General features: G+C 43.8%; 4 protein-coding genes across 4 annotated transcripts; 2 read left to right on the forward strand and 2 right to left on the reverse strand.

The window, feature by feature from the left end:
- Positions 1-337: 337 nt before the first annotated feature.
- Positions 338-19975, reverse strand: LOC130473495 (zinc finger protein RFP-like). The gene is made up of 8 exons (XM_056845030.1): positions 19562-19975; positions 17447-17542; positions 15258-15482; positions 13812-13834; positions 11934-12049; positions 9280-9306; positions 8211-8737; positions 338-466 (listed from the first exon to the last, which is right to left on the reverse strand). The coding sequence occupies exons 1-8, from the start codon at positions 19973-19975 to the stop codon at positions 338-340; spliced, it is 1557 nt and encodes a 518-aa protein (XP_056701008.1).
- A 32418-nt stretch (positions 19976-52393) lies between these two features.
- Positions 52394-64183, reverse strand: LOC130473506 (zinc finger protein RFP-like). Its single transcript, XM_056845042.1, has 7 exons — positions 63770-64183; positions 58780-58875; positions 57521-57751; positions 57335-57357; positions 56227-56342; positions 54229-54255; positions 52394-52929 (listed from the first exon to the last, which is right to left on the reverse strand). The coding sequence occupies exons 1-7, from the start codon at positions 64181-64183 to the stop codon at positions 52394-52396; spliced, it is 1443 nt and encodes a 480-aa protein (XP_056701020.1).
- A 4601-nt stretch (positions 64184-68784) lies between these two features.
- LOC130473514 (zinc finger protein RFP-like) lies at positions 68785-85127 on the forward strand. Its single transcript, XM_056845055.1, has 9 exons — positions 68785-69204; positions 70027-70122; positions 72595-72825; positions 74938-74960; positions 78903-79018; positions 80288-80304; positions 80654-80663; positions 81644-81676; positions 84592-85127. The coding sequence occupies exons 1-9, from the start codon at positions 68785-68787 to the stop codon at positions 85125-85127; spliced, it is 1482 nt and encodes a 493-aa protein (XP_056701033.1).
- A 6855-nt stretch (positions 85128-91982) lies between these two features.
- LOC130473525 (zinc finger protein RFP-like) lies at positions 91983-111682 on the forward strand. The gene is made up of 7 exons (XM_056845066.1): positions 91983-92429; positions 94510-94605; positions 98221-98451; positions 99935-99957; positions 103345-103460; positions 106413-106445; positions 111117-111682. The coding sequence occupies exons 1-7, from the start codon at positions 91983-91985 to the stop codon at positions 111680-111682; spliced, it is 1512 nt and encodes a 503-aa protein (XP_056701044.1).
- Positions 111683-143774: the final 32092 nt, after the last annotated feature.

Consider the following 143774-nt stretch of genomic DNA (forward strand, 5'->3'; position numbering starts at 1 on the left):
CTGTGGCATTTTGTACCAGCTGGAGCTTCCAGATCAGTCTCAAAGGCAGCCTTATGTAGAGCAAGTAACAGCAATGCAGTGCTCAGGTCTTGGGTTGGGGATTGTCCGTGGTTGCCAATTAACGGAAGAAAACCTTGTGCCAAAACTTGTGAAACGTGGGAGCGTGGTGTGATGCCCGTGTTTGACAACATTGACTGACCAAGCAGCTGTCAGTGTCCACTCAGTCCAAAGCACGCATTTAATGTGGAGATGGAGAGCTGACAAATTTGCGTCTTGTTTTGGTGGTGCCTGTAATGGCCAGACAAGACAACCTCTGCGCTCCGCTGTTACTGGTGATTTACTTGCAGAGGAAACCACCGATTCCCAGCTGGAGCAGATGGCCCGGGCCCAGTCTCCAGCCAGACGCTGGGCCAATACGAGAAACAGGAAGAGGCGTGTTGCGGTCCTGACTGATGTTGCCGGCCAGCTGTTGCGCCAAGGTGAAAGGGAGGAGGACAGCGCATCCAAACGCCACGCGGACATGATGATGGCTGACGAGCGCCGCTTCCTGGCGGAGGAGCGGCGTTTCCATGCAGAGGAGCGGCGCAGTGAGCGGTTTTTTGCCGAGGCCAGGGAGGATCGCATTGCATTCAGGGAAGCAATGGAGAGAAACACTGACGTTATGCTTGCAGCGGTGAATGCCATAAAATCTATTGGAGAAACCTTCATGAGGGAGCTGAGAATGGCGGATGTATTCGCACAACATCGGGTTCATTCCCAGCCTGCTGAGAATGTCAGGGTTCTTTCTGAGCCAGATGAGAATGTCCGGGTTCCTTGTAAGCCTAATGATGAGAGTAGGGTTCTTTCTCAGGCTAATGAGATTGTAACTGGGCGTGGCAAACGTTCATGCGTAGGTAAAAAAAAGCAGCGCATGGACATGTAGCAAAACAATGGAAAACGGGCAATTTCCATGACATGGAGATGTATTAATTCCATGTTTGCCTGCCCTCCATGCCAAAGATAGTAGGATTTGTGGCCAACCAGCAACGCCAGCATTGCCTGACATTTTTCTTATGCTGGACAACCAGTGGCAGGCAACCTTTAAGGGCAATCCCACGGCAGGCTGCAGCCTTTTTCACTAGCCAGGAAAAGTGTTGGTTTACACAGGCTGATGTCAGGGGCATGGGCATGCCCAATCTGTGGTTCCCCCACTTTTCACTTTTTTGAATTGTAACTATGTTGAAAACAGCGCCCATTCCAGTCTCCAAAGTGGTGATTGGCACTCCCCTAGGCATTCAAGAAAGGGCCACAAGAGCCAAACACTGGTACAAACCTTCCTGCCCTCCCGCTCATGATCTGCCTGAGGTCATAGAATCAGCATTGCTGACTGATGGCCATCTAGCCTTTGCTTAAAAACCTCCAAAGAAGGAGAGCCCACCACTCTTGAGGAAGCCTGGGGGAGTGGGGGAAGCCAACCCAGTTCTCCAGATTAGAGTCCACCACTCTTAACCCCTACATGACGCTGGCTCTTTCAGGGTTGTTCATCGAAATAAGCACGAGAAAGAATTAAATACCTGCTGATTAACAAAGAGGTGTCTTGTGGCATCAGAACTGATGCATAAAGTTTAAGTTTTGTTGGGCTTCACAATTGTGAAAGGATTAAAAGTGTTGGAATTTAGTTCTGACTTGCCTACAAAGAAGAGTAGAGAAGATCCGGCAGGAGGCAGCAAGCACTAGCTTGATAGAACTGTGGGTGGGGGAGAGTACCTTCTTTCTGAAGGGGCTGTTCCTTTTCCATATGCAGAATCCTATTATTCGCGTTTTCTTATAGAGGACTTGCTGTGTCTCAGCTGGTAAGGTGGGTAAGTCTATCTCTTCTCTTTCCTATCGAGTTTGTTAGTTACTTAAATAAAGTTTTTATTACTCTGAATCAGTTCAGTGTCCTGACTGCTGCATTGGGCACTCTGCTGGCAGAAAGGCCATGCAATTCAATGTGTGTGTGTGTGTGTGAAATGCCGTCAGGTCGCTTCCGACTCATGGTGACCCTATGAATCGAAGTCCTCAAAAATGTCCTGTCTTTGACAGCCTTGCTCAGATCTTGCAAACTGAGGGTCATGGCTTCCTTTATTGAGTCAGTCCGTAACAACTCTCCTCCAATGCCACATTTCAAAGGAGTCTGCTTTCTTCCTATCAGCTTTCTTCACTGTCCAGCTCTCACTCCCATACATAGTAACAGGGAATACGATGGCATGAATTAATCTAGTATTGGTGGCCAGTGGCACATCCTTACACTTAAAAATAAATAAATAAATAAAATGTTTCTGCCGACTGAATCCATTTTATGACGGCTTCTGTAGTTTAGGTTGACTGGCACCCCAGGCTCAAGTGAGGACAGCAGAGTCAGCACAGTTTGAATAAGTGCTATTTACATTTATTTACAGGTGCAATAAATACATACAGGCAAATTCTGGCATACCCTGACAAAGTGCTCCGCCAGACACTATTTGTAGCAGAGTGAATACATATATTCTGTGTACAGTTATATACAATTCTGCCTAGTCAAGCAATCAAATGGCAGCTGCTGAGTCATCATTCCCAACCTGTTCAGGCCTGTTCTGACTACATCCTTTTACAGTCATGTGACTACAGCTGTCAATAAACTGTCAAGTAGATTATTTCCATCTGCTCACTGTCTGCAATCTTTCAGTATATACTGTCATTTCATGAATCTGACAAGTTGGGCTTTAGTCTGCAAGAGCTTATGCTTCAATCAGTCTGTTGGCGGTGCCACATCTCCTTTTTTGCTTCAAAATGCATCAATGCAATAGCATAACTCCCCGCTGGCGTTGGATACCTGCTGAAGGAACTTTCGGTGTCCTGAAAGAGAGAAAGAAGTAGGTCCGAGTTGAACGGAGAAATCAACGTACTGGGCCTCTTCGTGTTCTAGAGATGAAAGATTTGCTCTTTCCCCTTTAGGGAAAAGCGATTGCCATTCCCAAGCAAATGTCTTCTTAATTTCAAGCTGTCTTTTTGTCAAGTCTCACCTGCAAGAATTCAGTTGGTGGTTGCTGTTGCCATCTACCTGTCATCAGGTGACTGGGAAGGGAAATCTCAGTGTGGTGACATTTTCTTCCTTCCTGTTCTCCATATTTCCTAGCTGGTCTTGCCTGAGATTCATTTCCCCCACTCCAAAAACCGTTCCCTCCTGAGGAAAACACATAGAAATGGGGGAAGGGTTAGGGTGAAAAATCGGAATTAGTTCTGTGGCACATCACTGCGTTTTGTGAAAAGAGGGCATTTTCCACAGGGCTCTTTGCCACAGTATTTGAGGCAATCAGAAAATTCTGTTGGTGATGCTTGAGATGTGTGAGGGATGTCAGTCTGTAATGGCCCATGCACATGTACAAATCATCAAGTGATCTTTCAGACATCAGCTGATGAAAGTGTAACCCAACTCAGAATAACACATACTGAGGTCAAACACCGGAGTAACACATACTGAGGTCTGTTGCCTTGCTGAACAAGGGCATGAGGAGTCAACATTCATCTCCAACATGTAAGCTCCAATAACAAACTTACAGCCCATTCCTGAGCTAACAGCAGGGAAGAGGCGCAGCGGCGCCTCCTAAGCCATTTCGCCTACGACAAACAAAAAACGTTTCGCGGCTTTTTTTGTTTAACTGGGGCTTTTCGCCCCATTGAAAATAGCAGGCGCAGCAACACTGTTCTGGCTGCCGGCGCAAGTGGCCAAAAGGGGATAGGGAGCCAACTAGCCACTGGCTCCTTCCCCTGGCCCACCCCCAGAACGCCCCCTGCGCCGGTGCAGCCTTACCACGCCGTTGCCGGCGCCACGGAGAGGCCATGCCAGCAGAGGGGGGAGGCGCAGTCCCGTGGCGCTTGGCTGCCAATGGGACTGGCCTCGCCCCCGACGTTAATGCGTGTAATCGTGTGATTACACACATTTACGCCTGCGGCGAGGTCACGCCACCTCCTATCAACTTTCAGCCACATTCTCAGGAATGGGCTGTTAGAGAACGTTCTTGGCTCCCAGCCAATGGGAATTTTTTTTAGAAAATGTGCTTATTAAGTAAAAACTATTGACAGCATTATGTTTCTCTTCAAAAACGTCTACTGGATGAGAGGAATCTTCCAATTAGTACTCCTTTCCAGTGGTATCCGGTAACACTCATGGACTTCACTAAAATCTTTGGAAGTTTTCCAGCTCATGACTTTGTAGTTTGTGAATTTCAACAGTTCCACCTTGTAGTAGGGCAACGATGGAGATGCCCACAGATGAGATGTGTGTATGGTGTGTGTGTGTGTTTACCGAGGGGATTTGTCAGGTACACAGAAAAAATATTTCTAACTTACAAGAAGAAAATTGGGCTCATGAGGACTAAACATGCTCATAAGAATGGGGAGATCGGTTGAGAATCAATTAAAATGAGAAAGGGGAAAAGGCAGAGGAAATTGGTCTTGCTTAATCCTTTAAGGGCAGGTAGTATCCTGGAAGGTTGTGGAAATTTCCTAAAGTCCTCAATCCATTGATTTACCAGAGATGGGCTTTTATCTTTACATTGTCTTTTAGCTATAGTAAGGGCACAGAGGGTCTATTTTCGTTGACCACTGGTTTGCCTCCAAGAGACAGGCAAATAGTTCAAAAGTACATAGACTGTTGGCAGTTCAGACTACTCATAGCAAGTAGATTGCTGTAATCTAAGTGACAGCCAGGTGATAGCTGGCATCACATGACTGCTCAATGACGGCAGTAAATCTGGGCCAAACTGGTCTGTGCAGGTTAACTGGCAACTGGGCAGCTTACTGGTGATTGGCTGCTGGACAGAGCCAGATGTGTATATATTCTGTACAATACTTGTATAGGTGTAGAGTTGTGAAATGGAGATGCTAGGCGGAGCACTTTGTCACTGTAAATAAAAGAGCACTGGTTTATACGTGCTGAGTCTGCTGTTTTCACTTGCTACAGGGCTGACTAGAACTTCTCACACACGCCAATATAGACATCCTCAAATATCAATTAATGTTCTAATACAAAATTGATGTAATAACTTCTTCCCAGAAAAAACGAATGTCTGGACACGCCCAGAGCATATGTTTAAGGGACACATTCGGTGAGTTACAACGTCAACAATTAGACACTTGTTCCTTTGCTAAAGAGTCACTGTGGTGTCTAGTATATCTTGAACATAATTTTTTGCTGAATAAGTCTCAACTTAAGATCCATGGAGAGAGCAGGTATCCCATTGCTTTGGCAAAATAGGGCAATCCAGCTCCTTATTCCATTCATTCCTCAGACTCTGCAAATCATGTTTACTAATCAACATAAAATATTCTTAAATAATGTAGGTTTTGTTTTCTAAAAGGTAAAGATAAAGGTCCCCTGTGCAAGCACCGGGTCATTCCTGACCCATGGGGTGACGTCACATCTTGACGTTTCCAAGGCAGACTTTGTTTGCGGGGTGGTTTGCCAGTGCCTTCCCCAGTCATCTTTCCTTTACCCCCAGCAAGCTGGGTCCTCATTTCACCGACCTCGGAAGGATGGAAGGCTGAGTCAACCTTGAGCCGGCTACCTGAAACCGACTTCTGTCGGGATCAAACTCAGGTCGTGAGCAGAGCTTTTTGTTTTCTACCTTGATTCAATTGGAGCAGCAAAAGGGATGCTGAGACACTTAAGCCATTTTTAAATACCAACATATGTTCCAACTGTCAGTATTCCCATTCCACATAAGGTGGCAAGTCACATCTAGACCTCAGCTCAGACCTCAGAAAGGCACAGGCACCATTCTGGGCAGATAGAGTTGGCGACCGAAGGTATTATCGCACCGTGTCTGGGAAACGGGAAAACACCTAAAGAGCGATCGTGCTCAATGCGAGTTGCTATTTTCATCCTGCACTTCTGTCCGTTCTAACGTCCAGAGACGTCTCTGAAACGCTTGCCTTCTGAGTGCACCTCCAATGAAAAGTGTGCTCCCAAGAGATAAGGGGGCGTGGAGGAGCGCCGCCTAATCGTGACGTCGCTTGGGCTGCCCTCCACCTCCCCCCTCGTCATTTCAGAACGCCTGCGTTGTATCGTCAGTGCATCCAGACGATAGGGCAGTGGGCTCACCCCCCTCCCTGTAGTTCTCGCACAAACCTTGGCGTTGGCCATTTATGCCATTTATGGCCATTTATGCACGGGAGGTTTTGCCTTGGATTTACCATTCTCTAGATGCACATTTTTTCCGATCCGAATTCTCAAAAGTCTGCCCGGGGGCTTATTGTTAAGTTCTGAGAAATCGGATGGGGAAAACGTGCATCTAGAGAGCGGCAAATCCAAGACAAAATCTCCCGTGCATAATGGCCCAAAGTTGGAGGATGGGAGGATGTGATTGGGGGTGGGGAAGGGGGGGAGGGTGCTGCTTACATTATTTGGAGGGTACGAAAGTTTATTTTCCCCTCCACTAAACATGAAATTCCAGTTGAGGCGAGGGAGGGAGAGAACAGAAAATTCACCATTGTGATCTGGAGGGTGCTCGGCAAAACAATCCACGCGTTCAAGCTTGAGTGATGGAACAGTCCAACCACAAACCAATGTTTGTGTGCACAGCTGAAATTGTCCCTACTGTGATCCCGCAGCCTGTGCTCTCCCACCCCTCCCCTCTCCCTTATGTCTCATCGCTACTGCGAAAAAGAAATGGAGGACGCAAGGAGAGGACTGACCAGGAAGGGACGAGTCAGAGGCAGCTGGGAGAAGTGGGCGTGAGCAGAGGGAAGGGTGCTCAAAACGTCTTGGCGTTATCGCACCCAAGGAGAAAACGTCATGGGAACGGGGTAAGTTTCTAAAGCGTCATTAAACTGTTTTGGGAAACAGCGGTCATTACATGGCTCCAAAGCGGCTTCATGACGAGAACGGGAAAATGTGGTGCGTGGGGGAAGGAATGCTCCGGGTTTTAAAGGGTTCAGAAACGTTCCCTGTTCATCACACCTCTTAATGATTTGCTGTTCAATAAAGTCTGGGGTGTTCTACAACAGTGTCCCTTTCTGTTTGTTTGGCTGGGTGGGATTAATTCCATGCTTCTCCCCTTCCCCCCCCCCACCTAGGGTTGCCAACCTCCAGGTAATTAGTACAAGAATATTCTGGGATATCTGCAAAAACAGTTTGTATTGGAGAACCAAACCAACAACAACAGCAAAGTGCTATATACAGAAGTGGCAATTCACATCAGTGAAGTGCTGTGTACATAAATTGCCATAAGCGTATACAGCAATCTAGGCATATATTTTTCGTATCCTAAATGCAGGTAGATGTTCAGTGGATGTTCATGTTACTGAAGAACAAGGTGGAATGCTGGGATACGATCGTTTCGGAGTCTTCTTCAGTCCCACATATTTCACCATAAATGTATGTATTCACTTCAATGAAAATTAACAAGTTCCTCATATGGATACATGGTCTTGCAGTATTCAAGTTTTATAAAATTCTGTAGTACAGTAGTCTCAAGAATTTTAAAGCAGACCAGATGCACAGCTTCTTACAAAAGGCAGTAACAGGTTCCTCAAGGGATGCAAAGTGTAGCAGCTTTGTTTTTGCGCTGCAAATTCCCTGACACTCTGCTCCCCTCCAGCTGAGCTACAGAAAAGCCAGCAGGGTTCGTTACCATATCTAAAGGCGGCTCTGCCCCACCTCCCCCAGTTGCCTCTGCATCTGTAAGGCGGGAGCCCTGAGGGGTGTGTTTTGTGAGCAAACACGATGTGGCTTCTACAGGCTTCTGCACCACAATTTTCCAATGTTGACACTGGGAAAAATTCAAAAAAGGTTAAATAAATCGCCTTTACACAGGATCGGGAAAACTCGAGGAAACCCAGGGGTGAAGCCGAGTGGAACCTCGAGAGACAGGGAAATAGTGTAGATGCAAAATAAAGATCCCCCTGATGAAGCTGAAATGGCGAAAAGCATAACTTTTTACTGATGGAATTTTTTTATGACTGTTTTAATGACTGATAGAATTGAATGCATGGGGAAGGATATTATAGTGAAGGTGGGGGCCCATTAGAAGTGTGTATAGGACTCAGATAAGTGATGTTTGGGCCCTGCCCCTCATTATCTGTGAGAAGGGAGATCTGGCCTCAGGAAGCAGAAGGGCTGCATGAAAACCAGTAAGACTATCAGAAGTGGGAAGGTTGGAAATTTGCCTCTAGTCTAAGCAATTCAAACTGACTCCAGGCCAGCCCACCCAGAAAAAGGGACGAATCATCTTCCCAGAGAATGAAACTGAAGGGAAAGCAAAGAGCAAGACATTTGTATCGGCATCAAAAAATGCCACTCGACCCTCTTCATAGTCCAGGGACACCCGGATCTTCCTAGGCTCCCGTTTCACAGTCACAGTGATAAACGAAGCAGAAGTAGAAGCCCAGAGTTGACAAGGAGGCCCTTGGCTGTGGTGTGGCTTCCCCAAAGCCCACACCCCCTCATCAACACTGCAATTAATATGCCCCTTCCTCCTAGCAGAGTTTCTTGCAACCCCCACATCCCACAATGTCCACTGCCTGGACCCTTCCACCTCCACCTTGGTCTTCACTTCTACCTCCCACCAGTGTCTTCCCGAAGTGAACCCCTCACAGCCCAATACACAGGGCACAGTATCAAATCTTCCAGGCATATCAGGCAGGTCCTGCCTTCTGTCTCCCAAGCTCACGCATTTCAGACCCTGAGACAGAATGAGCATGGGATGGGCCGTGTCTGGATCCAGAGTCACATACACTGCAGGACAGAGAATGACGGGGAAAAAGAAAGAAAAAGGATGAGCAGATGGTTTCAGGAAAAGTTTCCAAATTAACAACTGGAGGCTCCCACCAATTCACACATTATGGATGATATGGGTTGGATCTGGGGTCCTCTCCCCATGCAACAGTCAAATGTGACTTGCAGGTTCTTCTCAGTTCTTGCACATGCTGTGCTCAATTTGGATCACAACCATGGGGAGAAGGGGTTCCAGCCAGCGTGGTGTAGTGATTAAGAGTGGTGAAATCTAATCTGGAGAACCGGGTGTGATTCCCCATTCTTACACATGAAGCCAGTGTGTGACCTTGGGCTAGTCACAGTTCTCTGAACACTCTCAGCCTGCCCCACCTACCTCAAAAGAAGAAGACTTTCTCTACCACTTAAGAAAGAGTCAAACCAGCTTACAATCACCTTCCCTTCCCCTCCCCACAACAGACACCCTGTGAGGTAGGTGGGGCTGAGAGAGTGTAGCTCAGAACAGTCTACACAGAAAAAATTCCCCATTTGTTTTGGTTTCTTACCTTTGTTCATTGCCTTCTCAAGAGACTCTGTGATGAGGAGGAAAAGGGGACAGGGTTAGTCAGACCATCAAATATACAGCAATGCGTTTGATTCAGAAGCATTAAAGTCTCAACTGAGTTCAGCATTTTAATTAAGGCCATGTTCTGTGAATTAATGTTTTGTTAAAGTCTAAAAAAAGAGAACTAAATGGCAAGGGAATGTATCCAACCATGCAGTTTTCTGACAGAGCAGCATTAACGTTTTCGAAAGAAGGGGTGGTGATTTCCCACTGATTCCACCTTCCCACTACAGATCCTCACTTTGTTCCCTTTGTTCTTCATGAATGTCCACTGACCTCCAAGAACAGAATTTGGGGGGCTTCAGTGGGCTGCAGCAAGTGGGGGATGCAGGAAAGTCCCACTCTGTGAAGATCTTGGATGCTTGGATACACTTCCAAGTGATGGTAGGGAGAATTTGGGATCAAGAAGCAGAAGATTTTTCCATTTGGACTGGTGTACTTCAAGTCTTATTGGGGCTGGAATTATGTCTGATTGGGGGAGGTTGTTATGTGGATTAATTCATACTTCAGATTGTCAAAAATAAATTGTGCACATGGTCAATGTCTGAAAAACCACTCCAAAAGAGCTACCTGCAGAAAGAACTAGGAATGGGGTGTCCAGAAAGGATGGGAGGAAATACCAACTATGGTCCAGACAAGATATTTATGCACAATGTTTAGAAGGGTGCAGTGAAGATATGACAGCTGCCACCTTCTTGCTCCCCAGACAATCACAATTCTTACAGAAAATCCCTTTCTTCCCACTTTCATGAGTGCAAATCACATGACCAAAGAGCAGTCTGATAAACATTCCTCTTACAAATACAGCTAGGAGTGGTGAAGGTGGAAGAAATGTAAGGAAAGGAGATCTGCTTCCAGCACCAGGGGATTCTTGTCAATGGATGGATTATTTTATGAACAGAAATAGAAAGGGATCTTTTGGCACCTTACAAACTAGCTGTTTAATAGTGGCATTAGCTTTCCTGGATTAGAGTCCCCTTCAGCCTATGCTTGAAGTATGGGAGTTATATGGGCTTTGCATAGAGGTTTCATAGATGGTACTGATTGTGTTTCAGGACCTTTTCACCCCTCACCATTTCCAACTTTTCTCTGTAGCTATATATCAAATGCCCTCACCTGGACGGCCCAGGCTAGCCTGATCTTGTCAGATCTCAGAAGCTAAGCAGGGTCAGCCCTGGTTAGTATTTGGGTGGGAGACAGCCAAGGAATACCAGGGTTGTTGTGCAGAGGAAGGCACTGGCAAACCACCTCTGTTAGTCTCTTGCCATGAAACACCCCCCAAAAAGGGGTTGCCATAAGTCGGCTGCGACTTGACAGCACTTTACACACACACATCAAATAGCCAAGTGCACGCCTATTCCCTGGGTGAGGATTAAAAAATGTACACAGTAGGGCTATAAGGGGTTAGGGTAAGTTTTTGTTAGTTTCTGGGAAAACCAAAAGCTGTTGAAAAATACATTTTGTTAACAAATACATATTTTGGGGATTAACCTCCCAGTGCAGACACTGAAGGGAAAAAAAAGAAGGGTTTGGGATGGCATTTAAAGTTGCTGTAGCAACCCAAAAGATGCCTGACAAACAGCTGCCAGAAGGATATGGGAGGAAGCAGAATGGAGAGAACACAGAGAAAATGAGACACCATGGGAGGTAAAGAGGGGATGAAAGGAGGGTTGGCTGGTGTTGGAGGTAAAGTTACCAGACTATTGAGATCAGTTCCCCTGGAGAAACCAGCACCGTCAGAGGGTGAAATCTATGGCATCACATCTCTGCTGAGCCTCCCCTCACCCCAAACACTACTCTCCCCAACCACAGCTCGCAAATCTCCATAGATTTCCCAAGTTGAAGTTGGCAACCCTAGGTGAGGGAGAAGAAGTGGCAACCAGTGGGAGGACGGTAAGGGTGGGAGGAAGGAAGTGGAGCTGGATAGGAAGGAGAAAAAACACAGAGGCGGAGCCAGCAGGTAGGAGCAAAAGAAAGCAAAAGGAAAAAGGTAACGGAGAAGTGGAGGCTGTTGGGGGGGGGAGGGGGGAAAGAGTAAAAGCAAAAGATGGAAACGGTGGTGGGGAAAAGCGTGTGGGGTTGGGGGAAGCAGTGGCAAAGAAGAGGGTGGAATAAGCAGGAGACAGAAAGGGGGAAAGCAGAACCAGCACAGTGTGGAGGAAGAATGACATTTTCCCTCTCCTACAAGTCTTCATAGACCTTTTCTTCTTGTATATGTATTTTGACACAGGGAAAAAATTGTAACCAGTGAGTCACAAGGCCATGGAAATTCCAGAGGTCTTTTCTGTGACTGCTTTGGTTGGAGCACCCACATTTCTCTCTCTGTATGTGTGCTAAGTAAGACCCTTCCATGCATCTGATGAAGGAGCTCTAGTTTATGAAAGCTAAGATCAGTCTTGAAGGAGCCATAAGACTTCTTTTTGTTTGTTGTGCTTCTGTCCCTCTGAAATGGACAGAACTGGAAAAGAAGAGAGGAGAGATGCTGCCTCCATCTCTAACTTTTCCAGGATCTTCAGTGTTTGCCTGAAATCTGTCCTGAATAGAATAATCATCAGAGATGGCTGTTCAGCCCCCTCCTTGAGCAGTTCACAGTACCTTTACAACCCTTCATAGTCTTTTCTAGAGCAGATTTTTTCTGAGTGTAAATTTGGAGTTTGTCTTCCAAGCTAGGGAAGAGTTCTGCTGTATGCCTCGCTTGTTTCTTATCCAACCTAGAAGAGAAGATGATCAGGATTAAGGAACAGATAAAGATCATGGCTTATGCTTGAAGCATTAAATAAGAGGTTGGGCTCTTTATCAAAAGCAGTTTGCATCTTTTCAGGAAAGGCAGGTGATAGTTTCTGCTTCACTGCTCTCACACACACTCAATTTGGGTTAAATTCTGCAGGGCTGGTCCCTCATTCAAGGTATCCTCTGTCCCAAATACACACAACAGGTGAAACACAAAGGATATTAAGAAATATTGTCAAAGGCTTTCACGGTCAGAGTTCATTGGTTCTTGTAGGTTATCCGGGCTGTGTGACCATGGTCTAGGTATTTTCTTTCCTGACGTTTCGCCAGCAGGCGTCTTCAGAGGAGTAACACTGAAGGACAGTGTCTCTCAGTGTCAAGTGTGTTTGGAAGAGTAATATATATAGTCAAAAGGGGGTTGGGTTTGAGCTGAGTCATTGTCCTGTAAGTATCAAGATAATGTGCTAATGAGGGTGTGGTATGTTAATGTGGAAGCATTGTATCCTGATCTGTTAACATGTGAAACCCAAAGCTAATCTGCATGTGGACTATAGTCTTTGTTAGTCTGGAGTTTTTCAGGACAGGAAGCCAAGCCTTATTCATTCTTAAACTCTCTTCTTTTCTGTTAAAGTTGTGCTGATGTTTATGAATTTCAATGGCTTCTCTGTGCAATCTGACAAAATAGTTGGTAGAACTGTCCAGTATTTCAGTGTCTTGGAATAAGACCCTGTGTCCTGTTTGGGTCAGTCCATGTTCAGCCACTGCTGATTTCTCAGGTTGGCCAAGTCTGCAGAATCTTTCATGTTCTTTTATTCTTGTTTGTATGCTGCGTGTGTGGTCCCGATGTAAACTTGTCCACAACTGCAAGGTATACAATATACTCCTGCAGAGGTGAGGGGGTCTCTTTTGTCTTTTGCTGATCGTAGCATCTGTTGTATTTTCTTAGTGGGCACAGATGCTACAATCAGCAAAAGATGCCAAGGAATATAAAAAAAGACCATCACATTGAGCGAATATGCCAATATGGCGAGACTCACCGACCTTCTAAAAGACAAAACATACGAAAACCATCAAAAACATTGGGAACCCTTTTATACATTCCTGAAAGGTTGTGAACGTTGAAACGATAAACCCTTGATGTATAATATTACATAGAAACCAGAGAAGGTAAGGGAGAACAAGGGAATAAAAAAGAGTAAGAATAACTCATAAGTAACTGTGTGTGTGTTAAGTGGCGTCAAGTCGCTTCCGACTCATGGCGACCCTATGAATGAAAGTCCTCCAAAATGTCCTATTTTTGACAGCCTTGCTCAGATCTTGCAAACTGAAGGCTGTGGCTTCCTTTATTGAGTCAATCCATCTCTTGTTGGCTCTTCCTCTTTTCCTGCTGCCCTCAACTTTTCTAGGGCAGAGAAAAAGAAAGGAAGTTCTTGAACAACACAAAACTGGTTTAATGGGGAATAAATGTTAATCAAACCAATGTTTGATGGAGGTTAACCTTAAACTCAAGCAAATATGTATGTGTAAATGTATTTAGATTGACTATGACCAGAGAAAGGGAATATATCTGTAACTCAATTAGGATGTTAGAAAAAGTGGGGGTATTCCCTCCCCCTTCTCCGTTTTTATTTTTTATTTTTTTATTTTTTTTGTCTCCTTTTTTTTGTATTACCGTTTTTATGTAAAATTAATAAAACTTGTTAACAAAAAAAAAAAGAACCAACATTAAGAAAAGCCACATACCTGCTCATGGTATTTCTAATGTCCTGAAAGACAGACAGAAAGAGATGGATCTTAGAGAGAATACACACTAGTGAGGTTACTTTGTCATTTCTTACCTGGAAAAACCAATTACTATTACATAGATGATTGTGTCTTTATTCACTGGGATAAAAAACACATATTTGATTTAAGGTCTAGGAATAAGAAGGTTTGCCCTTTCTTTTCATGTATTATTTTATGGTATCACTCTGTGCTGCATTGAACTCTTCCAGCATTCCAGTTCAACAAGGAGAATTTGTCACATGAATTCTGGAAGCAGGGCAAGTTTTCCTTTAATCTCCCTTTAACCTTCAGTTAACCCCTTTGTGTTTGTTTCCTCTGTTGCTTTTGCACATGTGCAAAATCATTGGGCGGGGGGGAATTAAAGCCTGCTACAGTTGTACACACAATTGCATCAAGATTCTTTTTGTGTGGTGTTTTATTGATGCAAATATGTATTTTTATGCAATGGCAAAACATCCCTCAAAATATTCTTGACTAGGAATATGCAAATAAGTGTCACATTCAATTCCTTTGTTGTTTTTAGAAAACACACTTGGATTTTTGGCAGCTCCATCCTAAGACCCCAATATTGGTGGCACGCCGAGCCCCAGCATGGCACCAGCGTGGCTAGTTGGCTTCCTATAGCCATTCCACAGAGGGAGAATAAATGACAAATGCCACTCTGCAAGGCCCAGAATGCAAAGGGAATGCACCAGAGTCCTTAGAAACCCCATCATCATCCACCAATGAAATGTGGCATGCTAATGATGCCCTTCTGAGTGGCACTCCCAGGTGTAGCTAACTGCAGCCCACCCATGTGGACATGGCCCCCAATTTTGCACTGCCTTTGCCCCTAGATGGAACATCACAAGGCAGGAAGAAAAGAGCTGCCGGCCCTGCAACTCCCAAGAGAGCTGGTGGCATGAGAGGCAGCAGCTGTAGAGATAGGGCCCATTCTTGAAAATTGGGCCCAAAGCCCTTAGGAGGCCAACTACGGCCTCCGCCAGCGCAGGGGCCCACACAGCCGGCGCCTGGAAGGCGTTAGTGGCCCCAGTGCCGGCATGCAAGGCCGGGTGCCGCTCCCCGACCGCCGGCCTCCGGCACAGGCCACGGTGGCGAGCTGGGAGGCGTTCCCGGGGCGTAACGGCGCCCGCCACGTGGCCGACGTTAGTCTGCCTCCCCAGCACTTTTGGCTCAGGAACGTCTCTTGTTATTTTTGTGAAGATACGCCCGCTTTTAGCTGGCATATCTCCCGTGCAATGGGTTTTTGGTGCTGGGCAACGCCACCAATTTGCCTCCTAAGCCCGGTGCGGGCATTCCTTTCAGGAATGCGCTGTTAATATACTGCAGGGAGCTCCCCAAAGGTGGGTTCAGCTGAAACAGAAGAGCAGATAATTTTTACCAGGAGAATTTCCATAGTCGCACCTGCAGGAATTCAGCTGGTGGCTGCTGGCACTTCCCCTCCATTTCTGCGATCACTTCACTGAGGTGGGAAATCTTCTCAGAGAGTCTGTTGTCATTTCCTTCCTGTCTTTTGTTAATCTCTTGCTCCAGATCTCCCAGTTCTGACAGGATGAAGCGCTCTTTATCCTTCAGGAACCTGTACATTTGAGAAAAGGCTGCCTGGATCTTCAGCTTTTCCTCTTCGAACTCCACCTGAGGGGAACAGAAGCTATTCTTGAGGGGCAGAGGTGGAACACGAGCGTCCAGAAAATTAGCTACTGGACTGTGGACTAAAATAGGAATGGCTTCATTACTGAATGCTTGTGTGCTTCTCGGTATTAGTCAAAGGCTCATATATGCTTTGTAAATTTCAATCTACCTATATTTTACTGTTTTCCAAAAAGGTTTGAAAAATAATAGGTTACACGGAAGAATGTAAGATCAGAAAAGTGGCCTCTTTGGTCCATCATTCTAATTCACTCAGTGGAAAAGATGCAGAAGAGGGCAACCAAATTCATCAAAGGGATAAAGGGACTTCCTTACAATAAAAGGCTAAGAAGTTTGAGGCATTTAAGTTTAGAGAACATGTGGGGACCCACAAGAAAACTGTGGGAAGGCCGAATTCCCCTATCATTGCTTCCTTCCCTCTCCACCTTCTCTCTGTCTGCCTTCACCCTTTATCAATAACTCTTCCCTCAACCCTTTCTCCCCTCACTCCTTATATGTCAGTCTCCCCTCTCTTGCCCCAGCCATTCTCAGACAAAATCTCCCCTCTTTCCTCCAACCCTTCTCAATTTGCCCCTCTATTTCTCTCCCCCTGACAATCTCCCTCTCTCCTATCTTTTTCTCCCCCCCAGACAACTCACCCTGCTTTCTCTTCCCATTCTTTGTCTTTCCCCCCTTCCTCAGACAATCCTCCCTTCTTTCTCTTTCTCCCCTCCCTCAAACAATCTGCCCCCTCTTCTTTCTTCCCCACCTTGGGAGTTGTGGTGACTGTGGCTGTGGTATGGCTGTGTGTGTGTGGCCATTTATTCATGGAAGGTTTTGCATTGGATTTGCCACTCTTTAGATGCACTTTTTCCCTATCCATATTCTCAAAACTCAACAATAAGCCGCCATGCAGAGTTTTGAGAATTCAGATGGGGGAAATGTGCATCTATAGAGTGACAAATCCAATGCAAAACCTTCCATGAATAAATGGCCTGTGAGAGAGAAATCCCAGCTTTCCCCCCATTGCTGAGCCTGGCACGGCTCCAGGCCCCACCACCCACATTTGAGCCCAGTGGTGGCAGCAGCGCCTGGGAGCTGCTCCAAGTCTGGAGCCTCTCCTGATATCTGCTGCTGAGGCAGTCAGGCATGAAGAGGCTCCCAGCATCTGCCACCACTTCGGCAGGACGCAGAGTGGCTCTCAGAGTCTACCACAGCCAGGCCTGGAGTGGCTCCTGGTATCTGCCACCACCACTAGACCCAAAGTGGTTTCCAGCATTCACTGCTGTGCCCAGGCCCAGAGCAGCTCAGGGCATCCACTGTCACCAGCTGTGCGCAGACAATGCAATTGTCTTTGGGGGCATTTAAAACCCCTATATATTTTATTTTTGAATTCAGATTTTTCTGCAAACCCAAGTTTGCTGGAAAATCTGTTCAGCATCAGTGTGGCCCTGATCCGTGGTTTTAGGTCTCCACAGATGGGGGCCACACATTGCTATTAGACATACAGATAGAGAGGGTTGTAATATTATCCATGGCATGGAAAAGGAGGGCCAAGACAAATTTGTAATATTAAAATGTTTAAAAGCTAATATACATCGCCTCAGTCATTGAGGACCTAAACCAGTGGTTCCCAACCTTTTTTTGACCAGGGACCACTAGGACTTTTTTGTTCGGTGCAGGGACCCCAAGGTTCAAAATAAAAATTCCGAGAATTTGAAAATAAACTTTAATCATAAGTGTTAGTTAAACATTAAACTTAGAATAATATTTGAATATATATATTTATAATAGAGAACGTTTAATTGAAAATATTAATTTATTATGGGTTTATAACTTTGTTTCGCGGACCTTAATTTAGTTCTCGCGGACCCCTGGGGGTCCACGGACCCCTGGTTGGGAACCAGTGACGTAAACAGACATAGCATTTATCTGCAACATGTGAGCTGCATCAAAACACTTACCCGGCATCTCTTGCTTCTCTGTTCTTCAGCCAGCTTGTGACCAATGAGAATTTCTCTCTCTTTCTCCAGAGATTTCATCTGGGCCACAATTTTTTCCTGCAGAAAGAGAAATTACCTTTTGCTTGGGCAGGAATCCAGCCTATCTAATGTGTGTTGAAAATGTAGGCAATGGGATTATGGAGGGGCAGAGGATCCCAAATGAGGACTTTTAGGATTCAAAAGTCATGGAAACCGATCTGCACTGTCAAGCGGAGAGAAGATGCCGACAAATATGGATGCAATGGTCCATGGGAATCAAGGTGGTTTTTTAAAGAGAGGCTGCTTTCACACTAGTCATTTTTCCCCAGCATTTACAGCATTAATTCGTTCTTTCATTCATCCATCAGTGGTCCAGTCCGGCTCTCTGTGCTCCTGTCTTGACAGACAAGCTGGGTGGTGACTAAAGACAGGGTATTTTCTGTGGTGGCACCTCGTCTCCGGAACACTCTCCCCCTTGAGGCTTGCCTGGCATCTACTTTACTCTCTTCTAAGTGCCAGGCGAAAAGCCTTTTTACCCAGGCCTTTCATTAGGCCTGTAATTAGTCTTTTAATAGCCTACTTTTTATGAGAGTTTTTATGCTGTTCATGTCCAGTGCCTTGTTCTTTTTAATGAGTTGTTTTTAAGTGCTTATTTGGGGGGGGGGGTGTTTGTTCTGATGTTTTTTATTTGTAAGCTGCCTTGGACAGGACTCTGAAGAGGCAGCATAGAAATATGTCAATAAATATATTTGTTCTCAGCAGCTGCAGTTTGCCTGTTTCTTAAAATGTTCATTGATTTGTGAACTAAATGGAACCGGTAAAATAATAAAATAATATAAATCAGCAAGCAACTTTCAGACATTTTATGGGATTCTATAGCTGGCCCGGAAATCCCCTAAATAAATTTTCTATGCAGATGCCTCTAGGATAGAGCAAGTGTGGTGTAGTGGTTAGAGCAGGGGTGTCGAACTCAATTGTTACGAGGGCCGATATGTCATAAATGTCACTTGGTCGGGCCAGGGGGGGAGGTGGCTGCCTCGCGGGCCAAACAAAAACTCTCAAGGCGCCGGATTTGGCCCACTGGCCTTATGTTTGACACCCATGGGTTAGAGTGTTGGACTACTGGGAGACTCCAGTTCAAACCTCTACTTTGCCATGGAAGCTGGCTGAGCAACCTTGGGCCAGCCATACACTCTCAGCCGAAACTACCTCACAGGGTTCTTGTAAGGATAAAATGGAAGAAAGGAGAATGATGCCAGCCGCTTTGGGTCTCCACTGGGGAGTAGGGTCGCCAGGTCCCTGTTCACCATGGGCGGGAGGTTTTTGGGGCGAGCTTGAGGAGGACAGGGTTTGGGGAGGGACTTCAATGCCATAGAGTCCAATTGCCAAAGCGGCCATTTTCTCCAGGGGTACTGATCTCTATCGGCTGGAGATCAGTTGTAATAGCAGGACATCTCCAGCTAGTACCTGGAGGTTAAGCAATCAAAAATTAACACCTCTGTACTGATATCTCAGATTAGAAAGAAAGTACAGAAAACAGGCAATGCTATAACAATGTAACAAAAGCGTAATGAGTATGAAAGTCATACATATAACACACAGGTGTATAGGTAAATATACAGTAACATTCAATCCAAGGTAGATGTCTTCAAAGAAGAATAAATGGAAAAGGGATACGATCGTTTCAAGTCTTCCTCAGTCCAGTTTCTGTATATATATAAAAAAATTCCATTTTACATGATGACTAATAAATCTAATAGTTGTAAAACATGTTAACCACATTTACATAATATACTTACAGTACCTGGAGGTTGGCAACCCTACTGAGGAGAGAGGTGGGGCATAAATGAAGCAAGTAAATCATTAAATAGGAAGGCAGGGTGTGAAGGCAACAACAGCCCCATTTGGTCCAATTCAGGCTGAGGGGTGAGACACCCAAGGGCAAAAGCACACCGCTTTTTGAAACCCTTTAAAAAAGAAAGCAGGAAGCCTCTTTGAAAACATGGGTGGGGACATTCCTGTGGGTTGAACATCAGGGAGAGAATCTACAGGGAGCCTTTAAAAAATAACCCCAAAGATACCTCCATACCCCCCTACCTTGTACTCTTCTGCAGCCTCTTCTGCAAGGACCACACGGTGAGTTCTGTGCTCCTTGGCTTTCTCGCACACCAAGCAGATGGGGGCTTGGTCATCCTTGCAGAAGAGTTTCAGGGGCCCCTCGTGGAGCTTACACACTCCCATCCGCCCTTCTGCCCTTTCCCCCTTTGCAGCTTTCTTGATTATTTCTAGGAGGCTTGCCAGTTGCTGGTTTGGTCTGAAGTTCCTTTGCGGAGCTGCTTCTCTGCACTGAGGACAGGTAGCCTCTGTCTCCGACTCCCCCCAGCATCGGGTGATGCATTCTTGGCAGAAACTGTGCCCACAGTCTAGAACCACTGGATCAGTGAAGTATTCCAGGCAGATGGGGCAAGTGATTTCATCACACAGCCCTTTGAGGGGACTCCCAGCTGCCATGGCTGTTTTCCCCTCCCTGAAGTATAAGAATAACAGTTCTAGTTTCGGTTCTGTTTTCTCACAATAACTGGCTGTTTTCCTGGAAACAAGCTCAGAAGGGGGAGGATCCTTGCTTTTTTAAAAAAAAAAAAAATTTCCAAACAAAAAACCACCATCCAAACAAACAAACAAAAAAAAACCCTTTTACAAAAACAAATATAGAAACAATATAACAGAAAACAAACAAACAAACAAAAAACCCATAAAGCTGAATCAGATTATTGTAGGATTGCCAGGTTCGCCACCAGCAGGAGGTTTTTGGGGTGGAGCCTGAGGTGGGTGGGGTTGGGGGAGGGGAGGTACTTCAATGCCACAGAGTCCAATGGCCAAAGCGGCCCTTTTCTCCAGGTGAACTGATCTCTATCGGCTGGAGATCAGTTGTCATAGCAGATCTCCTGCTACTACCTGGAGTTTGGCAACCCTAGATCATTGACAGAGGGCTTAGTATTTCCAGTTTGTCTTAAAATTACGGATAAGACAAAATTTCATTAATGGTGGAGGGATTTTTAAAAAAAACATTTATATATTTTGGACTTAATTCGTTTTCCATAGTTTGAGGGAGAGCTTAAATAGATGTTAAGGATAGGATCCTTGCTAAGATGAACTCAAATACATGTCACATAATACTGCTAGGTCTCAGGCTTTGACTATGAGACTTGGGTTTTCTTTCTTTCTTTCTTTCTTTCTTTCTTTCTTTCTTTCTTTCTTTCTTTCTTTCTTTCTTTCTTTCTTTTTAATAATTTTTTTTATTTTTCAAAATCATTTTACATTCTATGACACATATCCATTGTTTAATTATAATTTAAACAGTTTTCCTTTTCTTATCAAAAAGTACATTTCTTTAACTTCCCCTCTCCCCTCCTCTGACCCTTCATTTAACATTGTTACTCTCTTTGTATTATATTATCTAATTTTATTATAACAAAACATCCATATCTACTATCAACTCTGAATCAGATCAAAATATATTTCTTAATTTCACAATTAAGTTCATTTCTACAATAGTTTGTCCATGCCTCCCATTCATTTGCAAATTCATTATCATCTTTTTGATTGATTGACGCTGTGAGTTTTGCCATTTCAACAAGTTCCATCATTTTTTCAATCCACTCCGATTTGTTTGGTGTATCGGTCATTTTCCATCTCCTAGCGTATACCATTCTGGCAGCAGAAGTGGCATACATCAAAAAAGATCTCTGGGTCACTATGGTATCTGGTATTATGCTCAGCAGCATCATTTCCGGTGTCTTGGGAATGTTTTGTTGTAATATCATCCTTAGTTCATTATAAATCATATCCCAATAATTCTTAGCCTTCTCACATAACCACCAAATATGATGAAAAGAACCCACTTCTTGTTGACATTTCCAGCAATTCGGTGACATATTTCCATACATTTTGGCTAATTTCTTTGGTGTTAAATACCATCTGTAAACCATTTTATATATATTCTCTCTCAAAGATTGTGAATAAATGTATTTCATATCCTTCGACCAAAGTCTTTCCCATTTGTACATATGTATATCATGTCCCAAAGTTTGTGCCCAGGTTATCATTGTTGGTTTAACCAGGTCTTGTTCAGTATACAAAGTCAGTAATATCTTATAAATTTTAGATATTAAATGTTCATTATTATCTAACAACATTCGTTGAAAAAGCGATTTGTCTTTTGTAAAACCTAACCTCATATCTTGCATAAATACAGATTGTAACTGATAATATTGAAGCCAGGTAATCTGTTCCTTCATTTCACTATATTCTTTTAAGGCCCATTTGTTGTCCTTCCATACCAATAAATCTTGGTAAGTAAGAAATTGTGCTGGTCTCAGTGGTCTCAGTGTCAACATCTCTTGCGTGGAAATCCATAATGGTGTTCTAGGTTCCAAAAGATGTTTATATTTTAGCCAAGTTTTTATTAATGAGGATTTAACAACATGATGCTGAAAGAGCTTATGTACTTTCAATTTATCATACCATAAGTAACCATGCCATCTATATCTGTTGTTAAAGCATTCCAAGTCCAACAGTCTATTGTTTTTCAGATGGAGATTTCAGGATCATTTTCAGAGCTCTGGGTTGCAAGTTGAATTCCCAGGGTAATTAGCCAGCTTCTTCTAGATGCTGCCAGCATCCAGAAAATGTGTGGGAAATGTGTGGAAAATGCACGGGGAGAGCAAAGCGACCTCTGAAGGCCAGAAAATGCAGGCATAATCAAAACAAAGCGAAGGAGGAGTGACCGTGAGGGGAACAGCCATGCATAAAAGGCCAATGGTAATTAGAGCTAAGTCTCATAAGAATATTTACTTATTATTTAAAAAGTATCTCACTGTGAGAACCAGTGTAGTACAGTGGTTTAATTAGGCCTTGGGAGACTCATGTTCAAATCCTCACTTACCACGAAAAACCACTGGGTATAGGGTTACCAACTTTACTATTTACTAAGGAAGCTCCTTTAGATGAAGGTGGGGTGAAAATTGGAGGGAGGAACATTAATCATTTGAGATATGCTGATGACACTACATTATTGGCAGAAACTAGTGAAGATTTGAAACGACTACTGCTGAAAGTTAAAAGAGAAAGTGCCAAAGCAGGACTACAGCTGAACATCAAGAAAACAAAAGTAATGACTACAGGAAAATTACACAACTTTAAGGCTGACAATGAGGAAATGGAAATTGTTCAACACTTTCTATTCCTAGGCTCCACCATCAACCGAAAGGGAGACTGCAGCCAAGAAATCAGAAGGAGATTGAGACTGGGAAGGGCAGCCATGAAGGAGCTAGAAAAGATTTTGAAATGTAAGGATGTGTCACTGGCCACCAAGACTAGATTAATTCATGCCATCGTAGTCCCTATTACTATGTATGGATGTGAAAGCTGGACAGTGAAGAAAGCTGATAGGAAGAAAATAGATTCCTTTGAAATGTGGTGTTGGAGGAAAGTGTTACGGATTCCGTGGACTAGGGCTGTTGAAAAAAAAATTCGGTATAGTTTGGATTCGGCCGAATTTGGCCCGTCTGGATTCGGGATATGCCCAAGTCCGAACTCCCCCGCTTCGGGTCCATGCAATTCGGCGGGAATTCAAAGTTCGGGGAAAAAATTTGGCCGAATAAAGCCATTAAAAACACAACCGCTCCTTTCTGCGGTTCCAGGGGGGCATTTTTGGGGTAGAGGTCCCAAATTTTCAGCGGAGCTTCAAAGGACCCTTCTTGCAAGACCCCCCAAGTTTTGTAAAGATTGGGTCAAGGGGGGGCTGAGATATGGGCCCCGAAAGGGGTCCCCCACCCTTAATGTGCATCTCTGAGCAGAGCTTGCCGCCCACGCACAAAGCTCCCAGCCCCGACAAACAGCTGAGAGCTGAGAGCAAGGGCGGGGCAGGTGCTAAGAAGTTTGCAAAGCAACACAACTGCAAAGCAACACTGCAAAGTAACACAACTGCAAAGCAACACCTTTGCAAACACCTGGGAGTTTGCAAACCGTGGAAAAGGACAGAGGCAGCTAGCAATGCGTAATGAGCAGGAGGGGGTGTAATTTCCCCTTTTGCATGGGACTCGGGACCAGGAAAATGCATTCTTTAAGTCACCATTTGAAAACCAGTTTTGAGCAAGCATCAAAATATACCTAACCCAACTTATGGATGAGGGAAAACCTGAGGACACACAACTGAAGCCCCCCATCTCAAACCAGGGAGAGAGAGACTCGAGGGGGCATACACACCCCAGGCAGAACAGGTGAAAGCCCCCTTTGGCTTCCCCCCCACCCACAGAAACTGCTCCCTCCCCCCCCCACACACAGACTCTGCTTCCCCCCCCCACACACAGGAGAAAAATTATAGAATAAAGCCCCCAAAGGGGTCTTACTGTGGCTGTCTTCTGTTCCATGAGGAGGGGCTGGGACGACTGGGTAATCCAATATGATTCTATTTAAGCACGGGAGGTTTGCCTTGCATTTGCCGCTCTGGAGATCCATACAGTATCTGTTGATCCATTCATCCCAATAGGGAAAAGGGGAAAGCCCATATCTCGGGATCCCCTGACCCAATGTTTACAAAACTTGGAGGGTCTCTTAAGAAGGCTTGTCTGAAGCTATCCTGAATGTTTGGGGGGCTGCACCCCCAAAAATGCACCCCCTGCAGCCACTGAAAGAGAAAAGGGGGGAGCCCATATTTCTGCCCCCACTGACCCCATCTTTACAAAACTTGGGGGGTCTCTTAAGAAGGCTTGTCTGAAGCTATCTTGAATGTTTGGGGGGCTGCACCCCCAAAAAGCACCCCTGCAGCCACAGAAATGGAAAAGGGGGGAGGGAAAAAGGGTGGAGCCCATATCTCGGGACCCCCTGACCCAATGTTTACAAAACTTAGGGGGGTCTCTTAGGAAGGCTCGTCTGAAGCTCCGCTGAAAGTTTGGGGTCTCTACCCCCAAAAATGTGCCCCCTGCAGCCACGGAAAGGAGCGAATGTGCACAAGCACCCCCCCACGAGGATTTCTCTCACTCTCTCTCTCTCTCCCCCCAGCCGAACCGAATCGACAGCCCTACCGTGGACTGCCAAAAAAACAAATCAGTGGGTTATAGATCAAATCAAGCCTGAACTGACCCTAGAAGCTAAAATGACTAAACTGAGGCTGTCTTATTTTGGTCACGTCATGAGATGACAAGAGTCACTGGAAAAGACAGTCATGCTAGGAAAAGGTGAGGGCAGCAGGAAAAGAGGAAGATCCAACAAGAGATGGATGGACTCAATAAAGGAAGTCACAGCCTTCAATTTGCTGGATCTGAGCAAGGCTGTCAAAGATAGGACATTTTGGAGGACTTTCATTCATAGGGTCGCCATGAGTCGGAAGCGACTTGACAGCACTTAACACACACAAGGAAGCTCCTGATCCGCAACTCCAGGAAGCTGGAGAAAGAATGCAATTTTGCCACAGGAGAAGGGAGGATGAGCCAAATACCAGGGTGGGCTTTCTTGTCAATGGATTTAGGGGAGGGGGAGAAAGCCTATAGATGAGCAGAACTGAGTCCCACCCACTCCTCTTTGTAACCAGTGGCAAGACATGCAGGACAGCAAGAAGAAGACAAAGGCCCACCTGTAGGATAAGTAGAGGGGTATTCAGTGCCCTGACCTGGATGTCCCAGGCTAGCCTGATCTCGTCAGATCTCAGAAGCTAAGCAGGGTCAGCCCTGGTTAGTATTTGGATGGGAGACCACCAAGGAAGTCCAGGGTTGCTATAGAGAGGAAGGCAGTGGCAAACCACCTCTGTTAGTCTCTTGCCTTGAAAACCCCAAAAGGGGTTGCCATAAGTCCCTTGCGACTTGACGGCACTTTACACACACACACACACACACAAACTCAATGCTCCCCTCCTCTCTTGGGGCGGGGGAAAATCTAAGCCCTCTTTCAACACCAGCAAAGTAAACTAACACTGAGTGATGTGGTGTCCATAAGGTTGCCAACAAGCAGGTGGTGCTAAAGAAAAGACAGCATGTAGCTCTATATGCAAAAGTATCAAAACAGTGTATTACAATAAAGTGAAGACAATAGTGAAGTGCAAACAGAAACTTAAACACACCTAAACATAAATTCTATATACACACAATATTGGTAACTCTTCTAAGTGAGTCCAAACAAAGACTTTAAAGGTTACACATAAGAAAGTCTTAGATAATGTCTGAAAAGACTGAGTTGAGTCTTGGCGCTTTCAAAGGAAAAAATCCCAGTTATTTTGATAAGATGTTTGATGTTGTAGATTAAATGTATAGATGAGAGGGAAACGTCTTCTGGAATTTGGAAACGTTTTTCGCAGGGTTCCGCTTCTTCAGCCTGACAATAAATGAATATAAGCTTCTATTTACAGAATGTTGTTTAACAATATTGATTACAAAATATAAGAGGTGCACCCTAAAGCGTCATAGTTAACTTGCAGGCATGTAATTGACATAGGCTATACAATGAAACCTGTAATGATGAAGTTCATAGGCGCCGGAAGTTGGGCTGCTTCTTTTCCTTCCAAGGTTTTCTCAGTATTTGTACTGAACCATGTATTAACAGTTACATAATGTGAGACACCTATATTTTGTCTGCTTCTGTACCTTGTACTTTGCTTTCTTAGTTTATTACCAATCACTGAATTTGAAATTCGGAGAGTTAGTTTGTGATGAATGAGATGTTGCCTGGCATTCCAAACGGCTGAAGCTGTTGAGTCAAAAAGTGTATGTTAGAGCTGGAACAGGTCCAGAAAATGATACCCCCAAACAATGAAGTGGTTCAAGCAATTTGTCTGCCTGAAAAGGTTAAACAGCTTGTGAGGCTATTAGAAAAGGAAAAGAGCTCTCACCCTGATCCTGTGCTTCTCAGGCACACACCCACACAACTCAACGGAGCTTACGCTCCCTGTTAAGAGTGCATAGGATTGCTTTGTGGATATGTGGGGGAGGGGCTGAAAGTTGAAGAACTGTCGAGCAAAAAATAGTGTTTTAAAAAGGTGTCGTCAATATTTTCCCAAAAGAGACATGGGGATTGACTTTCCAAAGATGAGTACTAGAAAACGGTCTGAATTCTGATCCAAGCATCTCTGTTGGTGCAAAGACCCCCCCTCCCCCAACAGCCAAATAATACATTTTACTGGATCAACAAAATGGCATAAAATGGCGCACAAACTCCAGAACTCTAGATCAGGCTGGTTATTTAAAGAAAAGAAAAACCTGTGCAAAGAGCTGTTCAAACCATGACAAAAGGTTTCTAGTTTGTGGTATGACACTATTGCCACCCACACTACTGCTTTTAATATAGAGACTGAGCAAGAGTTCTGGAGGGCTCGAATGTTCGCACGCTTCTTTGTGTTACTTTTTATCCAGACCAACGATAACATCACATCTCAATGTCAAAACCTTTATTGGCATAAGCAACATCCACCGAAAAAGTAATTGTACAGTTTTGCTCAACCATGTCCACCTGTTCCTGCTTACAATAGCATTCAAGAATTGTTATTGCTTGCTGCAAAAACTTGGCTACATGGTCAATTGTGGCTACATCTTGGGTAGACCTAAAAAAGGTTACCTTATGCTCATCCAGTCGTCACTACCTGCCAGCGATCAATGGATTGATAAACTTAAGGCGGACTATCTGATAAAGGGGACAGTGCAAAAGAACATGCACAACCGATTCTATATAGTTAGTTCCACAAGGGCATAACCTTGCTGTGAGTGGTATTTTTTGAAATCTCCCCTGTAATATTGGTGAAGGTAACACATTAAATCTTGCCCTCCTTTGTTTCGGATCCGTCAGGTGGAGAAAATAGATTGCCACTGATTGTTCATGAGGATAACGTTACATGCATCTGCCCCTAAGGTTGGTGGGGACTTGTGAAATCTGTCGTGCTGGGAAGGAATCAATCAATCATTTATTTTACAGTCATTTGACCAAAAAACAACAGATCTAATCAGAAGAAACAGAAATTTACAAAAAAACAGTATCAATCAGTCAAAGAATACACAAAGTAAAATATATCAATAAAATCCCATAACTAAAAAGACAAATACGCTAGTTTCTAAAATGTTTATCAATCAGATTTATCTATTTATAAATTGCATCCTTTCAGGTCTTACATATAGCAGTGCTGGGAAGGAAAGAACTACAATTTCCAGCAGATCTTGGGCCTCCTGAAGGCACAATCCTGAAATATCACATTTGATTGGTGTAGTAAAATGGATAGTAAAGAGTTAACTGGAACCTGATTATGGGTTGGAGGAAAAAGCTACCCCCTGGACTGTTCTCTTTTCTTGCTTTCAGTTTCTTGCATTCAGTTTCAGTTACTCTGAATGTAGTTGCAATAAAGAAGTTGCGCTACATTCCTCAACTCAGGTGAGCACAGAGATTAACCACAGTGAGATCACAAAAATTGGCTAAAACGGGATGCGGAGTGATTGTTGGATGTAGAGAAAGACGGTGAAAGGAGTGAAGCACTGCTGCTTCCGAACAGACAGGTAGGTAAATTAGTTTAGCCACAGGAGTTTCTTGGAGGTGTGTTTGAGCCCCGTTGTTGGCAAATATGGGGCGGAGGGAAATAAAGCAGGCTAAATGATTAGCTGTATGTGTTTCCCAGAATTTGAGGAGAAAATGGGTCAGAGATGTTTTGTTTCTCCGCTTTAGTTGTATTACTTTTATAGCAGGGGAGAGGAAATGACTTTACTTTGTATTTTGGGGGAGGAGAGCATCAACGAACACAAGTGGAGGAAGATAGAGTAATCTTGAGCTGTTAAAATGGTGGAGGCAGGAAAAAGGGTAAATGGTTTATAGAAATCCTACAGGACTCTTTTTAAAAAACAAACCAAACAAAGCCAGCTTTCTGCCTTTCATGTATATATTATTTTTTGTATGATGAAAATAATATTTAAAAAACCTATGGAAATGGCAATTTGATACAAAGCTTAAATTTTAAATTAAAAAACTGGCACCTTGTGAAGGGAGTAGGTGACATGGATGATTGTGATTCTCAAATCTGAGTAAACTTGTCTTTTCCCGGTTAAAGAGAATGTGCTCATAAATACACTGCAGTGCCATTCTATGTACGTTCACATACTTGTGTGGTCCTTGCTTTTGTCTCTTAGCCTCAGTGTTCCCCAGCTGTATAATAGGTCTTCATTCTTCAACATGCAGGCACAACTTGCAGTTCCTTGAAAACAACAATAAAAAATGTCTCTGCAGTAGATTCAGGGACTGGTCTTGAGCTAATCCTTTATCTCTTTCCATTGGTGTTTCTCACCAGTAAAATATGAAGTGGTTTTCTCTGATAAGGGTTATGTACAACTCTGTTCACTGTTTTTGTGGGTTTGCCTTTGTGTGTGCGTGCATGCATGCCAAACCCATATGTGTGTATACACACTCACATACATCTCATGTGTTTATGAGGGAGGTATGTATAGTACTGGCAAACCACCTCTGTTAGTCTCTTGCCATGAAAACCCCAAAAGGGGTCGCCATAAGTCGGCTGCAACTTGAAGGCACTTTACACACACATGTGTAGCAAATAGAGGGTTAAACCAGAATTCTGAGTTCGTATCCCTGCTCAGCCTAGTGACCTTAGACCGCTCACTGTCTCTGGGCATAATTTATCTTATGAGCTTGTTGCTTAAAATTAGTTATTAACTACAGCAGCATCTTGTTTTGTGTGTTCTCTCTCTGGCCGCTCATCTCTCATATCATGTTGGAAATTCCAAATGTCAGCCTGTGTGTGTGTTAAATGCCGTCAAGTCGCTTCCGACTCATGGCGACCCTATGAATGAAAGTCCTCCAAAATGTCCTATCTTTGACAGCCTTGTTCAGATCTTGCAAATTGAAGGCTGTGGCTTCCTTTATTGAGTCAATCCATCTCTTGTTGGGTCATCCTCTTTTCCTGCTGCCCTCAACTTTTCCTAGCATGACTGTCTTTTCCAGTGACTCTTGTCGTCTCATGACATGACCAAAATACGATAGCCTCAGTTTAGTCATTTTAGCTTCTAGGGTCAGTTCAGGCTTGATTTGATCTATAACCCACTGATTTGTTTTTTTGGCAGTCCACGGAATCCGTAACACTCTCCTCCAACACCACATTTCAAAGGAATCTATTTTCTTCCTATCAGCTTTCTTCACTGTCCAGCTTTCACACCCATACATAGTAATAGGGACTATGATGGCATGAATTAATCTAGTCTTGGTGGCCACTGACACATCCTTACACTTCAAAATATTTTTTAGCTCCTTCATGGCTGCCCTTCCCAGTCTCAATCTCCTTCTGATTTCTTGGCTGCAGTCTCCCTTTTGGTTGATGGTGGAGCCAAGGAATAGAAAGTCTTGAACAATTTCAATTTCCTCATTGTCAACCTTAAAGTTGTGTAATTCTCCTGTAGTCATTACTTTTGTTTTCTTGATGTTCAGCTGTAGTCCTGCTTTGGCACTTTCTCTTTTAACTTTCAGCAGTAGTCGTTTCAAATCTTCACTATTTTCTGCCAATAATGTAGTGTCATCAGCATATCTCAAATTATTAATGTTCCTCCCTCCAATTTTCACTCCACCTTCATCTAAATCTAATCCAGCTTTCCTAATTATATGTTCTGCATATAAATTGAAGAGATAGGGAGATAAAATACATCCTTGTCTGACACCTTTGCCAATTGGAAACCATTGTGTTTCTCCATATTCTGTTCTGTGGCCTCTTGTCCAGAGTACAGGTTGCGCATCAAAACGATCAGATGTAGTGGCACACCCATTTCCTTTAAAACCAGCCATAGCTTTTCATGATCCACACAGTCAAAAGCTTTGCTGTAATCTATGAAACACAAGCTGATTTTCTTCTGAAATTCTCTCGTATGCTCCAGTAACCAGCGAATATTTGCAATATGATCTCTAGTGCCTCTTCCTTTTCTGAAACCAGCTTGAACATCAGGCATTTCTCGTTCCATATATGGTAACAGCCTTTGCTGTATGATTTTGAGCATCACTTTCCTTGCGTGAGAAATTAATGCGATGGTCCGATAGTCGCTGCAATCTTTGATGTCTCCTTTCTTGGGAATTGAAGTGTAAATGGATCGTTTCCAGTCTGTGGGCCATTGTTTTGTTTTCCATATCTGTTGGCATATTCTTGTCAAGATTTTGATGGACTCAGTTTCTGTGGCTTGGAATAGCTCTATTGATATCCCATCTGCTTCTGGTGATTTGTTTCTCCTGATTGCTCTCAATGCAGCTTTCACTTCACTTTCTAAAATTGTAAGTTCTTCTTCAAAAGATTCTTCTTGGAAAGAATCTTTTATGCTTTCATCTCTTCTGTATAGTTCTTCAGTGTATTGTTCCCACCTTTTCTTTATTTTGTCCTGTTCAGTTAATGTATTTCCATGCTGATCTTTCAGCATGCCTAACCGTGCTTTAAATTTCCCTTTGATTTCTTGGATCTTGTGGAACAGATCTCTTGTTCTTCCTTTTTTGTTGTTCTCTTCTATTTCTTTACACTGGTTATTATAATAGGTCTCTTTGTCTCTACGTGCGAGTCGCTGGAACGTTGCACTTAGACTTTTGATTCTATTTCTGTCACCTTCTACTTTTGCTTCTCGTCTATCTCTGGCAATTTTAAGAGTCTCCTCAGACATCCAACAGGAATAGTATTTGCACATGGCTACAGGAATAGTCTTTGCACATTCTTCCTTGATAATATCTCTAGTTTCCACCCATAGTTCTTCAGGTTTACATTCACTTGAACTCAGTAATGCAAATCTGTTGCTTACATGGTCTTTAAACTCTTCCGGAATATTGCTTAGATTGTATTTTGGTGCTATGAACTTTTTGGTGTTTTTCTTAAGCTTTATCTTGATTTTCGATATTAGCAATTCATGATCTGTACCGCAGTCGGCTCCTGGTCTTGTTTTGGCTGAGAGAATAGAGCTTCTCCATCTTCTGCTTCCAATTATATGATCTATTTGATTTCTATACTGGCCGCCTGGTGATGTCCATGTGTACAATCGTCTATTTGGTTGCCTGAAACATGTGTTTGCAATGAACAGATTGTTGTCTTCACAGAATTCTACGAGGCGTTCTCCTGCTTCATTCCGTGCTCCTAGCCCAAATCTGCCAACATTTGATTCTGCCTTGTTTCCTACTTTTGCGTTCCAATCACCTATGATTATCAGCATATCTTGTTTAGGTGTATGATCAATTTCTTCCTGAACACTGGCATAAAAACTTTCAATTTCTTCCTCATCAGCATCTGCAGTTGGGGCATAAACCTGAATGATGCTTATGTTGATAGGCTTTCCCTGAAGTCTGATTGATATTATTCGGTCAGACTTTGCATTATAGCTCCTGACAGCCTTTGCTACATCTTGCCTCACTATTAAAGAAACTCCGTTTCTTCTTTTTGTCATTCCATGAATAAAACACTTTGTAACTTTCTGATTGAAAATGTCCTAATCCAGTACACTTTAATTCACTTACTCCCACGACTGAAATGTCCATACGTTCCATTTCTTGTTTAACAATTTCAAGCTTACCCTGATTCATGCTTCTCACATTCCATGTTCCTATTATATGAGTCGAACAGCTTTGGACTTTCCTTTTGCATCTATTCATGTCAACCACTGAACGTCCTTTCGGCTTTAGTCCAATCGCATCATTAAGAACAGCACTACTCGTACTTGTCCTCTGCTCTACCCCAGTAGCAGATTGAGTGCCATCCGACCTGGGGGTCCCATCTTCCAGCACTATATCTTTTTTCATTTTGGATTGTCTCATCGTAGGGTTTTCAAGGTAAAGTTTGGTCAGAAGTGGTTTACCAGTGCCTTCTTCTGCGCAGTACTAACCAGTTAGCCGTAGTGGCACTGCCGTTGTCTACGAAAGATCTTCCACCAGTGTCACCTTCCACTACTGCTGCTGCCCAGTAGCTAACCTTCAGGGATTCCTCTGCCCCCATCCCCATTGGAACTCCCTGTTCTCTTCTGCGGATGTGGCCATTGATCCCTTACAGCCTGTAGCAGTAAAATAAAACAAGCATCCCAACAACACCTTGAAAACTAACAACATTGATTTCAGGATCAGCATTCATAAGTCAGAGCTCACTTTGTCAGATATGTTGGCCAGTAAATCTATCAGGCATTACCCTCTGAAGGGTTGCCACCATCATTCCTGAGTCTAAAAGTAACTGACTGCACCCCTGTTTTTGGATCATCAATTAGTTTTCAAGGTGGCTTGGGGTTGGAACAGTTAGTGAAGCTTGCCTGTATCAAGTTTTCATGAGAGTCAGTGTGGTGCAGTGGTTAGAGCATCAGAGTTGAATCTGGAAGTCCCAGGTACAAATCCCTTACCTACCATGGAATTTTCTGGGTGACCTTGGGCCAGTCACATGCTCTCAGCCTAACCTACCTCGCAGGGATGTAAAATGAAGAGGGGGGAGGGAGTTGTAAGCCACTTTGAGTCCCATTGGGGAGAAAAGAAGTATAAATTGAAATAAGTAAACAAATATGTTTTTCAAAGTGAGCACTAACTACATACGTTTAAAAAATGTACATGTACATATATATCGTGGATCTGCTCCAGCTCATTCTGGCTTTTGGCATGCTCTTGATTTCAGCTTGTTGAGAATCCTCCAGCTCCCTTCTTTTGACTGAGGCAGTTCCAGAAAAGGAAACACCCAGTCAGTTTCTGAAGAAATAAAATAAAAAAAAAGGACGGTTGATTACATTTCAGGGAGGGTTAGACAGCAATGGCAACAGCAAGACTTCTTGGGGAGTTTTGTGAGGAAACAACTTGTCTCATCTGCCTGGAATATTTCAAAGAGCCAGTGATTCTAGACTGCGGGCACAACTTCTGCCAGGCCTGCCTCACCCAGTGCTGGGGGGAGTCGGACACAAACCCTTCCTGCCCTCAGTGCCGAGAAGCTTTCCAGCAAAAGAACTTCAGGCCAAACCGGCAGCTGGCCAACCTTGTGGAACTTGTCAAGAAACTTCAGGTGGGGAAAAGAGCAGAGCAAAAGTGGGGAGTGTGTGAGCAGCACGAGGAGGCCCTGAAACTTTTCTGTAAGGAGGATCAAACCCCCATCTGCTGGTTATGTGACAGATCCAAAGAGCACAAGGAGCATAACACAGTTCTGCTGGAGGAGGCTGCCCAAGAGTACAAGGTAAGAAAGCATCACGATGGAAGGGCTTCTTTTTGAAAGGCACTGGAAACTGTTGGCGCGCTGATTTTAGCACACTGAAAGCATTGTGCATGATGCGCTGTGCACATGGCCGTCTGTTGATCTGTTTCCATGGAATGTAGCTCTCTTCCACAGATATCGCGGGAGCACTTCAGTTTCATCATCACTCTCCATGGCATCACCTGTGCATTACTTGTTAGCATTAAGTACCCAAAAATCTAATAACACATATAGGTCCCTTCCATATATGCTCATGTAACACAGATATAAAATCAAACAATTTGACTCTGACCACATGTGTTTTGGCTATACAGCCTTCCTTAGTGGTCTAAACAATCAACAGTCCAGACTACAAAATGTGTACATAAATTGGTTCTTGTAGGTTATCCGGGCTGTGTGGCCGTGGTCTTGGTATTTTCTTTCCTGACGTTTCACCAGCAGCTGTGGCAGGCATCTTCAGAGGAATAACACTGAAGGACAGTCTCTCAAGTGTGTAAGAAGAGTAATATATAGTCAGAAAGGGGTTGGGTTAGAGCTGAATCATTGTTCTGCAAAAAGTATCAAAGGTAATGTGCTAATCATTGTCCTGTAAGTATCAAGATAATGTGCTAATGAGGGTGTGGTATGTTAATATGGAACCATTGTATCCTGAAATGATCTGTTAATGTGTGAAATCCAAAGCTAATCTGCATGGCTATTGTGGACTGTAGTCTTTGTTAGTCTGGAGGTTTTCAGAACAGGAAGCCAAGCCTTATTCATTCTTAAACTCTCCTCTTTTCTGTTAAAGTTGTGCTGATGTTTATGAATTTCAATGGCTTCTCTGTGCAATCTGACAAAATAGTTGGTAGAATTGTCCAGTCTTTCAGTGTCTTGGAATAAGACCGTGTGTCCTGTTTGTGTCAGTCCATGTTCAGCCACTGCTGATTTCTCAGGTTGGCCAAGTCTGCAGTATCTTTCATGTTCTTTTATTCTTGTTTGTATGCTGCATTTTGTGGTCCCGATGTAAACTTGTCCACAACTGCAAGGTATACGATATACTCCTGCAGAGGTGAGGGGGTCTCTTTTGTCTTTTGCTGATCGTAGCATCTGTTGTATAACCCCTTTCTGACTATATATTACTCTTCCTACACACTTGACACTGAGAGACACTGTCCTTCAGTGTTACTCCTCTGAAGATGCCTGCCACAGCTGCTGGCGAAATGTCAGGAAAGAAAATACCAAGACCACGGTCACACAGCCCGGATAACCTACAAGAACCAATGAACTCTGACCGTGAAAGCCTTCGACAATATGTTGTATACATAAATTTCTAAAGTTCTTTATGACTATATATGTGTTGTGTTTGCAGGATGACAAAGCAAAACGTCTTCCTCTGCTTTAGGCTCCCATACAGTTGGGAAACTAATCCCCATATGTGTTTCCCTCTTAAATGAGGGGATGTTATATTTCAGCCATAAATAAAGTTGTCAACATCTCATAGTCATGAAATAGTCTTAAAGTCTGGAATAGTTATCAAGTATTAAAATCTATGGTGTATTTAACACTTCCTCTAAATACAAAATAAGGGGTGGTGTTGTCTGGCTGATGCAATCTAATCAAGGGGGAGTCTGAAGTTAAAGGAAAAATGCTAAATCATTACTTGTTAGCTTCACATCACAAGAGCCCTTTTTGGTTTGACCAGCGCAGGCAGTCAGGCAAATCCATAATCTGATTTTTTTAATTGGATGCTTATAGGCAAATTGAGGTTTTATCTCCCCAGTGCTGGTTTACAAATCAATAAAACATACATGTTCTCTCTCACCCACAGTTCCTAGAGATAGTCACCTGAAAAACATTGTGACTGAATGTGGGGTGTCAGTTCCTCCCCCGTCCCAAAGGCTAGTATGGGAGACAGACAGTGTGGTGTAGTGGTTAGAGTGTTGGACTGGGTTCTGGGAGGTCCAGGCTTGAATCCCCACTCTGCCATGGAAACTTGCTGGGTCAGTCCCACACTGTCATCCTAACCTACCTCACAGGTTTACTGTGATAAAAATAGAGGAGATGGATGTAAGCCACTTTGGGTCTCCACTGGGGAGAAAGGTGTCATAGGATATACATGAAGTAAATAAATAAAAAATATAAGCAACTTTTAAAAAGGTATTATTTTTATGGGTCATGAACTTGTAGGATACTCAGGTTTAGCCCTTAAGAAGCTTTCCCCGTGTCTGTGCACTCCCACCGCATACATCCCATCACATGCATCAGATGTACTTGCTTCCTGCCAAAGCAAAGCTTTTTCTCTTCAAGCAGGAAAGAATCAAGGCTCGGCAGGGGTCTCTGGAGAAAGAGAGAGACAATCTTGTGGTCTGGAAACTGGCAGAAGAGCAGGGAAGCCAGAAATGTCTGGTAGGTGGTATGGTATGTCGGAATGAGAGTTGCTGTTGGTAGACACCTTATTTTCTGATTTCCTTTCTGTAAGGAACTCCAAACGAAAGGAGATTCAGATTGTGTATTCAGTTTCAGCTGTAGATTCAGATTGTGACCTGACAGGTTTGCAATGGCAATCGGGCACTACAAGTTTATATCAACCACATACTTGTAATGTGACAGATTTTGTGTGTGTGTCTAAGGTGCCGTCAAGTCACAGCCTACTTATAGTGACCCCTCATGGGGGCTTCAAGGCAAGACACATTCAGAGATGGTTCACCACTGCCTGCCACTCCGTAGTGACACTGGTAATCCTTGGTGGTCTCCAATCCAAATAGTAACCAGGGTCAACTCTGCTTAGTTTCTGAGATCTGATGAGATCTGGCTAGCCTGGGCCAGGGCAACAGATTTTATATCTCTTCAGGTAAAATGCAACAAGTTTTCATGTACGGACTAATTATGGTGGGAAATAAAGTGATGTATATGTATTGGTAAACCAACTCTAAACATGCATTCTGAAAGAAAAGTGTTATTTTGGTAATAATGCTTAACACCCAACAGCCAGTAGACCAAGTTTCAGAAAAACATAAAACTGCTTAATTGCTGTCAATGAAATTGAAAAAATTGCTGTCAATGAAATTAAAATCACATGTAAATTGTCAATGTTACCATGCTAGGGCCAGATTCAGGCACTCAGAGGGCAATCTAAGCAGGTCTACGCAGAAGCAAATCCTATTTTATTCAGCGCTACAGGTCCACCCTATATCTGGCTTCAGGAGTGGAAAGCACAGGGGCTACATCAGCGACCCCAGACACTAAACCAAAAATATGTAATTGTTTCTTAATAAAACTAATTATAATCCAAATGCTGCATGTTGCTAAATTCAAGTGTTTTAATTGATTTATATTACAGAAATTTTTTTCCCTCAAACAAATGTTGTGAAAATGCTTATCCTTATAGGAGAAAAATTGTGGCCACATGCTGCTTTTGGAGTTAGCCTGAGGAATATGCAGTGGTAGAGTGATATTGTGAAACCAGCAAGCTACGAGAATGGTGAGGGGAGTGAGAAGGAATGGGCACCTAGAGCATAGTACAATTTGTTTTTAAAAAAATCCATCAGTAAAACATAACAAGTCAGTAACACTAATCCCACAGAAATAAAAGCATTCTAATCTCTGTGTTTAAATCCAGCAGTATAATAACAGAAAGCAAAAAAGCAGGCCATAAAGATATCCTTTCCTTTTTTCCTTTCCTTTTATCCCTTAGAAGCTCCTTGATCAATTGATCTTGAGCAGCATATATCTAGTGTTGGAGGGATATAAGGACTGAAACAAATCTTGCCACTGACAATGTAGCCTTGGGGTCCCTATCACTTAGTAAAAATGGCATTATGTCAGTCACAGAGGCATTAGATTTGTATATTAAAAGGGGGGAAATATAGTGCGATTGAAGTTCCTCATAAAAGCGGCATTCCAAAAGGGCATGGGCTAATGAGCCAATAGAGCCAGCAGAGCAAGGGCAGATCCTGTCTGAGTATGGTATATTCAGAATTCTGCCCTGCATTACCATAGAAGGGTTAGCATTCAATCTAGCCAAGCAAAAAGCTCTACAGAGACGAGGTTAGATAATATGTATAGGCAGGCAGACCACGTGGAGGGGGTATTCCGAAGAACTGGGATGAACAGACGCGACGAGCACGAAAAGTAGTGCTGTTATAATCGAGCTCTTTAATGCGCTTTTTAATTTTGGCAAAAGCTTCAGTTTTCCCAAGATCTGATAACATATCCTGCGAGAAGCCCAACAACGCCAGTTTCTCATCTAAGATTTTTTGCCATGAGGATTTAAAAGGGTCATGCTTCAGAGAAGCTAGGAACCCCTCAGTGCTAAAGCACAGTTTAAGGTGTAGTTTAAAGGCAGCCAACCACGCCCTAGCTTCAAGTGACATTTGGCCAAACTCGGAACGAAGAGTAACACCAGCAACACATCGAGGGGCATTTAGGAGTTTTCGTAAGAACTGAAGCAGTGGACGATCTATAGATTCATTGATGACTGTAATCCAGATGGCAACACCATAAAGATATCATAATCAGGCAGGGGAAAGAGGCCTAGTTCAGTAAATCAGCTTAAAAAATGGAATAAATTTTCAGTAAAAGCCTTGGCGATCAAAAGTGTTGTTGCCTGACATCTTAATAATAACAGTGTAAGTTATTAATAATTTATTAATAATAACAGTGTATAATAACAGTATAATAACAGTGTAACAGTGTAAGTAACCCTCAAGAAGGAGGGTATTCCACAGCCAGGGTGCTACCCCTTAGAAGTCCCTGTCACTGGTCTCCAGCTGCCTCAGTTCTGTAAGCAGGGGCACAGAGAGCAGGGCAGGGGTTGTTAAATAGGATTATCTGTCAAGCACGTTTATTACTTCATCTCCGAAGGGAGCTTTGTCTCTTGAGAACTTATACGCTGGAAATCTCGTTGGCCATTAAGGTGCTACTGGACTTGAACATGGCTCATTTCTTACTGCACGCCTGCGTTTTCCCCAGACTCAGGTAAGAGTAATGATGCTGAAGACGACGCGCGCCTTTGAGCAAATGCACACGTTTCTGGAAGAAAAGGAATGCCTCAGGATGTCCCAGCTAAGGGGTCTGGGGAAAGAGATGAAGGCCAGGCATGAGGAAAATGTCGGGAGACTCTCGGAGGAAATTTCTCATCTTTGTAGTCTAATCACAGACATGGAGAGGAAGTGTCAGCAGCCAGCAGATGAATTCTTGCAGGTAAGACTGAGCTAAGGACCCTTTCTGGCTAGCTGGGGAGTGACGGCTTTCCCAGAGGAGGAAGTAGCAAATGAGTTTCCACTAGAACTAAGAGGCAGCCCAGTGTCTGAGATCCTCTTCCGTTTTTCTCTTTCAGGATATCAAACACACCTGGAGCAGGTATGTGGTTCTTTCTGAGCTCCCCCTTGTGTCTTTCGTTTGTTAAGGAAGAGGTTTTATCTCAGGTTAAAGCACCCACACGCACCCCTGCAAAACTGGGTCACAAAATCATTGGCAGAATCAAGCTTGATGAGAGTTTTCTTCTCGAAGCAACGTGACGGATCCTCAGATTGTATCTCTTGTGCAGTTTGAGAACTGCATCTTTGCTCCCAACAGCCTGACTGCCGCCTGACTGGCTCTTCAATAGAAATTGAGACACTTTTCTTGTACAGTGCACTTCTAGGAAGATGCTTGGTACTGACTCAGACCTTGGGTCTGTCTAGACTGCGCCAGAATCTTAGGCATTGGCCCTTCCAAGCATCTTTTTATAGGAAATTCCAGGGAGCAAACCTGGACATCTATATATGCAAAATATTGGCTTGGATCCAGAATAGCATTTTGTGGGCCCAAGCATTTCCACCTGCGAAGCATGACTTTATCACCCACACCAGGAGGGTGAGGTGAAAATGTCACTTCCCAGGCAAAAGTCATTGCACCCAGTTGGATGCCCACTATGCTCTGCTACTGGGCAGTGGTCCCTGCCTTGTATATGCACCCATACTCCTTGCATAATTTCTGTTTACCTTTCCTTGGCAGGACTAGCAAAAAAATTACTTCGGGACAAGGGAACTCACTTTTAAGTCTCCAGTTGGGCAGGGCAGCCTTTTGCTTTATTCCAAAGGCATGAATCCTTCTCAAGCACCAAGCTTCTGCTGTGGTTGGTTTCATTGAGGGGGGCATTGTAATGGAGACACACACCCGCAGTGTGAAATTGTGGCCCTGTGTGTACAGGGCTGCTGTCAGATCGTGGTCGGCTGAATCACCTAAGCAGCAAGTGCATATTTATTTTTTTATTAACAATATTTACAGACACTTTTTCCCAATGCGAAGTGGAGCTTGTACCTGAGTACAAGCCCAGCCTGCCAGTTATGGCAGCAGTTCTAGAGAAGGATCAGATCTTGACCTGCTCTTCAGACTTGCATGTCTTCTGTCCCAGGTGTGAGAAGAAACAAGGGAGGCATTCAACAAAGCTCTTTCCTCATTCAGAAATGAAGCTCCGAATTTGGTTTCAGAAAACTTCTGCTCTAGAAAAGGTTATGGAGGATTATAAAGGTATTGGGGCTTTTTATAATTCTTTCTTTTTTATGCAATATCCCCTTATCACCACCTTTGCAGCATCCCATAAGATATTAGTAGTGACCGACCCTCTGTTTTCCTCAAAATACAGCTTTATCTGCTCTTTCATATATTGTCTGTCTTCTTCCTTAGCCATTATTAGATTATTGTACCTCCAGTGACTTTATTTTTTGTTCTTGGTTTATCGTTATTTCAATACTTATTGGGGCATGGTCAGATTTCAAAATTGGGTGAGTTATAATTCCTTTTATGTTCATATTGCTGCTCTTTCCTAGGATTATGTAATCTATGCTTGATGCTGTTTTATGTAACCCTAAGAAAATAATCTCAGTACACTGCCACAACTTCTCCTTTTAAATATATTTCTTTTCTTTTCAAAGTTCCTTTCACCAAGTATATATCAATTTTAATTTTAACCTTTTAACTTGTCTTGACAACTTGTACAACAACAAGGTTATAAGTTCTGATACAGTTAAACTTCACTATACAAATACTTCACTATACATAACCCCTTATCAGAATCTTAAACATTAATGAGTACCCCTCGGGAAGAACCAAATGCCGGCAGTAATGTCCTTGCTCACAAGTAAGCAGTATAGTAGCAGTATTGTGGGGATCGCTGTGCCCCGCACCACTTCCGCGGTCAGGTGATGTAGACTGATCCAATCACAATGATGGAATCTCGTTCCTGCCAATATTTCTCATTTGGCTAAAAGCAGCTGTATATTTGAATGTGGATCCATCCAATATTCATATAAAGCGCACAAAGATGTAACAAGATCCCGGTTGCCTCTTGTTTCGCGTTGTGTACAATTAGCTTCTTCAGACCGTGCAATAATATTCTGACTGCACCATTGCAGTTCAAAAGAATGACTCCTAGTCATGCTATGTTACATATGATGCTGTTTTATGTCTACTAGATATGTGAGTGGGTTTGGGATGTAAGCCCATAAATTCATGCGCCTCTTTCAGATCCCATTTTCCCAAATTTATTGTTTTATCTTTTGTAATGTCGATATTAAGATCTCCTGCTATAATGATTTCCCCTTCTGAAAATTGTTTGGTTTTTTTAAAGATTCTACATAAAAACTTCTTTTGTCCTTTGTTCGGGGCATAAATATTTACTATTGTATACCGCTTACCTTCCAGTTTAAATTTAACTAATAAGTACCGTCTCTATCTACTATTTTTTCCACTTCCTCCACTTTATATTTCTTGTGAATCAAGACTGCTACTCCTTTTACCTTAGAATCACTTCTAGCTTCTGCTAATGTCACCCAGGCCATATCCTTTAAAAGTGGCTTCTTATCATTTTTTTTCTTATGTGTTTCTTGGAGGCATATTACATCGGTCTTTTGGTCTCTTGCGAATTTAGATATCCTAAATCTCTTAAGATCCGAAGTTAAACCATTGACATTCAGTACTCAAAATTTATTTGAGTGGTACTCAAAAAGACAACTCAAAATCCAGGAATTGGAAAGGCTACAGAGTAAACAAACAAACAGATATAACCCTAATGTACTGAGACAAATTACGAAACTTAAAAAACAGATAGGGGTTTAACGCACTGCCAATTTGTCTCGCCTTTGTGCCTTAAAAGTAGCAAATCCCCGTGGTCCACACGCACGACCGTCCAAGGGCTGCGCATTGGACCCACCTTAGTCGCGAATTAAGGCAAAAAAACCCAGGTTAAGCAATCCCTGGTTTCTAGCGATCTTTTCGGTGCTAAACTGCTACTTTTTTTTAATTTCGCCACATTACCGGAATGCTGACGTGCGTGTAATGACTCGACTAGCTCGCTACTAATGCCCCTTACCGGTCTCCTCCGTTCCGCCCCCTTTCCTGCGCGAGCAATTGCCGCTTCCGGTCTCCCGTCCCGCCCCCTTTCCTGCGCGAGCAATTGGTTGAGACGATGGTATACCAGAACGCTGGTGTTCCAAGAAAAAAAAGGGGGAGAATCGCCCTTTGATTGGATAACTCCTCAGCCAATCCTTGGGCGATGTCACTCCCCTGCTATCCCACATTGTGAACTATCCCACATTATATGGTTGGTTCAAACGCATGGGGAGCCTCCAGCAGCTACTTGTTTCAGACTTATAGTGGGATGGGCTGGCGTCATGTGTTTGATTATCTAGTCTTAAATATTGTGGGATTAAAATATTGTGAGATAACAGAGGAGTGAACCAGGAACATTCTGCCCATGCGTTAATCCCCGTAGAGGCTTTAGATTTGGCAGCAATATGGAAAAGGGATATTATGGCGAGGAATGAATTCCAAAGAAATAGCATAAACTCAGCAAAAAGACTGGCTAATTACCTGAAAAATAGAAAGGAAAAACAAAGGGTCAAAAGTATAAAAGTTAATAACCAAACATCACAAAACCCTAAAGTAATTACAGAGGCGTTTGAGTCCTTTTACAAAAATTTATATAAGAAGAGGGACACAGTAGGTTTTGAAGAAGACATTAACTTAATATTGAAGGAGACCGAGAAAGTTAAACTGGAAGAGGATATCAAATTGCAAGAGATAAGAGACGTAATTAAAGAACTAAAAAAAGGTAAATCACCAGGTCTAGATGGGTTTACAGGCAAATTCTACAAGGAAATGACAGAAATCTTAGCTCCAGAACTTCAGGCGGTGTTTAATGAAGTCTTGAAGGGCAAGAAAGCTCCAGACTCGTGGAGACAAACAGAAATAATAGTGATTTTAAAACCACAGAAAGACCCTGAAGAGGTAGGATCATATAGACCTATAAGCCTTCTCAACCAAGACTATAAGATATTCGCAAAAATATTAGCAAATAGACTAAAGAGGGTTATCCCAAATATAATAAAAGAGGACCAGTATGGATTTGTAAAAGACAGGAATATAGCACACCCTAGTAGAAATATAATTAATGTCCTGCAACATGGCCAAAAAAAAAAATTGGGACTCCTGAAACTGGATGTATTTAAAGCCTTTGACACTCTTTCCCAAGAATAGCTGTGGCAGGTTATGCGTAAATACAGAATAGGAAGTAATTATTTAAATGCAATTTAGGAGATATATAGGGATGGAACAGCAGTAGTGAAGGTTAACAATGATCACTCACAAGTTTTTCAGATTCAGAGAGGAGTTCATCAAGGCTGTCCGCTTTCGCCGCTCTTATTTATCATAGCGATGGAACAACGGGCAGAAAGGATAAGAAATAGCGCAAGGATAGAAGGCTATAAGATCAAGGAAGAAGAAATGAAAATTAATTTATTTGCTGATGACATTATGGTTATTATGATAAACCCTAAAGAAGGAATAAAAGAAAAAAAAAGATTACATTAGATGACTTTGAAAGGTGTTCAGGTTTAAGAGTCAATATGGCTAAATCAGAAATTATATATGTCAATGTGAACAGGGACGAAAAAAAGAGATAAATAAACTTACAAATATAGTATTGGGAGCTAAAAAGCTTAAATACTTAGGTATAGTATTACAAAAGAATATTAATAGAATATCAGAGGTCAATTATAATAACGTATGGAGAAAGATAGAGAAGGATATGAAAAGATGGAGAAATAAAACTTTAGGAATCTCACTAGAATCAGAAGTACTAAAATGTTCTGGGTGCCTAAGTTAACGTTTTTATTTCAGACGATACCACTAGGAATTAGTACAAAAAAATTAGAACACTGGAATAGCAGGATAAGAGGGTGGATATTCGATAGCAAAAAATGTAGAATTCAAAAAAGGTTGGTATATAGCCTTAGATCAGAATTGGGTTGGGGTGTCCCGGATTTGAATAGCTATTACGCCGCCTTTCAATTAAAGTCATTATTAGAGATATGGTCAGAGGAACCAATGGAAGAAATATATAAAGAAATGCAAAAATCAAAACAAGGATTGGCAGGAAAAATCTACAAGAAATGATATCAAATAAAGATAAGACAATATCATATTTACAAAAAACTTGGAGTAAGGAAAGTCAGATATCAGAAAACACAGCAGATAAAATTATGAAACGATTAGAGGAAATTAAAGTGATTAAATTTAATGAATTGGAACACAAATTTTTCACAAACTGGTGCAAAACACCAGCGCAATTAGCGAATATGTTTCCAGGACTAAGCCCCATGTGCTGGCACTGTAGACAATCTAAGGGATGGTTCTCCCACATGTGGTGGGAATGCCCAGAGGTTAGGGACGTTTGGACACAAATACTAAAAATCATAAGGAGAATATGTAAAGTACCCTTAACCGTAGATTTTAAGCTAATGTTAATGAGTACAACAGGGAACTCGGGGGTAAACAAGAGGGACCAGGCCACATTCAAGGCTATGTTATTAGCAAGCAAAGCAGTAATAGCTCTGGGTTGGAAGGATAAAAGTAAATGGACTATAGAAATCTGGCACAACTATCTGTTTGAATTTATACAGTTGGATATCGTCGAGATGATGCGTCAGAAGACTTCATGGGAAGATCAGAACAGGGAAATCATGAGTAGATGGAAGACCTATTTAGAGTGGATATCAATGGAAGGAAGAAAAGACATTCGGTGGAAGATTCAGACTTTGTGCCCGTGGCTGGGGTTAAGAGACTAAAAATTATAAGGAGAAGGAGTGGGGTTAGGGAGGGGGGTGGGTGGGATGGAAGGGAATAAGAAAAGAATACGTTATCAATGTATGTAGAAAAAGAAATATATATTTGAAACTTGTATAAAAAGAAATAATAATAAAAAACATAAAATAAAATAAAGGTATTGGGGCTACTTCCAGGAGGGGAATGGGGGGAGATCTCTGGATCACTTTGGTGTTGGTTTCAGGAAAAGGTACAAAGTTAAAGAACAACTGACCTTTTCCTCAAAAGAATTCCTACCAAGTCTGAAATGGCATTTATTTACTAGTGGTTCCCAAGCTGTGCTCCACGGAGCACTTGGTGCTCTGTGAAACATCTCCTAGTGCTCCATGAAGAGACTGGAAAAAATACTACTGTGATTTGGTTTAGTATATAAGTGCTAGGTGAAAATTAGTGCACAGTGATTAATTTCTCTCCCAAAAAGTGCTCCATGACTCAAAAAGTTTGGGAACCGCTGTACTAGAGGTATGCTTACTCTCTCCACTGGAGTAGCTAGTGAAAGTTACATTGAGCGCTCTGTCAGTGAGAGGTTCAGTTCAGCTCCAGAGTTTGGCACGGAGCCATTTTCTCCAGGAGAACTGATCTGAGAAGTATGGAGATCTGCTTAATACAGGGAAATCACCAGACTCTGTCTGGAGAATGGCAATCCTAGGCAGAGGTTCATTCAGTATTCAAACTACGGTTAAATATTGCAAGTGGAGAGAGTAAGCATGCCTCTAGTACAGCGGTTCCCAAACTTTTTGAGTCGCGGAGCACTTTTCAGGAGAGAAATTCGTCACGAATTTTCACCTAGCACCTATATACTAAACCAGATCACGTGCCAAACTCTGGACCTCTCACTGACTGAGCGCTCGAATGTAACACTTTCACTAGCCACTCCCAGGACTCCCTTTAGCAGCCAAACAGCTGCCTCTAAGGCAAGAACAGCTTCCTGGTTTCTATTGCCTTCTTCACACCCCTCTTTTACAAAACAAACCTTCAAAGACTTGCCAATTAAGAGGTCTTCTTGAGGATGATACTTAGTGGAATAATACTCCAGAGGAAACAGCTGTATTCAAAATACTTACTGCTGTAAGAGGAAAATTTGGCCAAACATGACTTTGGGGTTAGCCTGCCAAGCATGTGGGGGAACAGTCTCTATAATGGTATTTTGAGTGCAGCGAGTTATGGGGCTGGCAAGCAGGGCAGTGGGGCTAGTTCTAAATAACTGGAAATTCTGAATCTGAATTTTGGTGCTGGAGTTTTCCCCTCTATTTTATATAGCATATAAACAGTGTGGCTAAAAGGGTTTGAAATGTCTTCTCTCTGTTCCCAAGTCCTCCTACTCAGAAGTCCTATAGCCTCATCTCTGTTCACTTTGGACAGAGACTTCAGATTGCAACAAACAGACTTTAACATCATCTTTTATTTATTTATCTTGTTTGTGATTTTCTCTGCTGTATTTTGGATGGTGTAACTAAACATGCCCCTTTTTCTCCAAACACCAGCATCTCTGGAGCAAACAATGAAGGAAGGTAATTGTCTGGGAATGGAAAAGTGAAATTTTGATGGTAGATGCTATTTAAAACACAGGAGTGAAACTGTCAACCCTGGGAAACAGTTGATAATTAATTAGTTTAATTTAAATATTACATGCAATGAGGGAATTCGGTGTTAAGAGGGGTTTTACTGGCAAGTTGCCAAATGAATGATGCTCTGATTAAATTTGCTTCCCTTTTTCTCAACACAACAGAGTTCCTAGAGGAACAACAAAACAAAGGTAATTGTATGATACTGAACTGACAAGGGACATTTTGATGGGAGACGGTGTTTGAAAATAAATTTTAAAAATACATTTAAAACACTTTGGGGTTTTGGTGATCCCTAGAGTTACATGACATCACTTCCGGGTTTTCCTGGAAGTGCCATCATGCCGTTTGCGATGCCAGCACCCCCTCCCCCGCATGCCCCTGCCATCTTCTAGCAGTTTCCAGGCACAGTGTGGCACCCCTACTGCCAACTCTTGGAAATTATACCTGGAGAAAAATCATTTATTTAAAACATGTAACTGTCTGTAAGGATCCAAAAAAGATGGGCAAATTGTGAGGGGAGATAAAGGATCTATAGCAGCCTTCTGAGCAAAATATCTGTTCAGTATGTATTTGGCAGATGGTTCAACAAATCTGGCTACTGAAGTATTACAATAATTTCATTTTTATATTTATATATACGGCTCTGTGGTGAGGTATGCATGTTACATGCTGAAGGTACCAGGTTCAAAACCCAACCCTTCCAGTAAAAGGTAGCAGTTCCTAGGATAGACTGGAACTCTGGACTCTGCCTGAGACCCTGGAATGCTACTGCAACCACATACAGAAACCAAACATCTAACTTGGTATAAGACAACCTCATATGTTGATTTCAAGCTCTTGCAGTATTTTAAAGTGATATAAAATCTTGACATTGTTATGGCTCTGTCTGGGGTGGTGGTACGTATATATGTAGATTTTCCAACTTCTAGTTTTGTGGTTTGGTTCTTATTTCTTGGGAGTTTTAAGCAATCCCAAGAACTGGGCCTCAAGAGCTTCCATTAGCTGTTTCTTTCCGCCCTTGGTCTTCTGTCTTTTGCTTGATGGAGTGACCTTTTCTACTCTCTCTCTTTTTTTTTTTTTACTTCTGACCAGATCCAAGTGAAGAGAAGGCTTAGTATAAAGCTTTGATGAATAAGATGGAAAGACAAATACCAAGATCTTCTTTACAACCCCAAGAGCTTTGAATTCATGCAATGTGTGCTGGGCTGTGAGAAATTCACAGCAGGAAAACATTGGTGGGAAGTGGAGGTGAAGGAGGAGAAGGAAGAGAGAAGAATGTGGACAAATGTTGCAACAAGAGCATCAGGAGTAAGGAAAGATTCAACTTGAGTTCAAAATTTCTGTTTAATTTAAAAAAAGAAAGAAAACATTGTCCAGCAGCCAGCAAAGCTTAAAAATAAAAATACAATGATGACACAGTTGCTAACATCATAAGAAAACCAGTCACAATTGACTGGTGCTTCCATTTTAATAAAAATACATATTCTCTCAGCAACTACATACAATTACAATCAATGTAAATGGAAGTTACACAAGTTCATTAAGAGGATAATGTACCCTCTGGTTGGTGACAAGCTTTCAAAGTAACTAGGACTTGCCATAAGAAAAGAAGGGGTCTTCCATTTCATGTTACAAAAGAGCTAGCTTGCTGTACAATTTTGTAGTGCTAAGTTTTCAAAGTGACTTCGTCCTGTCACTATTTTGTCAAAGCCAAGTGAGACCGTTTTGACAGTTTTAGTACATGTCACTCAATGTATTTGGGGGGAAAGATATTTAAATATCTAAAGTGTGCTGGAAACAGGGTTTAAGGAAATGCACTTTTGTGAAATTTACAGAAAAAGACAATCACTTTAGGGCCTCATGGCTGCTGTTAAAGAAATTCTCTCTGTTATGAGTTCTCCTCAAAGCAACGGTACCAATATACCACACATTCCACCCTGGATCTCATGAAGGGTAGCGATCTTGTACAGGCTCTGTACCTTTTCCTCCATGAGCCTTATCAGCTTCCACTTTTTATTATCTGCTTCCCCTTTTTATAAGTGTCAAAAGTGTCATGATTCATTCACAATCCATAGAGGTCAACACAAGTTATTCTATAATTTAAAACAGTTGTTGAATATATGTGTAGATTATATATGTTATGCATATGCAATATGTTGATATATAAAGAAAAAAAATGCACATATAATATATGGGGGGCGACATTTTGTACTTCAAAACAAACGTCACTCCAGCCCTGTCAGTGCCCCTCCCCCGTACCTACCATATAGAGAATGTCTGTTCTGGCAGGTGAGAGCCACGCCCTATCCCACCCCCCAGGGCTGTCTGGAGCCATAACCCATTTCCTCCGGGGTCCCTGTGGGTCAGTAGGTGTTAGTTGCTGGGTGCACACACCCTGTTGCTGCACTACTGTTGGCTCTGTTTCCTCTCCAGGTGCGACCCCTCTGTTGATCTGTACATGTGCTGCCCTGAAGCTAACTGCCGGCAAAACCAGCACAGCCCCACTCCAACCCAGCCCCATGGTAGAATTCAGCCAAGGAGGTGGAGAAAGCCTGGGCTGTGGGAGCCACAGACCATATGCCACCACGGAGTCACAGCAGCATACAAGCATGTAGAAACAACAAACTTACTGGGAACATAAACCACAAGACACATCAACATTGAACAGCACACAGGCAGAACAAAAAGGGCAGGTGTGTGTGCAGTAAATATCCTGGGGAAACCATGTCTGTGGCTGCACAGTAGGGGCTGGTAGGGGCATGCTTGTTACTGGGCCCCACAGTGGCCCTTGGCCACCAGTGCCCCTGGAGGTCTAAGCCTGTCATGTTCTGGGTAAGCTGCTGCAAGAGCCCCTGGCTGGCCTGCAGGCGTATGGGTCATTCACCACACGGTAGGCCCGCAATGGCTGCCAATAGGCCACACAAGTGTCTCACTGGGGATGCCACATGCTGTCCACCTCCTCTCCAGTTGCTGCAGGATGGTCACAATCTGGGCCTTGGCTGGCCTTGATGTGACGCTGGCCTGCCAGAATGCCTGAGAGTGACTGCCCTGCCGGAGCGAAGGGGGTCATGGATGGGAGTTGGCCATGGGACTGGAGGGACATTCTTTTCTTTTTTTAATATATTTTTTATTGCATTGGAGGTCATTTTACATCTCCATACCTTTATAATTACAATTTACACTTTCCTTCTTCCAATACAAATTTCCCCCTCCCCCCCCTTTCCCTCCCCCCACGGACCAATCCATAATATCATATTTTCATATTTTCAGCCATGAGCATAGCCTTTTTAGTTTTACTAAAGTCTCTTCGTTGGCTTCTCCTCTTTTCACCCAATTAATGTATGGGTTCCGCTTACCGTATATACTCGGCCTTGGCTTATATACCGGCCTCGGCTTATACGCGGGTCAATACGGTAGGGGAGGGGAGGAGGGAGGAGGGAGGGGGCAACTTACTGCCGCCGCCATCGCCGCCGCCGCCATTGCCGCCGTGCCCGCGTGGCTTCCCCTGGCCAGGAGCGCCCTGGGAGGGCCTCCTGTGGCCGCTGGAAGGGCTTGCTGCCGCCCCCGCCGGGCGCAGCGAGGCTCCTGCTGGCCGGCACCGGCCTGGGAAGGCCTCCAGAGGCCTCTGGAGGCCCCGTCGCCGCCCCCGCCGGGCGCAGCGTGGATCCTGCCGGCCGGCGCCGGCCTGGGAGGGGCTCCTGCAGCCACTGGAAGGTTGCGCCGCCGCCCCTGCCGGGCGCACGCGGCTCCCCCCAGCCAGGAGCGCCCTGGGGGGGCCTCCTGCGGCTGAGGGGGTGGCCGCCGCTGCCTTTGCCGTGCCTGGAGCGGCCTAGGAGCGGTCTACGGGGCCTCCTGGGCCGCGGGGGGGGGCCCCCGCCGCCTGCCTGCGCACCTGGATTAAGGTAAACCTGCTGGGGGGGAGGGGTTATAAGCCGACCCTCGGCTTATACGCGGGTGCCTAATTTTTCCCCATTTTGGGGGAGAAATTAGGCACCTCGGCTTATACGCGGGTCGGCTTATACACGGGTATATACAGTAGTCTTCAATTCCATTTCTTCTGTTTCTCCCATCGTCTGTTGTTTTAAGTATCCCAATACATCTGTTTGCACATATTCGAACACATAATTATTCCACCTGTCCATAGTCCACTTTGTTTTATCTTTCCACCCAAAAGCTATAACGACTGGAGGGACATGCCCTATCACTAGGCTTGCCGTCCGCCTCGTGGGAATGGGCAAAAGCCTGCCAATCCACCGGGCTGCCCGCTGCCCCTCAGATAGTCGGCGGGTGGAAGAGGGCTAGAGTGTCCGCGTCGCTTCTGGGTGAGCCTGGAAGTGACGTGGGTGTTTAAGTGGCCGCCAGACACTCCCCCGCAAAGCTCCTGCTGGTGGTGAGGAGTGATCTGGCAACCCTATCACCCCAGCCAGGCTGTGGTGTGTGGCTACTCGACACTTGGCTGGGGGCACTCTGTGGTCTGCCCATTGGGTGAGTGGGGGGGGGGCTGGGGCAGGCTGCCTATGCCTATCTGGTGCTTGAGAAGGTGGATGTTCACCCTTGATGGAGCAGTGTGGGCCAGGGGGGCAATACCTCTGGGGCTACAATACCTTCCATGGACACTTACACTCTCAGATAAAGATCTAAATACTTATAGTGCGATTGTAAGCAAGGTTACTCAGTGAGGCTTTCAGGAAAGTCTTCTTAGATGTGAGGCAGCCAAACTGTCAGAGGCTGCCTGACAACAGATTCAGACTCTGACGGAGACCAGATCCAGGGACAGAGACCTCCTTCCCCACCCACACTGACAGAGAAAACAGCTGATGACGATGTATTGCCAAGACATACCTTAAAGTCATCGGCTACAGAGCAGCCTAAAGAAGACCAGACTCCGGCCGACCCAGGAACATCAAGGAAGCTGCCCAGGGAGCCGGGAGACCATGAGGAACAGATGTCTCCTGGGACTCGTCGAAGGAAAATGGGCCGGGTCCTGGCAGAACAACGCCGGCGTTCAGCCAGGTTGGAACAACAAAGAAGGAACCGGGACAGCCATGAAGATAGTGAGTGAGTCTTTACAGAAGCTGCCTCCCCCAGACAGCTGCAAGTATTTAGGAGGGCTGAGTCAGCAGAAGCTGTGGAAGCAACGCGTGGCGAACCTGCAGCACTCCACTCTGGCTGACGCTGTATCGACTTGGACTGCTTTCTTGACCCTGAATTCTTCTGGACTCCCTGCCTGACCTTGGACCGGACCGACCTTGACTCTGCCTTTTGCTCTGACGGATTGCCTTTCACCCTGACTGACCTTGGACTGTTACTGGACTGCGTTATTACTCCCATTCCCAATTAATACAGCTGCCAGCTGTAGAAGCCTCGGCTTCAGAAACCCCATTCTGTTGCCCTGCCTGCTGCAGGCCTCTTCAGAGCACCGTGCTGCTACAGGCGCACCCCGGCCTAGTGGGCCAGCACACAAACAAGAAAGAAGAAGGAGAGTTAGTTTTTATATGCCAACTTTCTCTACCACTTAAGGAAGAATTAAACCTGCTTACAATCACCTTCCCTTCCCCTCCCCACAACAGACACCCTGTGAGGTAGGTGGGGCTGAGAGAGCTGTGACTAGCCCAAGGTCACCCAGCTGGCTTCATGCGTAGGAGTGGAGAAACAAATCCAGTTCACTAGATTAGCCTCTGCCGCTCATGTGGAGGAGTGGGGAATCAAACCCAGTTCTCCAAATCAGAGTTCACTGCACCAAACCACCGCTCTTAACCACCACACCACGCTGGTATATGAAGGAAAATCAGTTAGTGTGTATATGTGTATAGAGACCCACCTTGACTAGATCTTCTAACTAATTCATCAAACTCCAAGTAGTGTTGTCGAATTAAAACAAATAAGAGCTTTTATTTGGTTGTATTTTTACGCTGTTCTTGTAGACATTATTTTTTGTGCATGAAAGGGTAGAAATGGACATAAACACTTAAATATTTGTGGTTAGAATGATAGAAAGTGATTGATAATGGGGATAGAGGGGATCCTACACAAGATTCAGCATTTCAGACTGATTCCAGACCCCAACCAGAAATAGGGACAGATCTTCTCCCGAAAGCCAGGGATCCAACGGAAAGTGAAGATAGAGTCACCTGTGTCAGCATCAAAAAATCCTACGTGACCGTTTTCAAAGTCGAGGGATACCAGGATCTTCCTGGGCTCCCGTTTCAGGGTCAAAGGAGTTGGCTCAGGGAAAGTAAAAGCGGAGAGTTGGAAAGGTAAGAATACGCCAACCCTTGACTTCCCCACAGCCCAGATATCCTCAATAGGGCTGAGGCTGGTCTTTCCTTTCCTTGTGGTGGATTCTTCTGCGACCCCCACTGCCCATCCTGCCGCTCTCTTCTCCTCTACCTCCACTTCCCAAAGCTGCCTTCCTGATTTGAATCTCTCGCGGCCCAGCACGCACGTCATTGTATCGAATCTTGTAGGATTGTCGGTCAGGTCCTGACGTCTGCTTTCACATTTGACACTTCTCAGGTCCGTAGACACAACGAGCCGGGGGTGTGCTGTGTCTACATCCAGGGTCACATTCACTATGAGAGAGCAAGAGAGAGTAAAGAAAGAAAGTGAATAGCAGATGATTTCAGGAAGAGCAGCCAAAAGCAGCTGACAAAACACTGTTAAAGCAAACCCAACACAGTGCTAGAGTCACAAAACAGCACGGAAATGTGCTGCAGAATATTGAAAGCATTTTCACAGAACAATGTCACTAACCCATCCTAAAGAATAAGCCTATGTTTATCCACATTTTGTTACTATGTATAATGAGTGAGATATATTTGATGAATTGGCAGTGAATTGGCAGTGTACTTTGTCATTAATATATAGGATTTAGTCTGAGGAAGACTACATCAAAACAGAGATAGAGATGGCAGCCTGTCGTTCATCCTAATGAAGGATTACAGATTTAATTGGTTACTGCCCAGTGGTTCTCCTTCACTGAAAGGATTATGAAGATTTACTTCATCTGATAAATCATTACTACAGAGCAGGACTTTTGAATTCTGGGGGACTAGTGGCAGAGCATCTGCTTGGCATGCAGAAGGTCCCAGGTTCAATCCCCGGCATCTCCAGTTAAAAGGGACCAGGCGAGTAAGTGATGCAAAAGACCTCAGCCTGAGACCCTGGAGAGCCGCTGCCGGTCAGAGTAGACAATACTGACTTTGATGGACCGAGGGTCTGATTCAGTATAAGGCAGCTTCATGTGTATGTGTTCATGGACATCTTTGACTGCTTACCATCTTCCAGATTGGTGCTTACATGTCTTAATAAAATGCTGAGATGATGTAAATAGTTCTTGATCTATTGGCCTGCAGCCACTGCACTCTGTACTTCGTAGTAGAAAAGAGCAAGAGTCCAGTAGCACCTTAAAGGCTGACAAAATTTCTGGCAGGGGATGAGCCTTTGCGAGTCACTGCTCACTTCTTCAGACAGCCATCAGTATCTGAAGAAGTGAGCTGTGACTCATGAAAGCTCATGCCCTGCCAGAAATTTTGTTAGTCTTTAAGGTGCTACTGGACTCTTGCTCTTTTCTACTGCTACAGACAGACAAACATGGCTACCCATCGTGATTTAGCTACTAGTATTATTGTTAGCCTTTGGAGCTTGAAAATGGTATGCATGGGGGGGGAGACAGGAGCCCCTCATCCCCATGTGCTGTGGTCTTTAGCAGGATTGGACCCCAACAGCATTTTCAAAAGGTAAAAATCAAGTTCTAAAATGTCACTTCATCCCTGTGGCAGATTTGGTGGCGTGATATAATCTAGTCTGGCCCTGCATCTCCATCCTGAATAAAAGTTTCCCACCTCCTTTTCCTCCTTGCAAATAATTACCTTGATCCAGTGCTCGCTTTAGAATCCCTATGATATGGAAGAAAGGGTGAAAAAAAAGTAAAGTTAGACCAAGAGTTGTCAGATCTAAGAAGCTAAGCCGGGTCAGCCCTGGTTAGTAGTTGGATGGGAGACCACGAAGGAAGTCCAGGGTTGCTATGCAGAGGAAGGCACCGGCAAACCATCTCTGTTAGTCTCTTGCCATGAAAACCCCAAAAAGGGGTCGCCATAAGTCGGCTGCGACTTGACGGCACTTTACACACACGCACAAGCATCTGATTACCAGAAAAGGGGGGAAGAAAAGGAAGACTGTACCATGGGACCCTTCTCCTCTGGTAAATCTCTGCATTAGGAAAATTGTTGCCTCAAAGAGCAGTTGCTCTCCTTTTTAGAAATGGACAAAGGGCAGGGATATGGAGAAAGAGAAATCCCCCCTCTCTTTCTTGTTTCATTCCGTTGTCATTCTTTTTAAAAACACACTCATTTTTTTAAAAAAAAATTTATTTGCAGCCACTGCAGCTGATTTTCAACTGTGAGGGAGTGCAGAGGGAGATGATTCCTGCACATTTTCTCCAACAGAAGTAAAAGCAGCTGGGAGGGGGGAGATTCAGTATACAACCAGACCCTCCCCATCAAAAAAGCAGCCCCAGTGGCATCATTTGGAAAAGGGGGGGGGACTAAATATATTGTATAGTTCTGCTTTGAGTTATTACCAAGCAGAGACAACCAGAGAACTGCATTTCAAGGGGAGAGTGCTCACACCATAGCCAGAACACATCTAGTTTAATCTAGGCATGGGCCCTTGAAAAAAAAAATCAGTATTTTTCAGATATGGATTTCAGGAAGGGTATTTCAAAAAGAGAAAGACCCGACAAGAGATGGATTGACTCTACAAAGGAAGCCACAGCCCTCCATTTGCAAGATCTGAGCAAGGCTGTTAAGGATAGGACACTTTGGAGGACATTGATTCATAGGGTCGCCATGAGTCGGAAGCGACTTGACGGCACTTAACATTCACTCACACACACACATAAATATTTGTATTCTGGACTATTTGAGTCTCTCAATACTGTTTTGGAATTCAGGATTAATTTTTTTTTTTTTTAGGAATACCGTACCGAAAATTTTCAGGTACCTATGTGGGGGAAGCTGGAGTGATTATTTTTCAAGCAAATCACAACAAAATTGCAGGGAACCTACTCCTGCCTGTCCACTAAGTACATGCCAAGTTTCAAGTGAATTGGATCAAGGGTTCTAATTCTTTGGGCCCCCAAATAAGGTGCCCCCAGCCATCCTATTTGTCTAAATTGTTTCCAGGGTGGAGCGGGGGGTGGTGGTGGGGGGCAATTCCATGCTTTGTCCAGGGCAAAGAACTCAATAGCTAAACACACAAGAGCAACCACTGGCCAAAAGCCGCCCAATGCAAATTGAACCAAGAAGCCTAACAGTATCCAATGTGAAACCAGAGAATCCCAGAGGAACCACAAGCCAGTGTGGGAAGCTCAACAGAACCCAGAAGCAATGTCAAACCAAATTAGAAGATAAACCAATTTAAGCAAGGAACAAGGAAGAGAGCAGAATTATGTACGTCACTTTGGATCCCCACTGGGGAGGAAAGCCGGGTTTAAATGAAGTTAAGTAAATAAATAAAATGCTCAAACTCCAAGGATCAGAAGCCTATCCTAATTTTGCCACCATTTAAGGTATATACAGAAATAGGGAAAGAGGATTTGCAATTATCACTTTTCGTTTTAATCCTTGTTCAGTTGCTGTGTATATAGACTATGTGTACACCTTTTAAGACTTCGTATTAAACTTCTTCATATTTTGAATTAGTTCTGACAGATCATAATTGCCTCACTCAATCATGTTTACCCTGAGAGAAATGGGCGTGGAGGCAAGCAATTAATCCCCTCAGCCGTCTATTGCACAGGGGGGCCGGAAGGGGTCCTTGTGAGGCCTGTTTCCTCAAAGTCCCTGCTCCTGAGCTGTCACAGTTACCTTCACACTTTACCATGGCTTTTTCAAGAAAAGGTCTTTTCAGAGTGTACTCCTTGATTTTGTCCTCCAGTCCTGGAGCAAGTTTCACTTCCTTCTTTACCACACTGCTTTCATACCTGGAGGCAAAATGATTCCATTTAAATAACAATTCAACATTTCCTTCCTTTCTACTATATGCTTCCTGAAGATTAGATTCACCGAATTCTAGTTTACTCCCTATCCTGCTGTTTCTGGGGTGGACTTCTAATGAGCAAGTAAATTCTATTTTAGGCAATGGAAGAACAGAAGAAAAAGAAAACCTATTCTCTATCCCCCCCCCCCGCCCTCAAGTATAAAATTGACCAGAGTATCTGTTTATTTCATGCCACTTTTCACAAACTGAAGGTGGCTTACAATTATAACTTCTAAAATCACACATACATCAAAATAAGAAGAAACACTATAGATTTGTCAACGGTTGTAGGTTTTCACAGCTTTGTAGATTTCTGTGTACTATGTATTCATGCTGTGCAGTTTTATATGCAATTTATATGGCATTTACACATATCATGTATATCATGTGTACATATAAAATATGTGTAATTTACAATGCTGATTTGTTGACAGACAAGTCATGTCACAAAAAGGAGGGACTGTTACTGAATTTTGACTACTCTGATACGGCCATAGGTATAATGGAATGGTTCAGAGGGCTGTCGGATAAGGGGAACAGGATTACTGTAGTCTATAGCACTGTTTATTTTATGTATTATCTTGCTCTTATTGCACTGTCTTCTGCTTTTGCAGTTCCATTTTCTGCATTGTTTTTATAGGGCACTTTCACACATGCCAAATAAAGCAACTTTCAAACCATTTCCAGTGCACTTTGCTGCTGGATTTTACTGTGTGAAAAGGCAAAATACACTTGCAAACAATAGTTAAAGTGCATTGGAAGTGGATCAAAAGTGCATTATTCAGCATGTGTAAAAGCACCCTTTTTTTTTTGCATGATTTTCTAATCTTTGTCCTCTTGCATTGTTTATTGGATGCCTTGTACTATCGGATTGCATTATTTTATATTGGATGATCCACATTCTTTAAATGTAAGTAAGTAAATGAATGAACATACCTGTTCATGGAATTTTTGATGTCCTGAAAAAGGAAAGAGAGAAATAACTCTTAGCTACACAGACAGGACATAACACTTCTTGCAGCGGGGATTTATTTGACCTTCTCTTTGTCTGAGAGAACCATCATTGGTTCCTAAGATCATCATCTTTAGTAGCAGAGGCCTGGTAGATATCATAATTCTTACCAAGAGGAATTCGTTTGTTGGCTGCAAGCACTTCTCCTCCATATCTGTGATCAGGTTCTGGAGCCGGGAAATCTCTTCAGCGAAGCTACCAATATTTTCTTCTTCCCTCTTTTTCATTTCTTTCTCCAAATCTTCCAGTGGGGCCATACGGAAACGAAGTTTCTCCTCAAGCTGCTTTTGCATTTGTTTGAAAGCAGACCTGAGCTCCTGCATCTCTGTCTCTAATTGTTTCTGGGGGAAAGGTAATTGATGAAAGGGGTAGTGGTGGAATATGACTTCCAAAATAAAAGGGTTTATCATATAATGCTTATTTATGCCCTAATTAATATTAAACTAAACACACAAATATAAACTGGGGAGAGAGAAAAAGACCCGCAACTTGTTTAAAAAGCATCCCATCAGTCTAAATCAGAGTGTATGTGTGACCATGTACTCAATATGACCAACTGAAATTTGAGCTGCTTCCACAACCAGGTTGATTTTCTAAGGTGAACTGGCCGCTGATACGATTCAATGTGTGAAATTGTCTTTGCAACGGAGAGGCTAAAGAGCCCAGGATAATCTGTTTTCTCTCCATGTTTAGCTGTAGTTTATCTTTCATACTGGATGTGCATTGAAGCCCCCCCGCCCATGTTCTCATATGACTAGAGTTGCCAACCACCAGGTAATAGCTGGAGATCTCCTGCTATTACAGCTGATCTCCAGCCAGTAGAGATCAGTTCCCGTAGAGAAAATGGCCGCTTGGGCAATTGGACTCTATGGCATTGGAGTCCCTCCCCGAACCCTGCCCTCCTCAGGCTCCGCTCCAGAAACCTCCCGCCAGTGGCGAAGAGGGACCTGGAACCCTACATATGACCCTTAGGATTCCCCCCCCCCATTTTAATGTATTTATTTAATCTATTTTTATTTTAAGAAATGTGGGTACTGCTGCGTAGAAATAATGCAACGCCTTTTAAAAGGTTTTTAAAACCCTCCATGTATTTGTAGCCACCTCTCCTTAAAAGGCAGGCTGAGCTGTGAGTGATTCTCTTCCGTTTTTAAAAAACCTCCCTGAGCATGAGGCCAGCGAATGAAGGAGGAAGCTGGGGTAAACAGGAGGGCAAAACAAGGGCAAGGAAACAGTGTGGGGAAGGGACCCATGGAGAGGGGGAATAGAATTTTCCTGTGAGTTCTCAGTGCAGCCCGCTCTGGTTTGGAATGGCTCCTTCTCAGGGACAAGTTGCCGCTAGACACAGCATTTCCACTTATTTTACACCTACCAGACACTTCTGGCTTCTTCGCTTTTCAGCCTTTTTCTGTTCTACAAGAATTCTTTTCCTTTTCTCCAGAGATAGCTGCATAATTTTGATTGTTACCTGCACAAATAGGAAAAAAAACCCCACATTTTTATCGAATAGGAAATCAGTCAAGGTTTGCAACTCCAGGTTGAGAAAAACCTGGAGATTTTGGGGGGTGGGGTCTGTGAAGGGCAGGGTTTGGAGAGAGGAGGGACCTCAGCATGGTATAATGCCATAGAGTCCACCTTCCAAAGAGCCATTTTCCCCAGGTTAACTGATCTCTGTCACCTGGAGAACAATTGTAATAGCAGGAGATCTCCAGCTACTACCTGGAGGTTGGCATCCCTATGCATCAGCAATGTCAAAACCACAAAATTCCACCCCTGTGTGGAATATAGAAGTATAAGCAGAGATTGAGCAAGAGGTTGGATCTGAGCAGAATGGGAGAGAGCTCTTGGCCCTGGGCTTGTGCCCTGTGGCCTTGGGGAACTGGCTCATTGTATGCTGGACTGGCCCAAACTTAGGGTTGCCAACCTCCAGGTAGTACGAGGGCTCAGACACAATAAGCAAAAATACTTGATATAAAGAAGTATTCAATGAGCGATAGTGAATAATATGCTGTATTGTAAAGCATTAACTTCATGCCATAAAAGGACTAACAAGAACACTATATACAAAGTCCAACAACAAATAATAAGGAAAACAGAATATACAAAGTCAATGAAGGCTTCCAAACTCTTACACCTAAAGGCTTGAATAACGAGTTTGATTTGGCATGCTTTATCTGATCTTGCGTGTTCTCTATTCTGACAGTTCCAGGCTTCACTGCCCCTGTCTCTTTAAAGCCCACTGAGGCTTTGCATGAAGGGGTTCCACCCCCTCCCTATTCTGATTGGCTGATTTTTCTATTTGAGACAGAATAGAACAGAACTCTACACTGCTTCTAGAGGATAAAATGCACGAGTTATCATTCATACCATTTCCCCGGGTAAGATTGATACCCTGAATCCACTAGGAATGTTACAGAAAAAATTGTGTTGTATAGAATGTATTTTTAAGTATGTTGTTTTTTACAGCGTGACGGTCTGTTGTCCGCTATTATGGATTCAATTCGTCTTCAGATGTTGCCCGTTCATAAATAAGCATAATGAGCTGAAGAAGCCTCTTTGAAACGTGAATGTATGACTAGCCACACGTTCGCAAGTTTTTAAGTTCTTTGGACTTCAGTTTTCGGGCTTCCATACCCACGGATTCCTTTTGCAACCCCATGGGGTACTGCTGTTTATTAAGGCAGTGTGCCTTTATTTTTGCGTTTGTGCTTTACTGCCGGCAGTGAGTCTTCATTGACTTTGAGTATGTATATTCTGTTTTCCTTATTATCTGTCGTTGGACTTTGTCTATAGTGTTCTTGTTAGTCCTTCTATGGCATGAAGTTAATGCTTTACAATACAGCATATTATTCACTATCGCTCATTGAATGCTTCTTTATATCACATTGTTTAAGTATTTTTTGCTTATTGTGTCGGAGCCCTCGTGCTGCCAATTCCTTTAAGTTACTTAACTCTGGCACAGGTGTGCTTTATATGTTGTAACCTCCAGGTAGTGGCTAGAGATCTCCCACTAGTACAACTGATCTCCAGTCGATAGAGATCAGTTCACCTGGAGAAAGTGGTCACTTTGACAACTGGACTCTATGGCATTGAAGTCCCTCCCCTCAACAAACCCCGCCCTCCTCAAGTCCACCCCCAAAATTTCCAGGTATTTCCCAACCCACAGCTGGCAACCCTACCCAAACTCCAAGATATAGATTGTTCTTCTTGTCTTCTTTGTATATGTAAATTGTATTTTTGTTTGTTGTGAGTTGCTTGGGTCCTGTTAGGGAGAAAAACAGCCAATAAATAGGGTTGTCAGGTCCCTCTTTGCCATAGGCGGGATATTTTGGGGGCAGAGTCTGAGGAGGGCGGGGTTTGGGAGGGGAGGGACTTAAATGCCATAGACTTAGGGTTACCAGGTCCCTCTTCGCCACCGGTGGGAGATTTTTGGGGCGGAGCCTGAGGGGGCGGGGTTTGGGGAGGGGAGGGACTTCAATGCCATAGTTCAATTCCCAAAGAGGCCATTTTTCTCCAGGTGATCTGATCTCCATCGGCTGGAGATCTGTTATATTAGCAGATCTCCTGCTACTACCTGGCAGTTGGCAACCCTACATAGACTCCAATTGGCAAAGTGGACATTTTCTCCAGGCGAACTGATCTCTATCGGCTGGAGATCAGTTGTAATAGCAGGAGATCTTCTGCTATTACCTGGAGGTTGGCAACCCTACGATAAATACACTAGCAAATTAAACATAATAGAGAGATTGCTGCTGTCAGAGCTACTGGGACCCTAAGGTTAAATCTAAGCTTGCTCAATTTCTCATTCCATATAACAGTGTGTGTGTGTGTGGGTTTAGTTCTGGTATTGGAGGGCTTCCATTAACAATTTCACGTTCAAAAAATACCAAACCTTCAATCCACATATGTCTCCTTTGTCAAACTTCAGTCATATTTTAGCAAAACTCTGTTGCCATAATTTTCTTTTTTATCTTACATGGTTCCAGTGTATATACTGATGTATACCTCGTTTATCTAGCCATACTAGCAATTTGTAATACCACCAGGATAATGTATGCATACCACGGTTGATGAAAAGGTACCACACAGTTTTCTAATACATTTTTGTTTGTTTGTTAAAAGGGATCTGAGGAGTTGAAGGGGGACTTTTTATACAGCACAGTAAAACCTAGCTGATGAATCAGTTTAATTAATTGATTAAAACCCTCTTGAACAATTACAAAAAGTGTTCCCTGTGGTTGGGTCAATAGATTTTTCTTAATTAAAAAAAATGCATACAAGTACTTAGCAAGGGAAATTTAAAGCACGGTTAGGCATGCTGAAAGATCAGCATGGAAATACATTAACTGAACAGGACAAAATAAAGAAAAGGTGGGAACAATACACTGAAGAACTATACAGAAGAGATGAAAGGATAAAAGATTTTTTCCAAGAAGAATCTTTTGAAGAAGAACCTACAGTTTTAGAAAGTGAAGTGAAAGCTGCATTGAGAGCAATCGGGAGAAACAAATCACCAGGAGCAGATGGGATATCAATAGAGCTATTCCAAGCCACAGAAATGGAGTCCATCAAAATCTTGACAAGAATATGCCAACAGATATGGAAAACAAAACAATGGCCCACAGACTGGAAACAATCCATTTACATTCCAATTCCCAAGAAAGGAGACATCAAAGATTGCAACAACTATCGGACCATTGCATTAATTTCTCATGCAAGTAAAGTGATGCTCAAAATCTTACAGCAAAGGCTGTTACCTTACATGGAACGAGAAATGCCTGATGTTCAAGCTGGTTTCAGAAAAGGAAGAGGCACTAGAGATCATATTGCAAATATACGCTGGTTACTGGAGCGTACAAGAGAATTTCAAAGAAAATCAGCTTGTGTTTCATAGATTACAGCAAAGCTTTTGACTGTGTGGATCATGAAAAGCTATGGCTGGTTTTAAAGGAAATGGGTGTGCCACTACATCTGATCGTTTTGATGCGCAACCTGTACTCTGGACAAGAGGCCTCAGTTAGAACAGAATATGGAGAAACGGAATGGTTGCCAATTGGCAAAGGTGTCAGACAAGGATGTATTTTATCTCCCTATCTCTTCAATCTATATGCAGAACATATAATTAGGAAAGCTGGATTAGATTTAGATGAAGGTGGAGTGAAAATTGGAGGGAGGAACATTAATAATTTGAGATATGCTGATGACACTACATTATTGGCAGAAAATAGTGAAGATTTGAAACAACTATTGCTGAAAGTTAAAAGAGAAAGTGCCAAAGCAGGACTACAGCTGAACATCAAGAAAACAAAAGTAATGACTACAGGAGAATTACACAACTTTAAGGTTGACAATGAGGAAATTGAAATTGTTCAAGACTTTCTATTCCTTGGCTCCACCATCAACCAAAAGGGAGACTGCAGCCAAGAAATTAGAAGGAGATTGAGAGTGGGAAGGGCAGCCATGAAGGAGCTAGAAAAGATTTTGAAGTGTAAGGATGTGACTCTGGCCACCAAGACTAGATTAATTCATGCCATCATATTCCCTATTACTATGTATGGGTGTGAAAGCTGGACAGTGAAGAAAGCTGATAGGAAGAAAATAGATTCCTTTGAAATGTGGTGTTGGAGGAGAGTGTTACGGATTCCGTGGATGGCCAAAAAAACAAATCAGTGGGTTATAGATCAAATCAAGCCTGAATTGACCCTAGAAGCTAAAATGACTCAACTGAGGCTGTCGTATTTTGGTCACGTCATGAGACGACAAGAGTCACTGGAAAAGACCGTCATGATAGGAAAAGTTGAGGGCAGCAGGAAAAGAGGAAGACCCAACAAGAGATGGATTGACTCAATAAAGGAAGCCACAGCCTTCAATTTGCAAGATCTGAGCAAGGCTGTCAAAGATCGGACATTTTGGAGGACTTTCATTCATAGGGTCGCCATGAGTCGGAAGCGACTTGACGGCACTTAACACACACACACTTAGCAATTTAATGGCGGGAGCAGCTGCCATCTTGAAAGAGGCTGTCCTGCTCCTTTCTTGTGTAGGCAATGCTTCTTGAAAGATGGAGTCTGCCGCACCATGCGCATGCATCATGTTTGTGCAAGACCAAACAATGATTCTGCCCACCCCCAGTGAGAACGATTGTTTTGTTCTTCCGCAAGACCACGACAACTAAACTGACTATTTGATCGATGTTAAAACTGGCACACTTTAACTGAGATGTCTTTTGAATCATGTGAAAAGTGGCAGAGCAATGCTGGAGGACAAGTTACTTTCTCTGCCGGCCTTTGGACATGACCTGAAATTCTTATAGGAATGGATCTACATAGAAACAAAACATCCATCAGTCAAAACTGTCCTACCTTGTACTCCTCGGCAGCTTCCTCCACAGGGACCGTGGTGTGGCCCTTGTGCTCCTTGGCTTTGTCACACAACAAGCAGATGGAGGCTTGATCTTCCTTACAGAAGATTTGCAGGGGCTCATTGTGAATCTCACACACTCCCCTCTTTCTTCCTGCTTGCCTTTTCTCTGCCAGCTTCCTGACATGTTCTGTAACGTTTGCCACTTGCCAGTTTGGCCTGAAGCTCCCTTGCCGAAAAGTTTGATCACACTGAGGGCAGGAAACAGCAGTAGCAGACTCTCCCCAGTAGTTGGTGATGCAGGCTTTGCAAAAATTGTGCCCACAGTCTAGGATCACTGGATTGTCAAAGTATTTTAGGCAGAGAGGGCAAGTACTTTGCTTTTCGAGCTCCTGGAGGGTAGCCCCAGTTGCCATTCTCTGTCTCTTTTTGTTGCTTAATAATGGCCTTGTTGTTTCTGACTTCAAGTCGTAACCGGGTGTTTCCTTCCCGGAGCTGTCTCAGGATGGGGGAGGATCCTTTCTGAACGGAAACCAAAAATATGTATTCATCTACCTAGACCTTCGTGCAACAGAGATGTTCACAAGGCAGCTTGAATGCAACAGAAAACAATCTTAACAAACCATAGCAGACACACCACAAACGTTAAACCGTTTAGTATAGAAGAATGTAATTGTTATGTGTGCAGCGGGAAGCTGGAAACATGTTGAGCTTGGAGCCTCTCCAGGCAGCTGCGCTTCTGTGTCCCGATTGGCTGTATGGGTTTGCAGCCGCCCAATCACGGACTTGGGGGGCGTGGTCCCAAGCAGCTGAGCGGGCATATGGGGCTATGGCTCAGTGGTAGAGCATCTGCTTGGCATGCACAAGGTCCCAACTTCAATCCCCGGCATCTCCAGTTAAAGGAATCAGGCAAGTAGGTGATGTGAAAGACCTCTGCCTGAGACCCTGGAGAGCCGCTGCCAGACTGAGTAGACAATACTGACTTTGATGGACCAAGGGTCTGGTTCAATATAAGGCAGCTTCATGTGCTCATATAAGCAGGGGTTTGTTGCACAGTTCTCTAGTTCTGTTCCTGTTCACCTAATAAAGCAGTTGCTGTTGGAACTCCATCTCCGGTCTTGCGTTGTGTTTCCTTCCTGGAGCTGCCTCAGGATGGGGGAGGATCCTCTGTGAACTGAAACCAACCACGTTTATTCATCTGCCTAGAACACCGTTCAACAGAGATGTGCACAAGGGAGTCTGAAATGCCATAAAAACAAACAATAATATACATACCATAGGGTTGCCAGGTCCCTCTTCGCCACCAGTGGGAGGTTTTAGGGGCGGAGCCTGAGGAGGGTGGGGTTTGGGGAGGGGAGGGACATCAATGCCATAGAGTCCAATTGCCAAAGCGACCATTTTCACCTGGGGAACTGTTCTGTATCAGCTGGAAATCAGTTGTAATAGCAGGAGATCTCCTGCTACCACCTGGAGGTTGGCAACCCTAACATACCATGAATGTAAAACTATTCAATATAAAACTGCAATTACCACTAAAATAAGCCATCAAGATTTTCTTCCAGCTGATCCACAAATTCCAAAACAGAACACAACCAAATCGATCAGGGGAGCAAATTTAGGGCTACTACCACAAAGGCCCTTCTCCTAATGGGAACCAGCGTCAAATTCCAAGAGGAGAGGTCCTGAAGCAGAGATTTATAGGAACATCTCAAAACCCAGTAGGAAGGTTCATATGAGAACAGGTCACTGTGGCATAATAAGGAGGGTACTTGGAAACCTATACTTCACTTTGACACCATCCCTTTCCTAGGATGGATAGCAGGATATAATAGGCTTTGTTCTGTGAACTGCCTAATCTTGCCTATGCATGCTTAATAGGATTGCCAACCTCCAGCTGGTGGCAGGCGATCTCCTGCTATTACAACTAATCTCCAGCCGATAGAGATCAGTTCCCCTAGAGAAAATGGCCACTTTGGCAATTGAACTCTATGGCATTGAAATCCCAAACCCTGCCATCCTCAAGCTCTGCCCCAAAAACCTCCCGCTGGCGGCAAACAGGGACCTGTCAACCCTAATGGTTAAGCCCACATGCACATGGATAAACTGGAGTCTAAATTGTGTTGATAAACTGGCTGTACTATTTTTAACTTGTGTACTGTTTTTATCCTGCTGGTTTCTATGCATTTGCGACTTCTTGTTGCTTTGCTTAGTGCCTTGGGTCCAAAGAGAAGGTAGTATGTCCACGGCACCTGCTTTGGATTGCAACTAGGATGTGCATGGATAAGTGGTTTCAGCCTCCCCCCACACCATTTCCCTGACTTGAAACAATCATGTGAGGGAGGATTGCCAGGTCCCTCTTCGCCACCGGAGGGAGGGCTTTGGGGTGGAGCCTAAAGAGGGACTTCAATGCCATAGAGTCCAATTGCCAAAGCGGTGATTTTCTCCTGGTGAACTGATCTCTATCGGCTGGTGATCAGTTGTAATAGCAGGACATCTCCAGCTAGTACCTGGATGTTGGCAACGCTATGTGAGGGTGCTATTTGGCCTGCTGAGAAAACCCAAAAGTGTACATGTGGATTTAGGGGGGTCAGATAGCACACTCCAGAAATCTTGGAGGTTGAGAAAGCAACACAGAAGGGAAAGCTGAAGCCAACGCACAAGAGTACATATCCCTCTGAATGAGAGAGGACTGGAGACTTCTGGTATCTTTGCATTATTTATCTCCGCTGGAGGATGCTGAGCATTGGAGACAGTTGTGCTGCTGTTGCACTAATGTGGAGCAAAACTGGAAGAGGGCAACGCTCTAGGATTTGCCCTGAATACTATGGTTAAACCCTTTTGAACAAATCCTAGAGTGTCATCCTGACACAATGACATCACTTCCAGTTTTGCACCAGAAGTGAAATCACATACGGGGGCGATGTGAGTGACCTCCCTATTTGTTTCTGACCATCCTGTGAAGCGGTGGCGGTGAATGGGGCCTGACCTCGAGAAGTCTCCTGCTACCTGGCCTGCTATATTTATTTGGTTTACAAAAATGCAAATTGAGCTTAAGTGAAGGAGGCAGTAATTCCTATGCGGCATCCCGTCCACAGAGTTCCTGTACCACAGGTAAGTGTGAGGAAGGGTAGCCGGTAGCATGGATGTGGGGGATGCCTGCCATTTTATGCTCTGCCTTGTCTAAATTGACCTGGTGGTGGGCCTGTAAACAAAAGGTGTGTGATGAGGAACAGACATGTTGAAAGCAAGCTGCATCCCAGTGGTAAGTAAGTAAGTTTATCTTCCACCTGCTCATACTGCTGCACAGAAGTGGCAACCATGTCACGAAGTGCCTCGTATCTTCTCTTTTTCACCTCTGGGCGACCTGCTTGTGCATTAAGGTAAAGGTCCCCTGTGCAAGCACCGGGTCATTCCTGACCCATGGGGTGACATCACATCCCGAAGTTTTCTAGGCAGACTTTGCTTACGGGGGTGGTTTGCCAGTGCCTTCCCCAGTCATCTTCCCTTTACCCCCAGCAAGCCAGGTACTCATTTGACCGACCTCGGAAGGATGGAAGGCTGAGTCCACCTTGAGCCGGCTACCTGAAATCAACTTCTGTTGGGATCGAACTCAGGTCGTGAGCAGAGCTTTTGACTGCAGTACTGCAGCTTACCACTCTGCTCCACGGGGCTCCTGCTTGTGCATTAGCCAATGTTAGTTTGTGGCAAGCCAGGTCCCTCTGCAGTCCATCAAATAGAAACCACACCCTGGGATGACTGCAGTGGAACAGGGAATTAAGAGTGTTGTGAAATCCTTCACAACAGTTAGTAGTTTTTGGTGACCATTCAAGGGCTGCATCATGATGATTCTACATTCTTTTAGGAAACTGAGGATCTCTATCTGCTGCACCCTCGATATATGTAGAAAAGAACTACGTGAGCATCTCATTATAGCGGTCTTCATCTGGAAATGTGGCGGCAAATAAGATGTTTGCTTCCAAACATATTGTGAATACGGAAATTTTTCTACTTTGAGTATTTTCCCCTGTGGGCTTCTTTCTGTGTGGGCTTTCTTCTATGTGGGCTTTTTTCCGTGTGGGCTTTCTTCTGTGTGGCCTTTTTTCTTGAGAGCATTTATGACTGTGGGTTTTTTTCTGTGAGCAATTTTCTTGTGGGCTTTTTTCTTGTACGTTTTTTTCATAGAACTGGTCAGCACACATGCCAGAGACTGAGCTAACTCCGAGCTTAGGGTTGCCAGGTCCCTCTTCGCCACTGGTGGGAGGTTTTTGAGGCGGAGTGGGGATGTACTAAACCAGCACTTCAGAGAGAACGTTGTATAGTTGTAGTACTTTTTCGGCATGTTAGCTTACTACATGCAAGGAAGTCTTTTTTTTTCCCATGGGGGGATTCAAAAATATGATTCCTCTTATCTTTACTCTGTGGGAAAGACCATAGCTGGGACAGCCTTGGATGGTAGTTTAGGAGAGGTTTTCCTGTTTTCTCCCAGCACTGTTTTATGTATTGTGTGTGTATGTGTGATTTTTAGTTGATAGGATTGTTGTAAAATAACACATTCAAAACTCTTTTGTTATTGGATGGTTATAATGACTAACCTGAAAGGTTCATTCAGGAGGTGGACATTGTACTTTTGAATGGCGTTTCCCCCGTGCTTGGCATGCGCCAGCTAGATTTGGGGTGTGCTATTGTGATTTTGGGAGCTAACTCACAGCCAAACATCAATGGCATTTAAATCAATTGGGAGGAGGCAGGAAAGGGTTAATCAAATTTGTTTAAATATTTTTTTCCCCTTTCTACATGGGACTTAGTTAAACCCCTTTTTTCTCTGTGTTGTTTGGGTAACCCCTTTTTTATTTGACAAAAGAAAAAAAGAAAGAAAACTGTTCCCGCTCCGAAGCTCATTGCAGTTTTAGCCATGCTGCTGCTGATGTGTCAGCAGAGATGAGGAAACGCCTGATCAAAGTCTGAAATCCGAGAAACGAAACTAAAGCTAGTCGTATTACACAAAGCGCTAGAAGCCATGGCAGATGAGAATCCAGTCCAGGGTCTCTGTGAGGAAACAACTTGTTCCATTTGCCTGGAATATTTCAAGGATCCAGTGATCATAGACTGTGGTCACATTTTTTGCCAAGCCTGTATCACTCGGTGCTGGGGGGAGTCTGAAGAAAACATTTCCTGCCCTCAGTGCAGAGAAACTTTCCAGCAAAGGAACTTCAAACCAGTCCGGCAACTGGCAAGTATTGTGGCAATAGCCAAGAAATTCAGCCTTCAGATAGCCAAAGGAGCAGAAGCGTTGGGGCAAGTCTGTGAGCGGCATCAGGAACCTCTCAAACTCTTCTGTAAAGATGATGAAACGCCCATCTGTGTGGTGTGCGACAAATCTAAGGAGCACTGCCAACACAAAGTCATTCCTAAAGAGGAGGCCTTTGAAGAGTATAAGGTAGGAAACTACAGCAGGAAAGAATGAGGGTTAATTTTGGTTTCTTCTTGAAGCACTGTTCATACAGTCATTGCTTTAAGTCATTCTGTGTATTACAAGATAAACGAGCAATGTTGGATTCATGTGTGTGTGTGTGTGTGTATGTGTTAAGTGCCGTCAAGTCGCTTCTGACTCATGGCGACCCTATGAATGAAAGTCCTCCAAAATGTCCTATCTTTGACAGCCTTGCTCAGATCTTGCAAATTGAAGGCTGTGGCTTCCTTTATTGAGTCAATCCGTCTCTTGTTGGGTCTTCCTCTTTTCCTGCTGCCCTCAACTTTTCCTAGCATGACTGTCTTTCCCAGTGGAAAATGCCTTCCGGAATTTTTAGAAACGTTTTTCACATATAATGCTTCTTCAGCCTGTATGATTGAAGTTTTAAGGCGCCAAACTAAGGGCTGCAGCTTTCCTTAGCAAAGTTCTTTTGGTCTCTAAGTTCCTTGAGGACTTTTCCATCTCTACCTACCTTCAACAAGGAATCAAGAAATCACTTAATCTTTAGAAAATTAAGCATCAAGATACGTACAAGTTCCAATGGACTATAAATGAGATTTTATATCTTTTAGAAGTCATTTACACTCAATTGATGAACTTTATGTTTTATGTTTATTTTGGTTTAGGTTGTTTATAAGCTTTTGTTTGCATTCCACTGCCATATTCACTGCATCATAATACACTTTTGATATTTTTGCATATAGGGTTGAGTACTGTTTCCTTTCCAACCGATTTGCCAAGATGTGGCTGGCAAGCCTAACAACTTTACTAACACGGCTGTCTTTACAGGGTCAAATTCAGACCAACTTAGAGTTTCTGAAGAACAAAAAAAGAGAAATGTTGTCTTCACAACAGAGTGGGGAAACTGAAAGCCAGACTCTTTTGGTAAGTACATGAATCAGCTCTGTAATATATATTGCCAGTGTGGTTCCAAGGAGGCAGCTATCAGTGAAAGGGCCACAGCCACGGGTGGTCTTAACAATGGAGTAGTCAGGGTCCTGCCCGGTGCCCTGTGATGGGGGTGTTGTGCCCTGACCACCACTATGACAGTCACTCTTGGCTCTCCCAGGGGGTTACCGCATTTTGTATTCCCAGTGATGTATTAAGAGTTTGAAAACGTCATAAAAAACATCGCTTTAAAAGGGTTTTTGGATACCACGGCTTATAAATGATTGGAAGACGTCTTCACAGCTAAAGGGGCCAAACAAAGTGCGAACAGTATTTTTTATAACGTTTTCAAACTCTTAATACATCGCTGGGAATACATAGAAAGTGCGGACAGTATTTTTTATAACGTTTTCAAACTCTTAATACATCGCTGGGAATACAAGTGCGGTAACCCCACCAGCCTACTTTTCCATCCCTGCCAATGATACCCCATAACTGGCAGAAAATAGCAAAGACTTGAAATGACTACTGGTGAAAGTTAAAACAGAAAGTGCCAAAGCAGGACTACAGCTTAATATCAAGAAGACAAAAGTAATGACAACTGAAGAATTACTCAACTTTGAGGCTGACGATGAGGAAATTGAAATTGTTCAAGACTTTCCATTCCTTGGCTCCGTCATGTAAGGATGTGTCATTGGGAACCAAGGTCAAGTTAATTCATGCCATAGCATGCCCTGTTACTATGTATGTGTGTTAAAGTTGGACAATGAAGGAAGCTGACAGGAAGAAAGTAGATTCCTTTGAAATGTGGTATTGGAGGAGAGCTTTACAGACACTGTTGACCTCCAGAAAGACAAATCAGTGGGTTCTAGATCAAATCAAGCCTGAACTGACCTTAGAAGCCAAAATGATTAAACTGAGGCTATTACACTTTGGTCACATTATGAGAAGACAAGACACACTGGAAAAGACAACAGTGCTAGGAAAAGTTGAAGGCAGCAAGAAAAGTGGAAGATAGATTCTATAAAGGAAGCCATGGCCCTCAGTTTGCAAGACCTGAGCAAGGCTGTTAACGATAGGACATTTGAAGGACCTTAATTCATAGGGTCGCCAATCAGTCGGAAGCGACTTGACGGCACTTAACACTTACATGGTATAGGTTGGACCTCAGGAGGCATAGTATTCTGCTCACCACCATGAATACGGTATCCAGGTCCCTCTTCACAACCCGCAGGAGGTTTTTGGGGCAGAGCCAGAGGAGGGAAGGGTTTGGGGAGGGGAGGGACTTCAATGCCATAGAGTCCAATTGCCAAAGCAGCCAAAGCAGCCATTTTCACCAGATTAACTGATCTCTGTCGGCTGGAGATCAGTTGTAATAGCAGATCTTCAGCTAGTACCTGGAAGTTGGCAACACTAACCATGAAAGACAACATTCACTATCAGATGGGTGTGCTGCTCTTCTGTTTGGAAAAGACTGGATAGATGTGTACTCCAGCGCATTTCAGGACACTGGCCTTTACAGAATAAAGCAGAACTTGTGGGAACTGAGACTGCTGGCAGAGCTAGGTTTGCACAGTGAACAGAATGGGAATGCTGCTTAGGAATAAGGAACTGCAACCTAGAGAGGAAAGAGTGGCGTTAGTATTCTATCTACCTAGAGTACCCTGGAGGGAGATTGTAGAGAGCACATTTTGCCCTCGTGGAGGTTACACAAAGGAGAAGGAAGAGACAGGAGGTTCAGCTGGAAGGAAAGGATGTGCCCTGAGGACAGCAATCTAGGGGCTTTGATGCATAGCTGTTTCACTCGCTGTCACCTCTCCGATGACCGGGTCTTTGTTTGGATTATGTTTGTTTGGATGTCTTTGGGTCTTTATTTGTTTGGATGACTACGGGTCTTTGTTTAGATTATGCATGCCACTTCCGACCCTCAGAGGTTGTCTTGCTCTCCCCCCCCTGCAATTCCCCCCCTTTTGCTCGTGTATTGAGGGACTGTTTTATCTCAAATTTGAAAACATGGGCAAAATGTGGGGAAATGCAGGGGGAGAGCAAGGTGACCTCTGAGGGTCGGAAACAGCATGCACAATCCAAACAAAGTCATTGGAGGGGTGACAGTGAGGGAAACAGCCATGCATAACAGACCGAGGTAAAGAAAGAGACAGCATCAGAGCAGACAACAGGAAGTATATACAGAATCTGGTCCTATCTATCTTTCTAGCTGTATTCCTCCCTCTGAAATACTGATGTGTTCCCTAATAGTAAGAGAAATTGCACAGTCCGTTCCCGCTAACAAAAACAAGGGACTTTTAAAAATGCATTTTTTTGGTACAAAATCTCACAGGTCATCCAGAGTGCTTTAGTAACTGGCTGTGTGAAACTGAATTTACCAAACATTGAAGCCAAAGTATCTTGTCACTGGCTGGGAAAAATATCACCCATTCCCCCCTTACCTCATACATTTTCTCATTGCAGGAGCAGACAGAGAGAGAGAGGCAGAAAATTGTGGCTGGATTTAAACAACTGCGCCAGTTTCTGGAAGAACAAGAGTGCCGCCTGCTGGCTGAACTCAAAGATCTGGACGATCTGATTAAAGGGAAGAGGAATGCCCATGTCGACAAACTTTTTGAGGAAATTTCCTCTGTAGACATCCTTATCAAGGAAATGGAGGCAAAACAGAAGCAGCCAACAAGTGAATTCCTGCAGGTTGGTGTTACTTGGAACAATCTGAGCTGTTCTCTAGGGAAGACTCCCCACAGCCACCCATATATTTTATTTGGCTACTGGATCCTTCAAGCCCTATACAAGTAGTAAGGATCATGATTGTCAAAGCTATAATTCTTAATACCCGGACAGGATGAACTTACACGATAATATTTTAGAAAAAAGGTCATTGGGAAGTGAAAAATCCCGGACATTTCCTTATGCACACTAGTGTGCCAGTGACTCTTGTCTTCTCATAATGTGATCAAAAAATGATAGCCTCAGTTTAGTCATTTTAGCTTCCAGGGTCAGTTCAGGCTTGATTTGATCTATAACCCATTGATTATTTTTTTTTTGCAGACCATGGTATCCGTAACACTCTTCTCCAACACCACAATTCAAAAGAATGTACTTTCTTCCTATCTCTTCTCTTTACACTGGTTATTATAATAATTCTCTTTGTCTCTGTGTGCGAGTCGCTGGAATGCTGCACTTAAACTTTTAATTCTGTTTCTGTCACCTTTTACTTTTGCTTCTCGTCTATCTTTAGCAATTTTAAGAGTTTCCTCAGTCATCCATCAAGGCTTTTCATTTCTTTTGGCTACAGGAATAGTCTTCGCACTCTCTTCCTTGATAATATCTCTAGTTTCCACCCATAGTTCTTCTGGTTTACATTTGCTTGAACTAAGTAATGCAAATCTGTTCTTTACATGGTCTTTAAACTCTTCAGGAATGTTGCTTAGATTGTATTTTGGCGCTATGAATGCTCTGGTATTTTTCTTCAGCTTTATCTTGATTATTGATATTAATAATTCATGATCTGTACCTCAGTCAGCTCCTGGTCTTGTTTTGGCTGAGAGAATAGAGCTTCTCCATCTTCTGCTTCCAATTATGTAATCTATTTGATTTCTATACTGGCCGTCTGGTGATGTCCATGTATACAATCTTCTGTTTGGTTGCCTGAAACATGTGTTTGCAATGACGAAATTGTTGTCTTCACAGAATTCTACGAGTCGTTCTCCTGCTTCATTCTGTGCTCCTAGCCCAAACCTGCCAACAACATTTGATTCTGCTTTGTTTCCTACTTTTGCATTCCAGTCACCTGTGATTAACAGCACATCTTGTTTAGGTGTGTGATCTATTTCTTCCTGAACACTTGCATAAGAACTTTCCGTTTCTTCCTCATCAGCATCTGTAGTTGGGGCATAAACCTGAATGATGCTTATGTTGATAGGCTTTCCCTGAAGTCTGACTGATATTATTCGGCCAGTCTTTGCATTATAGCTCCTGATTGCCTTTGCTACATCTTGCCTCACTATTAACGCAACTCCGTTTCTTCTGTTTTTGTCATTCCCTGAGTAAAACACTTTGTAATTTTCCGATTGAAAATGCCCTAATCCAATCCACTTTAGTTCACTTACTCCCAGGATTGAAATGTCCAAACGTTCCATTTCTAGTTTTACAATTCCAAGGATAAGTTTACAACTTCAAGGATAAGGATAAGCAGTGGCTATTAACCATGGTGACTAAAGGGAACCTCCACATTCAGAGACAGTCAACCTTGGAATCCTAGGGCCAGGAGCCAACATCAGGGGAAGGCCTCAGCCTCTATGCCCTGTTGTTGGACCTTCAGATGAACTGGTTGGCCATTGTGTGAGGCAGGATGCTGGACTAGATAAATTATTGGTCTGCTGGGATGTTGTTATGTTCTTATTTATTTAAGTGCATTTATATCTCAGTCTCAGTCACTAGGTTCCTGTAGCTGCTAATAAACAAATTCCAACCCTAAAATAACTATATCCCTCAAATATGTAGATATTAGCACCACAAAAGTCAAAACAGAAGACAGCAATAAATAAAACCAGTTCAGAGATATGAAATATGAAAAACAAAAGAAAGCATATATTCAATAAAAATGAAGGCAAGCTACCAGATATCTGAGCCATGTGAAATACTGGAGTTTCACTAAGATCAATGGAGCAATGCTAATCTACAATATTTAGAGAATGTAACCAGAGTATATTCTCACTAGGTATACCAACAGGGTACACGTGAGGGGATTGAGTAGACTGTGCAAAATTAATTCATTCTTCTTTTTCTCTCTCTTACCTCTAGGACATCAAAAACTTCTTGCAGAGGTATGTCACTTTGCTAACCTGGGAATGGAGGACCATATGTGAATGACTTGCTTCTCCATGGTCAGGCAGGAAACATTGGGATTAACCAATTGTTGCAGAAAATGTAGCCACATACACTATTTATTTATTTACAAAATGTATACTCTGCCTTTCTGCCCTCATCAGGGCAACCAAGGCGGCTCACAGACGAAAAATATACATAATAAAACATGATTTAAATACCATTAAACCAAACAAAAACACATCATTAAAACAATTAAAACCAACTTAAAATACACAGGCAAAACAATAAAATGTACATATATAAAACAACAATTAAGACATAGGGTATGAAGGAGGGATCACTGAGGGAATGCCAGATTTAAAAACACACATGTTGTCACTAGGGTTATGCAAAAAACAAACAAACAAACAAACAACCAAAAACAACAAAAACAAAAAACCTTTGGTAAATTTCGGGTTTGGGTTTATTAGGCCCTATTTTTTCCAGTTAACCCAAAATAAGCCGAATACCCATACTGGTAAATATGGGTATTCGGCTTTATTTCTGGGTTTCCCACCAAATTTCGGGTCCTTTATAGTCTATGGAATTTTTTTTGAAGCTCCTGTGGAGGCATTTTTGGAGGTAGAGTTCCCAACATTTCAGGGTAGCTTCAAGGGGCTCTCCTTGCATGAACTCAAAAGTTTGGTGAACATTGGGTCAGGGAGTCTTGAAGGGTTTCCCATGATACTTTGGAGAGGAAGCAGCCATTACAGAATATGAAAAGTAAGTACTTTTAAAATTCTCCTGGGAGCGATTTTTTGAGGTAGCGTCACCAGATTCGCAGTGTAGCTTCAAGGGACTCTCCTTGCATGAACCCCAAAGTTTGATGCTTCTCTATGGAGGAGGGGGCGATGCCTTTGGGCATTCAGCTGAAGCTGAAAAAAGCCAAATCCTATTCAGCTGATTCGGTGATTGGCTATCTGGCTTTGACTTTATTCCCAGTTTTAATATTTGGCCTTAATTAAACCCCAAAGAAGCCGAAAAGGCCTTTCTGGGTTTATTTTCGGTTCGGGTTAATCAATACGCACAACCCTAGTTGTCACCCACTACCTACTAAATCTTAGATTTCTGTAAGTTTTGATATTCTGCCAACCTACATAATTTAACATCAGGCATCAAATAGCTGCAGGAAGCCAGACTGGTGAAAAATGCACAGAAAGCAGGAGATCTCCCTCCCTCCCACCATGTTTCCCCTTGTCACTTCAGTGCGCACTGGGGAACATATTCCTCAAGATGCTGACATCAGGAGATATTAGCCTATTCTGCTTTCTGATTTTACCTTGGGTTCGATGCTCTATTGACTCACACTTTTCTAATCCGAGTTCCAAATTCAATATGCACTGGTGCTGGATGCCTGTCAGACTCAGGCGTCTATCCCTAGCATCCCAAAAAGCACACACACCAAGGCAGGTGATCCTAAGCAATGCTACTTTATTAGGAGCAAAAGACAGATTAAAGAAGCTGACTGCCTCACACGCAGGTGAGGATGCTAATGACTCTAGGTATGCAAGATACAACTTAAAAGCACTCTAGGCAGAGAAAGTAAAACAAAGTGAAGTAACCTCAAGATAATGGTTCCCAGGGAGGGAAGCCATAACATGGCACATCTGAGATAAGCAGGAGAAACAAAACTGTACACAGGATTTGCAAGCATGAGAACCAAACCTTGACAGGCAGCCAGACCCTGGCCTTGACAAGCAGACAGAACCTGGCCTACATAGGTTAAGGGCCCATACTCCAGTAGGTAGCCAGGGCCTGACAGTGCCTCTGTTTAACCACAAGTCTGCCATTCCATTTCCGTCCCAATGTAGATTTCCCCAGCAAAAAATGCGGAGAAGTGTGGGAGGGGTTTCAGCCACCCCTTCCTGAGTCTCTGCTGGTGCCCTCCTCCAGCTCATCCCCTTTACTCCCTATTGGCCGCCACTCTCCTAGTGACCTCTTGTGTACTGACCGCTGGTGCCCTCCCACAACTCATCCCCCCTTACTCGTGATTGGCTCTTGCCCTCCCACGTGTAAGATGTAAACTGCAAATGGATTATTTCATTTAATCGTATATTTAACACTCCTTTAATTTTTTTCTGGCATGTTAATTAAATTGATACAGCGATAAAAAGGGGATTAAAAAAGGTTTCTCCTAAATTCACAATTGCAAGCGAGGGCTGGAACATTCCCAAGTTTTCTTTTGGCTGGCAAAAATGTGCATACCAGTGTGAAGTGGGGGGGGGGGATTTTCTAACATCATTCCCAAGTTTACTTTTGACTGGCAAAAATATGCATCCTGGGATCAAAAACTGAAGCCGCTCGACAAAACCCACAGTGAACTTCTGCCAAAGCAATGTATCATCAAAATATCAATTAATCGATAATTCGATGTTTTGAATTTAAAAAAACTGCTTGGGGATGAGGGGGAAGCATGGGGGGAGGGTGAGAGGGGGGGAGGGAATGGAAGACGGAAATCGCCGCTATGGGCAGAAGCATTGCGCAGGGATTGCTGTGCTGGGAGGAGCTGGTATGGGGAGGAGAGAGTAGACGGGAGGTACTGGTGGGCGTGTTGGGGCGTGTTTTGTGAGAAAACGCGATGTGGCTTACACAAGGCTTCTACACACAATTTCCCAGTGTTGACACTAGACAAAATTCGGGAAGGTTAAATAAATCGTGTTAAGACAGGATCGGGGAAACGTGAGGAAACCCAGGAGTGCAGCCGAGTGGAGCTTTGAGGGACAGGGAAATAGTGCAGAAGCAAAATAAAGATCCGGGCAAGAACAGCGGTTAACTTGAGTTCAAGTGCCAATGCAGAAAAGGCCCTTGTGAGGACTATACTCCCCCAAAGCGCGTCAAGGCACAGCTCCTCAGACTCTGCCAAAAGAAGTAGGCTCCAGTGAACAACAGAGAGGAAGAGAAAAACATCACTTGACTCAGTGTCATTGCTCACTAGACAGAAGGTGGGACGGAGTGGAAAGAAGTTAAAAGAAAAGAACACAATAATGAATATGAATGGGTGCAAATGATGGATATAATGCAAGCGAGCCAAGCTTTTTAACTGAAAGGGAATAAAAATATTTTAACTTCTCTACTGGTATATGAACTGCTGAAACAGTAGGATCCCAAGTTCCAGGGATCTTGGGAAATGTTTTCTTGGAGCATCTGGGTAGTTTATACATCAGGTATCCAGTTCACCCCATGGCCCAAGACACTGAAGCCTGGGATGCTGTGGAGGAATAGAGGCCTTGTTGTAGCCACCACCATTACCAGTTAAGTTTGGGGAGGAAAGAAGGGGGACAGAGCTTAGAGGTTTGTGGAGACTGGGAGGCATGTAGTGGGGGTTGGTTATGGGGGATGTGTTTGGATCCCGTTACCCTCTCAATAGAGGGGCACATTTGGGAACATGGTCAAAAATTAGCTGTTTTTTTTTTTAAACCAAGTTGTATTAACATTTCCCTATGCAACAGTAGTTTACTCAACTCTGCAGACCTCCTGATTTTATTGGCCTGTACGTATTCCATGCATTCAGTGGAAGCCAGGCCAGGGATCCTGGAGGGTTTCCCCCACCCCCCCCCAATCTTCTGGGCATGGAGTAGGCGTCACTGGGGGTGTGGGGGGGGGGAGGTAGTTGTGAATTTCCTACATTGTGCAGGGGATTGGACTAGATGACCCTGGTGGTCCCTTCCAGCTTTATGATTCTGTGATTCTGTGAAGCTGTAGTCAGTAAATACATTTCATGTTGAATCAACAGTTTCATTTTGCATTTGATTTCTACTGCCATTTCATTCTCTTATCTAACCAACCTAGCCGAAGATGTAGGTTCTCTTCCATTTCAACCTTTTCCGTTTATAGCCTTTGTTCAGTTAATAGACTAACAGATGGACAGATAGCAAATACCTTTAGTTGCTTCTCCCTAGGTGTCAAAAGAAGAAATTTGTGAAGCTAGTAGCTTTTCCTCCCGGATTAAAGGAACAAATTAGGAAATTCTCCGAAATAAATCCTTTTCTGGATACCGTGATGAAGGAGTTCAAAGGTAACAAAAAGTCAATGTGGGATCTTTTTAAAGTGGTTTTTAATGTATTGCTAATCTAATCCAATCAACTCATTGCAGTTGAAATGTTCACTCACTCTTAGAGTAACCAAGGTCAGTTTACCTATAAATGCCCCCAATAAAAACAACAGTTGCAAAATGTATGGCTCCTCTCCTCCATCTTCCTCTTCTGATCTGCTGGCCTCTTCTATATTAAATCAAAAGAGTTTCCATCTAGACATTAGGAAGAATTTTCTAACACTTAGAGTGGTTCCTCAGTGGAACAGGCTTCCTCGGGAGGTGGTGAGCTCTCCTTTCTTGGAGGTTTTTAAGAAGAGGTGAGATGGCCATCTGTCAGCAATGCTGATTCTGTGACCTTAGGCAGATGATGAGAGGGAGGGCATCTCGGCCATCTTCTGGTCACTAGGGGTGTGGAGGGGGTAGGTAGTTGTGAATTTCCTGCATTGTGCAGGGGGTTGGACTTGATGGCCCTGGTGGTCCCTTCCAACTCTATGATTCTATGATTCTACCTATAGTAGATCAAACATAGGATCCTGTTTGCTTCTTGAACCTTTGTGTGTATGGTGGCGGTGGTGGGAATAAAAGTATCATGAATGGTATCAGGACAAAGTTTATTCCCTCACTGAAGTGGCCTGCATGGCATAAAAAAGGGTCTGTGCTTTTGTGTGGTTGCTCCCAGGATATGAATAGGTCCCCTGAGGAGTTGAAGTGGGCACTGTCCTTGGACAGCACTCCAGGGCTGTTTTATTCAGCAGAGCTTTTACTAGCTTGTTCTTATAGCTGGCACTTATCTCATTAGGTTTTGTTGCACTGGTGGGGGGATTAGGAGCCTTGTTGTTTGACATTTTAATGTTCTATTACAAGCAGCCTTGAACCAAAGGGAAGGAGGGATGTAAATATTTTAATACATAGATACATATATAGATATATATGGCTGAGAGGAGGTGATGACCAGAACTGAGAAATTCTCTGCAGTTGTCCTTCAATCCTGCTCTCCTCCCCAATGTTATGGTTGAATATTTACTAAGGCTACAAGCTCTGGATTGAGATGTTCCTGGAGATTTGGCAGTGAAACCTGGGGAAGGTGAGGGTTTTTTTGGGCGGGGGGCTCAGAAGGATGTAATCCCATAGAGTCCATTCTCCAAAGAAGTTAGTGTGGTGTAGTGGTTAAGAGCGGTGTACTCTAAACTGGAGAGCTGGGTTTGATTCCCCACTCCTCCGCATGAAGTCAGCTAGATGACCTTGGGTGAGTCACAGTTCTTTCCAAACTCAGACCCACCTACCTCACAGGGTGTCTGTTGTAGGGAGAGGAAGGGAAGGTGATTGTATGCCGATTTGAGACTCCTTAAATGGTAGAGAAAGTTGGCATGTAAAAACCTATTCCTCTTCTTCATCATCCAGGGGAACTGATTTCTGTAGTTGGGGATCATTTATAATTCTGGGGTATCTCCAGGTCCTACCTGGATGTTGGTAACTGTAGTAATGACCTTAAATAGCACTATAAAAAGGGCACTGTTTTAAACATTCCCAAATGCTTGAAGTTATCCTTAAAACCTGTAACTGTCAGTATGAACTTAATTCTGTTCTGTTTCAGATGCTGTGCTTGCTGGACCTCAGGCAAAGAAAGGTAAATGTCTAGACTTGGTTGGAATGATTCTGTCAGCAATGCTGATTCTATGACTTTAGGCAGATGATGAGGGAGGGCATCTTGGCCATCTTCTGGGCAAGGAGTAAGGGTCACTGGGGGTGTGGGGGGGGAGGTAGTTGTGAATTTCCTGTATTGTGCAGGGGGTTGGACTGGATGACCCTGGTGGTCCCTTCCAACTCTATGGTTCTATGATTTACAAGTAATATTGGCAGAGAGTAGTCCAATTGACTGTTGGGGGAACTCATTCTAAAAACCATTTCCTAAATTGTAAATCTTGTAATAACAGTACTTGGTATTTATGTGACTGATGCCAATTAAAAACAGCAACAACCAGACAGCATTATTCCCTAAGAAAAGTTGGACAAAACAAACATGTTATCCAGTGAGCTAGAGGAGCTTCACTCATGCCCACTGCAAAAATGTGCCAGGCCAGAACTTGTAGATGGTTACTTGAGGCTAACTTGAAAGGGACCTTACTGCCCTGTCCTCCCTTTGGACACTTTCATTTCAAGCCTGGCCAGCAAAAGATGCTGACATGGAAGTAGAGAAGCAGAATTGTTCACATACTCTACAAGAAAAGGTGTGGGGGGAAGGGGGGTTGAAAAGGGTTTATGTATAAAGAGGCTTTCTAAACTCAGACCCACCTACCTCACAGGGTGTCTGTTGTAGGGAGAGGAAGGGAAGGTGATTGTATGCCGATTTGAGACTCCTTAAATGGTAGAGAAAGTTGGCATGTAAAAACCTACTCCTCTTCTTCATCATCCAGGGGAACTGATTTCTGTAGTTGGAGATCATTTATAATTCTGGGGTATCTCCAGGTCCTACCTGGATGTTGGTAACTGTAGTAATGATCTTAAATAGCACTATAAAAAGGGTACTGTTTTAAACATTCCCAAATGCTTGAAGTTATCCTTAAAACCTGTAACTGTCAGTATGAACTTAATTCTGTTCTGTTTCAGATGCTGTGCTTGCTGGACCTCAGGCAAAGAAAGGTAAATGTCTAGACTTGGTTGGAATGATTCTGTCAGCAATGCTGATTCTATGACCTTAGGCAGATGATGAGGGAGGGCATCTTGGCCATCTTCTGGGCAAGGAGTAAGGGTCACTGGGGGTGTGGGGGGGAGGTAGTTGTGAATTTCCTGTATTGTGCAGGGAGTTGGACTGGATGACCCTGGTGGTCCCTTCCAACTCTATGGTTCTATGATTTACAAGTAATATTGGCAGAGAGTAGTCCAATTGACTGTTGGGGGAACTCATTCTAAAAACCATTTCCTAAATTGTAAATCTTGTAATAACAGTACTTGGTATTTATGTGACTGATGCCAATTAAAAACAGCAACAACCAGACAGCATTAACTCCCTAAGAAAAGTTGGACAAAACAAACATGTTACCCAGTGAGCTAGAGGAGCTTCACTCATGCCCACTGCAAAAATGTGCCAGGCCAGAACTTGTAGATGGTTACTTGAGGCTAACTTGAAAGGGACCTTACTGCCCTGTCCTCCCTTTGGACACTTCCATTTCAAGCCTGGCCAGCAAAAGATGCTGACATGGAAGTAGAGAAGCAGAATTGTTCACATACTCTACAAGAAAAAGTGTGTGTGTGGGGGGAAGGGGGGTTGAGAAGGGTTTATGTATAAAGAGGCTTGTTGCTGTTTTTTTGTAAATTTGACTATGTAGTGACCATCCATCAGACTCTTGGCACATTATTGAATTGAGGGGGGAAAGAAGCTAGAGGCCACTTTCTTCAGGTTGTTGGAATAACTTGTGTTATGAATTTGTTGGAATGTCGCTGCCTTGTCAGTGGCCCCAAATGCAGTACACCACTTTGTGATTTCTACCAACTCACTGTGATTTCTACTGTGACTGACTGGTAAAGGTGGGACTGGTGGGGTATGTGACAGAAATCATAACACCTTACTAAGGTCAAGAGCACCATCTAGAGGAGGGGTGTTGATCTCATAAAATAGAATCATAAAATCATAGAATTAGAGTTGGAAGGGACCACCAGGGTCATCTAGTCCAACCCCCTGCACAATGCAGGAAATTCACAACTACCTCCCCCCCCACACCCCCAGTGACCAGAAGATGGCCAAGAAGCCCTCCCTCTCATCACCTGCCTAAGGTCACAGAATCAGCATTGCTGACAGATGGCCATCTAACCTTTTCTTAAAAACCTCTAGGGAAGGAGAGCTTACCACCTCCCGAGGAAGCCTGTTCCATGGAGGAACTGTTTGGCAGATCGCACCCAAATAGTGCTTGTTAATGGTTCCTCATCCACTTTGAGAGAAGTGACTAGTGGAGCTCCTCAGGGATATGAATTGGACCCTGTGTTGTTCAATATCTTTATACATTATTTGGATGAAGGAATGGAAGGGATATTTATTAAATTTGCAGATGATACTAAATCGGGAGGGGTAGCAAATATGGTAGAAGACAGAGCCAAGATACAGGATGATCTTGACAGGCTGGATAATTGGGTTCAAACTAATAAAATGCACTTCAACAAAGATAAATGTAAAGTTCTGCATTTAGGTAGGAAAAATCAAATGCATAATTATAGGATGGGGAAGACTTGTTTGAGCAGTAGTGTGTGTGAAAAGGATCTTGGGGTCTTAGTAGACCAAACACTGAACATGAGTCAGCAGTGTGATGCGGTAGCTAAAAAGGCAAATGCAGTCTTGGGCTGCATCAACAGAAGTATAGTGTCCAGATCACGTGAAGTGATGGTATCACTTTACTCCGCTCTGGTTAGACTTCAACTAGAGTACTGTGTTCAGTTTTGGGCACCACAATTTAAGAAAGATAAGCTGTAGATAAGCTGGAACGTGTCCAGAGGAGGGCAACAATGTTGGTGAGGGGTCTGGAGACCAAGTCTTATGAGGAAAGGTTGAAGGAGCTGGGTATGTTTAGCCTGAAGAGGAGAAGACTGAGAGGGGATATCACAACCATGTTCAAGTACTTGAAGGGCTGTCATATAGAGGAGGGTGCCGAGTTGTTTTCTGTTGCCCAAGAAGGCCGGACCAGAAGCAACGGGTTGAAATTAAGTCAAAAGAGTTTCTGTCTAGACATTAGGAAGAATTTTCTAACAGTTAGAGCGGTTCCTCAGTGGAACACGCTTCCTCGGGAGGTGGTAAGCTCTCCTTCCCTGGAGGTTTTTAAGAAGAGGTTAGATGGCCATCTGTCAGCAATGCTGATTCTGTGACCTTAGGCAGATGATGAGAGGGAGGGCATCTTGGCCATCTTCTGGTCACTAGGGGTGTGTGTGGGGGGGAGGTAGTTGTGAATTGTGCAGGGGGTTGGACTTGATGGCCCTGGTGGTCCCTTCCAACTCTATGATTCTATGATCCCTCAGAGCAAGAGATATGATTAGGCTTGCCTTGTTGCTGGGGGGATATAAATGCTTTATGTATTCCAGTAACACCCTGTCTACATGACAGAATTTATCTTGATTATGGCAGAGCAAGTGTGCTTTTTTGCTACAGTCTGGCAATCTCCTCTGCACTTAGGCTTTCAAGCAGGTGCCTTTCAAAACAACTAAGAGGAGACTGGGGATCAGATTGAGGGGTCTTAGTGATGGGAGGGGACAGGGATATTTGGCAGTCTGCATTGTGCCATGTCAACCCTCTGAGGCAAGCCCTGGCCTTCCCTCGTTTTGATATACCTTAAGGGCATCCGTTTGGCTTGATTTGGTGTTATAATCTATATCTCCCTTCCAAGAGCTGTAGCAATAACCACTTGCCTAGCTTTAGGGCAGGGGAGAAGGCAGTTTTCCAATACTATATTGCATTCTCATGAATCCTCATGCATCTTCCAGAGCTGCATAAATCTTGGGAACAGTTTGAGGCAGGTCCTGCTGCTGGCGCTTGCAAAACTTTTAATATGTTGACCCTTTCTTCTCTTTTGCAGCAAATGTCACTGGCAGTGGAACCTGTACAATTCCCACACTAGTTCTATGGAGTTCAAGTGGCTTTGGCCAGCAGAGCTCATCATATAGGAATTCCTCGCACGATCCCAACAACTTGTCTTGTTGGTCCTATGTCATGGGATTTGAGAGAATAAATTCAGGAAACTATTCCTGGGTAATTAATATAAAGGATGAAAAGTTCTGGGCTGTGGGAGTAGCCCTTGAGGATTTTCGGGGGGACATTGTGAGTTGTTTGGCCCCTGAGGAAGGGATTTGGGCTGTGGGGAAGTCAACTGACAACTGCTTGTATGCATTCAATTCTTCTGGGTCACAAAATATAGTATGTCCCTGGTCCAATAATTGGAGGCGTGCACGGCGCATTGGCCCTTGTAACACTACAACGATCCACGTGGACCTGAACTATGAACAAGACTCAGTGACATTTTCTAATGCTGCCGACAACAGTGTCATCTATATTTTTTACAATGCCTCTTTCTTCGGGGAGCAAATCTCCTCCTTCTTCTCTGTGGGAAAGTGAAATGTGGTGGCCATTCAGGATGTATGTAAGATGTGACGGCAGCATGCCCCAAGTCAGTTTTTGCTCTTTTTCATTATTTCTTTCTCCTGAGAGTCAGCTTTGGGAACAGCTGCTGGCTGAGTCATTCCTGTGAGATGAGAAGGCCCTGCTTTAGCAGAGAGTTCGCTGTGGTAGCTCTCCGGTTCCCACAACGATTCCGAGAGCCAAAGAGTGCACCAAAGAACCTTTGATTCTGAAGTCATAAGGTGTGTGTGTGTGTGGGGGGGGGGGTTCTTTGGCCCAGGGAATGAACTCTGAAAGAGCCCCTGTTTTCAGATATTTTCACTGAAGCTCTATAGTGGTATTAAGGTCAGGAGTGGGAGAGTTTAAAAATTAAATCCTTACTATTAAAAGAGATACCATTGGCCACAGCCCATTTATGCATGGGAGGTTTTGCCTTGGATTTGCTGCCCAATAGATGCACATTTTCCCCATCTGAATTCTCAAAATTCAAAAACAAGCCCCCATGCAGAGTTTTGAGAATTTGGATGGGGAAAATGTGCATCTAGAGAGCGGCAAATCCAAGTCAAAACCTTCCATGCATAAATGGCCCACATTGGGCTTTTGAAGGAGGAGGTCATGACTTCACAAAACATGATTTCCTGTAAACCAGGGGGAGTAAACCTATGCAAGGGCCCCTTCCAGCACCTATTTTATCATTATTGGGAGGGATGACATAAGAATGTAAGAAAAGCCATGCTGGATCAGACCAAGGCCCATCAAGTCCAGCAGTCTGTTCACACAGTGGCCAACCAGGTGCCTCTAGAAAGCCCACAAAGAAGACGACTGCAGCAGCATCCTGCCTGTGTTCCGCAGCACCTAATATAATAGGCATGCTCCTCTGATCCTGGAGAGAATAGGTATGCATCATGACTAGCAGCCATGGATAGCCCTCTCCTCCATGAACATGTCCAAAGTGCTGCTTAAAGCTACTAAAATGCTTTCCAACTGCTGATTCCATGGTCGCTGTATTTGAAATGACAACACCAGTAAATAAAGGCCTAAATACTAGGACTATATTGAAGAAACCTTGATTAATAAATGTTATGAGTCTTTGTAGAATCTGCATATATTTGCGTAGGCTTAAAATCTATTCGGAAAATATTTCTTGATGAATTATGAGTTTAAACTAATAAAATCAGCATGTATTTGCAGACTAAAACTGTCGGAAATACAAGCATTCTATAATATTATGACAGGACAGCTGGTCAGAAAGAGCTGTCAGTACCTGTCAGATCAAGAGGATCTGGGCTGATGTAATAGGCTGTAATGGCCTGCAGCAGCAGTGTAAACTGGAAGGAACCAGATATGGCCGGAAAGGTGATGCAACGCTGTGGGTGTAACAGCAGGTGGCCTGATAAGTATCTGGTGGTAATATGTATATAAGTGTGTAGCCTCTAAGGCTCAGTGTTGGGGTGTTATGCTGAAGACAAAGCCTTGGCTATGCTGGAGTATATGCTGAATGGAAGTGTATGCTGGACATTTGATACACTGTAAATAAACTAAGCACTTTTAGTAGCTGACGTCTGGTGGAATGTTGGACCAACTGATTAAACTCGCTGAACTCCGTGATAAAAACAACCTTTCTGGGAAAGACTTTGACCATTTATGATTGGGAAGTTTGCGTTGGGTTTGCCACTCAGCAGATACAATTTTCTGATCCTTATTCTCAAAACTCTATGCATTGGGGCTTTTTGCCCTGAAGAAATTCCAGAAGTACCTTGCAATCAGTTATGCATCCCCAGCAAAAATGTGGAGCTTCCTAGTTTCTGCCTTGAAAACACTGTTTTGTAATTGGCTGTAGCGTATTGTTTTGAAATATGTTACCAGCCCCACAGTGGGATTCTTTCATTCTTTCATTCTGAGTGGCCCTGATGTCTGAAAACTACCACTATAAAATTGATCCAGAAGGGAGGGGATGTTTACTCCCAGGCATGTTTTCTCAGAAGGAAGTCCCACTAAATCCCACATGGCTTACTTCCAAGGAGCACTGTAAAGTTTAAGAAGGAGAAATGGTGATTATAAACCAACCTTCCTGCATCAGAAGCACACTTCATGTGTATTTTAAAAGTTCCATTTTGTGTTTTAGGGTTGCCAGCTGGTCAAGAGAAAAAGTGTCCTGTCCCCTTTATAAAAGCATAATTTGTGGAAATGGGAAGCTGAAGGTTTTCATGGCATGGAGGCATCTATTTGGTGCAGATCAAACTGATATTAATGGTATCAGCTAGAGCAGTGGTCGGCAAACTCATTAGTCAACAGAGCCAAATATCAACAGTACAACGATTGAGATTTCTTTTGAGAGCCAAATTTCTTAAACTTAAACTAAATAGGTAGGTACACTGTTTATTAACTTAAACTTTAATTAAAGTTTTAAGTCTTAATTAAACTATAGGTACACTGAATAAAACTTGATATCATACTTAATAATGATCTTATTTACTGATAAAAATTAAATTGTAAGTAAGGTATCCATAAAATTAAATAATGACAATGACTGACAAACACTTAATGTGAACAATGGCCTTGCATCTCCCCGACCCCCACTGATTTCTCGGCGGCCGCCCTGGCACATCCCAGCCGCCTCGGCCTCCCACGCTCACCTCTCGGCCTCCTCCTCCTCGCTACCGCCGCCTGGGCTCTTTCCTTCCTTCCCTCCCCGGTCGGCCTGCCGTCTGCCCCTCCTCAGCGCCTCGGCCTCCGAGGAGGAGGAGGAAGAAGAGGAGGAGGAAGGCGGAGGGGTGTCCTCCTCCCTCCCCTCTCTCTGGCGTTCTCCAACGGCGGAAGGGAAGGGCAGGCCATGAGGGCGACACCCTGGAGCTTGCAGGTGAGGAAGGCGGGGGAGGGTGTGTGTGTGCTGGATCGGGGCCTCCCTCCCTCTCCCCGGTGCTCGGACCAACATGTTGCAAAGATCTGCCCCCCCCCAGGCGTGGCGGCGGCGGCTCTGGGCTGGCGGAAAGGCAGAAAACTTTTGCGGGACTTCTTCGTGTGCGCAGAGCCCGGCCGGGGCAGGGAAGGGACGCCAGGCTCTCCTCCACCGCGATGTGCAGCCTCGATCCTCCGCCCAAAGAAGCCAGCCCCCTCCGCACCCGGGGAAGGTGGCTTCTCTCGGGTGGGTGGCCGCGATCCTGCAGCCCAGAGCCACACTCAAGGGGCCAAAGAGCCGCATGTGGCTGTCGAGCCGCAGTTTGCCTACCCCTGAGCTAGAGGGACCCATTTAAAAGCTGGCAACACTATACTTCACACCTATCCACCAATATAGCAGGGAAGGGACTGAAAAGCAATTTTACTGGCGTGAGAGATTTTAGTTTACTTGTCTCCTAAAACCAAAATCCAGCACATATTTTTAGAGCCATTTTACATACTGTGCAGGGTAAGGTAATAAATAGTGCTGGTGTTTGTGGAGTGGAGTTAACTGACCAAACAGGACGGAGGGACAGTGTGGCAACCTGATTGGTTCTTTGCTAACTGTACTTAGAGAGTACAAGCATTTTCAGGCCTTCCACAGAGTACCATGCCTAGTGTGTGTGTGTGTGTGTGGGGGGGCTAGTTAAAAGTTATTTTTAAAGCCTTCAGGGGAAGAAAGTTATCCTGAGAGGGCTGAGCTGGTGACTGGAGGCAGCACAGCCTTTCTGTGCTGCCTCCATAGGAGGTTTCTGCCCCCCCCCCACTAAGGCTCTTTCCCGCAAAAAAACATGCAGCTGCTCCATAGGGTTGCGCGGGGATACGGCACTGCAGCCCCTTCCTGGCCTCCAAAGGACTTTCGTCCTTTAGGCTCAGGAATGGGCTGTGAGCCTATCACAGAACTGCTACAGAAAAGTTCCAGAACTAAACAAAGCCGAGCTGAAATCACTTTGTCTTCTTTAGGGAATTGTAGCAAAGTTGCAAAAAGTGACGGAGCAGGAGAAACTGCTGACCAGGGAGCGACTGGCCATTTATGCAGGGGAAATTTGTGCTGGGTTTGCCGCTCAGCTTTCTGATCTGAATTTTAAAAATTGTTATTCATGGTATCTTTTGCCCCAAAGATCTTCCTGGAGTATCTTGTCCTCAATTATTCACCCCCAGAGAAACACGGAGCTTCTGGATCCCGCCTCCCCGACAATGCTGTTTGTAATTGGCTGTAGTGTGTTCTTTGAAATAGGTCACCAGCCCCTCAGAAGGATTCTCGTGTTTGTAATTAACCATGTGGTCATTTTACAGCCAGAGCAGAGATGGGTCTGGAAAAACACCTCCTCCCCAACCAATTTGTTTCAGGCTAGCTCAAAGCAGAGAATCACACCCAGGACACAAGCCTTTTTTTGTCTGCCATATTCATTTCACCAATAAAAATATGAATCCATAAATAGAAATGAAGACAAGAGCAGCCAAGGAGAAAACCCAGCCCCCACCTCCCAGCCAGGGAATTAAGCACCAAAATACCTGAACTGGGGAGGGGGAAGCTCTGGGTTTCCCCCTTGGCTGCTCTTGTCTTCATTTATATTTATAGATTCATCGTTTTATCGTAAAATGAATATGGCAGACAAAAAAACCCCAACAGGTTTGTGTCCTGGGTGTGGTTCTCTGCATTGTTTGTTAAAATGCCACAGGGCTCAGTTAAAAAAAAGAATCCCTGAGACTGGGAGTGAACCCAGTCGGGCAGATTCCCCCGCCCACACACACACACACATGTTCTCTTAAAGGCGTAAAACCTTTTTTTTCATTTGCAAGTAATTGCTAATGAAAAAACTCAGCGGGGTTGGGCAGATGTGGAATGGGGGGCATGGAGTGCCATTTTACAGCCAGAGCAGAGCAGGACCCCCTCCTCATCAATTTGTTCTGGCTATCTCAAATTAGGGGTCTAACACTGCAAACTTTAAGGAACTCTGGCTGCTGAAACTGACCAGAAAGGTTGCATGTAAAATGGAGGGGGGGGGGACACCCAGATCCCTTCCGTGATCTAAAAACACACTACCAAAAATCACCATTCAGGGGAGAGGGGGTTTGAAGGGGAAGGGACAAGCAGGAATGGTGTGAAGAAAGAAACCCAAAATTAGCACTATTCACAGGAATTGCCTCGATTCACTTCGCTTTGGGGTCAAGGCAAAATTTAAATCTGTGATAAAAGAGGTTTCTGAAGCTGTGGGACAAGTGCGGGGTGGCCACGAAGTGACCCCTGAAGGAGGCAAAATGCATGAACAACTCAAAAAAAGCCATGGATCAGGTCCGCTGGGATCACGTGGCTAATAACCAAGCATAAATGGCCAGAGAGCAGCCACGGAAGCCTGATAGTAGTCCAATCTCGAGGCAAAGCCTACGGTGGAAACTGCAGGATTGAAGAGCCAAGGAGGTGAGATTCCCCACCCCCCATCACAACTATTTCTGTTTGCAGAAACTCAAAGCCACAGTACAGTCTAAACTTAAACTTGTGTTGGAGAAGTACAAAGGCCATTTGTGTGTGTGTGTGTGTGTGTGCGTGTGTCTATTGCTCTGCAACAGTCCTCTTAACCTATTGTAACAACAATAAATTCTATGGTTTGCCTGGATCCAAAGATAGAGGAGTATGCATTTGTTATTTGGGAATGCAATTACCTATGATATAAGCACACTAACCAACACTCAAGGAACATTCTTAAAACATGATCTATCCAATTTTTAGTACGAAGTGGTACAATCTAGAGCTGGGACAGACTGGGGTTGGTGGTTAGTTTAGGGGAGGCTTTTTATTTTCCCCCAGTACTGTTTTGCGTAATTTGCATGTGTGGTTGTTAGTACTGGAGGGAGACTGTAAAAACAACACATTGAAGCCTCTTGTGAGCATTTTGTCATAACAGCTCACCCAGGAGGCAGAAAATCTAGTTTCAAATGGACTTTGACCTGCATATGGTATGTTACAACTAGATAATTTGTGCAATTGGGATTTTTGGACTTAACACACAACCAAATGTCACGGGCATTTAAATCAATTGCAGGGAGAGTAGGAAAAGGTATGGTTAATCTAAAGTGGTTGGATCCAGTTCTTTTCTTCTGAATAAGACTTTATCTTCACTCTGACTTTTTGTCTCTGTGTTTTCCAGTATCCCCCCCCTCACTCCCTTCAGAACTATTTGAGCCAGTATGGTGTAGTGGTTAGGAGTGGTGGTTTGGAGTGGTGGAGTCTGATCTGGAAAACCGGGTTCGATTCCCCACCCCTCCACGTGAGCGGCGGAGGCTAACCTGGTGAACTGGATTTGTTCCCCCCCACTCCTACACACGAAGCCAGCTGGGTGACCCTGGGCAAGTCACAGCTCTGTTAGAGCTCTCTGAGCCCCATCTACCTCACAGGGTGTCTGTTGTGGGGAGGGGAAGGGAAGGTGATTGTAAACCGGTTTGAGTCTCTCTTAAGTGGTAGAGAAAGTCGGCATATAAAAACCAACTCTTCTTCTTCTACTACTGTGTGTGTGTTAAGTGCAGTCAAGTCGCTTCCGACTCATGGCGGACCTATGAATGAAATTCCTCCAAAATGTCCTCTCTTTGACAGCCTTGCTCAGATCCTGCAAACTGAAGGCTGTGGCTTCCTTTATTGAGTCCGTCCATCTCTTGTTGGGTCTTCCTCTTTTCCTGCTGCCCTCAACCTTTCCTAGCATGACTGTCTTTTCCAGTGACTCTTGTCATCTCATGACGTGACCAAAATACGACAGCCTCAGTTTAGTCATTTTTAGCTTCTATCTTCTACTACTAGTATAGTTTTAAACTGAGCTGTGGATTACATATTAGCAGAGACTGGGAAACGCCCAGTCAGTGGTTGAGATTAGAGAAATGAAACTAACATGTTTATTACACTTCACACAAGAGGAAGGAGCCATGGCAGAAGAGAGTCCAGTCCAGGGTCTCTGTGAGGAAACAACTTGTTCCATTTGCCTGGAATATTTCAAAGATCCAGTGATCATAGACTGCGGGCACATTTATTGCCATGCCTGTCTCACCGAGTACTGTGGGAAGTTTGGGACAGATGCTTCCTGCCCTCAGTGCAGAGAAACCGTCCAGCAGAAGAGCTTCAGGCCGAACCGGCAACTGGCAAGCATTGTAGAACTAGCCAAGAAGTTCAGTCTTCAGCTCCCATCAGAAATTCAGTCTTCATCCCGCATCGGAGGGGCGGAAGCGCCGGGGCAAGTTTGTGCACGGCATCAGGAGCCTCTGAAACTCTTCTGTGAAGATGACCAAGCGCCCATCTGTGTGGTGTGCGACAAATCGAAAGAGCACAGAGGACATAAGGTGATTCCTAAGGAGGAGGCGTTCGAAGAGTATAAGGTAGGACGCTGCAATGAATAAGGGAGAGAAGATTAATTTTGGCTCCTTCTCGAAGAGTTCTTTGAAGCTTCATTGCTGTACTAAGATTCTTCGGTACGTTAAAAGATAAACCGAAAGGTTGGACCAATGAAGTTGTTCCATGCAATTTTATTATTTATCTGCTTTATTTATATCCTGCAAAGCAGCTTGCATCGTCCTCTCCTCCATTTAGGCGCCTTAGGTAAATTATATTATTTATATGATTTTTTTGGAATAATTTTTTATTGTTTTTCATTTAATATAGTAACATGTAAGTAAACAAGCAATACTAAGATTATTATAAAACAATTAAAAACATGTAACATTAATAATAATAATAAAAAGAAAAGAAAAAATTGACTTCCCCCTCACTCTCTTCTATCGTAAAATAAATTGTATATTCCTTTGCTAACAATACTAATCCTCTTATATTTTGATTAACAAATCTATATTATCTAATTTTACAATTTTCATTCAAAACCTTGTTCATCTCTTGTTAAAATATGTTTATAAGGGATTAATTCAATTATTTATATGATTTTATAGGGCTATTTTAAAATGTTTTAATGCTTTTACTGATTTAATGGGACATTTATATTTTGTAAGTTGCTCTGAGCACAGTTCTGGCCAGGGAGAGCAGGGTAATAAGTGGACATAATAAATGAATAAAGTTTATCTTCGCAACACCCCTGTGAGATTGGTTAAGCTGAGAGCGTGTGACTAGCTCAAGGTCACCCAGCGAGCTTCCATGGCAGAGTGCGGATTTGAACCTGGGTCTCCCAGATCCTACACTCTAACCACTACACCACAAGTTCTTTTCCTCTCCCCCACTCAATTAAATAAGGCTATCAGATTGTTGAAATTATTTAGGCTTTTTTACCTGGCTTCCCCCCCTCCCCACTGGTGTTTTAAAGGGGCATACAGTAAATGACGTCCTATCCACTATGCCAGCTCAGGTGAGGTCACATGTTTTAAGCCAAAGACTAGGCTTTTGTACCTGCAGCTGGAGGGAAATGGATCTTAAGGAGACAGTGGACACGTTTCTAGAATCGCTATCATTTGTTCTCAATTTTCTTGGGGGTGGGTGGGGGGTAGCTTTCTTTGTAGCTGGGTGTCTTCTGAATGCTTGCATGTGTAGCTGCCTGGCTTGGTGAAGAATGGCCTTCCCCCTTCCTCTCCGGCTGTTTTGGCTCTGAAAAATGGTGCGGGGGGGCAGGAGCCCTTTTTCTTCTGTACTGAGGTCCCGATTCTTTTACACCATGGTTCTTTTACACAGGAGTTGCCACAGTTCTGCAAGCTGCAGAAGGGTTGGCAATTTGTATAAACTGTGACATGTACTTTGGCCTGCAGTGCGGTGTTTTAGATTTCGAACTCTGGTTCATTCAGTCAGTTCAGTCTACTCAAATGCAGTTTAGCTAACGTCTTCAGCATCAGTAATCTTTAAAAAGTTACAAGTCCACATCCAATCTTTAAACAACATTCAGAGCTAGGGCTGCCAACCTCCAGGAACTAGCTGGAGATCTCCTGCTATTTAAACTGATCTCCAGCCGATATTGATCAGTTCACCTGGAGAAAATGACCGCTTTGGCAATTGGACTCTATGGCATTGAAGTCCCTCCCCTCCCCAAACCCCGCCCTTTCTCTTTTTAAAAATAAACCCTGTTCTCCTGATTCTTAACCGATGAAAAAGGCCACAGGGCATGTCTGTCCTAACTCGAAACAAAGCTGTCCTACTTCCTTTTCTCTTTCTCAAGTATGCATTGTCCAAAACCTCTTGAACAATATGACCGTAGGGCCAAGTATGATGCTGTGTTAACCAGATTGAGGTTTCCTGTATACTGAGACTGAAGTGGTTCAGACTGCAAAGGAGTGCAGTAGTACAGGAAAATGAAGAATAGTCATTGTGAGATTATAGTGGGAGGGAGTTTTACATAGAGAGTCAAAATGAATGAAACCCCCTGCTCCTAAGATCGCCTATGTTCTTGGAGCTTTAAGCAAGTATTGCCCTTCCCATTTTTTCTGTGTATCTATGCAGCCATTACTAACGTTGTTCTCTTTACAGGGTAAAGTTCAGGACTATTTAGATTTTCTGAAGGAAGAAAGAGAAGCAATTCGGTCTTCTCAGCAAAATGGGGAAGTGGAAGGCCAGATTCTTCTGGTAGGTACCTCTTCTACTACTACTTTTTAAGAGCTTTAGAAAAGAGCAAGAGTCCAGTAGCACCTTAAAGACTAACAACATTTCTGGCAGGGTATGAGCTTTAATGAGTCACAGCTCTCTTTTTCAGATAAAGCTAGAATGTGAGGCCATCTGTTCTTAAGAATAAATTTAGACACCCAATGGCAATAGCAGGTAAATGACAATAGCAGGTAAATGACAATAGCTGGCATGATTGGATTAGGTGTGATATGCAGAGGGTTAGTAGGTGTGGAGAAATCAGCATTGGTGATCAGACAAGAGTCTCTCTTCAATCTAGGAGAATGCATTATCTTGAGCTTCATTATTAGTTGCAATTCAGCAGTGTCTCTTTCTAATCTCCCTTTGAAATCCCTTCTTAAGAGAACTGCTACTCTTAATCAGCAACTGAATGTCCTGGAAGGTTAAAACTCACTTGTTTCTGAATGTTGTGGTTTCTGATGTCAGACTTATATCTATTTAATCTTTGTCGCAGGGACTGGTCTGTTTGTCCAATGTAGAGGGTGGAAGGGCATTGTTGGTATGTAATGGCATAAGTCACATTAACAGATGAGCAGGAGTATGAACCTGAGAGTATGACTGATGTTGCTGGGCCCAGTGATGGCGTTACTAGGATTTATATGAGAGCAAAGTTGGCACCTTGGTTTGTTGCAGGCCTTGGTACCAGAGTCCATGCTACTGTTAAGTAGTTTATCATTGCAGGTGAGAAGTTGTTTTAGGTTAGCATGCTATCTGTAAGCAAGGGTCAGCCCCCCAGCGCCTTAGCAAGGGAAGTGTCACAATCCAGCATTGGTTATAGGTCGTTAATAATACATTGGACTGACTTGGGTGACGGCGTCTGTAGTTTAGGTTTTGCTGGCACCCCAGGCTCAAGTGAGGACAGCAGAGTCAGCACAGTTTGAATCAGTGCTATCTACATTTATTTACAGGTGCAAAAATACATACCAGCAAGTTCTGGCTTTCTCCGACAAAGTGCTTTGCCAGACACTATATTTGTAGCAGAGCTAACACATACAGTCTTTGTACAGCTATATACAATTCTGCCCAGTCTTTTAACCAATCAACTGGCAGTTGCTGAGTCATCATTTAGTACCTGTCCAGGCCAGTTCTGACTACATCTTTCTTACAGTCATGTAACTGCAGCTGTCATTAAACTGTCAAGTAGATTATTTCCATCTCCTTACTGTCTGCAGTCTTTCTGTACATACTGACATTGGGTTGTGAGCTGTATGTGACCACCACAGGTGTTTTATTGTCATTTTCTTTGGGCTTGTCTTGTAGCAAGCTGTGCCTGGGTATCATTCTGGCCGTCCCAGTCCTTTCTTACCATATCAGCAGGATATAGTAGTTGCAAAAATGCTTGCTGTAGGTCCTTCAAGTGAGTATCTCTGTCTGAGAGCTCGTTTATATACCTGTGTTGGGTTGTAAGGCACACTGGAGGAAGGTGGATAAACATTTTATATTGATTTTTTAAAAATTGTAGGCTGCCTTGAGAAGGACTTTGAAGAGGCAGTATAGAATATCCGAAATATATTGCAAGTGTCGTACCAAGGAGACAGGCCACAAATCAGTTGCACAGCTCAATTTGTCTACGCAGTGAATTCAACCCTTGACATTCCCAGCTCAGGTGGCCAAGCTGGGAAAGACAATCTGGCAGCAACTCTCAAACATCCCAGGCAATCAGAGCAGATAATACTGAGCTAGACAGGACAGTTATTTGACTCAGATAAGGCAGGTTCATATGTTCTTCCTGGTTTTTGGAGACATCGCTGCCATGAAAGACTGACAGAGCATTCCTGAGAGGAATGCCTACCTGCCCCCAAAAAACCCCATGCAACCGATACGCCAGCAAAAAGCTGGTGTATCTCAACTACAAAAAAGGAGCATCCCTGAGCTGAAATGGCTCAGGAGGCCGCCTAACATCGGTCCCAGCCCCCGGCCGGCACCGGAATGCCTCCCGGCTTGCTGTTGCAGCCTGTGCTGGCGCCGGCATTGTTGGCCCCTGCGCTGACGGAGGCCTTTGTTTGCCTCCTAAGGGCTTTGGGTGTGCCCACCGGCGCACCTCAGGAATGGGCTGTGAATCCAATAATCATATAGGATGGGTCGGACACATGATATATAATTACATTCTGTTGCCCACTAAGAAAATCAGTATTCTGGGTTGGATCCTGTGACCCATCAGCAGAAGGCAGTGATGGTTGTAGATCGTTACCACGTGGTAAAGATGTCTCCCCCAACAATAGTCCCACCTGACCCATGGTCACAAGACTGCGGTAGGGAGCAGGAAGGGGGTGAAGCCACCCTTCTTGCCTCTTCTGTCAGCAAAGCTGTGCTGATGGGAGGAGAGGGTGGTGTCACTCCTCCCCATGGCCTCCTGGTCCATGCAAGGCCTGCAACCCCAGGTATCAACATTCCCCAGCATCTGATGAAGTTGCTTATGGGGAGGAGAAATGCAGGAGAGAGAGAGCCCCTCAGTCCTTGGACACTCAGATTACAGAATCCAACCAATTATGTGTACCACGTGACGGGCTTGGACCAATTTTTGAGGACTGATTGAAAGTCACTGTCTTTGATGGACCAAGGGCCTGATTCAGAATAAGGCAATGTCATGTGTTCAATGATAGCAACAGAAATAAAACAAATCAAAAACCAACATTAGCTTCATGCAGTGAAAAACAGAGGACAGAGTCTGTATCAGCTCATCCCTGATTTCATCCTCTACCGCTTGCATCTGATTGCAGTAATGTCTACGGAGGAGAGACTCAGGGAGGAGAGAGTTGCGCCAGAGGGATTATAAATTTGCGGATCTTTCTTTTTAAAGATGTGCACTCCAGTGTTTTTCAGGACATTTGGCTTTCAAAGATTAAGCAGGCGGTGTGGGAGATGAAGATAGGAGTTCTTTCTGGATGCTTTTTTGGGGGTGGGTACAAGATTTCACAGTTTGTCCGGAGCAATTTGTTGGGGAATAGATAGCGAGATTCGTTACATGTCAGACTGACAAGGGTTAAAATTGATTGTATTGATGCTGACCAGTTCAAGAAGGTGATGTAATCTCCAATATGTCAATTAGCTATTGGTCAGCGAAGATCAGTTGTAAACATGTTGTTGGTCACGTAACCAGAATCTGCATATTACTGCTTTCTTCCTTTGTCTAAGAGAGAAAGCAGTACTCAGTTAGTTTTTTTATCTCAACCAGAGAGGATGGGGCAACTCTGTTTTTTAGAGATGCCATGTGCTTAAGTTTAGATTTCTGCCAGTTCTTTTCTGGCACGTTTAGGAAACTAGAGATGTAGTGAGGATTTATTATTTTAAACTCAAGTTTACCCTACCCTATTTTATAGTGAGTAAAGTTTTGTTTTTGCTAAGACAAAGGACTTTGTCTATTCATTATGTGCGTGTGCCTTAGTTGACTTTCACCAGCCATGATCATACGATCCATAATCCTCTGATAAAAGAATTTTCCTAACACAATTAAGTGATCTGTTGAAAGGAAAGTGAATACACCAAATCCGAAGTATCTTCCTACTGGCTAGGGAAGTGTCTGCCCTTCTCTCCCATCCACACACTTTCTCATTGTAGGAGCTGACAGAGGGAGAAAGGCAGAAAATTACAGCTGAATTTAAACAACTGCACCAGTTTCTGGAAGACCAAGAGCACCACGTGCTGGCTAAACTAAAAGATCTGGAAGATCTCATTAAGGACAAGAGGAAAGCCCACATTGACAAACTATGTGAGGAAATTTCTGCTGTAGATCTCCTTATCAAGGAAATGGAGGAGAAACAGAAGCAGCCGGCAAGTGAATTCCTGCAGGTAGGTGTTGGCTGGATCAGTCCAGGCAGTGTTCTAGGGCAGCGTTGTTCTTCCTTGACCCACCAATGCATTCTGTGGGGCAACTAGATCCTTGGAGATCTATAGGAGGAACAAGGATCACAATTTTTAAAGGCTTTAATTTTAAAATTGAGAAAGTATAAACTTAGCAATCTTTTAGATATAAGGTCCCTGGGAAGTGAAGAATTCCTGACATTGCTTACGCAGAGGGGAGTGCCACAGATTACCTATAGGAATAAGATTAAGCTTATGGAACATATTAGTATAAATATATGGTTCCCATTTAAGGGTTTCTTGGCTTGGTTCGTAGATTTTGATTCCTTGGGTGGGAATGGACCACAGCCAGATTCTTAGATCCTTCACTTCATTTTGGCACCATCCTGCTTGCTCTCTGACCATCTGTCTTCTCAAATGATGTGTGGATGAGTTCCTATCCTCCTTAGAAACTGTCAGGCCTTCCCTTCCTCTTGTTTATATAAACACGGCAAAGCAGGTGAGGGTAACGGCTGAGTAGGGTTTAGGGGCGGGGACATGGGGGGTGCTGCAATGTTGCACGTGTCATTACATCACTTCCAGGGAAACCCTGGAATCAATAGAGGCACAGGTCACAGCTATTGCCAAGGTGGCTTTTCCCCATCTCCACCAGGCTAGGCAGTTGGTTCCCTATCTCTCCTGCCCTGACCTAGCCACAGTGATCCATGTAACAGTTGCCTCCAGGTTAGATTACTGTAACTCGGTCTGTGTAGGGCTGCCCTCAAGATTGATCCGGGAACTCCAGCTGGAGCAGAATGCCGCAGCAAGGGTCCTTTACTGGGACCTTGCTGAAGGCACACGTTCAGCCAGTGCTTCAACAACTGCACTGGCCCCAGGTGGAGTACCGAATCAGGTTCAAGCTGCTGGTTTTAACATTAAAGCCCTAAATGGTCTGGGACCATCATATCTGTGGGACCGTCTCTCCCAGTATGCCCCCCAGAGAACTTTACTCTCTGCTACTAATAACAACTTACTGGTGGTCCCTGGCCCTAAAAGCATCTGCCTGTCTTCAAGAAGGGCCAGGGCTTTTTCAGCCACTTTACAGCACTTTGGGGGAGAAAGGTGGGGTACAGTGTTTTTTATAAATCAAATTCTGGCTACAGTTTGCAAAAAAGGATGGTCATTCTTGCTGTTGCTGCTGCTTCTCTTTTGACAGGAGGAAGACTTGCTCTTTCAGTATTCAAACTATAGTTAAATATCACAAATGTAGAAAGCTGCGAGGTTGGCAAGTGGAGCGAGGGGGTATACCTGTAGTATGAAACAGGTATACCACCTCGCTCCACAAACCAGAATACATCATATACTCAATAAAAATGAACCAGATTTCCTGGTGATTTCAAATACTGGAGTTTCATTAAGATTAGCGATTCCTGTTGTTACGAGTGAGGGCATTGGTATATACATCAATTCTATTTCTCTCTTTTCCTTCTAGGACCTCAGAAATGTTTTGCAACGGTAAGTGGCCAGCATGGTGTAGTGGTTAAGAGCGGTGGTTTGGAGCGGTGGAGTCTGATCTGGAGAAGCGGGTTTGATTCCCCACTCCTCCACATGAGCGGCTGAGGTGAACTAGATTTCTTTCCCCACTCCTGCACACGAAGCCAGCTGGGTGACCTTGGGCTAGTCACAGCTCTCTCAGCCTCACTCACCTCACAGGGTGTCTGTTGTGGGGAGGGGAAGGTGATTGTAAGCTGGTTTGAGTCTCCCTTAAGTGGTAGAGAAAGTCGGGATATAAAAACCAACTCTTCTTCTTCTTCTTAACCTGGGAAGTATAGGCTATATGTGAATGATTTGGTTGACTAAGCCGGGCAGGGAAACTATATCATTAATTTAGAGAACACGAAAATTTAGCCCCGGTTTTTCTGGACTCAGTCTTGGAGTTAGCAGCAATGATTGCTCCAGCAGGTAATCAACCTGACAACGAGTAAACAGGTAGAGTTGTCAAGTCTGGATTGGGAAATTCCTGGAAATCTGGGGGCATTCTTGGGGAATGGGGGAACTGGGGGAGCTCAGCAGGGATGTGATGCTGTAGAGCCCACTCTCCGGTGCTGCCATTTCCTCCAGGGGAACTGATCTCTGTAGTGTGGAGTTCAGTTGTAATTCTGGGGGAGCTCCAAGCCCTATCTAGAGGTTGGCAACTCTACGCCCAGGAGTGCAGACGCCCTCTCTCCCCACACAACTTTTTCCCTGGCATCTCAGAGCACCCTGGGAAAGTAGGTCCTTACAATTCCTGGCATCTTCCTCTTCCTCAGGGCTGCATTGCCCAGGGGGCATCAAAGCCTGGTACCTCAGACACTAGCAAAAGAATTTCAGTGTCTCTGGAGATTGGATAGAGGCAGAGAGATCTTCTGCCTGGATTTTGGCTGGCTGTTCACTTTCCTGTTTCACCAGTATGGCTAGGTTGGAGTTAGAGTTGCCAGGTCCCTCTTCACCACTGGTGGGAGGTTTTTTGGGGCGGAGCCTGAGGAGGGCGGGGTTTGGGGAGGGGAGGGACTTGAGTGCCATAGAGTCCAGTTGCCAAAGCAGCCATTTTCTCCACGTGAACTGATCTCTATCGGCTGGAGATCAGACGTAATAGCAGGAGATCTCTAGCTAGTACCTGGAGGTTGGCAACCCTAGCTGGAGCTGCAGCAGATACAGCACAGTAATTGCTGGCTAGTCCTGAACTGGGTTGGGGGGGGATGGGAGAGGAAGAAAAATAAAATATTTAAAAAATCATAATAATGACACTGAAAGGCTGCAGCAATTAAATGAACAACACTGTTGAAATGAACAAAAATAAAAATAATTACTCTTCTCTACTGGTATTTGAAATGTTGAAATAGTACCCCCCAAAGTGCCAGGGATCCTGGGAAATGTTGTTTTCTAGGACATCTGAGTAGTTTGTGCAAACATTAGCTGCCCTGCAAACTAAATGGCCAGGGATGCTTTGGAGGATGCTTGTAGCAAGCCCTCCCCATAGTGGTCATCAAGAAAGATGGGGGGGAAATGGGGTTTATGGGGTCTGGAGCGTGTTGGGGAATTAAGGCAATTACGTTTAAGAGATTTTAGAAAACATGCAAGTTAAAGAAGTCATTTTCGCTGTCTCCCTTAAAAGTCAGATATTAGTTGTCATTAGCTATCAGCAAGCTTTTTGCCACACATAGGCCAACTTTTCACAGATGATTTTGATGCTCTCTTGCCATGGAGCAAAAAAAAAAAAGCGATTTAAATTTTTTTTTTCATGGCTGCGATTTATCCTTGTCAATCCAGATGCAGTTTTGGTTTTTCATGGGAACAAAGCACACTGTATTCGACAACGGTTTGGTCTGTCCCCTTTGCTGGAGGCCTCCCCTTCCAACAAACTCATTGTTTATGCCCGCCCCCAACTCCGCCCAGCAGATTACCTCGTGCAGTTCACCTATGTGGGCATGGCCCCAGCACAAAAAACAAGCACCAGTCCCTCTGGTCTCCTACATTTTTCTTCCACCTTCGCTCTGTTCTGCTTTTGGAACAGTCAGATTCCAAAGGAGGGGGGGCAAGGGAGCGCTCTCTTCAAAGCTTCCCTCTATTTTCTATAAGTGTGGAACCCATTGCCCTTTAATGACAGGCAGGATTTGGGTGGGGGTGGAGGAATTGCATCCATGTGCCCCAGAGAAGTGTTTAGCTGAAAGTGGGAACCTAGCAGCTCCAACCTGTGCTGATTCAAGGCTTACTTCTGAGTAGACCAGGTGGGGATGCAAAGGATGCATGGGGGGAGAGGAAAGAAGGCCCCTGGCTTGCGCGTCGGCCCCGATCCGGACCCAGTGCATTGTGAGAGAGGAGAGAGGGCTCCTGGCTGGCATGTTGGTCCTGATCCAGCCTGTGTGCATGGGGTAGGGAGTGGAAAGAAGGCTCCTTGGGGATGAAGCGTTTTCCCCCCTCAAATTCGAAGCAGTCATGAAAAATCAAAAATTAGCAGCGTGGCAAAACAAAAGTGAAACTGCGGCAAACCTCCGTGAAAAAATGACCATACAGTAGCCCTAAAACTGCTACAAGAGAAGACACAGCTTGCTGTCATATTTACACAATGGCTAATCAATATAAGGGTTACTGTGTATATTTGTCCTGTAAGTATCTTCAGTAAATAATTCAGTAACTAATTCAATAAATAATAAGTTTTGCTCATCCGTTTAAATATTGGAATCTACGTAGAATTTACAGAAAATGACAGAGAAGAACAGAGAATGATGATTTTTGCCAAATGTCATGTCAAATATGGTAACTTGGTGGGAAAGATGGCCATGTATGCTTTTTCTGTCTATATAAGTCTTACTAGGACTGGAATGATTTGATAACTCCGAAATTGACTTCTCTGTGTATAGATATATTAAAATCTACTTTTGTTTAGAGGTTTCTCTCTGCATCTTGTTTGGGTAGCTGAACCTGGAAGCTAAATTCTCCTTCAGATGCACACAGGGAGAGTTGGTTGCAGTGGGTGTGTTTGGGTCCCATGACTCTCACAACCCCGGGAGTGCAATGAGGTGCAAAATTGGGACTGGGAGTCACAAAATTTGGCAAAATAACTGGGAAAAATGAGTCCCATTCCAAACTGAGCAAAGAAGAGTTTGCTGAACAGCGGGGACCTGATCTCATTGGCCTATGTATATTAGAGGTAGTGTGAGTTGTAGCGGATAAATATGTCTCAGATTGAATCAAAAGTTTCAGTTCTGTTTTGATTTCTGCCTTAATTCTGTTTCGTTGTCTGCCTTGACTGGCCCAAACGTTAAGTCTCCTTCTGTTCCCTCCTTTCCCCTTCATGTTCTCTGCTGAATTAAGACTAATGGATGGACAGAAAGCAAATAACTTTCAGTTTCTTCTCCCTAGATGTAACAAGGGGAAATTTGTGAACCCAGTAGCTTTTTCTCCTGAATTAAAGCAAGAAATCGAGAACTTCTTTAAAATGCATCCATTTCTGGACACTACGATGAAGGAATTCAAAGGTAACAATGTCAAGTGTGTGAACTTAAAAAAATGGTTTAAAGAAAGCTAATCCAATCCAACTGATCTATTGTAATTCAAATGTTCACTCTGTCTTAGGTTTGCTAGTTTGACAGCCGATTCTTGAGCCTTTCGGCAGCTGGGGACATGTGGCCAAGGTGCCCTTTCGGCTCCTCCAAAGTGGTTTCCCGGCTGCCGAAAGGCTTTAAAAAACCCTTTTTAAAATGGGTTTTTGAAGAAAATGGGACATTTCCCCATAGAAAACAACAAGGCTGTGCCAGGAAAAATCTGGCGCAGCAACATTATTGCTGGAGGGGGCCTTCCCAGGCTGAAGGGGCTTTGGAAGCTGACTACCATCAGCTCCATCCCCAGGAATGTCCCCTCATGCTGGCGCCGCATTTCTCTTCCAGGATTTAGGTCCCGGAGAGACTGCGGCTTTGGAGGAGTGGTGTGCAGCTCCGTGGTGCCCGGGCGCTGACGAAAGTGCCCCTGCCACAGTGATAAGAGAGCACTTACATTGGCGACGGGGCCACACCGCCTCCAAAGCACTTAGACCCATTTCTTAGGAACTGGCTGTGAGTTTACTATAAATGCAATAAAAACATGAGTTGCAGAATGTATGGCTCCTTCATTCCTCTTCTGGTCCGCTTACCTTTTCTTCTCCCTCCTTTGCCTGCTTTGCCTCCTGCGAGCCAAGCTAGACATTACAGTGGCCATGGGAAAAATTCAGCTCCATAATTTTTGTTAAGCATTGTCTGTAGAAGAGCCAAATTATTCAGATGCTATTGTACTTAGCTTAAAAAGCTCTTTACACGGTTTACAATCTAGAGCTGCTTCTCTAGCCAGTCCTCAGCAGAGGAAAGGCTTGAAAAAGATCTTTGACGAAGACAAAACAGAATCCCAAATAGAAATACATAATTGCCTTTTAGAGTACCAAAACTACCCACCCCTATTTATAAGGTGGCATTGACAGCCACAGAGAGCCAGCGTGATGTAGTGGTTAAGGTATCGGACCAGGACCTGGGAAACTCAGGTTCAAATCCCTGTTCATGTCGTGGAAGCTTGCTGGGTGTCCTTGGGCCAGTCACACACTCTCAACCCTGACCCTGGCTAGTAGTTGGATGGGAGACCTCCAAGGAATACCAGGGCTGTGACGGGGAGGCAGGCAATGGCAAACCACCTCAGAACGTCTCTTGCCTTGAAAACCCTACTGTGTCTCCATAAGTCATCTGTAACTTGATGGCAAAAAAATAAAAACCGGCAGCCACAGGTCAGACCCATGACCACTGTGACATCTAGTTTGGCAGTCCCTATATGACAGAGGTAGGTGGGGAGGGAAGAGCATGGAGCTTGGCTCTGCCTACCCACACAAGGGACCAGCATGATTCTTTGCTTCCCTCTGCTCTTTGGGATGTGTGTATATGTGTGTGTGTTCGTTTGTTCAGTGGTGGTGGATCTGCAAAAACTGCATGGATTGCCTTTGCCATTTGCATTCTTTTGGAAAACACAGTTGTCATTTTGCAGAGCTGCCTTTCCTCCTCCCCCCTCCCCTCGATTATTCCTCTTGGATGTGAGGGCGATCTGGCTGTGAAATCTGTCACTCCCTTGATCACCAGGGGATTATTCCTCTTTTCCGCAAAGCACAATTTCTTTCTTCCCCTTCTGTTGGGATCTTTTTGCAGCCTATGTTCCATTTCCTGTAATGGCATTTCCTGTAATGGCAGATATTCTCTACAGTGCTATCCCAGGCATGTTTTGTTTAGATGTAATTTGCATTTTATTCAGTGGGGCTTTCTCCCAGATCAACCTGTGTAGAATTACAGCCTTACAGTTCAATTGGGTACACACTTACCTGGGAATAAGTCCCACTGAATATAGTAGGACTTACATCCAATTAAGACACGCATAGCATTAAGTTGCAAGCCACTTCCTGAGCCATGTTGGGGGTGACAAAATGGACTACCATGGAAAGGGGCCACTGTGATCCTTTTTTCCAGTCCACCCTTGTGTGAATTAGCTTTAGGGTGTGTGTGGGGCAGGCACTGCACTGATTCCCCCACCCATCCACCTCTTTCAGTGATTCTGGGGCCCCGTCCCTGATTTGTATCCAGGGCCCCAGAATCAGTAAACCACCCCTGCTTACCTCTCTTACTTACAATAGATCAAACATGGGATATGTTTTCTACTAGAATCTGATGAGGGACCAAATAAAAGTACCAGGACAGAAAAAGCAAGATAAAATGAGGGCCTTCTTTCTGGTGGTGCTTCAACCCTCGAATCCCCCCAAAATAGCATGGTTAATTTAAATATTGTGTGTGTGTGTTAAGCACCATCAAGTTGCTTCCGACTCATGGTGTGAGTCAATGTTCTCCAAAATCTCCTATCATTAACAGCCTCGCTCAGGTCTTGCAAACTTAGGGCTGTGGCTTCCTTACAGAATCAATCCATCCCATGTTGGGTCCACCTCTTTTCCTGCTATCTTCAATTTTTCCTAGCATTATTGTCTTTTCCAGTGACTCTAGTCTTCTCATAATGTGACCAAAGTACGATAGCCTCCGTTTAGTCATTTTAGCTTCTAGGGTCAGTTCAGGCTTGATTTCATCTAGAATCCACTTATTTGTCTTTTCATGGTCCACAGTATCCGTAACACTCTCCTCCAACACCACATTTCAAAGGAATCTACTTTCTTCCTGTCAGCTTTCTTCGCTGTCCAACTTTCACACCCATACATAGTAATAGGGAGTACTTTGGCATGAATTAACCTGATCTTGGTTGCCAGTGACACATCCTTACACTGAAGAATCTTTTCTAGCTCCTTCATGGCTGCCCTTCCCATTGTCAATTATCTTTTATATTACTATAAAACTGGCACAGTTCTAAACAGTCCAAAATGCCTGAAATGATCCTTAGAACCCCTAAGAATACTCATGTTTCTGTCTTATTTTCTTTTCTAGACACGGTAAATGCTGGACCTGAGGCCAAGAAAGGTAAATATTCGGGCGTGGTGGGAAAGATTTTACAAGTAAGATTGTCAGGAATAGCGCTGTTGAATTTTAAAAAATTCGGTATAGTTCGGATTCGGCTGAATTCGGCCCGTTTAGATTCGGGATATGCCGAAGTCCGAACTCCCCCACTTCGGATCTGTGTAATTCCACAGGAAAAATTCGGCCGAATAAAGCCATTAAAAACACAACCGCGCCTTTCCGCGGCTCTGGGGGGGCATTTTTGGGGGTAGAGGTCCCAAACTTTCAGAGGAGCTTCAAAGGACCCTTCTTGCCAGACCCCCCAAGTTTTGTAAAGATTGGGTCAGGGGGGGCTGAGATATGGGCCCCGAAAGGGGTCCCCCCACCCTTAATGTGTATCTCTGAGCAGAGCTTGCTGCCCACGCACAAAGCTCCCATCCCCGACAAACAGCTGATGAGAGCAAGGGCTGGGCAGGTGCTAAGAACTTTGCAAAGCAACACAACTGCAAAGCAACACCTTTTCAAACATGCAAAGGGCGGGGCAGGTGTGAAGAATTTTGCAAAACAATACAACTGTAAAGCAACACAAGCACGCAATGCAACACCTTTGCAACAGTGCAAAGCAACACCTGACACCTGGGAGTTTGCATACCATGGAAAGGGACAGAGGCAGCTAGCTATGCATAATGAGCAGGAGGGGGTGGAATTTCTCCTTTTGCATTGGACTTGGGACCAGGCAGATGCATTCTTTAAGTCACCATTTGAAAACCAGTTTTGAGCAACCATCAAAATAACCTAACTGATCTTATGAATGAGGAAAAACCTGAAGACATAAAAATGAAGCCCCCACTCAAACCAGGGAGAGAGAGACTGGAGGGGGAACACACACCCCAGGCAGAACCGGCAAAAGCCCCCTTTGGCTTCCCCCCCCACCCACAGAAACTGCTCCCTCCCCACACACACACAGACTCTGCTTCCCCCCCACACACACACAGAAAAGAAAAATTATAGATTAAAGCCCCCAAAGGGGTCTTACTGTGGCTGTCTTCTGTTCCATCAGGAGAGGCTGGGTAATCCAATATGATTCCATTTGTATCCAATATGAGATCCATATGTATGCATCTCTCGAGGGTGATCCATTCATCCCAATAGGGAAAAGGGGAAAGCCCATATCTCAGGGGCCCCTGACCCAATGTTTACAAAACTTGGGTGGTCTCTTAAGAAGCCTTGTCTGAAGCTCTGCTGAAAGTTTGGGGTCAGCACACCCAAAAATGCGCCCCCTACAGCCACGGAAAGAGAAAAGGGGGGGAGCCGATATTTCTGCCCCCACTGAACCCATCTTTACAAAACTTGGGTGGTCTCTTAAGAGGGATTGTCTGAAGCTATGATAAAAGTTTGGGGGCTGCACCCCCCAAAAAGCGCCCCCTGCAGCCACAGAAATGGAAAAGGGGGAGAGGAAAAAGGGGTGGAGCCCATATCTCGGGACCCCCTGACCCAATGTTTACAAAACTTGGGGGGTCTCTTAAGAAGCCTTGTCTGATGCTCCGCTGAAAGTTTGGGGTAGGCACACACCCAAAAATGCGCCCCCTGCAGCCATGGAGAGAAAAAGGGGGGAGCTCATATCTCGGGACCCCCTGACCCAATGTTTACAAAACTTGGGTGGTCTCTTAAGAAGGCTTGTCTGAATATCCCCTGAAAGTTTTGTGTCTGTACCCCAAAAAATGTGCCCCCTGCAGCCACGGAAAGGAGCGAATGTGCACAAGCACCCCCGCACACACATACACGAGGATTTCCCTCTCTCTCTCTTTCCCCGGCCGAGCCGCACATCAGCTGATTCCTCCAGTACTCAATCCTGACTGATTGGCCAGAAGAAGACCCAGCTTGGCCACCGATTGGCCGGGGGAGGAGAATGCTGCTTACTGAAGGTTATGCTGCTTACTGACGGCCCGAATTGGCCAGATTTATTCGTGAACTCCCGAACTCGCTGAATTCGGCTCCCCGGTTGCCCGCCAGTTTTGAGTTCGGTTCGTCCCGAACTAAAAACCGCCGAATCAAGGGAAATTTGGCTGATTTTCAGTTCGGGCCGAACCGAATCAACAGCCCTAGTCAGGAATATTCCAGTAGATTCATTCTAAATTCAAAATTCATTCTAAAAATTGTTTCCCCAAAAGTCTGGGTTGATGAAATTGATCCAAGTGTAAATTTTGTTTTAATGGAAAATACTTGGTTGACTGACTGCAATGAAAAATACCAGAAACAATTCTGTGAGAAAATTGGGGGGGGGGGGAGAGGAGAAATGAGCATGTTACAAAGGGAGCCAGAGGAGTTTGTTCGTTGGCATTTGCTTCCCTCATCTCCACTCCCAAGAATGTGCTGTCTGAAAGCTGCAGGGGGCGGTTTGAAGCTCGCTTGAGCTGTATTTCAGTACCTTGTTCTCTTTTGATTTGAAACTGAGCAGCTGAAAGATGCAGTCATGGGAAAATAGATTCTCCACAATTTCTGCAAGAAAGTTGGGGAGGTGATGGGTTATGTGGAAGTTGACTTACAACTGTGTGGTTTTACGTTTTGGGTGTCATCTGTTCCGCCATCAGAAATGATGATTTCAGATGGATTTGAGTGTTGTTGTTTTTTGCCTGTTCAGCATATTCTGTATTTAGCTTAGTTTTGGAATAATTTGGCACAAATCTGTCCTTGCCCTTGTGAGGATGGATTGTACCTCTGGACTTCAGCCTGTAACCAGTGCAGTTAGTACTTTCAATCCATTCAGTGAATTTAAGGATTAAATTATTAATCAGGGGAAGAAAAGGCCAATGGCAAATTCCTACAAGTGGGGCTATTTAATGACAATATATTACTTGGGAGAAGGTAGGAAACCTGTTACCCCTTGGAAATAGCAAGGACTCAAACTAGCTGAAGACCCAAATGGTGGTAATTAGTAGAATCCACCTGGAGCTACCCCCAAGGCCGGTGAAGAGCAAAACCATAGTGGGGAGGGCTTTCCAGATCCCAGGCTTTGATGTCTGCCCTCTCTTTCCCCAGCTTCAAGCACAGAGTCAGTAAAGGCCAGTGACAAAAAATAATAATTCCCCCACGTCGTTGGACTTGGCTGAAGCTGTGCTGCCTTTTATTAACAATCAAACACACACCACTAGGAGCAAACCAAACCAACAAACCCTTAAAAGCTACAAACCCTTAAAAAACACAAGTAAACCACCTCTTTCTTTCCAGTTGTCTCTCTCTCTCTCCCACTCACTCATACACTGCGGGGATAGGGTAAGGAAAACGGCAGAGGCGAGAGGAAAGGGAGGACATTCGAATGGGCGATACTGCCTGATTCAAGGGGGATAAGAAGCAGAGGTTTGTTGGGAGTCTGTGCAGCAGAAGTCCAAGGCAGCAGAGTGTTGAGGAGAGGGGGCTGTGAAGCATATGCAGGGGTATCCAGGCAGTGGGACACGCGTTCCACAGACTTGGAATGGTTTTTTAAAATGGGGAAGGGTCCCATATCTAGACATGAGACCCCACTTTCCCAGGGTTGGGATTGGTCCAAGATATGAAGTTTGCATTTGTCTGGGCAATTTGAAAGTAACTGCTGTCAAAATCTGACGGGAAGATTAGTAGAGCAATATCTGACATTCCTAGGTGGGCCAGTTGTTGGACAGTTTTAGCATACTGATAAAGGACCAGGCCTGAATAACGGGTTTTATGACTCATCCTGGATGGATAGATGTTAGGCTGTCTTTATCAACGGCTGGGTTGGATTGGCAATACTTAAGGGGGGAAAAAACAAATCAGTGGGTTATAGATCAAATCAAGCCTGAACTGACCCTAGAAGCTAAAATGACTAAACTGAGGCTATCATATTTTGGTCATGTCATGAGACGACAAGAGTCACTGGAAAAGACAGTCATGCTAGGAAAAGTTGAGGGCAGCAGTAAAAGAGGAAGACCCAACAAGAGATGGATTGACTCAATAAAGGAAGCCACAGCCTTCAATTTGCAAGGTCTGAGCAAGGCTGTCAAAGATAGGACATTTTGGAGGACTTTCATTCATAGGGTCACCATGAGTCGGAAGCGACTTGATGGCACTTAACACACACACAAGGGATGCCCAGCTGTTTATAGCTGGAAGTGGTTCATGTTGCCTTGATGAAGTATCCCTCAGAGCAAGAGTATGATTAGGCTTGCCTTGGAGCTGGGGGAATATAAATGCTTTATGTATTCCAGTGACACTCTATCTCCATGACAGAATTTATCTTGATTATGGCAGAGCAGGTGTGCTTTTTTGCCACAGTCTGGCAATCTCCTCTGCACAGGCTTTCAAGGGGGTGCCTTTCAAAACAACTAAGAGGAGGCTGGTGATCAGATTGAGAGGTCTTAGTAGGAGGAGGGGACAGGTATATATTTGGCAGTCTGCTTTGAGCCCTGGCCTTCCCTTGTTTTGATATGCCTTAGGGGCATCCTTTTGGCCTGATGTGGTGTTATAATCTGCATGTCCCTTCCAAGAGATGTAGCAAAATCCCCTTGCCTAGCTAGAGGGGAGGCGAGAGGGCAGTTTTCCAATACTATATTGTATTCTCACGAATCCTTCTCATGCATCCTCCAGAGCTGCATAAATCTTGGGAACAGTTTGAGGCAGGTCCTGCTGCTGGCACTTGCGAAACATTTTTACATGTTGACCCTTTCTTCTCTTTTGCAGCAAATGTCACTGACTGTGGAACCTGTACAATTCCTACACTAGTTCTGTCAGCGAATAACCTGTGGAGTTCAAGTGGCTACAGCCAGCAGCACTCGTCGTTTAGTAATTTCCACCAAAATCCCAACTTGTTGTCTTGTTGGTCCTACATTATGGGAGTTGAGAGAATAAATTCAGGAAAGTGTTCCTGGGTAATTAATACAAAGAATGAAAAGTTCTGGGCTGTGGGAGTAGCCCTTGAGTGTTTTCGGGGGAGAAATGTGACTTGTTTGTCTTCTTTGACCCCTGAGCAAGGGTTTTGGGCTGTGTGGAAGTCAACTGATAACTACTGGTATGTATTCAGTTCTTCCCAGTCACATCGTGATCGTATACTATGTCCCTGGTCCAGCAGCTGGGTGCCTGCACAGCGCATTGGCCCTTGTAACACTACAACCATCCATTTGTCCCTGAACTATGAACAAGGTTCAGTAACATTTGTTAATGCTGCCAACAACAGTGTCATCTACACTTTTCCCAAGGCCTCTTTTCAGGGGCAGCAAATCTCCTCCTTCTTTGTTGTGGGAAAGTGAAATGTGGTGGCCATTCAGAATGTATGTAAGATGTGACGGCAGCTTGACCCAAGTCAGTTTTTGCTCTTTTTCATTATTTCCTTCTCCCAAGAGTCAGCTTTGGGAACAGCTGCCGGCTGAGTCATTCCTGTGAGATGAGAAGGCCCTGCAGTAGCAGAGAGCTTGATGTGGTAGCTCTCTGGTCCCCACAACGATTCCGAAAGCCAAAGAATGCACCAAAGAAACTTTGATTTTGTATTCATAAGGTGTGTGTGATGGGGATTGTCTTTGGCCCAGGGAACGCACTCAGAAAGAACCCCTGTTTTCAGATATTTGAAACTCCATAGCGGTATAAATGCCAGGAGTGAGAGAGTTTAAAAATTAAATCCTTAATATTAAAAGAGATGCTAGATCGGCTAAATCGGGCTTTTGAAGGAGGAGGTCATGGCTTTACAAAATGTTATTTCCTGTAAACCTGGAGGAGTAAACCTATGAAAGGGGCCCTTCCAGCACCTATTTTACCACTATTGGGAAGGATGACATAAGATCGTAAGAAAAGCCAGATTGGATCAGACCGAGGCCCATCATGTCCAGGAGTCTGTTCACACAGTGGCCAACCAGGTGCCTCTAGGAAGCCCCCAAACAGGACAACTGCTGCAGCATTATCCTGCCTGTGTTCCAAAGCACCTAATATAATAGGCATGCTTCTCTGATACTGGAGAGAATAGGATTAGTACTCATTTCGACTAGTACCCATGGATAGCCCTATCCTCCATGAACATGTCCACCCCCTCTTAAAGCCTTCCAAGTTGGCAGCCATTACCCCATCCTGGGGCAGGGAGTTCCACTATTTAATTTTGACCATTATATAATTGTTTTCACACTGCCATAAGAAAATGACAAGACTACATTGCAGTACCAAGAAGTCTCTGCTGATGTGATTAATGGCTAGATTATACACAGTTTGCCAGGTTAAAGTTGGAACCCTCAAGATCTAACTTGCCTGCAAGACGGAGTTGACCTCACAGTGTGGATGGTGTATTTCCTCCAAGGTAAAGCACAAATTTGCAATTTGCAAGATCTGAGCAAGGCTGTCAAAGATAGGACATTTTGGAGGAATTTGATTCATAGGGTTGCCATGAGTCGGAAGCGACTTGATGGCACTTTACACACACACACACACACACACACACACACACACAAAGCACAAAAACGCCTTTGCAAACTGAGATGATAATCTACAGAACAAACTGAATCCAGCCTCCTTGTATTTCACATTGGTCCTCTTCTTTTTGCATTTGTATTCTACTTTGTAACCCTTTGCTGAATGTCATTTCTGCTTGGATGTGGCTACATTTCTTTTCCTTTCTCAATAGTGCTGCTTGAAGCTAGTAAAATGCTTTCCAACCACTGAGTCCATTGTTGCTGTGTCTGAAATGACAACACCTGTAAAAAAAAAAAAAAGGCCTCCAATACTAGGACTATATTGAGGAAACCTTGATTAATAAATGCGGTGAGTCTTTGTAGAATCTGCATATATTTGCATAGGCTTAAAATCTATTCTGAAAACATTCCTTGATTAATTTTGAGTTTAAACTGATAAAATCTGCATATATTTGCAGACTAAAACAACCCTTTTGGAAAAGACTTTGTTTTTAGATAATGCATGTATGTGTTGTGGTAGGCACCACTGCAGAAGAGGCATTCCTTCCTGTGCATGAGAGAAAGAAGAATGCCTCTTGGGGGACTCTTTTCACTTGCAGTTTCTATAAGTATTTTGTATTACAAATTTTCGTTTACAAATCTAAGTTATGGGGGCATTGATGAGTTCGATCCTGATGGAAGTCGGTTTCAGGTAGCCGGCTCAAGGTTAACACAGCCTTCTATCCTTCCGAGGTTGGTTAAATGAATACCCAGCTTGCTGGGGGTAAAGCTTAGACAAATGGGGAAGGCAATGGCAAACCACCCCAGTGTAAAACCTAGTCTGCCTAGTAGTCGTAGTAAAATTTATTGCAACGTTTCAGCAATAAAAGGTTAAAACAAACAATGCAAAGATATTTCAGAAGATAACTTAAAAACTGTATAGGTTATATCATAATAGTTTAAGAAGGAACATACATTTAAACTGTTTTGTAATAAAATAGAATACAATATCCATTTGCGCACTAATTGCAAGTTAGATTTAAATTTAAATTTACTCTTCAGTAATTTCTTTGGGAGTTCACTTAACAAGACTTTGACGAACTTTATAAATTGTAGCACAGAATTTGGCAACCTCACCAGTAAGGTATGGGTTCTCATCTGAAAGAAGCTTTCTGATCCGAAGTTAGTCAGAGTATCCTGAAATTTTATCTGCCAGGGGTTGAATTGGTTTAGAATCGGCGACCTTATAAAATACCCTGACCTGGATGGCTCAGGCTAGACTGATCTCGTCAGATCTCAGAAGCTAAGCAGGGTCAGCCCTGGTTAGTATTTGGATGGGAGACCACCACGGAAGTCCAGGGTTGCTATACAGAGGAAGGCACTGACAAACCACCTCTGTTAGTCTCTTGCCTTGAAAACACCATAAGGGGTCGCCATAAGTCGGCTGCGACTTGACGGCACTTTACACACACACACACCTTATAAAATGGGCATCGGAAAAACACATGTTGCAGTGTTTCGACTTCGCCAGAATTACATGGGCAAAATCTCTCTAAACTTGGAGTCTTATTAAATCGCCTCTGTAGAACTGCCGAGGGTAAGGCCAAACACCTGGCTAAGGTAAATGTCCTCCTATGGCTATAAACTTCTAAAGAAGCAAGATAGGCAGCTGGGGCAGGGATATATCTAGTCATAGGGGCAGACATAAATACAGGTGATTTTGACAGATCATACTGCCGTTCAATATCTTTGACTCTTTGAATTATGATTTTCTTTGCTTTGTCTCTGCCCATCTCTAGTAAGACCTGTGGGGAGAGACCAAGACTCTCCAACTTGCTTCCCACAGTCTTTTGCCACTTAGATTCAAAAGGTTGTCAGTTAATATCAGAGGAAGAAGGCCATGGGGATTGAACATCATCTTTAGCCATAAAAGGAAAGATGATATGCAAACTCCAGCTTCTACTCTCAACATACCCATTTCTAGATGTGCCAAAGAATTTGATACGCATCTGGGGACCTGAAGAGCCAGTCTAAGAAACTTGGACTGGACTCGTTCCAAAGGTGTGAAACAGGAAGAGGAGGGGCCAAGATGTGTTCCATAAAGCAATTGTGCCATTGTTTCGGCCTGGACCTCGTCTGCCTAGTAAACGTTGTGATTTGATGTCACTCCCTGGGACAGTAATGATCCAACCTTTACCTTTTAATTAAACAATCCAAATGTATTATTTAATTTAAATTATTAATATGCCCCCCTACTGTGTATTTCATGCTTATGGGTGAAAGGTCCAGCAGAATTTAGGTACAGAATGACACCTGACTGGCAACCTCTGTGCCCCTCTGAGCCAGGCCTTGTTCATTAGGTTTTCTCCACTGGGAGAAATGAAGAGGGATTCTTATGTTTGTATTTCACCCAGAAGACCTGCTGCAGCTCTACTAACCAGTTATATTTTCTACTGACCAGTTATATATAATAAAGTGAATGTTTTAAAAGTACTGTCAACAGTTGGTCAGATCTTGTTTTTTGGTCAAATGACAAACCTTAATCCCACCCCCACTCCCATCTCTTTCTCCTTGAGACAAGCAGTAAAACAAACAAAAAGTCACAGCGCTACATTGCCTTGATTTACATTCGAGCAAAGAGCCCTGTGGCGCAGAGTGTTAAGCTGCAGTACTGCAGTCAAAAGCTTTGCTCACGACCTGAGTTCGATCCCGACGGAAGTTGGTTTCAGGTAGCCGGCTCAAGGTTGACTCAGCCTTCCATCCTTCCGAGGTGAGTAAAATGAGTATCCAGCTTGCTGGGGGTAAAGGGAAGATGACTGGGGAAGGCACTGGCAAACCACCCCGCAAACAAAGTCTGCCTTGGAAACGTCGGGATGTGAGGTCACCCCATGGGTCAGGAATGACCCGGTGCTTGCACAGGGGACCTTTACCTTTTTTTTACATACGAGCATATTCACTGGACTTATATAGTCTTGCAAACGTGGCAAGTTAAGGTGTCAGGCTGACTTGTCTTTGTTGGATGGGGGGGGGAAGCAGACTGTATCTCCTTCGAATCTTCTTCCTGCCTTTCCTCATGATGAATAGGGTTTCCAGTAGGGTTGCCAGGTCCTTTTTCTCAACTGGTGGGAGATTTTGGGGGCGGAGCCTGAAGAGGGCGGGGTTTGGGGAGGGGAGGGACTTCAATGCCACAAAGTCCAATTGCCAAAGCGGCCGTTTTCTCCAGGTGAACTGATCTCTATCGGCTGGAGATCAGTTGTAATAGCAGGAGATCTCCAGCTAGTACCTGGAGGGTGGCAACCCTAGTGATGAATCATCCCCTCTCTCACTGTTGCTTGGCCAGCAATGTGTTAGGCACGTGTTTATGCACGCACATACTAGCAATGCTCCTCCTGTCCCAGGCTCCTTTAAGTCTTCCCTTCCCCTCCCCAAACCACCTCTTTGCCCACTCTCTCCTCCTAGCAGACATTTTAAAAGAACGTTTTTTAAAAACAATTGTTTTTTAGTCTTCTGCTATTGTGCCTGGAGTACTGCCCTGCGTTCCAAGAGAAGAGAGTCATGTCAGTTAAGGTTCTGACTGCCTTGATGTGCAAACAGTGGAAACAAATCCAGGAGGGGTAGCCATGTTAGTCTGTTGCAATAAAAAAATAAGCAAGAGTCTTGTGGTACCTTCATCAGTAACAAGATTTATTCCAGCGTAAACTTTTGTGGGTTGGGGCCCACTTCATCAGATGCAATGCAGCGGCAGGACCTCCCAAGGCAGACATTTATATATGAGGTTTGTGTGCATGTGTGAATAAACATGATAGTCTAAGAGCAAGAGTCCAGTAGCACCTTAAAGACTAATCAGATTTCTGGCAGGGTATGAGCTTTCGTGAGCTACTTCTTTATATGCAGCTTTTTAGCTGTATCTAAAGAAGATGGCTGTGGTTCACAAAAGCTCATACCCTGCCAGAAATTTGGTCTTTAAGGTGCTACTGGACTCTTGCTCTTTTCTACTGCTATTGACAGACTAACACGGCTACCCATCGTGATCAGTCAAGGGGTCTGAAATTCAGGAAAGCCCCGACTGGGGGAGGTTGTGTTCAACCCCTGTTTGTATTCTAATCCAGCAGTTTCATGCTGGAGTCGCCCTTTGGATTTATATAATTTCCTGACAAGGATCTACATCCTCCTGCCTTGGCCAGGAGGATGTAATTCTGGCCAGCCCTGTTCACATGGAATGTCTACACGGAAATAGGAGTGGAGTTTCTGCACCCAGATTCAAACAGGGCAGCCTTTCTTCTCCTCCCTGGCCTTGTTTACATTTGGGGATGTCCATTTGCATTTAAAGAAACAAAGCCAACGTCTTTCATTTTTCATGTAGTCTCTACTGCAAACGTTGCACAAAAGCTAAACAAAGGTTGCCGAAAAGCAAACAGGCCAAACCCAAATCACATTATGCACAACGCACCTGTCAGTAGCTCAGGATTGCTTCAGCTGAAGTGGGAGTCAGGAGACAGAAGCAGGAGATTCTGCAAAGGCATTTTCAAACCAGGACTAATTTAGGGAGCCTTTATATTGAAAGAGGATTCCCGTTCTATGAAGTGATGGAATTGCTTAATATCGGGGCAGTTTTGGTACGCCCTCTCTCCTTCTGTTATCTCTGCTATCAGATCCAAGGAACGATACATCCACTGAACATGGAAACCCTTCGGACCATGAGGACAAAGCTACAAGAATTCAAACCTGACACGGAGAAACTGGTAGCATGTTTGGATCTTGCGCTGAGGAATTTCCACCAGCAGCCTCCGTGTGTGAAGAAAAACACCACCCTGACCATCAAGAGCATTGGGGTCACCTTAGTGTTCTCCTGTGGAAATGGCAAATGTACCATCAGCGTGGAAGAAAGTGATGGAGCTCTCCAGTACAATGTTTCTGAAAGCTCAGGGGACATGTACCTGTCAAGATTATGTTGCAGGCCTCAGCCGCTGAATGTGGCAAGTCTCCGAAAGGTAAAGGAGGGTCTGGAGAACTGGGAGATGGGAGAAGATCTGAGAAGATGCCTTAAATTGGTCCTACAGTAGTTTCCCAAGGAGCCCGTATCTGTGCAGGAGAATGCCCGGCTGGTCATCAGAACAGGCAAAAGTAAACTCGAGTTCATGTCCGGAACGGGTCTTTGTGAAATCTCAGCATCCTTCAAAAAGAGGGAACCTCACTATCATGTCGAAGTGAAGAACTTGGAAATGTACCGGGACCGTTTGCCAATGTGTAAAGAAAGCCTGAGTACCAGGAATTTGGAAAGGCTCCGCAGAAAGGTGAGATTCCTGGAAGGAACTCCGATGGATGTCAGGAAATCTCTCAATATTGCCTTACAGAACTTCGGTCAAGAGCCAGAGGAAGTGAGGAAAAATGCCCGCATGGTGATTGAGGTGGAAGGAGGGGAGATCGAGCTTGTCTCTGGGAATGGAGAGAACAGTATTGATGTATCCTGCATCGGCAAAGAAATATGTTACAGATGCATCCCGTGCACAGATCTTCAAGTCCAAGTCAACACGAAGAAGAGAAGAAGATAGCGCCATTTGGGGTGGTCTCTGGATACTGTGATAGATGTAGAGGCTCCGGATACTGCGATAGATGTAGAGGCCCTTCCCTCAGACTAATGTCAAAGCTGCTGTAGAATGTGTATCTTGCTCTGTGACATTAGGATTTATAGTTCTAAGATGCTACAGTGGACATGCTGCCTACATTATAAAATAGGTATAGTAGTTTATGGATCTGTTCTGCCATTTTCCCCCAATGAGAATCACTAAACAAAATGTAGTAATTCTGAGAAGATATTTGGAGGGTCTGTGTGTCAGAGTAGCTAGGTGATTCCCACCATAGCTTTTAAATGTCCACTGAATCAGAGCATAGTGCAGACATGTACTCTCTCTGGTCCGTTCCCTCTTTCCCCATCCTTTCCTTCTTTAGTAAGATTGTGTTGGAGGGGACTTGATGAAAAGGTCAAGAACCGAAATGAATGGGAGAAGCCATGGCTACCTCATCTCCCAATTGAGCCATAAATCTGGGGAATTTCTGGGCTGTAACGTGAGTGATTGAACGGTGAGGTAAGAATTAATTGCTGAGGCAGACACAAATGTTTGTTTCACAAAGCAGCAGCTCCCCATCTTGGTCCTGTAATATCTAATGCTTTGAAATGTTTAACAAGGTATCGTCATGCTATGATTTTGGCTGCTGCTTCCAAAGACGGGGAAAACCTGCAACACAGTCTCCTTAACATGTTTTGATTACTAGGTTGCAACCCAGGAATTCCTCCTGTACTTTTAAAATAATGTTTAGATTGTGAAAACAAGGTCATTTAGCTTATGAAGGTAGCCAGCTGGCTGGGGGGGGGGGGGAATGTCCTGCCTCTTTAACAGAGGTTGAATATGCAGAAATTAGCAGTTAAGGATTTTTATGGTCCCGAAGTAAACAACATCATCTGATAATTGCTGCAGGTCAAACTGATATTAAAGGAACAGCTAGTTTAAAAGCTGGCAACCTAAAGTTTCCCACACATTTCAGTTCTTGCTTACTCATCCGAGCTATAGCTCAGTCGCATCCCAATCCTGTTCCATGCAGTCTAGTGGAAATTCATCAGGAGTTCCTTGGGAAAGCCAGTGTGGTGTAGTGGTTAGGAGCAGTGGATTCTAATCTAGAGAACCGGGTTTGATTCCCCACTCCTCATGAGCGGTGGACTCAAATCTGGTGAACTGAGTTGGTTTCCCCACTCCTACACATGAAGCCAGCTGGGTGACCTTGGGCTAGTCAAAGTTCTTTCTGAACTCTCTCAGCCCCACCTACCTCATAAGGGGTCTGTTGTGGGGAGAGGAAGGGAAGGAGATTGTAAATTGGTTTGATTCTTCTTAAAAGGTAGAGCAAATCAGCATATAAAAACTAATTCTTTTTCTTCTTGTGAGAAGGTGAATAGGAGCACAAACGATTATCTGAAAAGTTAAATGGCAGGAAAATGAATGTATAAAAGCTTAAGTAGAAAGTTTAAAAACTAGAAGTTTAGATGAGAGAGAGGACATTTTAGGAAAACTAGTTATCCTGTACAACAGAAGAGTGTTGTAACTTTTTGAAAATCTATACGCTGCTTTAAAAATGAAGAAGAAATCACCTGAAGTGGTCTAATTGTAGCATGCATTTTTAAGTAAATGCATGAAGTACTTGGTGAACTAGCCTCTTTCCTTCCCAAAGACAGTTCAAAATAAACTCGTTTGCTTTAGGGAAGGAATGGGATTATTTGTGTGTTTTCTGTATCAGACATAATATGGCTACACTTTTTGGGTGGGCATTTGGTGATTGGGGTTACCCAGGTATGTGGGGTAAATTATAACCTGTTTATAATGTTTCAAAGGAGATTATTGCAAGCGATCCATCTTTATCTTGTGATTTGGGCATCGTATTTTCCAAAGTGATCTTGGGATTGTGAAATTTGTTTAGCCAAAATAAACCGAATACCTAATCTCATAACAACGTGGTACTGAGATATTGCCAGCTTTATGCAGTTTTAAATCGTATTACTTTAATTATTAATTAGAAGGCAGACAAAACAACAATGAAGTGTTGTTGAATACTAACTGCTCCAAAAATAAAACTCTATGGTAATTTGCACTTTGATCTCCAGCTACCTTATTCTTTAATACAGTTTGTGTGTGTTTTAGGATGTAGCCACCACCACTATCATTTCAACCCAGTGACCCACTGGGTTCTTTATGGTATGAAAGTTAACCAGATCACCAGTGCAGGAAGTTCTGTGATAGGTCCTGCTTGCTAGATTATAGCTGTCACTTGTGTCTTCCAGTTCATGGCCCTTCATGGACAGATAGTGCTGCCAACTCTAGGGAAATTCCTGGAGATTTGCAGCTGGTAGCTGGGGACATGGAGTTTAGGGAGGAAAGGGAGCTCAGCAGGGATGTGATGTCACTCTAGGACTACCATTTCTCCTAGACTCTATGGAATATATACCATTGTGTCCACTCCCTGAAGCCATCATTTCTTCCAGCTAAACTGGTCTCAGTTCCCTGGAGAGCAGTTGTAATTCCAAGACCCATCTTGAAGTTGGTAACCCTATGGACAGACACTAGAACGAATAAATGCAAGACAGATGCAAGATCTTACTGGGTTCTATATGTGTATTTCTGTCTTTCACATGAAGTAGACAACATTGCTTTTTAAATCAACGTGACCTCAACTTGAGAAGTCATTAACATTGTCATTCCAGTCAGATTGCTGTTAACAGAGTTTCAGTTTGCAATAACTACAGGGAGGGAGGGGCCATGGCTTAGTGGTTGAGCATCTAGGTCCCAGGTTCAATCCCCGGCATCTCCAGTTCAAAGGATCAGGCAGTAGGTGATGTGAAAGACCTCTACTGGAGACCCTGGACAGCAGCTCCCAGTTAGAGTAGACAATACTGACCTTGAGGGATGAATGGTCTGATTCAGTTTAAGGCAGCTTCGTATGTTCATATGTATCATCATTCCAATGGAAAATGTTTCTTCAAACAACCATTTACCCCATGCAGAACAGGAGAGTCTTACTGTTGTAAGTGCTATCGTGGCAGTGCAAGCTCAACAGAACCAAAGTGGAACCACAGCAGAACAAATCCATGGAGGGGACTTTGAAAGTGCTGAACAACACTGTAAAAACTATGAAGGGAAAGCAAAGCAACTCTGGCAAAGAAGAAAGGGGGGAATCTTGAAACTGACAAATACGCTGGAAATTGACACAAGCAGCCTGGAAAGCCCATAGAAATTACCCAAGACACAAAAACCAAAGGGTAGGGGAGGCAATTGTAAGCAGCTGTGAGACTCCTTAAAGATAGAGAAAAAGCAGGGTAGAAATACCTGTTTTGGGAACTGACTTAACTGAAAAGTTTCCAGGTGGTTTCCAACACATCCTCCAGCACAGATCTATCTTAAAAACAATTCTTACTTATGCAGCCAAGAACACAGAATAATGACTGGAACCAATACAGAAGCAACCCAAACAATCAGATGCGCATCAGCGTCACCAACTGGTAGGGGGGTGGTGATGCAACCATTTCAATTCCATTTCAACTTTACAGCAGCACTCCCTGTCAGCAGGCTCCACTCATAAGCAAGCATTCCTGCCTGCACTTCACATGAGCATACCCATTCAGTTGCAGCTTCTGGTGCTTATGAGCCATGAGCACTAGGGGGTCTTTGCCCCCCTTTCCTTGATTCCCACCCCTCACAAGTCCCCTTCCTTGTACCATACAGTGTGGGTCTCTTCCCCCACTTTCTTTCTCCAGACACTCTTTCTTGGTGGCAATTGCCTCAGACATCCCTGCATCATTGCCGAAGCCTCTTGGCTTCAGAAGCAGAGGTTAATGAGGAGGAAGATGAGCTTAGGTGCCTATAGTTGCCTTGATGTTGCTATATATGTGACTTTGATTGGTGTAGCTGCCTTCGAACCCATGTTGCAATGTATTATTAGGGCTACCAACCTCCAGGTGGAGCCTGAAAATCTCCTGGAATTACTCCTGATCTACACACTACAGAGATCCCCTGGAGGGAATGGCAGGTTTTGGAGGATGAGCTGTATGGTTTCACTTCCCTGCTGAGCTCCTTTCCCTTCTGAAAATCCACTCTCCCCAGGCTCTGCCCCCAAATCTCCAGAAATTCCCCCAGCTGGAGTTGGCAACCAAATCGGTTTTGGTTGGGAAGGGGTTAATAAAATTAAAACAGTGTCCCAATCTTATTTCTAAAATATCGTTCTTCTGTGCTTCCGACGTTATTTCCTGCAACACCTAGGATTGCCAGGTCCCTCTTCGCCATCGGCGGAAGATTTTGGGGGTGGAGCCTGAGGAGGGCAGGGTTTGGGGAGGGGAGGGACCTTAATGCCATAGAATCCAATGGCCAAAGCGGCCACTTTCTCCAGGGGAACTGAACTCTATCGGCAGGAGATCAGTTGTAATAGCAGGAGATCTGCTATTACCTGGAGGTTAAGCAACCAAAAAATAACACCTCTGTACTAGTACCTAAGGTTAGAAAACAAGTACAGAAAACAGGCAATGCTATAATAATGTAACAAAAGTGTATTGAGTATGATAAACATACATATAACACATAAGTGTATGAATAAATATACAGTAACATTCAATCCAAGGTAGATATCTTCAAAGAAGAATATGTGGAAAGGGATACGATTGTTTCAAGTCTTCCTCAGTCCCATTTCTATATATATAAAAAGTTCCAATTTACATAGTATCTAGTTATCAAATATGTTGAATATATTTACATAATATACTTACAGTTACAATTATAATATGTACACTTGTTTCAATTGAAGCTTCTAGAGCAGTGGTTCTCAACCTTTTTCGAGTCGCGACCCCCTTTTACAATTGCCAAGAAACCTGTGACCCTCGTCACATTTGCATAAATTTGCATAAATTTGCATAAATGACATTTTCAATAGGATAAAGAAAACACATTTGTTTTTTGGGCAGTCCAGGGTATCCATATATATAATTACTTTAAATTTTAAAGTTTAAAACAAACAAGCAAACGGTACTACCACCTGTTGCGCAGCGGCTGTGACTGTGTAGCGCGGCAACCTTTCCTGGCACGGAGGAAAGAGTGCCTCTGAGCATGCACTGCATTCCTTGTCCTCCCCTCTCTCCCCAAAAACTCTTCCAAGCAGGCAGGGGCTCTCGCGAGGAAACCCCCTCTCTTGTGACTGGGACACTGTTTGTGCACAGAACTGCAGTTATCCCTCAAAGGGGAGCTCCGTTTAATCACCTCACGAGAGCGAAGGGCCAGGAAAGAGCCGAGGGCCGCTTATCCCGCTCGGACTTTTCGTGCCTTTTTCTCCCCTCCACCAGTCACCACTCCTTCTGCTCCTCACCGAGCCTGCGCGATCGAGGGGGAAATCCCGAACTGCGCATGCACCTCGACTCTCTCCCCCTTGGCCTTGCCAGAGCGGAACTGATGACTCAGGGCAGAAAAGTGAAGCCATACTACAGACATGCGCACTTGGATTCCAGGCTGAAGCTCCCGCCCCACCCAAGCGCGGCTAAAAGTAAAAACAACATGGCTGTAGCGGCCTCAAGGGGGACCGCCCTCTTCTCCTCCGAGACCTGAACTGGCCGAGCCAGGGGAGCTTCCTCGGCCTCCCACACATCCTGCCGCATCATCCGCCCGGCGAAGGTGCGACCGTGCCCAGGGCTGGCCCGCCTGCCTCTCAGCTGGGCAGCGGGGCTACAGCTGGCGTGTGGCGGCACGCCGGTGCGTCTCTGCAGCCCGGCTCCTTCTGGCTGTTGGTCGGGCCAGTTCCTCACCTCTCTGCTTGGGGTCTTCCCTGCCCTTGCGGACGGATCAGGGTTACAGGGCGTCTGGGTTAGTCCTGGACAGTCCGGGATGGGGGCTGTCCCAGGACAGTGGCGGCGACCCCCCAGAAAACACTTTGCGACCCCCTTGGGGGTCCCGACCTCCAGGTTGAGAACCACTGTTCTAGAGCCTGGAGGTTGGCAACCCTAGCAACACCCCCACCCCAAGTCTCTAAAATGCTATTTCTGTAGTTCTGGAAGCATTTTGCCTGGGAAAGAGTTAATAACAGTATAGGACAAAAAGGTTTTCATTTCTAAAATATTATTTTGCTTCCTATTAATGTTTTTGCAGTGGTACAGTTTATTAAATTGCCAAACAGGAAACTGTTTGCATTCCAACCGAGCTGAGGAAAAATGGTTTTCTTTCTGGGGAGGGTGTTGTGGGTGTTGCCAATGACAACCACCCGTTGAGATCTGAAACTGAAACAAAAAAAGGACACTCCTCCCTCGACTTTTAGGAAATGAAAGATGAGTTCTCCTGCCGCTTCTGTCCCATCGTTCTCTGAAGATTTATTTACATTTTCTACAGCCTCCATAGCAAGAAGAGGCGGTTTGCTCAGGTATGTAAACAGATCCCAGGTTGTTAGGGCCTTGTCAGGAAAGAGAGGGGAGACATTTCAGGAATTCCAGCTCTTAAAGGCACAACTTTACACCAGCCAGTCTCCAACTGCTACTAGGCTGAGCTACATGAGGACATGGGGCTGCTGCCTCTTTAAATAATCCTGTACATGGGAAAATTTGGAAAATGCACCTTGTGGAAAAGACTGCTGGAATATCCTTTTCTTAAGCATTTAAAGGTGCAAGTATCCTATTGTAATGATTCTAGCAGCACAGCACTTGCTTTCTTATTGTATACATAGGGCTGCCAGGTTCCTCTTTGCAACCGGTGGGAGATTTTTGGGGTGAAGCCTGAAGAGAGTGGGGTTTGGGGAGGGGAGGGACTTCAATGCCATAGAGTCCAAATGCCAAAGCGGCCATTTTCTCCAGGTGAACTGACCTCTATCGGCTGGAGATCCGTTGTAATAGCAGGAGCTCTTCAGCTAGTACCTGGAGGTTATTCAAAAAATGCAGCTACTATGGCTACCTAAATCTTTCAAGGTTTTCTATTATAATAAATTATAACAAAAACAAAGCGCTTTTGATTTTCAAATTCTTATTGTTATCTATTCATATCATAGACTTCCAAAAAGGATTACACAATAATCAAAATCAAACATGTAATTCTGAGTAGTTACTCATACTGCTGATCAAAACATTAAAATCACTGGTACATACTGTGTCTTTCAAACAAGTGGATATAACAAGAAACAGTCCATCATATGTGAGGAGAGGGCGGAATAGGTTCCTGGTAGATAATCCTGTTTCTGCCGGGAACCTGTTCTGCCCTCTCCTCACATAAGCTCCAGGTTGGGAAATACCTGAGGAGGGCAGGGTTTGGAGAGGGGAGGGACTTCAATGCCATAGAGTCCAATTACCAAAGCGGCCATTTTCTCCAGGTGAATTGATCTCTATTGGCCGGAGATCAGTTGTAATAGCAATCAATCTTTATTGTTACAGTCAAAGAGGTTGATGCAAATAAAACTGTAGTAGGCAAAATTGAATGAGACAATAGGCAATGGATAGCAGGCAGCAAAACATATAACTATGTAACTATATTACAAAGAAATTAATATACAAATGAAGCTAAGCAACAAGGGTTACAAAGGAAGGAAATAACAACGTCAAGAGAAAAATCAGCTGGAGTTGCTGATAATGAGTGCAAAAAAGTTCATGTAAGACATAGAGTCATATTTTAGTCAATATCAATGTCAATGTGTCTTCAGGCAACGGAGATACAGATACAGATGGTAATGCGGCTCCGGACGTATTCCAGCGTTTTCACTACAAAAGTAGCTTCATCAGCCAAAAGGCTTAATATTACTATTCCTAGGATTAAAGTGGAGCTCCCTGACGGGCTGCTATCTTGATAAATTTAGGATTAACTTTTTAAAACTTGCTGGAAGCTGCAAATATGGAACTCCCAGCATACACCTGGTTTGCCCTGGTGATGGAAGGAATGATCAGGAAATGACTCAGCACCACAACTGGAGTTGGTATTTCAGAAAGAAACAAGTTAAAGACATGGCAAGGATTCATAGGGCAGACCCATCTTTTTCATATAGCTGATAAACAGATTGTTAGGTTTCTGCATGATTTTAATCACCTACAGAACTTGTTTGGCTGAAGAGGACAATAGGATAAAATCATTATATGGGCACAATGAGGGGAAGGAAAAACCCTCTCTCCAAATACCTTTCTGCTCCCTTTTAAAAAGCCTCCAGCAACCCCAGATTTTAACCCCACAGCTGTTTAATGTTTTCACTTCGCATATATCTGCCAGAATATTAACTTTCAAATGCTAGAACAGCTGGCCCTTTGAATAAGATGAAGTGTTGAGGAAAAGTCCAAAAGCAACAGTAAACTCTTCTAATGACATTGTCTTTCTGACACCCCCCTCCCCAATTCAGGATGTAAGTCATACTGGAATTCCTACCACGAGGGACCTTGTACAACCTTTGAGGATTGTTATAAAAGAGAAAGGTCCTCTGTTGTAAAACCTCAGTGAAACATGGCCATGAAGAATCCAATGACAGAAGAGCAGAAGCACTGCTTTGTAAGGCTCCTGAAGCAATTACTTAAAACGCCCCACAATTTAGAGGATGGCACAGAGGTTGAAGGTGTGTGTAATGGAAAGACATTGACGCTCGCCTATTGGAAAGACCAATGCAAGATAACCATTCAGGATTCTAACAGACGTTTCAGACTGAAGGAGTTAGTACCAATACAGGATATTTATCTCAGATGGCGGGAAGGGATGGCCGCGGAGCCTCTCAGCCCGGAGAACCTGCAACGAGTACAGAATGAACTGAAGTTTCTGGGAGCTCAAAATGAAGAAAGCGAAGCTTGTTTTTCCCTGGCCAGGATCAAATTGATGGAAGAGCTTCAGTGCCTGCAAGCAAACACCTCTCTGAAAATAATTCACGGCGACATTATTCTGAACTTTGTCTCTGGCGAAGGGAAGAACGTGGTCACCATTTTGTATGATAACAACAGAAATAAACCCGTGTATAGCATCAATGTGGCAAAGTGGTGGGTGAGAACTGGGAGATGGGTTTGGATCATCTTGTGTGGCATAGGGGCAGCGTCTGGCCGAGTCGGTGATATGCTTTCTGCTCTTGAATCTCTAATGACATCGTTAACTTCATTGGTGAAATCTTTCAGCCCTTTAGTGAAATCTTTAACTACCTTTATTCAGTCACGGAGTGCTCAGCGCCAGAAAAAGGAATGACACAGACTGCCTGTTTCTCGTATTGTTTCATACCTGTTTTTCTTTCCTCCTTAGCAGCTAGCTTTGCTATCTTTTTTTTTGGGGGGGGGGGGAACTGAGATTTTCTTATTGGCTGCAGGATTCCAACCAATGAAGGGCTGTTTTGCAATGCATAGATGCCCTAATCCGTGTAGCCAATGTAAGCTGCCTACATGCCAGGGTCTCAGATCCCATTCCCTGACCGAGACAAAACGGCTGTGAGGTCCTCTGGTAAGAAGGGGAAGCTGCAGACATCACAATTCATGGATAGGCCAGAACTCAGGAGATATTAAAGTTCTCCTTTATTGCTAATGGGTTAAAGTTATTGCTAATGGGTTAAAAGTAGAAGCATTGCAGCTCCTGTTCTCTGTTCACCCATGGAGGTTAGGAGGATTATCACCACTTCTAGTATCAAGCAGCTTCATGGGTATCCATGTCCTTCTCTGGCTCTTCCATTTGTAGGGTTGCCAACCTGCAGGTAATAGCGATCTCCTGCTATTACAACCGATCTTCAGCCTATAGAGATCAGTTCACCTGGAGAAAATGGCCGCTTAGGCTATTGGACTCTATGGCATTGAAGTCCCTTTCCTCCCCAAATGTCGTCCTCCTTAGGATGGTGAAGAGGGACCTGGCAACCCTATCCATTTGTTTCCACCACTCCTTTGGCTTTCAGCCTCCTCCACCCCCTCCTGCCCTGCCTCTAGGCACTCTATGTATGCCCCCACCTGCAACCCAGGAATTGGGCTGGCTGCCTTAAAAATATCCCAGCATAGCTCTTTGAACCAGCACTGGGTTAACCTGTAGGTGGTGGCAATGTGACTGGCACCTAAGGGGCATTTGTGGCATGCAGCTGTGTCAGAAGCAGAGGCGATAATTATGGCTTCACTACGGAGTTACTAGGTGTGGGGCTGCTACCCTACTCCTGCTGTCCAGGGGTGAGTATGAGACTGTCTAGTGGGTCTTACAAGGTTGTAACATAGGGTATGTTTGTTGGCTGTTCCCTTTCCTGTTCCTGTCCTTCCTTCCTTTCTCTGACAGAATGGATGGAATGGTGGATTCTGTGTATGGGTGTATGGCTTGATGCCTCTCTTTTTCTTGATAAACAGGTATCCACAGTGGTGAAGTCTGCATTTTTTCTGTCTTAGCCAGACTCATCAGCTGGCCCGCTATCTGTCTCACTCAGATCTGGGCACAGTGATTCATGCCCAATCATCTCCAGACTAGATGATTGTAATTCAGTCTATGTAGGGCTGCTCTTGAAGATGCTCCGGAAGCTACTGGTTATCCAGAATGCAGCTGCTAGGCTTTGGACCATAGCATCATGGTCTATACATATACAGCCAATACTGAGGCAACTGCACTGGTTGTCAATTGGTTTCTGGATCAAATTCAAGGTGCTTGTGTTAATCTTTAAAGCCCTAAACCGTCTGGGATCATCATACCTGAAGGACCTCCTTTCACGTTATAATCCCCCACTTTACCTGTGTTCTTCATCACACAATCTTTTGGTGAGTGGCTCTCTTCTCTTCTACCAGGGTGACGGCCTTCTCTGTGGTAGCCCTCTCCTGGAGGAATGTTTTATCGGAGGACACTTGTGCCCTGTGGGATCTTGTGAGCTACTGCAGGGCTTGCAAACACAGATCTTCCAACAAACTTTTAATTCATCATCATGTATGTCTTGCAATTCTTGTATTGTTTCCACCAGATCCTTTTACTATTGAGTTGTTGGATGCAGCTATGTTTCAATAGGAGACTTATATAGTTGGTTTTAAATTGTGTTATATATTATATATTTTATTATTGCTTTTAAGAGTGTGTAGCTAATTGTATTTTACTTTGTTATAAGCCACCCTGAGGGAGTGGTGGGGTATAAATTTGATGTATTTATTTATCTATCTTCCTGACCAATCTTTAGATTGTAGCTATGTAAAAAATGCTCTTAGAACTGAGAGTAATTTAGAGGGCTTTTAATCAGATGGGCTGCAGGGTGATTAGGAGGGCAGAATGCTAGAGTCAGAATTGAATATTATTGTGGTGTAATAATTTACAACCACTTGCTGTTAGTCTTTAGCAATCAATTTGCTTTTCTAAGTTGCTTTATTTGAAATGCATTTTAGATTTTTCTCCACTCTTAGTGTATTTCTACTGTTATTTGATTTGAGTCCTCATGGCTCCAAGCTGTGTGAAGAAATGCCCTGCAGCCAAGAATTCTCTGTAATATTTCAACCATTGTGACTGCACTCTGTCCATGAGATGGAATTCAGCCACACATTCATCGCTGGCAGAAAGGAGAGGCTGGGGAAAAGGCTTCAAGCACAAAACCCTCAAGCTTTTGATTGTGCTAATGACTCTGGCCAAAGCAGGACAATGGCTTACCACCCTACACTCTGCTGGAAGAAGACAGAGAAGGGAACAGCAGTATTGCTAAAATGCATTCTCTTCCTTTTGGGATAGGAGGTTGCAAAGGATCCCAAAGTGGGATGGATTTCCCAGGGTAGATTATAAACTCTCTGGACACAGAGAAGAAACTCTCTCTTTTCCATCTTGCTATTCTCCTCGGATGGGATCAAGCCATGAAGGACTAAGCTTTTACCTATGAACACCATCTTATCCACATGGCAAGGGAGAAGTTCAAACCTAAAGCATGAAGCTAATGCTGAACTTTAAACTACTGCAACTTCAAGTAGTGCTAGCTGGTTCTATCTAGACATGATTTAGGTTAAGTACCAAGTGCAGGAAAAGGGAGTGCATGTTTTCACCTTTTCTTTGTACCCTTGCTCAGTCTGAATGTTTGAAAAGACCATGTGTATTCTTTTTATTCATGTATTAAACTTTCTCATATTTTGAATGTTCTAAGCATGATCTCTGGAAACACATCATGTCTACTCAGTCTAGCTATCAGAAAAGTGGTAACGGGGAGGGACAGCAGGTAATTTCATCACCCCCACAGGACGATAGTTTGAAATTGCAAAGTTGCAAGAGACTACCTCAGCACAGGTAAGTACAGCAACTAGGCAGAGCCTTTAAACAGCAATGTACTTACATAGTGCTAGACATGCAGCTCAGTTTGACAGAAGTCACCGGTGGCAGTGGGAGTCATCAGGTTTTTTGTAACCCTAGGGAGCAAGGGAAAGGAGTGATGTCACTGAGTGGAGACTTGGGACAGCTGAGAGGTTTTTCTGAGCTACCAGGGACCAACTCGAAGGGGGGGGGGCTGGCGAGTCCATTCCTTCACATGCTGCAATAAACTATTAAATTTGTTTTCATTAAGCTACTGTCTATTTTCTTAGTGATTCAGCATTACCCACTGAGGTTAAAAAGGTCTAAGATTTGCGCATACTAAGGTTGCTTCCATACACGGATTTTTCCTGCTCCTACATTAAAGGAGAACTTCCCCAAGATGTTGTGCACATTTCAAGCATGATTTAGGGAATTCCCAGGGCTTTCATCTGAAGGAAAAAAAATAAACATGTTTAGCTACAATTTACCGTGGGATCTAGGAACTGGATGTGGGGGAGTGTCCATGTGGACACTCCTTCTATTGCTTCTGCGGGGAAGGGATGGAACAAAGCTCTTCTTTCAAAATAGTGAGCTGCCATGCACTGTCCCCATCTTGTCGCCATGTTAACAGCTTCTGTCTCTTTCTCTGCTAAACTGTGCTGTAGCGTTCAGCATGGATTGGTAAGAAAACAGAAATGGCAGAAAAAAGATGGAGTGGGAGTAGGAGCAGTGGCAGTGAGCATGGGGGTGCAGTTCCTTCCCTGTTCCACTTCCTGCTGAGTCACATTTTCATACTCTCATCTGGAAGCAGCCTAAAACAGTCTAATCCACTACTGTACTTTGAAAGGTAGCAGCTTTCTGTGGCATCAGGCAGGATGTATGTCTGAGACTTTTTAAATGCAGATTCTGAGGTTAGAATTTTGGACTTCCTGAATGAAAACTCAAACGCATGTGTTCGGTCCTTGTGCTATGCCTTCATCCCTAAAAGGAGTTTTGAGTGCCACTGAGAATAAAATACATCATGCACAATATGATCCCTGTAATATCCTGACCTCGAATAAGGGCCTCAAAGGTAATCACAAAATACTCAGGCATCCCATAAAGAAAACAACTTACTTTATTGGCATCTCTGAAAGCCTCAACAGAGAAAGCTACCAACCGGAATCAACCAGCAAACAATGACAATGACTGAGTGCCCAAAAATCATTGAGGTAATAAATACTCTACACGTGTTCTGGGAGATGGCCTCTACTTAAAGAGCCATCACATCACAATCCCTGATTGGCAGGATCACATTTCCCAGCAAGATTACTTTGTTACACATGCAAACAGTCCCTAAACAGCTGCCTATCAGGGTAATGAATAGGCACAAACAGGCTATAGGTTGTGGAAAATATGAGTAGGGCCATAGGAGGGACATTTTTATTACATTCCCATCAGGAAAACATGAGAGGACTTCAGAGAAAACAGTGAAAAAGAATAGGCTGTCAACAAGATTGTCAATGTAATCCTCTGCAGAGGATTGCTGTGTTCATGTCTAGTGTTCAAGCAACCAATGTGTTCAAGCAAGGGGAAGGAGCAAGTGAAGGGAGGGCTATCCTAAAAGAAGAACTCTTGCGAGCTCAAGCCATCACAATTCCAACAACATGGAAATGTGGTAGGGGGTTGAAGGAGACAATGTGGATGAACTGAGAACTCCATGATGAGCTAAGAAAGAAAAAGGAAATGTTCAAGTAATGGAGGCAAGGACATACCTCTAAAGAAGAGTGTCAGAGGGTTGCTAGGCACTGTAAGTCAACCATCAGAGAGGCCAAAGCTCAGAGTGAGCTGAGCCCAGCCAGGGAGGCTTGCTACTACATAAAAAGCTTCTTCAGATATGTGCTGAGCAAAAGCAAAGTAAAAGGTAATAGGCCTACTGTTGGGTGAAAATGGAGATACTCTGACAGAGGACAGAGAGAAAAAGGGAAGGCTCGATGCCTATTTTGCCTCAGTTTTTTCCCTGAAGGGGAGAAGAGTCTCATCTAGAGATGGCATTAGATAAGTCATGGCGTCCGCGATGCTGGTTGATATGGACAGAGAGGTTGTTGAGAAGGATCTGGCTGCACTGGATGTGTACAAATCCCCCGGGTCAGATAAAATCGGGGCTATGTTCCATTTCCCTTCTGGTATTTTTTGGGGTCGGGTTTAATAAACTTGGAATTTTTTGAAAAATCTGAAGCCTTATATCAGCTTCTTTAAAATACTTGAAAATTTTTGTGTTTATTAAACCTGAACCAAAAAAATGATGTGGCGCAGGGCTGAATGCTGGGCTCGGCCAAGCCCAGGATTTAGTTCTGCACCACCTGCTGCCTCCGAAGTCCACGAGGGCATCTTGGCCATCTTCTGGTCATGGGGGGGGGGGGAGGTAGTTGTAAATTTCCTGCATTGTGCAGGTGGTTGGACTAGAGGGAAGGGGAGAGGGCGGGCGAGGGGAAATGGCAAAAAAAAATGCATTATCCAGGATCTGCTTTTCGGCTTCCTTAATTGCCACCATTTTTTATTGGTCCCCCCCCCCAAAAAATACCAAAAAGATATTTTTTTTGGGGGGGGTTCATTCTGGCTTTAGCTGAATGCATACCCCTAGATGGTATGCACCCAAGAGTGCTCATAGAATCATAGAGCAGTTTTCCATCATCTTCAAGTCCTCTTGCAGGACGGGAGATGTACCACAAGACTAGAGGGGCATGAACGTTAATTAATCATCAAAAAAGGGAGGAGGAATGACCCAGGAAACTATAGGCCAGTCAGTCTGACCTCTGTCCCAGGGAAGATATTAGATCAGATTTTAAAGGGGTCAATCTGCAAGCATCTAAAGGACAACACAGTGATTCAGGGAAGCTAGCATGGATTTGTTCTTAAAGGTCCTGCCAGACCAACTTTGTTTCCTTCTTTAATCGAATGATGAGCTTACTTGAATCATGGGAATGCGGTTGACATTGTTTACATGGATTTCAGTAAAGGTTTTGACAGGGATCCCACATGACGTTCTGATAGGTAAGCTGGAGCACTGCAGACTAGACTCGAGGATAATTAGGTGGATAGAGACCTGTTTGGAGAACCTCACCCAAAGGTAGTTGTCAATGGCATTTCATTTGATTGGAGGGAGGTGTCCACTGGGGTACCAGAGAGCTTGGTTCTGGGCCCGATACTTTTCAATATTTTTATAAATGATATGGATGAGGGGGTGGAGGGACTACTCGTTAAATTTTCAGATGACACTAAATTGGGAGGAGTAGCAAACACCCCAGAAGATAAAGACAGAATTCAATGAGATCTGAATGCACTGGAAAAGTGGGCAGATGTGAACAACATTCAATTCAACAAAGGTAAGTGCAGAGTTTTACATCTGGGTAACAAAAAAGAGAAGCGCACATCCCGGATGGGGGATACACTTTTAGGTAACATGGTGAGTGAACAAGATCTAGGGGTACAGGTGGAATTTAATCTGAATATGAGCAGTCAATGTAATGTGGCAGCAAAAAAGACTAATGCAGTCTTCAGGTGTTTTTTTATATAAATTTTTATTACTTTTTATATAATATAAAACAAAAGAAATAACAATAAAAAATACAAAAATACAAAAAAAAGAAAAATAACAAAAATACAAAGTGCAAGAGTACATACCATTATTTTAAATATTTTGAATATTTGTTACAGTAAAATTACAGAAAGTTAAAGTACTCTTAATACCCACCACCCACCCTAATACATATATCCCACCACCCACCCTAATACATATATCCCACCACCAATTTTTGACTTCCGAAGAAGTGTTTGAACAGTATTAAAATTACTGATTATTAATAATATACTATATAAAAATAGCAATATCACTATAACTCATTAACTATTTTAGTAAAATTCATTTTCGCCAGTTTGTCCCAATATGTGACGGCTTTTGACCAAGATCTTTTAAAATCTTCCATATCTTTACCATTCTCCTTCTCTGCATTCTATCATCTCTCTATAAATATTCAAATCTAAATTTAATCGACTTCCTCTTTTCATAAACGCTTCTACAGGATTAATCCAACCTGGGGTCATATTTTCTAGAGATCTTTTATATTTTTTCCAAATCTGAAATAAACCAAATCTAATAATATGAGAATTAAATTCCTTGTTTACCTTATCCTTTTCATACCATAGATATGTGTGCCACCCAAAACATAGATTAAATCCTTCCAGTTTCAGTATTTTGAGATTCTCCAATAATATCCAATTTTTAATCCATACTAAACAGGATGCTTCATAATACATTTTTAAACCTCCTGTGTCTCTATGTTCAATTAAATTATTATACACAATTCTGTGTCTTTCTTTATCCCATAAAATTTTTAAAATATATTTCTTCCAAATTTTGAAAATTTGGGTCCCTTTTAAAATAGGTAAATTTTGAAACAAAAAAGCATCCTGGGCAATACCATCATTTTAATCACAGAAATTCTACCCCATAGCGATAAAGGTAATTTCCCACAATTTTTAAGATCCATAACAACTTTTTGCCATACCTTACTATAGTTGTTTTGAAATAAATTTAAATTATTTGAAGTTAACCAAATACCTAAATACTTTATTTTATGTTCAATGGTATAACCAGTTTTTTTTAATAATTCCAATTGCTGTATTTGAGTCATATTTTTAACCAACAATTTAGTTTTATTTCTGTTTATCTTAAAACCTGCAAGTTTTCCATAAACCTCCACAATTTTATTCCAATCATCAATTTGAGAAGTAGGGTTAGTCAAAAAACATACAATATCATCCGCATAGGCTTTAATTTTAAAATGATTTCTCCCAACTTAAAATCCTATTACTTCCCTAGTACTTCTAATCTTTTTCAATAAAACAATGTGGTCCTGTTGTTTTTCTTCTCTCTCTAAGGATGCTTCTGCAGACATTTCCAACATGTCAACCCTCTTCCTTGTTTCTTTGTTGTCCTGTGAATTCTTAGATAATTTAGCCTCCATCTTTTCCTGACGTACAGTCAGAGAGGAGATTGAATCTTTCAAAGCAGAGATGGCAGCAGTGTTTTGACTTATGGCAACAGTGTTTTGAGTCACCTCTTGTTTGGTTGCAGTTACCTCCTGCAATGTTTTGGTCAGTAAATCATGCAGGGAATTCAAAGTGACCTCTGGTTTTGCTTTGGGAGGCATATTGGCTATAGCTGAGCTGCCCAATAGTGAGGGAGAGGTGGCTGGAGTTAAAGTTATATTTGCTGCAGAGCCCCTTCTTTGTGGTTGAGTAGGATGCTGTAACTGTAACTGTTTAGAGTCTTTGAAGTATTCCTTAGTGTGTTTTTCTTTGTCCCCCATTTATCCAGAGTTATTATGGCTGTAACTTGTAATCCAAAGGGGAGGGGGGAGAGGTTTTTTTTTAAACCATCATTTTAAAGTTCAAGAGATTTGAAATCATCTATTTATAATCCACACCTTAGAGAGCAATCATTTTATGTTAGCTGCTTCAGTCTGTTATTTCATGCCAGTTGCTGTTCCCCCAACACAGTCTATATTGATTTTTTTCTATGGTTGGCAAAACTGGCAGGAATTTAATACTGCGCCACACCTGGCAAAAAGCCCAGTTTCACTTTTGATTATGTTAAGTGAGCTATAGTCGAGAGAGTTCTTTCAAATAACTAGTGAAACTGTTCAACACCTCAGTTGTGACTCTTTTAAGTAGATCAAAGAAAAGAAAGAAAACTTGCTTTTATTTTGAGATCGGGGTTTCATCGCCGCTTTCCCGGTAGTAAAGGAGCAGTGGCGCCTGCCTCTCGGCTTCTCAGGGCGCGATCGTCGGCGCAGTCCGCGGCTCTTCCCCCCCCCCCCCCCGACCCGGAATGCACTGAAAGCACTGGATCTGAATGCACTGGAAAAGCGGGCAGATGTGAACAACATTCAATTCAACAAAGGTAAGTGCAGAGTTTTACATCTGGGTAACAAAAAAGAGAAGCGCACATACCGGATGGGGGATACACTTTTAGGTAACATAGTGAGTGAACAAGATCTAGGGGTACAGGTGGACTTTAATCTGAATATGAGTCAATGTGATGTGGCAGCAAAAAAGACTAATGCAGTCTTCAGGTGTTTTAACAGGGGCATAACATCCAAATTGCAAGATGTCATACTCCCACTGTAAACTGCATTGGTCAGGCTACACCTAGTATACTGTGTGCCATTCTGGAGGCCCCACTTCAAAAAGGATGTGGAAAGAACGGAGCTGGTGCAGAGAAGAGCGACGAGGATGATCAGGGGCCTGGAAACCAAGCCCTAAGAGGAAAGGCTGAAGGAGTTGGGCATGTTTAGTCTGGAAAAGAGGAGGTTGAGGGGGGACATGACTGTTCTCTTTAAGTATTTGAAAGGCTGTTACATAGAGGAGGGCAGGGAACTGTCCCTCATGGTAGCAGAGGATAGGACTCGCAATAATGGATATAAATTACAGGCAGAAAGGTACCGGCTAGACATTAATGAAAATTTTTTTTTACAGTGAGAGTAATTCAGCAGTGGAATCGACTGCCTAGGGAGGCGGTGAGCTCCACCTCTCTTGCAGTCTTCAAGCAGCAGCTGGATGAACTCTTGTCAGGGATGCTCTCTAGGCTAGGCTGATCCTGCATTGAGCAGGGGGTTGGACTAGATGGCCTCTGTGTGGACCCTTCCGACTCTACGATTCAGAGCCCAGTTTGTCTCTTTTTCCTAGAGCTGGCTGAAGCCCAGTTTTCTAGCCTTCAGCTTTGAGCGGTGCTATTCTATTTTTAGGAAATGCTGTGACTGCTGGAAAAAAAAAACTTTCCAAAAATTCGACACAGAAGCACACAAGGGGGGAGAGAAGGGCAGGCTGTATGTGATGCCGTGCTTTTGTTAACATTTAGTGCCCCACCCACAACTTCCTCAGTCAAACATTGCGGAAAGCACGAAAGACTCAAGAAGAAAATTTTCCAGGTATGTGATGAGACTTATTGTTGAATTCCCCCCCCCCCCGGGAACACAGAAAACCTCCAGAAACTTGTGCCAGGTAGGATTTAGTTCGCAAAAGCTGACATTGCCAACATCCTTCAGAATGGAGTAGAGGAAAGTCAAAAGAGGCTGACTGACAGTGTGCTGAAAGTTTTTAGCAGGAATAGCATGCATATTAGGAGATTTTCAAAGTTGCTTTCTAGGAACTTTCTAGGGGACTAGAGCAACTGTCCTATGAGGAGTGGTTAAGACGCTTGGGGCTGTTTAGCTTGGAAAGAAGGCAGCTGAGGGGAGACATGATAGAGGTCTATAAAATTATGCCTGGTTTGGAGAGAGTGGACAGGGAGAGGTTTTTCTCCCTCTCCCATAATACTAGAACACAGGGTCATCTGCTAAAGCTGGAAGGCGAGAGATTCAAAACAGAGAAAAGGAAATATTTTTTCACACAACGCATTGTTCAATTGTGGAACTCCCTGCCCCAGGATGTGGTGATGGCTGCCAGCTTGGAGGGCTTTAAGAGGGGAGAGGACATATTCATGGAGGAGAGGGGTATTCATGGCTGTTAGTTAGAATGGATACTAGTCATGCTGCATACCTATTCTCTCTAGTATCAGAGGAGCATGCCTATTATTTTGGGTGCAGTGGAGCACAGGCAGGATGGTGCTGCTCCCTCCTCTTGTTAGTGGAGGCCCCTGGTTGGGCACTGTGTAAACAGACTGCTGGACTTGATGGGCCTTGGTTTTTTCTTATGTTCTTATGAATGTGAGGCAGGAATCAGGAGATCCCCTGCCTACTATAGGGATCCCCCCATCCCCCACAAATACTGGGCTTATTTAAACAAGGCACTGTTAAAAAGAGACTATGTGTCGGTGTTGAGCACTTTGTTTCATTTCAGACAGGCAAGGGTTAATATTGCTGTTAACCAGTTCAAAGGTATGACCTGCAATATGTTAACTTAGCAGTTGGTCAGTGAGAGCATCCCTTACTCCCATGCATCTTGTCACGTACACAAACAATCTGCATGTTACTGCTTTCTTATTTCCTTTGTGTAAAAGTGAAAGCAGTGTGCAGTTAGCTTTTGAATACCAACCTGGAAGGATGCAGGGACAATTCTACAACTTAGAAATGTCTCGTGTTTAAGCTTAGTGCCTGCCAGAAACATCTGGCAGTATAGGTAACTGTAGAGATGTAGAAAGGATTTATTTGTTTTACCTCCCGTGAACCTTTCCCCTGATTTAGTGAGTAAAGATTGTTTTGACTAAGACAAAAGGACTTTGTCTATTTTTGTGCGTGTGTGTGACTTACTCTATTTTCATTAGGCCATAACCAAACGACCCAATCCCTCTGAATCGGTAGCAGATACTAAGAAAAAAGCCTCAATTCTATCAGTCGGCAGGGCTGTTTCACTGAAACCCTGTCACCATTTCCTCTCTTTCGCCCAATTTTTATTTCCTGCCTTCCACCTACCCCATCTTCCTTCTTTCCTTGCCTTGTCTTGCCTGCCTACTCTTTGTTTCCTCCATCCACCTTCATTATTGAGATGATGGCCATTTTAGATTACAAGAATTGCCTCGACTATCCAAAATGGCTGCCAGGTTCTCATGAGGAAATCCTGAGAGATCTCAGCATGTTAAAAAAATTAAAATTTTACCCCCCCCCCAATTTATTGTTGTAAAATTTTAAGATTTTTTTTTTTAAACCTGGGGGTTTCTCCAAGTTTGTAGAAAGTACATAGCGTTAATCTGTGGATTTAATGATCCACATTTCTGCCCATGTTCAGAAATAGACTTTCACACAACCCAAATAATGCACTTTCAATGCACTGTGAAGGAGGATTTTACTGTCTAAACTGGCAAAATCCACTTGCAAACTATCGTTAAGGTGCATTGAATGTAGATTGAAAGTGCATTATTTGGGCTGTGTGAAAGTGCCCATAACGATACTGATACTGTTGGGGTCTGAGCTGGTAGAAATTGAGAGGCAAAGAGATCTTGGGATCGTTGCTGGAGATCATTAGGAAAGGGGATGAAAATTAAACAGCTAACATTGTAATACTCTTGCAGAGATCTTTGGCATAGCTTCGTTTGCAATACTGTGTACAGTTCTGCTCACCATATCTGAAGGATTTTTCAGATATGGAAAAATTGCAGTACAGGGCAACCAAGATGATTAAGGGGCTAAAGCGCTTTTCCTATAAAGAAAGGCTAAAGAACGGGGATTTGCAGTTCAGAAAAAAATATGATTGATGAGTAATGTGACGACAGAGGTTTATATAATTATGCATGGGGTGAAGGAAGTGGATAGGGAGAACTTTTTCTCCTTCTCTAACTCCAACTAACTTAAACTCGGGGGACCCAATAAAGTTGGTGAGCAATGAATTCAGGACAGAGAAAATGAAGTCCTTCTTTATTCAACAAGTGACTAAATTGTGGGATTAGCTGCCAGCAAGTGGACAGCGGTTACAAGCACAGAGGGCTTGAAAAGGGAATTAGATTCATGGAGGATAGGTCCATCAATGGCAACTAGCCATGATGGCTAAAAAACAAACAAAAAAACAACAAAAAAGCTTTCATGTTCAGAGGCAGTGGATGTTTGAACACCAGTGCAAGGAAGTAGCATCAGGGGAAGGACTAGGGCTCTATGCCCTCTATCTTGGTCCTCTGGGGCAGCTAGTTGGCCACTTTGTGAAACTGGATGCTGGACCACTGGTCTAATCCAGCAGGGTTCTTACATTATGCTTTGACTAGAACAACCATTTAATGTTTTGTGATACCTTTTCATTATGGGAAGAGCTTTACCATACATGCCAAACATGCCACGTACAATTTGTGGCACCTCCAGTTAAAGGTCTCAGGTACCAGGTGTCAGGAAAACCTTTTGCTACCCAAGTCTTCAGATACCGGTAGTTGCCAGCAGTCAAACTAGGCAATACTGGGATAGATGGGAAAGTGGCTTGGTGGTAGATCATTTGCCTTGCATGCAGGAAGCCTCAGATTCAATCCCCTAGCATGTCCAGTTTAAAAGATCTAGTAATAAGTGTTGTCAAAGACCTCTAACAGAGATCTTGGACCCTCCACCTGTCAAAGTACACAATGGTTATTTATGCATGGGTACTTTCACTCAATTTCACACACACCTCGACTGTCTCTGTTGTTCCTTGGAGTTATGCACGAGTTTTCCCTTGGGTTAACAGAGGAATGGGAAGGTCCATTCCTCACAAATCCTGGACCTTCCCATTCCTCTGTTAACCCGATTCTTCCTTCTCCCCTGAGCCCAGCCTGGGTGAAATCCCTGTGCATAAGGCAAAGTGTGGGATGTGCAAGCTTAGTTTCGCTCACAGCCAATTACAAAGCCTCATGTCCAAAGGTGGGGATTCAAATACTTCCTGCTTCCTTGGAGCTCATTCTGAGCAGAAGAAAGACTTTTTAAAACCGAGGCTTGGATTCCCCCCCCCCTTGTTTTCAGATTGCCCCGTTTTTTGTTTTTTGTTCTTAAAATGCTTTTTTATGCGGCAATTGGGTTTGGGTGGGGAGGGAACATTTCTCTCACCACAGCCAATTATGAAGCAGCATTTTAAGGGGCGGGGATTCAAATACTTCCTGATTTGCGCTTGGAGACTGCTGGTGTGTAGACTCCCAACAGGAAAGTGTGGGTCCAATGAGCAACGAACCTCAGGTAAAATTCCCATGCATAAACAGCCAGTACTGACCTTGATAGGCCAAGTGTCTGATTTGGTATAAGTCATGTTTATTTGTTCATGTCAGCAGAGGATGGCAAACCAGTGCAGAATCCTAAAATATGGTCTGTTTTGTTTCAGCAATGCTTGCATCTATCTACTTGGATTTTAAACCTACAAATACCGATGATGATAATTTCTCCATGTCTAAAGAGGTCAGTATCTAAAGGTGCCTGAGACTGCAGCACCTTTTACAGACTAAGCAAGTAAGGAAGAGCAGTAGGGTCACCAGGAAATAATTTGGGAAAACAATCATGGTGATAAAATCCACAATTTTGTCTTCTGGTAGGAAAAAATACACCAGAGAAGACTGATAAACATGAAGAGATCAATTGATCAAGTCACACAAACTTCAGATGTACAACCAGGCGAGCAGGAAAGCAGGGTGCTTATTCCTCAGAACACGGAATCACAATCAGAATCTCCAGATTCAGAAGAATCCGTTTATTGTTCCTGTGAAGATGCTGATGATTTTGATGATGATGTTTCGCCCACTGTTCAAGACACACAGACTTCAGATGAACAGCCAGGGGAGCAGGAAAGCAGGGTGCTTATTCCTCAGAACACGGAATCACGATCAGAATCTCCAAGTTCAGCTGATGATTTTAATGATGATGTTTCGCTGACCAAAGAGCAAAAGTACATATTTTTTCAGATCCTGAAGGGTTTACTTGAAGACCAAGGCTCTTTAAAGAATGGTAAGGAAAGAAAAGTTTGCCATGATGGAAAGATTTTGAAGTTCATGTACATGACAGAAAGGTGTGAAATAATCGTTCAGGATTCACACAGGCTATTCAAGAAGGTAGTGTCAACACAAGATATTTACCTCAAATGGCGTGGAAATGAGAAGGCTGAAACTCTCAGCTTGGAGAACCTCCAAAAAGTACAGAATGAACTGAGGCTCCTGCAAATTCTGAATGAAAGGGCAGGTGCTTGCTTTTCCAAGGCCATACATGAATTCAAGAGGGAGTTTGAATACGTGCAGAAAAATACCACTTTGCTATTGATTTGTGATATTATGCTGAATTTTGTCTCTGGTAAAGGTGAAAATAAAGCCACCGTTACATATGATGTTGGTAAGAATAAACCCGACTATGAAATGAAAGTAACATGGTGGATAAAATTTCTGAGGTTTCTCCAGTCAATCCGTTTTACCATTTCTGAATGGAGTGACAACCTAAGTCATTTATCTAATGCTTGGACATCTTTCCTAAACTGTGTAACTGATTGGTTTCACTCTTGGCAGAAACACCAAAAAATGCAGTAATCACTTTTGCCTGTCTCTAGTTCACAGGCACAGTGGAAGGTTTCCTTGCATTGCTTTGAATGCTTTGTAAAGTTTGTAAAACAATCAAAGTTAAGAGATCCCCACACCTCTGTCTCTGCCTCTTGTGAGAAGAAGTCTTCCCTGAAAAAGTCTTCATGCAGTCTCTACTAATTACTGTTGCCAGGCTCCTCACTGGGGATGGTGGGAATTCCCCCTCTGGGGGTGGGGATTCTTAGGACTGAACTACATGTTGTATTTTCCATGTGCAGCTGCAAGTTCCCCATGGGAACTTGATTTAGAAGTGCCTAACTTTGATCAACAAGAGCCCCGTGGAGCAGAGTGGTAATGCTGCAGTACTGCAGTCCAAGCTCTGCTCATGACCTGAGTTTAATCCTGATGGAAGTCAGATTCAGGTAGCCGGCTCGAGGTTGACTCAGCCTTCCATCCTTCTGAGGTCGGTCAAGTGAGTACCCAGCTTGCTGGGGGTAAGGGGAAGATGACTGGGGAAGGCACTGGCAAACCATCCCGCAAACAAAGTCTGCCTAGTAAACTTCGGGATGTGACGTCACCCCATGGGTCAGGAATGACCCGGTGCTTGCACAGGGGAACTTTACCTTTACCTTTTTAACTTGGATCAGGACTGTGGTGCAGGGGGATTACGGTGCTTGCTTCCCCTCACACTGCTTTCCTGATCTGAATGTGCCGGGGGTATTATTAACTGCCTCTGTAAGCATTCTGTTCACATGCAGCCCTCCTGATGGGAAAAACAACACCCCTCCTGCGCTCTTTTGATTACCGAAATGCATGGAGGGGAGGGAGGAGCCCCTCCTCCACTCATGCTATAGTGCTTCTAAACTGACTTCCCATGAGGACCTTGCAGCTGTTGTAAGGCTGCAAGTCCCTGTGACGAACACATGGCAGACACAACATGTAATTTGGCCCTTAGTAGGCATGCTCTAAACCTTTGATTATTTGGGGCTCTCGCTCAGCCCATATTGCAGTTCTTTATTTAATTACAGAATTTATAATCCTGCCTTTCTGTCCAGCCAGTAGGGTTGCCAGGTCCCTCTATCGGCTGGAAATCTGTTGTAACAGCAGGAGATCTCCAGCTAGTACCTGGAGGTTGGCAACCCTACCAGTCAGGGCCACCAAGGCAGAACTGTTTATTTACAACATCCAGCAATTTAGAAGAAGAGATGGTTTTTATATGCTGACTTTCTATACCACTTAAGGAAGACTCAAACTGGCTTACAATCACCTT

The sequence above is a fragment of the Euleptes europaea genome, chromosome 1 (assembly GCF_029931775.1).
Source record: "Euleptes europaea isolate rEulEur1 chromosome 1, rEulEur1.hap1, whole genome shotgun sequence".
In the NCBI taxonomy this organism is placed as follows: domain Eukaryota; kingdom Metazoa; phylum Chordata; class Lepidosauria; order Squamata; family Sphaerodactylidae; genus Euleptes; species Euleptes europaea.

What these genes read in the sequence shown, in the direction of transcription:
- LOC130473495 (XM_056845030.1), bottom strand. Translation starts at nt 19,975, where the DNA reads ATGGCAGCTGGGAGTCCCCTCAAAGGGCTGTGTGATGAAATCACTTGC. An exon ending in CACCAGCTGAATTCCTGCAG is followed by an intron (nt 13,835 to 15,257) that starts GTGCGACTATGG and finishes TCTGTCTTTCAG; the next exon opens with GACATTAGAAATACCATGAG. An exon ending in TGAGAAGGCAATGAACAAAG is followed by an intron (nt 8,738 to 9,279) that starts GTAAGAAACCAA and finishes TCTGTCCTGCAG; the next exon opens with TGTATGTGACTCTGGATCCA.
- LOC130473506 (XM_056845042.1), bottom strand. Translation starts at nt 64,183, where the DNA reads ATGGCAACTGGGGCTACCCTCCAGGAGCTCGAAAAGCAAAGTACTTGC. An exon ending in GAAGAAGCCAGAAGTGTCTG is followed by an intron (nt 57,752 to 58,779) that starts GTAGGTGTAAAA and finishes CCTTTCCCCCAG; the next exon opens with AAACAATTAGAGACAGAGAT. An exon ending in AAAGCGAGCACTGGATCAAG is followed by an intron (nt 52,930 to 54,228) that starts GTAATTATTTGC and finishes GCTCTCTCATAG; the next exon opens with TGAATGTGACCCTGGATGTA.
- LOC130473514 (XM_056845055.1), top strand. Translation starts at nt 68,785, where the DNA reads ATGGCAGATGAGAATCCAGTCCAGGGTCTCTGTGAGGAAACAACTTGT. An exon ending in CTGAAAGCCAGACTCTTTTG is followed by an intron (nt 70,123 to 72,594) that starts GTAAGTACATGA and finishes TTCTCATTGCAG; the next exon opens with GAGCAGACAGAGAGAGAGAG. An exon ending in ATCAAAAACTTCTTGCAGAG is followed by an intron (nt 74,961 to 78,902) that starts GTATGTCACTTT and finishes GCTTCTCCCTAG; the next exon opens with GTGTCAAAAGAAGAAATTTG.
- LOC130473525 (XM_056845066.1), top strand. Translation starts at nt 91,983, where the DNA reads ATGGCAGAAGAGAGTCCAGTCCAGGGTCTCTGTGAGGAAACAACTTGT. An exon ending in TGGAAGGCCAGATTCTTCTG is followed by an intron (nt 94,606 to 98,220) that starts GTAGGTACCTCT and finishes TTCTCATTGTAG; the next exon opens with GAGCTGACAGAGGGAGAAAG. An exon ending in CGGCAAGTGAATTCCTGCAG is followed by an intron (nt 98,452 to 99,934) that starts GTAGGTGTTGGC and finishes TTTTCCTTCTAG; the next exon opens with GACCTCAGAAATGTTTTGCA.